The sequence below is a fragment of the Bos grunniens genome, chromosome 14, assembly GCF_055505025.1.
Source record: "Bos grunniens cultivar Pamir isolate PY7600 chromosome 14, Bosgru_T2T1.0, whole genome shotgun sequence".
Classification (NCBI taxonomy): domain Eukaryota; kingdom Metazoa; phylum Chordata; class Mammalia; order Artiodactyla; family Bovidae; genus Bos; species Bos grunniens.
The window spans coordinates 15,703,732-15,831,883 of NC_141178.1; the positions used below are offsets into that span (position 1 = coordinate 15,703,732).

The 128,152-nt window shown below is 40.0% G+C and overlaps 1 protein-coding gene and 1 pseudogene across 3 annotated transcripts; both read left to right on the plus strand.

Annotated features, from left to right (window-relative positions):
• Nucleotides 1-60,864: 60,864 nt before the first annotated feature.
• Nucleotides 60,865-61,538, plus strand: LOC147359088 (small ribosomal subunit protein uS11 pseudogene; annotated as a pseudogene).
• A 3,198-nt stretch (nt 61,539-64,736) lies between these two features.
• Nucleotides 64,737-119,225, plus strand: MTDH (metadherin). 3 transcript variants are annotated; one of them, XM_086336035.1, is made up of 13 exons: nt 64,737-65,450; nt 80,665-80,766; nt 94,287-94,371; nt 95,081-95,257; nt 96,673-96,738; nt 98,260-98,496; nt 100,967-101,056; nt 103,017-103,115; nt 109,255-109,379; nt 112,368-112,475; nt 114,656-114,796; nt 116,651-116,807; nt 117,502-119,225. In XM_086336035.1, exons 1-13 carry the CDS (start codon nt 65,067-65,069, stop codon nt 117,570-117,572), a joined length of 1,842 nt encoding a protein of 613 aa, XP_086192161.1. In that variant the 5' UTR covers nt 64,737-65,066; the 3' UTR covers nt 117,573-119,225. The 3 variants fall into 3 exon arrangements, with proteins under 3 accessions (XP_086192161.1, XP_086192162.1, XP_086192163.1); XM_086336036.1 differs by lacking the exon at nt 100,967-101,056; XM_086336037.1 differs by lacking the exons at nt 100,967-101,056; nt 103,017-103,115.
• Nucleotides 119,226-128,152: the final 8,927 nt, after the last annotated feature.

A 128,152-nucleotide genomic window follows, 5' to 3' on the forward strand; every position in this document is an offset into this window, starting at 1 on the left:
CTGAACCAAACTGGAGATAGAGCAGCAAGGGAAAAGAGGTCAATGGAAATTGAAAAGGCTGATAGCTGCATATGCCACAGAGATGAGAAAGTATTGGGACACAGATGGAGGTCCTCATGCTAGTTATTAGATAACATGCACATGTCTGTCTAAAAGGGAGTTCTTGGGAATTCCCTGGTGGTCCAGTGGTTGGGACTCCATGTTTTCACTGCCAAGGGCCTGGGTTCAATCCCTGGTTGGGGAGCTGGGGTCTCTTGGGCTATGCAGCACAGCCCTTTTTAATTAAAAGGAAGTCCTCACCAGACACCAAGAAATCCATTATCAAAACTCCTTGTTGGGGATGTAGCGCTCACTCCAATGGAGACGTGACTCCTTTGGGACCCAACACAGGGAGCCATTCATCAATGGCTCATAAGCCAGGGGAGCCTGGCAGTCACTAGAAGCTGACTGACTCTGCATCTGTCAGAGTCTAGTACCTCACTCAGGCCCCAGAGACCTCCCCACTATTCACGACCCTGCTTACTCCCCTCCCAGCGCTGAGTCCTTCCTCAGGCAGAAGTCTTTGCCTTTCCTCATTTCCCAAATCTCTAGTCTATGCACAGGAATCTGTCCTTTTGGAAGCCCAGGCCTTTGAAATTTACAACCAAAGAATGCTTTCTTTTCTTTGTCCCTCTGTTTTCTCTGAATCATCTTTTCCTAAGGCAATGAACACAGAAAGTATGCTCACCAAATGGGTCTAGGAGCCAGGGGTATAAAGAAACACCAGAAACAAAAAAACAACTTAGATTTTAAAATATCATCCCTCTGTTCTTCATGTGAAATCTCATCCAGAAAGCCAAAATGTAAGAGAGATAAAAACTAACCCATGTGGTTAAGGGGTGGGTGGGAGATGGGAGGGCCCCAGGGCCCTCCCCATGAGACCTAAGAGAAGTCAGCCAAGCAAAGTTTGAAAATTCACCAAACTGGAAAATCTCTATGGTCTCTTCCAGCCTGAAAGTTCTATGATTCAAAGTTAAAGAGCAAACATTTAGTCTATTTTCCCAAAACTTGAAAATAGTCCCACATAATGAGTGTGACAAATGAAATAAAGGATGATTAATGCGGGCATGTTCCCAGCCTTTCCTTAATCCTGACCCTACTCTTTGGCTTGTTGTGGGATTTACAGCTGAGTAGCGTTTTGTGATGGTGAAGGAAAGGGAAGCCTGGCGCGCTGCAGTCCATGGTGTCACCAAGAGCTGGACACGACTGAGCAGCTGAACAACAACAGAGGGTTTTGTGATGAGGAACCAGCATGGAAAAGTGAGAAACAAGAGGAGACACTCCGTCAAAAAGTTAAACAAGAAGTAATACATGTTGTTGATGTTTAACAGAAAACAACAAAATTCTGTAAAGCAATCGCCCTTCAGTTAAAAAATAGATTTTTTTAAAAAGCCAAAAAAAGGCTATATACCCAACAACTGTACTCCTAGATATAGACACAAAACAATTGAAAACAGATACTCAAACAGACCTTGTACATTCATGTTCATAGCACCACTCTTCACAATAGCTGAAGGTTAAAAACAACCTAAATGTCCATCAACAGATGAATGGATAAATAGATTGCGGTACATCGATACATACCATGGGATGTTATTCAGCCATCAAAAAGATACACTGCAGATACATGCTGGGAGAATCTCAAAAACATGCCAGTAGAAAGGTAAATGAGACACAAAAGGCCACGTATTGTAAGATTTCATGTATATGAAATATCCAGAATAGGTGACTCCATAGAGACAGAAAGCAGATTGGGCAATGCCAGGGGGCTGGGGGAGGGGACAGTGGGGAGTGGCTGCCTCATGGGTACCCGGTTTGGGAGGATGAAATATTTCAGAGGTGGAAGTCCCATAATGAGTCCCACACTCATTATGTGAGTCCCTGGGTTGGGTCCCAAAGGAGTCAAGTCTCCCACAGACTTTCAGAGGTAGTGGTTGCACAATATTATAAATTTATTTATTAAATACCACTTAATTCACCTGAAAATGGTTAATTTTATGTTTTGTGAATTTCATCTCAGTTTTTTTTTTTTAAGTCAGTTGAAGAAAAATCATAAGAGACAGTATCAGGGAACATTTGCAGGGAGAGGGTTTGAGGGCTGAGGAAGGAACAACCGTGAGTATGGGGGTGGTGGACAGTGGAAAGTTGCTGGCCACTTTCTGTCCCTTCCTCATCCCTGAAGTCCACGTGAAGGACTCTAGTACTGTTACAGTCAAGAGCACAAGTTCTGGAACCAGACTGCTCGGCTTTAAATCCCAGTCCTATCATAGACTAACTGTGACCTTGGGCAGCATTCTTAGCCTCTCCGTACCTCAGTTTCCTCATCTGTACCTAGGAGACAATAATAACACTTAGTTCATAGGAGTTGTTAAAAGGGTAAATTAATTAATCTATACAAAATACTTATTCTGAGTGTGCAGGTTTCCCTACTGAAACCTTCTTCCTTGGCTTCCAAGACCATGGGAACTCCTAGTTTCCTCCTTAAGTCTTGGGAGTTCCTTCTACATCTTTCTTATAGATTTCTCTTTCCTGCTTGTACTTAGAATGTGAAAGTTCTCCTAATGGTCTCACCTTGGCAGTATTCTCATTTGCTCACTTGGGAGAGCTCTCTCTCATTCTCACACCTGGGGAACCTCCTGGCTATTAATTACATGCAAGCTAAAAATATCCATCTGTATATATATATTATTTCCAAACTCCAACTGCCTACTGGACATTCTCTATTTTGATGTCCACGAGACCCAAAACCGCACATCCCAGTCTGAAATTCTCTGTTCTACATCCTTCTTTATATTCTGTATCAAGGTTTTAGAACATCACCACTGACAAAGAATCTCTCTTTGACTAAACTCCTCAGGACTTTCAGAACTCTCTTCTCAAATGGCTAACTTCAGGGGCTTTCAGATTTGTCTCTTTGTTATTCAATTTTAAGTAAGAATCCTGTTAAGTCACTTAATCTAGAATCTCCCATCCTGAATATCTGATCAGGTTTCTCATCCTCTACCATGCCCTAGGTGATGGCTGATCACCTTGGTCTGCCTTTAGCAAGAAACCTGTTAGGTTGGTTTACCTAGAATCCTCCCTTACCCTGGTATTTCTTCTCAGTATTTTTCCATCCACTCTGCTCTTTGGCTATAAATTACCACTTTTCTTTGTTATATTTGGAATGAGTCAGTCTTTCTCACCTACTACAAAACCCCATTATAATAGCCCCCCTTGAATAAAGTCTAACTTACCATTACTTTGAAAAAAAAGAAGAATGTGGGCCATCACAAAACTACAGTGAACGTTCCCTTGTGTTCTTCATCATTTTGGTCTCATCGATCTTCCTCTCTGACCAACCCATTCAAGAAATGAGTGTGTCAGTGTGCTGTATAAATCTTATATCAATGTGGACCTATTCTATGAGTTTTTAATGCAGACTTCGAGACACTTGTAAATAACACTACCTCCCAAAAAGAAGGTGCTTAGTTTCCTAGGGCTGGTGTAACAGGGTACCACAATCTGGGTGGCTTCAAACAGAAATGTATTCTCTCACAGTTCTGGGGGCTAGAAGTCAGATACCAAGGCCTTGTTCCCTCTAAAACCTCTAAAGATGGATCCTTCCTGGCTTCTTCCAGCTTCTGGTAGCCCCAGGCATTCCTTGGCGTGTGGCTGTAAAACTCCAGTCTCCGCCTCCATCATCACAGGTCATCTTCCTGGGTGTCTTCATATCATCTTCCCTCTATGCATGTCTGGGTCCAAATTTTTCTCTCCTCATAAAGACACCAGTCATATTAGATTAGGGACCCACCCCACTGCAGTATGACTGCATCTTAATTTAACCAATTACATCTATAAAGCGCTGTGCTGTGCTTAGGCACTCCGTCGTGTCTGACTCTTTGCAACCCCATGGATCGTAGCCTGCCAGGCTCCTGTGTCCATGGGAATTCTCCAGGCAAGAATATTGGAGTGGGTTGCCATGCCCTCCTCCAGGGGATCTTCCCAACATGGGTCTTCTGCATTACAGGAGGGTTCTTTACTATCTGAGCCACCAGGGAAGCCCCACATCTGTAAAGAACCTATTCCAAGTAAGGTCACTCTGAGGTTCTGGGGTTAGAACTTCAACATATATCTTAGGGGTATGCAACTGAACCCATAATACCCCCTCAATTGCTAGAGTTCTCTTAATGTGTTCGTCACCTCCACTGCCACCAGTCTGTGGTCCTGAGCTGCTGGAACAGTCCTGAAGGAGCAAAACACCTTCCTTCTGCAGACACATCTCATGTGATAGAGGCGTACTGTACTATAACAATTGGTTACAGCAGCTACATGCACTGTGACCATTGGTCATTGACACCTCACAATAATCCAATGTGGCGGAAACTGTTGTTATCTCAACTTTATAGATGAGGAGACTGAGACTTAGAGGAGCTTATAACTTGGCCAAGGCCACAGCTCGTGAGAATAGGAACCCAGATTTGAATGGAGACAACCTAACTAATGTTAAGACAAAAATATCCAAAACTTGGAAAAGATGGCTGCCCATCTTTTCAGAGTCATGCTAGAACATTACAGAGCCACTCCAGAATTATTCTAGTGTCTAGGGTGTTGGTTTACCCTAATGACTGATTCTCTACTCTTGATTAAGATATTCTACAACTTCATAAAAGTAAATGTTAACTTGGGGTGATTCAAATGGTTCTTGACCTATACCAGTGCAGGTGAGTTTTTCTCTAGTGGAAAAGATAACTCCAGCAGTTATAGTTGTATTCTTCTCTAAGAGACTAGCCTGTTTTGCATCCAATTTAGCAGTCTCAGTCCAGCATTCTTTCTTTCAGAGACTATAAATACTTCTGTTTCAACTACAACCCTCTGAACCAGGTCCACCATCCTGCTAGTTTCGTCATTAATGCGTTAATTAAATGTGTGGTACATTCATTCTCTATTTGTATGAGAATTATATTTTTAACTTTTTACTTGACACACCAAAGCCCACATGCTTAACGACTATACTAGAATGAATTAATGATTGAATGAGTGACTAAAAGTAAATATGTGTTGATTTTGTTTAAGAAGGGAATACAAGGGAGTTGGGGAGAGATGCATTTGGAGTTTGGGATTCACAGATGCAAACTATTATATATAGCATGGATAAACAAGGCTCTACTGTATAGCACAGAATATTCAATATTCTGTGATAAACCATAACAGAAAAGACTATGAAAAAGAATGTATGTTTATGTATAACTAAATCACTTTGCTGAATAGTAGAAGTTAACACAACACTACAACTCTATTTCAATAAAGTAAATTTTAAAAGAAGGGAGTGCAAACCACAATTGGAACCCATCAGTCCCTGAAAGGGCAATGAGTAAAGTGGTGAAAAAGAGAATTACATATAATCTATTAGAATACATTACATATTTAAAATATATATCCCACAAAATATCTCATATATCCCCACAAAAGACTGAGTATAAACACAGAACCACAGAAACTGCTTCAGGGAAATCCTGTTGGTTTATTTGGGAATTTGGTGGAAGCAAGACAGAACTTTCCCCCTGGAAAATGAACTGTGTGTCTCTCAAAGGGTGTATTAGAAAACAAAATTCAACTGAGTACATTTTAAAGATCTTATTGGCTTTATTCAACAATTAATGAATCAGACAGCATCTCATCTAGCAGATAGAGAGGAGCTCCAAGGAGCTGTACAAAATGAAGGACTTTTATAACCAGAAGGGAGCAGGAATAAGAAAGTTATGCTAGGCAAAAAAGTAGGTGGATTATTGGGAGGTCACTTTCCTTTAGGGGATGGTAGGAGGGAGCATCAGGAGGATTACCTAACTAATGCTGATCAGGCCATTCCTGATTGACTAGTTTAAAATTCCATTTCTGGGAAAGCCAAAACTGTAATTAAGTCAAATTTCAGTTTGATAATGTGGGGTTTAGCATAAGCAACTCCATGTGGGGCCCTTTGGCTTGTTTTTAACAGGTATAACCTCCTGGGGATTCTTAAAAGGGAAAATAATTAACACCTTTACCAACGACCTGGTTCAGCAAAAACCAAACACCCTAATTCAAGATGGCTAATAGAAGTTAACAGATGAAATAACAATGATATTGTAAGCATGATATTGTTGCTTGGAATATAGAAGCTGCTTAATAAATATTAAATGAGTTCAAAAATTGACCCCAAAACAGAAAAGTCAGTTCTGCAGAAAATAGAGCCAAGTTGAACCAATTCAGTCAAAGACATCTTTCAGAGCTATTAAAGTTGTTTCCTTTATTTGGGGAAAGATTATGACATACTACTCACTCATTATTCCAACTCACTGCTAATAACTTGCTAATGGTGCTAATGGAGTTCTTAATGATACGGGAAAGACTATGAATGACCTATTTACCAAGTGTTCAGAAACACAGGCATATGTTAAAAATCCATTGTGTTTCTGTTTCTTCTCATTTCTGGGATGGTTGCAGACATTTGTGGTTTCTGTTTATAAATAGAAGGATACCAGCGGCACAACACACAGAAGGGAAACTCCAGCCAGAATTAAGGGATGACCTTGTAAAATGTTAGCAGGCTTCCTGAAACGTGTTTCTAGTTAGGCAACATACTTATTGATTCATTCAAGGCGCTCTTAAGCCAAAGGAATATAACAATAAACAAAATACACAAATTGCCTTGTCATCTTGGAGTTTATATGCTGGTGGGGAGAAACAGACATGAAAAAAATAAAAAAAGAAATGCCCATGATGATAGATGGTGACAAGTGCTGTGGAGAAAAGGAACAGGGGGACAGCACAGAAGGATTTCCAAGCGAGGGTTGGGGGCTTGCTACTTACGAATAGAATGGAAACTGTAAGCAAGGTGAAAGACAGCCTTCGGAATGGAGGAAATAACAGCAAACAAAACAACAGACAAAGAATTAATCTCCAAAATATATCAGCAGCTCATGCAGCTCAATACCAGAAAAAAAAAACAACCCAATCAAAGAGTGGGCCAAAGAACTAAACAGACATTTCTCCAAAGAAGTCATACAGATGGCTAATAAACACATGAAAAGACACTCAACATCACTCATTATTAGCGAAATGCACATCAAAACCACAATGAGCTATCATCTCACGCCAGTCAGAATGGCCGTCATCAAAAAGTCTACAGACAATGAATGCTGGAGAGGATGTGGAGAAAAGGGTACCCTCTTACACTGTTGGTAGAAATGCAAACTGGAACAGTGTGGAGATTCCTTAAAAAACTGGGAATAGAACTGCCATACCACCCAGCAGTCCCACTGCTGGGTATATACACTGAGGAAACCAGAATTGAAAGAGACGCATGCATCCGGTGTTCATCGCAGCACCATTTACAATAGCTAGGACATGGAAGAAACCCAGATGTCCATCGGCAGACAAATGGATAAGGAAGTTGTGGTACATATACACAATGGAATATTACTCAGCTATACAATGGAATGCATTTGAGTCCGTTCTAACCAGGTGGATGAAACTGGAACCCATTATACAGAGTGAAGCAAGTTAGAAAGAGAAACACAAATACTGTATATTAAGGCATATCTACGGAATTTAGAAAGACGGTAACGACAATCCTACATGCAAGGCAGCAAAAGAGACACAAATGTAAAGAACAGACATTTGGACTCTGTGGGAGAAGGTGAGGGTGGGATGATTGCAGAGAACAGCATCGAAACGTGCATATCACCATATGTACAACAGATGACCAGTGCAGGTTATATGCAGGAAGCAGGGCGCCCAAAGCCAGTGCCCGGGACAACCCAGAGGGATGGGGCGGGGAAGGGTACGGGAGTGGGGTTCAGACTGGGGGACACATGTGTACCTGCGGCTGATTCACGTCAGTGTGTGGCAAAAACCATGACACTATTGCAAAGTAATTATCCTTGAATTAAAATAAATTAACTAAATAAAGAAAAAAATAGAATGGTCAAGGATAGCCTCAGTGAGCAAAGACTTTTAAAGAGATGTGAGAACGCAAACAACAGGATTCAGTTACACACATACATGCATCTATTCTTTTTCAAACTCAATGCTCCAATATACAGTAAAAAATACATTTTCAAAAAGAAAACTTCACATTCCTTGCGAAAGATAAAATATAGGTATTTGAGGAAAGGGCATTCCAGCTAGAGGGGAAAGCAAGGGCAAGGTCCTGAGGCAGGAGCGTGCCTCGTTTGTTTGAGAGACAGAAATTTCACAGGAGACAATGAATAAGAACTCTTTTGATTTGGGGGAAAAAAAAAATTCCACAGGGAAAGTGGAGAGAGGGAGGGGACAGAGCAGAAAAAGGAGGGGGTGGGAGGACAGGTGGGGTCGGGGGAGGACTCGCATGAGCAACTGGTGTCTTACCAGGATCACCCTGGCAGCTGGAGTAAGAGCAGACTGGAGAGGGGTCAGGGCCGGAGCAGGAAGAGGAGTCGAGAGCCGTTGCCCCACAGGATGGAAGCCACTCTTCCCAACAGCCTTCCCCTGCAAATGTGTCCAGCCTGCTCTCATCATGTCATCTGGTAGTGCACATGTTTAATCCCTGCTCGGTAAGAAAATTTAAAAAATAAATAAAAGAAAACAGGCTCTCATGTCCAAGGAAATGAGAAATAAATGAATAAAATTGCAATTTGTGTCTTTGACAGGGAAATTGAGTGGACTCAAGTCTCCTTTGGAAGAAAAAAAAAAAAGCTTATGTTAGTAAGTTAAAAATAACAGTGCAATACAGAGTGTGCTGGAATAATTAGCTTGGAAAAGGGGTTGCCCCAGTGATCTCATTACATTTCCCCAGATGACTTTTCCAAGCAGTGGCAGGTGAGTAAAAAGAAACCACTGGATGGGCAGGCAGAATGGTCTAGTTTTTTAAAGCTCTACTTTAATGTGGAAGTAAATGGCAGAGTCCCCAAACATCAAGAGTAGATGATAGTTAAAGAAAACGACACGCACTCGGGCCCTGGGAATGGCTCTCTTGGGATGTGCTATCACGCCGTCGTTCGCTGCAAGTCAAGCCCATGAGCCGCTGGTATCCTTGGATGCCTGCCGAATGCATGTGGGTGAAGGTTCCTGCCTGTTTAAATTGTCCAGTGCCCATTGAGCTTAGATGCAGAAGGTTTGCAGAGCTTTTCCTACACTGCACTTACGGAAACAAGAGCCACTGCGTGAAGGTTAATGTTTTGCTGCAGGTCAGTGCTTTTTTCACCCTGCCTGCTGACTTGCGTGAACCGAAACAAAAACCAATTACTCTTCAAGATCAAAATCTTCAGTGGCCTCAGGAGCAGTTTTAATTTAGTTTTAGAATTTCCGACCAGCTTTCTCCCTCGCCTCCTGGTGTCAGATGCAGCCAAATTAAAAACATTGCCAAGTAATGGAAAGTTACTTAAATCTTTCTCTTCTGACTGTTTTCTCTTTACAACCATTATGATCATTTTCCGGCTGGCCACAGACACATTTCTTTTAAATGGAATGCCGTTTGGCTCATTTTGAGCTTTTTTTCTCACCCCCTTATATTGACCTCTATTCCTTTATCTCATTCCCTTGGAAGCCTGAACCTCAGTTCTATAAATACATTAAAAATAAAAACTGATCCCATTTGGAACGAGGTCATATCATTGAATTTATTCTCAGATCACATCATGACAAACAATTCTGGTTTGCTCTATAATATGCTTAGAATGCAAGTGTGACCAGGCTTCAACTTCTTGACATCTGTACTGGTCAAAGGGGAGCCCTCACGTTGTACTATTCGCTCCCAAACCCAGCTTACCATGAGCCCCCATGCTGGCCCTGCCTATCCTCCAGGACTGACTGTCTTGCCATCTCTCAGCTGGTGGGCTGGGTGCCACCCACTTAGCAGCAACAAGCAGTTGTTGTTTGGCTGCTAAGTTGTGTCCAGTTCTTTGCACAGCACACCAGGCTTCCCTGTCCTTCATTATCACCCAGATTTTGCTCAAACTCATGTCCATTGAGTCACTGATGTCAGTCAACCATCTCATCCTCTGTCACCCCTTTCTCCACCCTCCTTCAATCTTTCCCAATATCAGGGTCTTTTCCAATGAGTCCTCTCTTCATATAAGGTGGCCAAAGTATTGGAGTTTCAGCTTCAGCATCAGTCCTTCCAATGAATATTCAGGACTGATCTCCTTTAGGATGGACTGGTTTGATCTCCTTGCTGTCCAAGGGACTCTCAAGAGCCTTCTCCAGCAACACAGCTCAAAAGCATCAGTTCTTCAGCACCCAGCCTTCTTTATGGTCCAACCCTTACATCTATACATGACTACTGGAAAAGCCATAGCTTTGACTAGACTGACCTTTGTTGGCAAAGCAATGTTTCTATTTTTTAATACAAGCAGTTACTAAAGAGGAAGCTGTTCCCCGCCTCTAATTCCATCTAACTCAGCATCTCAGAAACTAGCCCCTGCAGAAAGGTGGTCTCCAACCTCAACCGACATCTCAGTATATTGCCCAAGAATTCCTCTACATGTGTCCACTCATTAACTCAAGTCATTTAATTTCACTTACTGTGTGCAAGGCATTGAGCCAAGCATAGGACAGTTCCATCTTCTGTTCCTCCCTCAGCTATTTCTAACCTACACTGTTCTCCTGGAAACCCCTGCCCCAACACCTTCCTCATTCCTCTTGGAAGTGACCTAGCTGATTTCAGAGAAGGGCTCCCTTAACTTCCTATCCCATCTTGACACCTACACGCATATCAGCACCTTATCTATCTTTCCCTCCCTGCTTCCCACCGCAGTGGAAAAGGTATGATCTGGCTTCCATTAGTTTCCATTTCCTTGGTGGTCGGACTCCACCAACTTTTCTCTCTCTTTTCTACTTTCAATCTCATCCTGCTAATGGTTCTTTTCCAACAATATTTTTGCATCTTCAGGTCTATCTCAAATCAAAAATTCACAAAAAAAGTGGATTTTGCCTCTACATCCTTCTCTAGCACTCAACCTATCTCTGTCTCTCTATAGCCAAGCTTTTAGAGGAATCTACACATTCAGTCCCGACTTCATCGTCTCAGTGACAACATGAGCTCCCAAATGTGGTTCCCAAATGTGAATCTATGTCCTGGGTTCCTCCTTATGTGATCAAGGACCTGCTGGATATACCACCATTTAGACGGCCCAAGGCACCTCAAACCGCATAAGCCTGAAAGCAATCTCGCCAAGTAGCCTAGACTACAAGAGTTTAGATCCACCTCCACCATTTGCTCGCAGAGGGACTTCGGGTAAGTTATTGAACCATTTGTCTTTCAATTTCCTCCTGCGTGAGCATCGAGAACTATGAAGAATCTGAGCTGGTACCCTACTTGCAAACTAGTGAGTTAGCCTGCCATACTCTCATAGATGCTGGTAGAACATATGAAACTCCTGGGTCAGAAACAAATGACAGTTTATTACCGACAACAACTGCAGTAGCCAGAGCATCAGCATGTTTTATACTGGTTCCTTGAGCCCCAGTTCTGGCAGGAGATGCAAAAATCTGCACCTGCCATGTGCTTACAGAGGAGGAACCTTGAATTTAGGGAAATTGCTCTTTGCTCCAAAAGAAGACGGTATGTCTCCCAAGGCTGTGTGTTACATGTTCAGTAAAATGTGGGGAATGTAACAGTAGCTACACTGCCAGGTTGTTGTAATAAATGTGTTTTTTAAAAATGCCTTTAAAATACAGCTAAGTGCATATAAAACCCCATTGGTTTTTTATGTAACCTAGGGGCTTTCCTGGTAGCTCAGATAATAAAGAATCTGGCTGCAACGTGGGAGACCTGGGTTCAATCCCTGGTTTGGGACAATCCCCTGGGGAAGGGAATGGTTACCCACTTCATTATTCTTGCCTGGTGGATTCCATGAACAGAAGAGCTGAGCAGCTGCAGTCCGTAGGGTCAGGAAGAGTCGAACGCAACTGAGCAACTAAGCGTGCACACACACATTATTTCCCAACCCTGTTTCCCAGTGGCTCACGGGTTGAGGGTGTGTCTCACTTATCTCTTTGTACCAAGTCCACGTGCAGCGCAATGTGCTGTCTGTGGGTGCAACGGTGTCATGCTGCTACATAACTGGTTGTCAAATGTCTAAAGATCTTGAAATACCATGTGTAGTACTTCACATTCCAGGCTATGCTCAATGCTATAATGGTAGAAATCTTAAATACTGACTCATTTTGGGCTTCACAAATAAATTACAATGCTGATTATGAGAGCTGTCAAGTTGACATGGGTTGTGCGGGAAAAAAAAGTCACTTAATACCCTGCTTTTCAGAAGATTTCATAATGTCTAAAAGCATGTTTTAAATATCTGTTCCATGAAAAGGATTATTACCCCTTTACACAAGTTACAGGTTAATAGGGGCAGTTTCAGACAAAAAACAATCGCCTTTGCCCTTTCAGTTCATTTGACCTATAGCACGGTAAGTCTCTGATGACCCACAACCAAAAGTCAGTGACTCTGTACTTTAACATGAAACTTATCTAGTAAATAAAGATTAGGGAGTATATTCTTTGTGCCAAGCACTCTCCCGGTCAGTAGGGTTATCTCAGGCAGAGGAAAGGGCCATTACCCTTCCTGCCCTGGAGGACTCACATTCAGAAGGGAGGTTAAGCATCAAAAGCTCAAATACAAAACCATCGGGGGAGTTGAATGGAACACCAACGAATAGCATCCCCCCTTTCCTGCCCACCTTCTGAACCAACCAAGAAGTTAAAGGATCCACACGTGGAGATAAAAACATCACACTTAAAACTGACAAGGCTAAACCAAGAACCCGGCTTTAGATGACGGCGCCTCGGTGCCCCTGGAGAGTCAAGTCACAGAAGATGCTGGACCCCCAGAGGCAGCTGGGGAACACATGTCCCTGCAGGCAGGCAGGTCCCAAAAAGGAAGGTGGCAGAAGGGCCGTCTCTGCTGCTCACGGTGCTCGCGTCCTCCTCAAACTCACTCCTCAGTCAACCCACTTCCATTGCTAGGAATTGTTGCAACCCACCCCCAACAGCACTTCCTGCCTCCCTTCCCTACTTCTGTTTCTTACCAGTATTCATCATCACCATCACCAATGCACTTTTTAAATTTTGGTTATTATCTACCCCTTCCTTATTCCCTGCTGCTACTCCTGCTGCTAAGTCACTTCAGTCGTGTCCGACTCTGTGCAACCCCAGAGACGGCAGCCCACCAGGCTCCCCCATCCCTGGGATTCTCCAGGCAAGAACACTGGAGTGGGTTGCCATTTCCTTCTCCAATGCATGAAAGTGAAAAGTGAAAGTGAAGTGGCTCAGTCGTGTCTGACTCCTAGCGACCCCATGGACTGCAGCCTACCAGGCTCTTCTGTCCATGGGATTTGCCAGGCAAGAGTTCTGGAGTGGGTTGCCATTGCCTTCTCCACCTTATTCCCTACTAGAATGTAAACTCCATAAGCTGTGGTACACATATACAATGGAATATTACTCAGCCATAAAAAGGAATAAAACTGGGTTATTTGCAGAGATGTGGATGGATCTAAAGACTGTCATAGAAAATGAAGTAAAGTCAGAAAGAGAAAAATGAATATTGTATATTAACACATATATGTGGAATCTAGAAAAATGGTATAGATGATCTTGATTGAAAAACAGAAACAGAAACATAGACATAAAGAGCCAAGATACCAAGGGCGGGGAGGGGGCGATGAACTGGAAGATTAGAACTGGCATATATACACTATTGATACTACCTATAAAACAGATAACTAATGAGAACCTCCTATACAGCTCAGGCTGCTGCTGCTCCTAAGTCACCTCAGTCGTGTCCAACTCTGTGTGACCCCATAGATGGCAGCCCACGAGGCTCCCCCGTCCCTGGGATTCTCCAGGCAAGAACACTGGAGTGGGTTGCCATTTCCTTCTCCAATGCATGAAAGTGAAAAGTGAAAGTGAAGTCGCTCAGTCATGTCTGACTCCTATCGACCCCGTGGACTGCAGCCTACCGGGCTCCTCCGTCCATGGGATTTTCCAGGCAAGAGTACTGGAGTAGGGTGCCATTGCCTTCTCTGGTATAGCTCAGGGAACTCTAATAAATGCTCCGTGGTGAGCTAAATGGGAAGGAAATCCTAAAAAGAAGGGATATGTGTATACGTATAGCTGATTCACTCTGTTCACTCTGTACAGCAGGAACTAATAGAACATTATAAAGTAACTGTACTCAGATAAAAATTAACTTAAAAAAAAAGAGAGCAAAACCTTTGACCTTTTTTTTTCACTGAAGTCTCCTGGCACATACATTAGAACTCAGTAAATTTATATTAAATGACTGAACAAATGATTGAACAAAGGCATGAATTGAATAAATGGGTATCTTCCCAACTATAGCACTTGAGGGGCATTCACACTCACCAACGAACAGGATCCATCCTGAGAATGGCCCAGGAGAAGCTGATGCCTACTGGTCTGGTTCTGGCACAGAAGTGAAGCGGGGGACCCTTCCTGAGAGCCACATTCACCGGAGGCTTTCAGAAGGAGGGCTCCAGCCTGTTCACAAGTGATCCCAAGTCCTGCGCCTCCAAGAGTGTTCACATGCAGAAGACTGTACAGGAACACCAGCGGTTTGCTGAGGGCAAGGCTCAGGGCCTGCCGGCCCACCTGCTGAGTATCCGACTACACGGACAAAAAGCTCATTGAGTGGCAATCCCCCAGAGTAGATTGTTTTGCCAAAAATTTTACTTTCATTTTACATTCGAGGGATTTGTTAACAAAAGAAACCACTCGTTACACACATAAACAATTTCAATTTTTTTACAGAAGATTATTTGACTTAATTTCAACATAGTCATTAAGAGAAAAGAAACAACAGAGAAAAGTAGCAGCATATGTATCACCAAATTGGGTCGACCTACATCCAGACTTGAACGGTGCTGGGAAGTCCCTCATGGATAGCAATCTGGAGTCCCAGTTGGGAAAGGGTCCCAGGTGGTGTGCCCACCCCACCCGTGAGACTTCAAATTATAGTTTGGGGGGGTTTCCCCAGCTTAAAATCCCAGGTTGCAAATTGATAGCATCATCAGTTTGTGTGCAAAAATGCAGCTCTGGTTTTACTTACACCTTTTTACAATGCTGTTTGTTTAGTCTTATGAGTCATAGGACTTCATTAGACCCCAGGGAGGTGGCCAGACCCTCAGGGCTCAAAAATTCCAAGACCCACTGCCTTTCTCATCTGTGTGGCCTGAGTTGCTGTGCTTGTGGGCAGGCACGGAATCCAGGCAGTGTCCAGGCAGATCAGAAACAGGTCAGAGTCCTGCACTCCTGCTTCTGAAGCCTGAGCAAGACTTCCTCCATTTTAATTTCCTTAACACAGATGGAGCAGAGAAATGTTATAATCCTCATTTATGGAGAGAAAGCTTGACTGGTTTAGAATCATATAGTCATAGGATGTTAAAAAGTGGGAAGAGCTTATAGATTGGGGGGTTTTACCATTTTGGGGTTCCAGAGCTCTATGTCTGGTGAACCATATTAACCCCTTCTGAGGCAAATGCTTTCAAGTGTATATTTTTTAAAAAACAGAATTACAAAGGAACCTATTACATTAAAATATAGCTACCAAAATATTTTTAAAACCTGGTGATAGTTGTACAACTGTGTGGATGTAATTAATGCCACTGAATTATACTTTTTTAAAATGGTTAAAGTGGCAGATTATATATTTTTACAATGATAACAGAATATTTACAGTTTGTAATAGAATAATGTATATTAAAAATCAAGACCTAGTCACAAGTCTCGTAACTACTGTCAGTCTAAAGCAGAAGAGAGTAGACATTTGGAGACACCTCGCTGGTGGTGCTAGTGATAAAGAACCTGCCTGCCAATGCAAGAGACAGAAGAGACTCGGGTTCGGTCCCTGGAGAAGGATATGGCAACCCACTCCAGTATTCGTGCCTGGAGAATCCCCGTGGACAGAGGAGCCTCGTGGGTGACAGTCCCTAGGGTCACAAAGAGTCAGACATGACTGAGCGACTTTGCCCACACAGCTACCACCAGAATGAAATGAAAATATCTGATTTCTATACTCAGTATTACATAGGAACCTATAAGGGAAAAGCATCTGAAAAGGAATTTTATATAACTGAATCACCCTGTGGTACACCTGAAACTTACACAATATTGTAAATCAACTATATTTCAATAAAAAATTTTAGAAAAAAAATCTGTGGTTTCTCTTGATAAGAAAGTCTCAACTACTGCTAAGAAAACTGTGGTTTGTGGCCTGTATTTGTAATTTAAGGAAATACTGAATTTCAATTAGTAGCCAGTTAAGAAAGGTAATCATGATCTCCCATTACAGAACATCTCGCTCTGCCTGCTCCTTTTGGAGATGGGAGGTCTCAGATAGCCGGATATCTGAGAAGTCTAAGATGAGAGGTCTGAGAAAGTCTCATTCTCAGGCCCCTGACTCCCACACAGAGCACACAAGGTCAGAGGAAACTCAGAGCCAGAGAAGGATCCCAAGTACTCGAATATGTCATCTTACTTGTCTAGGAATGAGTCGAGTAAATGGGAATTCAGCTGTCTCCATCTTCTTTAAGGACTAGCTTCCCTCAACAAACGCTCTGCATATTAATTCTACTATTGAGACCTAGTACATATTTTTAGGGGTTTCCCTGCTGGCTCAGATAGGAAAGAATATGCCTGCAATGCCGGAGACCAGGGTTCTATCCCTGAGTCAAGAAGATCCCCTGGAGAAGAGAATGATTACCCACTCTAGTATTCTTGCCTGGAGAATCCCATGGACAGAGGAACCTGGAGGGCTACAGTCTGCCAGGGGTCACAAAAGGGTCAGACATGACTCAGTGACTCTCACACACACACATACATGTTTTTAATCTCTGCACTTGAGATTAAATTCTGTAAAATGAGACCAGTAACTACTTACCACACTGGGTTGTTAGGATTATGTGAAATAATATATTTAAACCTCGGTCACAGCCCTTGGCAAGTTGTTTAAGATAAATAAATAATGCTTATTAAAATATCTCATGGTTCCTTAACCCTCAGTTCTTTTTTAATGTCCACAGGTAATCTGTCAATGCAGTGTGAGAGTTAAATGTCTTGGGATTCTGTAAAAAATGACTGATTATATTTAGAGATCATGGTTTCTGTCTTTCCAGATCTACTTTAACATCCAGACTGCTGTCGCCAGCCTCCACAGCCCTCACTCCTCTGCAGAGCGAGCTGCTGCAAACTCTTGAAAGCCCGCCTTTGGAGTCTCTCCAGGCCTTCCTGAGGCTGGTGAGACAAAGAACACCTGTGCAGGTAGGTGACCTGAGCAGGTAGGCGTGGCCTCTCTGCCCCCAGCCAAGGAGCACATGCTTGATGGACGTCTTCTAACTTCCTGATTCTTCAGGTCTGAGCATAAGTGTCGGGCAAAGTGAGCATAAGTGTCGGGCAAATTAAACATAAGTCTATCCTTCAAAATATTTGGTGTAAATATTTAGTGTTATTAAGCTAAAAATTCTGCTGAATTCACAGGGAAAAAAAAAAAAACACAACTACTCTAAATGAAGGCTCTCTGATGATAATTTTCTGTGAAGGGGAAAAACAGTAGATCCTGGAAAGCATGGCTGGGTGGGGGCTATGGGAAACATGAGGAGGCGGAAAGGGACCCCAGGCTTCAGGCAGTGGGTGGAGCCTTTGGTGGGAACTCGGGGACTGGACGTCTGTGTGGCAGCCACCAGGCAGGGGGTTCATGCCCCTTTCTCTTCACACTCTGCTCTTTCCCCCTCGACGCCACATCTTGTCTTCTGTCCCCCTCCTCTACTCTATTCCCTTCCCAGGATCACCTACACAAGTTGCAGGGCCCAGTATAAAACGAAAATGTGAGGTCCCTTGTTCAAAAATCATTAAAAAGAAAGTTTAGGATGGCCAGAGTTTAGAAAGCAAAACTTAAAGTGAACCTTCCGTGTGCGCTGGGGGCCTGTGCCACAAGGAGGGTCACACACCCACACAGCCAGCCCTGTCCCCACCTCTCTGCTGGGGCCTCATTCCTCACCCAGCTTCCTCTCCACGGTGACCCCCCAGCCCCACCCCACGCAGATGTTAGGACCACAGACTCCCACACCCCTCAGGCTGCAAAAGACCCCAGAGGCCAGCCCCTTCACTTACAGCCCCGGAGACCAAGGGGGTGGCTAAGGGGCAACCACACGGACATGTCGGGTGGGCCACGGCCCCCAGCTCTCCCCACTCACTCACCTGGCTGCCCACTTCTCTCACCCCCCACTCTTGTGTGGGTTCCTTTTGTCTCTCATGCCCCTGACTACTGAAAGCAGTAAAGAGAAAAGAAGAGGGAGAACAAAGCTCAGAACAGCCCCAAATAATCAGCAAATCAAAATACTGAAGCTATTTCCCCTTAAGGTGGGATCAAGCATTGCGTAGCCTAGGAGACATAACCTCGTAAAAATGGGGAGGAAAAAGAGAGAGAGAGAAAAAAAAAACACGCTGATTTCAGCTCTTACAAAACTTTCTTGGTCAACCAGTATTTGCCAAGCATTACTGCAGGTGTTAATAACACAAGAGTAAAGGAGGCAAAGTCCTGATCTCAAGAGCCCCAGGAGGCAGTCATATCAGTAAGCTATAACCCCTGCCCAAAAAATGAACTTGAAAAAAAAGCAGGTTATTAAGCTGTGTACATCTATTACACTAATCTTGTTTTTTTTAATATTAAAATTTACTTAAATGGTCCCTTAGAAGTGGTTTTGTTGGCTGATGAAGTTACTTATTTTATTTTTCTTAAAATTCAATGTAGTTTTCATGCTTTATTATAATACATATTACATTTATAAGACAAAAAAACTAAGGTTTTTACCTTTGACAGTGCTTGCCTGGAAAATCCCATGGGTGGAGGAGCCTGGTAGGCTGCAGTCCATGGGGTCCCTAGGAGTCAGACACTACTGAGCGACTTCACTTTCACTTTTCACTTTCATGCATTGGAGAAGGAAATGGCAACCCACTCCAGTGTTCTTGCCTGGAGAATCCCAGGGACGGGGGAGCCTGGTGGGCTGCCGTCTCTGGGGTCGCACAGAGTCAGATACGACTGAAGCGACTTAGCAGCAGCAGCAGCAGAATTTCTATGACTCTGTTCCCAAATGAAGTGATTTTAAATACGAATAAACATAATCATCACAATAGTATTTATCATAATGAAAAATTGAGGACGTTTTGCTCAACATCTATCCCTGGAGAGTTCTTGAACGACCTCCGAATGTTGCTATACAATTTAGAGATGGTGCCACTAGGTGGCAACAGTGAGTCTTTGACGTGTGAGTCCAGCTTCAAGGCTAGCTTGCAAAGCCTTCAGAACCCAATGCTGATGGAACCCTCATTGAAATTCTTTCTTAAAATGAAATTACAATGTTGCTCCCAAAAAGCAATTAACCTAGAAATCCCACTTGTAGGAATACATTATTAATATAATGGAATAAATGAATACAGATGTATGTATACAATAGCAAAAGTGAAACCACTTAAATTGTCCACTCACGGAGGATTGAGTACATACATTGTGATACTTTATTAATAATGAAGTTCTGTATTGACAGAGAAGGAGGCCCATTAAGTGTAGTTTTTAATTGAAAAGAAAGCAGATTGTCCAACGCTGATAAGGAAGATAATTTGCTATAAGGATTCAAAAGCTTCTAGCGTCAGATGGTCAGGGATCAAATACCAACTATTAGCTGTGTGAATCTGAGCACGTTTCTTAACCTGTCTGACCATCACTTACAAAATAGGAATGATATTACTACCTCACAGGGTTGTTGTGAGGATTAAGTGCAGTATTACAAGGAAAACCCAACAAGAGCATTTAGCATGTACTACGCATTTAGCACGTCCTAAGCTTCTCAGCTTAGGAGAAGGAAATGGCAACCCACTCCAGTGTTCTTGCCTGGAGAATCCCAGGGACGGGGCATCCTGGTGGGCTGCCATCTATGGGGTCACACAGAGTCGGACACGACTGAAGCGACTCAGCAGCAGCAAGCTCTCAGCTGCTCTTAACTAGCACTGTGATAGCAGCTATCAGTGTGACACTATTGTTCTTTTTTTTTTTTAATTATTATTTTGTTTCTGGCTGTGCTAGATCTTCGTTGCGACACACAGGCTTCTCTTGTTGCAGCACTCGGGCTTAGTTGCTCCACGGTATGTGTGATCTGAATTCCCTGACCAGGTATCTAATCTACTTCCCCTGCATCGAAAGGTGGACTCTTAACCACTGGACCACCAGCAAAGTCCCATCGTTTTTTTTTTTAATATCCAAAATATCTATATATGGACACATGCCTTTTCGAGGAGGATACATATAAAAATGTTACATTGATTATATTGACAATATCGGGGTGGTGAAATTACAGGTGATATTTTAATTAAAGCTCCTAGTAATTTGGAGGAAAAATCCCGATGGCTCTATTTGCTAAAATACATGGAGATCTGGAACTATATCTTCCACTCTGGTTTTCAGGAAAACATTTTTTTTCAATTTCTTATTTAATAACAACAACAACAAAAATCACAGTTTTAAAACAAAGTCTACAACATATCTAATATTTTCCCTTTTACTTTCTTTTAAAATTTGATTCCACCTCTCACACGCCAGAGCTTGTTCTGAACGTTTCTTTATATCCACCCTTAATTCCAACTTGTTGTCAGGCTCTTCCCCAGCCCTGGTTAGTCCAAAGCTGGGGTCAGCTCTGCTTTCCACTCCCTCCTGGCTCAGCTGGCTTCCCCACCCCCGCTACAGCCAGCCAGTCCTCCAGGTGCGCTAAAAAGGGTTCCTTCCGTTCTAGTCCTACTTCCTCTTCCTCCCACTGGCCCCAAACCATTTCTTGTTAGAGAAAACTGCATTCTGCTCTTAGGTTCCCTCCAGTCACACTGTTTCTATGGGGCTTTTTTTTTTTTTTCTGTTTTTTGTTTGTTTTAAACACCATTTCCCAATTAGTTCCTTTGACCGATAGAGGATGAGATGGTTGGATGGCATCACTGACTCAATGGACATGAGTTTGTGCAAACTCAGGGAGATAGTAAAGGACAGGGAAGCCTGGCGTGCTGCAGTTTATGGGGTAGCAAAGAGTCGGACACAACTGAGCAATTGAACAACAAGATAAAAAGAGGAAGGGCTCTCCTCTTCCACTGGCCACCCTTCCCTCAAAACCCCTTCTTCCTTTTTGTCTGTTCCTCTGTATTCTTTGTCCCAGTGAAGAAACATTCCTCAGCTCCCTCCCCTTGGGTTTTCTCTTTACAACCTTGCCAGCTCCTCCAGAAACAAAGATTAACGTGTCAAAATCCTGACACGCATAGGGAATGTTTTGTTTAGAGAATTAACAGCAAATTAAACTGTTTTTCATGGCATTAGCTTTAACTGCACCCCACTCAAATGCCAACATAAACTTGCTACTGGTTATGGTGTTATCTCAATTAGCTTTTCTACCCATGACCTCATTCTCAATACTAAGAACAAATGAATGGCCTTCAAATAGTAAGCTCTACATTTGCACCTTTGGAAGTAGAAGTCAGTGAATTCTCAGCAAAACTGAAGTTGGCTCCCTCTGCTGATGTTGAGAGTATGACACAGATACTGGTTCTGGCATAAGGCAATCTTTTGCATTGCCTTAGTGATTAAAATGATGGAAGTAACTGTTAGTACAATTTTTTTTTAAGTGAAGCCACCAAATTTAATTCATATAAGTGTATATTACAGGCAAGATAATGGTACAATTTTGTAAGGATAAAATAAAGTAAATGAAAATAACTTCTACTCAAAGAACTCACAACTTGACACAACTTTTATAATGTTTAATGAGTTGTTCATATAATTTCATTGATAAAAACCCCAGAATGTAAATCATTAATAATAATAGCTTCTGATTTTATTCTAAATCAACCTTAGAAATTTAGATTTTAAAATAATTAAAATAAGTTTTTATAGTATTTTATGTTTAACTCAAAAATTTCTTTTTAATCAAAACAAAGATCACTCTGAGGATTTATTCATTTATCAAACATTAACTTGGAACTTATGACTAGCATAGTGTGCGGAGCAAAGTCAGGGAGGGGTGGACTACAAACACCGGAGACAGTTTCCACTTGCAAGGAGTTTGTCATCTACTTGGCAAAACACACACTTAAAGTAACTCATGGGAAATTTTTGAGAACAACAAAATAATCAAGTGTAACAATATTTGGAGCTTACTTGTTTTTTAAGACTTTGAGGTGCCAGATAAAGTGCAAGACCCCCAGTTAAAATTTTAATTTTATAAATAACAAAGAATTCTTAGTGTAAACATGTCCCATGTTAAAAGGAAGGGGGAAAAAGTATTCATTATTTATCTGAAATTCACGTTAACTGGGCACCCTGTTTTATTATTTTCTAAATCTGACAACTCTACATTTGAGGTTATGTGGGGAACAGAAAGGATCCTAACAGAGTGGAGGAGGTCAGACAAGCTTCCTGGAGAATGTGAGTTTTAAGCCAACTGCTGATGAAAGCAGTGGATGGAAACAGAAGACATTCCAAGTGTGGAAAGCAAGTGTCCATGGCACTGAAATCGAGATGAGCAAGTAATTCCTGGTTAGGATGCAACCAGATTAGCTTAGCGGGAGGAAGATTTTCAGGAGGACAAGAGCGCTGAAAACTGCTGATGTAAGTTCAGTTCAATTCAGTTCAGTCGCTCAGTCATGTCAGACTCTTCGAAACCCCATGAACTGCAGCACGCCAGGCCTCCCTGTCCATCACCAACTCCCAGAGCTTGCTCAAACTCATGTCCATTGAGTCAGTGATGCCATCCAACCATCTCATCCTCTGTCGTCCCCTTCTCCTCCTGCCTTCAATCTTTCCCAGCATCAGGGTCTTTTTCAAGGAATCAGTTCTTCACATGAGGTGGCCAAAGTGTCGGAGCTTCAGCTTCAGCATCAGTCCTTCCAATGAATGTTCAGGACTGATTTCCTTTAGGATGGACTGGTTTGATCTCCTTGTAGTCCAAGGGACTCTGAAGAGTCTTCTCCATCACCACAGTTCAAAAGTGTCAATTCTTTGGTACTCAGCTTTCTTTATGGTCCAACTCTCACATCCATACATAACTATGGAAAAACCGTAACTTTGACTAAAGGGACTTTTATTGGCAAAGTATTGTCTCTGCTTTTTAATATGCTGTCTAGGTTTGTCATTGCTTTTCTTCCAAGGAGCAAGTGTCTTTTAATTCCATTGCTGCAGTCACCATCTGCAGCTATTTTTGAGCCCAACAAAATAAAGTCTGTCACTGTTTCCGTTGTTTCCCAGTCTATTTTCCATGAAGTGATGGGACTGGATACCATGATCTTAGTTTTTTTAGCTGATGTAAGTGATCACACTTAACTTGATTTCTTTCTATGGAGTTTGTTTAAAGGACAATAGTCCTACTTTCCAATCAATTAGACTCTTTTAAAAAATAATTTTTATCTATAAGCCAAAGCCACAGATTTCAATGGCTTAGATGCAGAAGATTTAAAGTATAGGTGTTTATCGCCACTGGTTATTTACATGGGCATTGCAATTTGAGTTTTTTTGTTACACGTCTTAAAGACGAAAAAATGTGTTTGAAATGTACAGTATATCCAGTTGAAATATATATTTGTTTGTTTTCTTACTTACTGATTTATTTTCCCAGTGGTTCTAATGACAGGGTCCTGATAGCTGAGTCTTTGCTCGTTGAGGGGAGGGGTCAGGAGTGTTAGAGGGAGGAGGGGGTGAGCTCTGCAGAGTAAAAAGAGCGGGGAGCCTGAATCCTGTGGAGTGCTCCTACTGGGGTAGAGAAAGTATCAAGGAGAAGAGGATACTGAAGGGAATAATGAAACAAACCCTCTTTCTTTCTTCTGCCTTCAAATCTGCATTTCCTATATCTAGCAGCCCTATTTCTAGATGGCTATCATAAGCTCTGGGATCTATTGTTAAGTGAAGAATAGTATGCTAGACATATAGGAGAACACAGTATAAAAATATATGTACTTTTATTTTTAAAATATAAATGATTATATTTTAAAACAATAAAAAGATAATTATAAAATAAAAATAATAATACCTACTATGAGAGAAGTAGGAAATGAGGTAGAAAAGAAAAAAACACACATTAGACTTCTTTAGATGTGCCTTGTTTAGTAGATTTAACTGAGATCATGTAAATATTTAAATAATTTATACTTAAAGAAAAAGCAGTACTTAACAAAAGATGAAAGGAAACAAAAGAACATAACTGTATATTCAGATGAGGGCATAACCACCAGAGAGGAACTATTCTAAATGACTTAAAAACATGTAATTTGACTGGCACCCCCTGTGGGATACACCCTATGGATAGAAGGGACTGTGAAAAGCAAAAACTAATAAAATCTTAAAGGTTTTGAAGTGTGAACTGTCAGTGTCTGAGCTATTGTGTCTTTAACTTGGGAATAAGCAAATGAGTAATTATGTGATGCTCAAATTCTCTCATATCCAGCATTATTGAGAACTGGGATTCTTGGCATAGACAGAAAAAGGAAAATAAATGAATTAGAAGAGATTAAATAAAAATTCTATAGTCATGAATTTGAATATAAAGTATCAGTATGAACAAACGACTCATTTTTTCTTTAAAACAAACACTATATTTCCTAGCTCTGTCTGATGAAAGTTCTAGAAACAAGGACCCAAAAAAAGTAGAAATAAGCACCCTAGTTCAGTTGTAGAAGTTCCAGTTGTAGAACTTAAACTACTATGCCCACTAAAAGAAATAAGGGCTCTTTAGAAAGGACTGGGGCTTCCCAGGTGGCTCAGTGGTAAAGAATCCAGTTGCAATGCAGCATTCACAGGAGATGCAGGTTCGATCCTTGTGCCGGAAACATCCCCTGGAGAAGGCATGGCAACCCGCTCCAGTATTCTTGCCTGGAGAATCCCAGAAACAGAGGGGCCTGGCAGGCTACAGTCCATGAGGTCTCAAAGAGTCGGACACAACTGAAGCCACTTAGCATGCATGCAAGTATGCAAAAAGCACTAATTCTAGGGACAGAGAAATAAAAGGTGAGCTTGGAACATCTCGTCAGACAAGGGAGAAGTTGTCAGTGACTACAGAGTCATGTCAATCGGGCTCAGGCATCAATTTGACCAAAGATGGAACCACTGAGCATCAATATGAATAATAATGGAAAAGAATTTAAATATATCAAATATGTTGATTTCATGAGTTTGTAAAGATAGTAATGCAAAATAAAATGTATTGGTCACTGCTGAAGGATACTAGTGAACTGGCTTATTATTCTGAAAACTGATAAAGAGAATCAAATGTTTATCCTGACTTTCCTATGTAAATTGTACTACTTTGTAGCCAAATAGTATTCCAACTAAGAAAGGAAGAATGAATGACAGAATTAGAATACCACCAGTCTGAAACTCCAAGTGAATTAATGGATCTAGCCATTAACGATCAATGTCATCCCAAAAAGATAACATTGGTGGATAGAATATATTTAAACCAGATGTCAGGTACCTCCAGATAGAGGGACCATGTGATCTATGAAGGGATCCTGCAGAAAACTCCAATCTGAATCTAACAAAGCTTCAAAAATCTGATTACCACTGAGCCTCCCAGGCTGCTGCTGCTGCTGCTAAGTCACTTCAGTCGTGTCCGACTCTATGCGACCCCATAGACGGCATCCCACCAGGCTCCGCCATCCCTGGGATTCTCCAGGCAAGAGCACTGGAGTGGGTTGCCATTGCCTTCTCCAATGCATGAAAGTGAAAAGTGAAACTGAAAAGTGAAAGTGAAGCCGCTCAGTCGTGTCCGACTCTTCGCGACCCCATGGACTGCAGCCCACCAGGCTCCTCCATCCATGGGATTTTCCAGGCAAGAGTACTGGAGTGGGGTGCCATGCACAGGCAGCAGTGCAATGAACCGGCCCCTCCCTCTAGCAGACTGGCACCAGCCCAAAGCTCCCTGAGCCCTGCAGAAAGCCATGCAGGAACCCAGCCCTGCAGAAAGCCATGAAGGAACCCAGGAACTTCCCAGCAAGCTAGGAGCACAATAAGACTTTCAACAAAGAGAAAATAAAAAGAAGAAACAAACAGAGGTAAAGAATACAATAACTGAAATTAAAAATACCCTACAAGGAATCAATAGTAGATTATATAATACAGAGGAAAGGAGCAGCAATCTGGAAGACAGAGTAGTGGAAATCACCCAAGCTGAACAGAAAAAAAAGAAAGGAAAAACAATTTTTAAATAACAAAGATAGCTTGAGACCTGTAAGATAATATCAAATGTACTAACATTCATATTATAGTAGGCCCAGAAGGAAGCAAGAAAGAGACAGAGACGTATGTCAAGAAATAATAGCTGAAAATTCCCTGACCTGGGAAAGAAAATAGACTTTTAAATCCAGGAAGCACAGTCACAAACAAGATGAACCCAACAAGATCCACATCAAGACATGCTGTAATTAAAATGTCAAAACTTAAAGATAACAAGAGAATTTTAAAAGTAGCAACAGAAAAGCAAATAGTTCTGTACAAGGGAATGCCCATAAGACTGTTAACTGACTTTTCAGTAGAAAATTTGCAGGCCAAAACAGAGTAGATGAAAGGAATAAAACCTACAACCAAGAATACTCCATCTGGAAAACTTATCATTCAGATTTGAGGAGGAGATGCAGAGTTTTACAGAAAAGCAAAAGCTAAAAGAGTTCACCACCACTAAATCAGGTTTATAAGAAATGTTAAAGAGACTTCTCTACACAGAAAAGCCCAGAACTAGAAATAGGAAAGTCATAAAAAGTCACTAGTGGGACATCCCTGGTGGGACTTCCCTGGTGGCCCAGTGGTTAAAACTCCACACTCCCAATGCAGGGGGCCCAGGTACAATTCCTGGTCAGGGAACTAGATCCCACATGCCCTAACTGAGAGTCTGCATGCTGCAACTGAGACCCAGCACAGTCAATTAAATAAATACATAAATAAATAATTTTCTAAAAGTCACCGGTAAAGACAAATGTGCAGTAAAGGTAGAGGATCAACCACCTAAAAGCTAGAAGGAAGCTTAAAGACAAAGCAGTAAACTCATCCACAGTAAGTAGTCAAGGGATACACAAAAGGATATAAAATATGATGTCACAAAGGGTAAATATGTGTTGGTGGGAGTAAAAAGGTATGGTGGTTAGAATGTATTCAAACTTAATTATCAACTTAAAATACTGATGTGTTTACCTCATGGTAATCACCAACCAAAAACTTATAAACACATCCAGACAGAAAATCAACAGAAAAGTACTAACATTGAACAACACATTAGATCAGATGGACTTAATAGATATATAAAGAACATCCCATGCCAAAATAGCAGCCTGAACTCTTCAAGTATACATGAAACATTCTCCAGGATAGATTACATGCTAGGCCACAAAAAAGTCTCAATAAATTTAGTAAGAGTAAAATCATACCAAGCATCTTTTCCAACTTCTGGTATGAAACTAGAAGTCAACTATAAGGGGGAAAAAACTGCAAATTAACAAATACATGAGTCTAAATAATATGTTATAAACAACCCATGGGTCACTGAAGAAATCAAAGAAGAAATCAAAAAGTACCTGGAGACAAAAGAACATGGAAACACAATGATCAATAATCTATGAGATGCAGCAAAAGCAGTTCTAAGAAGGAAGTTTATAGCAATACAAGTCTACCTCAGGAAATAAGAAAAATCTCAAATAAATAGTTTAACCTTATACCTAAAGGAGCTAGAAAAAGAAGAACAAAGAAAACTCAGTTACAAGGAAAGAAATCATTAAAATAAGAGTAGAAATTGATTAAATAAGTACTAAAATAAACACAGAAAAGATGAATGAAACTAAGAGCTGGTTGTTTGAAAAGATAAAATTGATAAATCTTTAGCCATTCTAATCAGGAAGAAAAGATAGAGGACCCATATAACTAAGATCAGAAATAAAAGAGAGGGCTTTCATGATGGCTCAGTGTTAAATAATCTGCCTGCCAATTCAGGAGACGTGAGTTCAGTTCCTGATCTGGGAAGACCCCACATACCATGAACCAACTAAGATCCCACATACCATGAAGCAGCTAAGATCCCACATGCCATGAAGCAACTAAGATCCCACGTACCATGAAGCAACTAAGATCCCACATGCCATGAAGCAGCTAAGATCCCACATGCCATGAAGCAGCTAAGCAATGTGCTTAGTTGCACCACAACTATAGAGCCTGTGCTCTAGAGCCCAGAAGCTGCAACCGTTGAGCCCATGTGCCACAACCACTGAAGCCTGTGTGCCCTAGAGACTGTGCTCCACAATAAGAGAAGCCACCTCACTGAGAAGCCCACGCACCTCAACTGGAGACTAGCCCCATTCAATGCAGCGAGAGGAAAGCCTGCAGTAAAGACCCAGCACAGCCAAAAATAAATAAATAAATACTTTAAAAAAATAGAAATGAAACAAGTTATAGCCGACACCACAGAAACACAAAGAATCGTAAGAGATTACTATGAACAATTATACACCAATAAAAATGGACAACCCAAAAGAAATGGGTAAATTCCTAGAAATATACAATCTTCCAAGAATGAATCAGGAATAAATAGAAAATATGAATAGGCCAATTACCAACAATTAAACTGAATCAGTAATTTTTTAAAAATCTAACAAAAAGCCCAGGACCAGATAGTTTCACAGCTGAATTATACAAAACATTTAAGAAGAGTTAACATTTACCCTTCTGACGATACTCCAAAAAAATTAAAGAAGGAACCCTTCTGAACTCATTAGCCAAGGCCAGCATTACTCTAATACCAAAACCAGACCAAGATACCATACACAAGATACCATACGCATATACCATAGAAATTATAGGTCAATACTGCAGATAAACATAGATGCAAAAATCCTCAGCTAAATATTAGCAAATCAAATTCAGCAATACATTAAAAGGATCATACACCATGATCAAGTGGGATTTATCCCAGAAATGCAAGGTTGATTGAATACACATAAACCAATCAACAGTATACACCACATTAACAAAATGAAGAATAAAATTCATATTATCATCTGAACAGATGCAAAAACTATGAAACCACTAGAAGGAAACATAGGTAGATCATCTTTTAATGTCTTAGCAATGCTTTTTGTGATATGTCTTCTCAGGCAGAGGAAAAAACAAAAAATAATCAAACCACACTACATCAAACTTTTTCACTGTGAAGAAAACTATCAACAAAACAAAAACACAGCTGGAGAAGATATTGCATATTACATATCCAATAAGGGGTTATTATCAAAAATATACAACGAACTCATACAACTCAACATCAAAAAAACAAACAACCTGATTTAAAAATGGGTAGAAGACTAGACATTTTTCCAAAGAGGACAAGCAGATTGCCAACAGGCACACAAAAAGACGTTTAACATCACTCATCATGAGAGAAATGCAAAAATGAAAAACCACAATGAAATATCACCCCACATCTGTCAGAATGTGTATGTGTATTGTGTATGTGCCAAGTCGCTTCAGTTAGTCGCCTCAGTCTGACTCTGTGCCACCCTATGAACTGTAACCCACCAGGTTCCTCTGTCCAAAGGATTCTCCAGGCAAATTACTGGAGTGGGTTGCCATGCCCTCTACAAGGGGATCTTCCCCACCCAGGGACCGAACCCATGTCTCTTATGTCTCCTGCATTGGCAGATGGGTTCTTTACCACTAGTACCACCTGTCAGAATGGCTATTATCAAAAAGACAACTAATAACAAGTGTTGTCAAAGATATGGAGAAAAGGGTGTCTTTGCACACTGTTACTGCTGCTGCTGCTAAGTCGCTCCAGTCGTGTCCGACTCTGTTAATGGGACAATAAATTAGCACAGTCATTATGTAAACCAGTATGGAGCTTCCTCAAAAATTAAAAATGAAACTGCCACATGATCCAGCAAATTAAATTCTGGACATTTACTCAAAGCAAACCAAAACATATTCAAAAATATTTGTGCAATCCAACATTTATTGTAACATTGTTTATAATAGCCGTGATATGGAAGCAACCTAAGTATTTGTTAATAAACAGATAAAGATAATTATTACTTTATATAAAGGTATTTTCAATAAAGATAATTACTTTATATATTTGTATATAATAATAATATGCAATATTATTATTCAGTCATTTAAAAATTAAATCTTGCCATTTGTGACAACATGAAAAGATTAGAGGATATTATGCTAAAAGTGAAATAAGTCAGACAGAGAATGACAAATACCATATGATCTCACTTATATGTGAAATCTAAAAAACAAAAATTTGCAGCAACATGGATGAACCTAGAGATTATCATACTAGCAAAGTAAGTCAAAAAGAGGAAGACAAATATATGATATCACTTATATATGAAATCAAAATATAATACAAATGACCTTGTTTGCAAACCGGAAACAGACTAATAGAAAACAAATTTATGGTTACCAAAACGGAAAGAGGAGGAGAGATAAATTAGGAGTTTCGGATTAGCAGATACAGATTACTATATTAAAACTAGATAAACAACAAGATCCCAATGTATAGCACAGGGAACTGTATCCAATAACCTGCAAAAACCATAATGGAAAAGAATATGAATACATCATATATCATATGTATATATATATAATTGTCATACAGAAACTAATGCAAATTGTAAATCAACTCTGCGTTTTTATTGTTTAGTTGCTAAGTTGTGTCCAACTCTTGTCACCCCATGGACTGTACCCACCAGCCTCCTCTGGTCATGGGATGTCCCAGGCAAGAATACTGGAGTGGGTTGCCATTTCCTTCTCCAGGGGATATTCCCAGCCCAGTAATTGAACCTGCATCTCCTTCATTGGCTGGTGGATTTTTTACCACTAAGCCACCCGGGAAGCCCTTCAATTAAAATTTTTTTAATTAAAAAACTATTATTATACAAAAAATACAAGAAATTTTAATTAAAAACAGACAATAAATACAGAGAACAAACAGGTGGTTTCCACAGGGGAGGAGGTGGGAGTGGGGAGCAATAGGTAAAGGAGATTACAAGGTACAAGCTCTCAGTTATAAAATAAATAAGCCATGGGGATATAATATATAGCATAAGGAATATGGCCAATAATATTGTAATAACGTTGTTTGTATGGGGACAGATTGCTACCAGACATATCATGGTGATCATTTCATAATGTATGCCAGTGTCAAATCACTACACCTGAAAGTAACATAATAAGGTATATAAACTCTATTTCAATTCAGAAAAAAAAAGGAAAAAAAATGGTCTAACAACCAGTTAACAAGAACCATAGGAGAAAAAGGAACAGGCTACACACTATGGGTGAGCAATTAGCAAAGTTCAGATGACCAGTTTCTTCAACAATTAAACTGCAAGGAGAAAAGCAAAGAGAGGATAAAGAAATCTGTGGATTAAAAAGACTTAGAAGACATATCACCAATAATAACGTGTAGACCTTAACTGGATCCAGATTCAAACAAGTAAACTGATTTTTTTTAAATTATGATTTCAGATTAGAAATTTGAACAGCGGATTGATAGTTGATGACATTAAAATTCTTAATAATCTTATTAATTCAATGGAGTCAAACCTAAAGGAAATCAGTCCTGAATATTCACTGGAAGGATTGATGCTGAAGCTGAAACTCCAATACTTTGGCCACCTGATGTGAATAACTGACTCATTGGAAAAGACCCTGATGCTGGGAAAGATTGAAGGCTGGAGGAGAAGGGGACGACAGAGGATGAGGTGGTTGGATGGCATCACCGACTCAATGGACATGAGTTTGAGCAAGCACCGGGAGTTGGTGACGGACAGGGAGGCCTGGTGTGCTGCAGTCCATGAGGTCGCAAGGAGTCGGACATGACTGAGTGACTGAACTGATTAAAAATTTATAGTTATATTAATTTAATCAATATTAATAATAATATTATTACTTTATTTTACACAGAAAATAGATTTTCTATTTTATAAATTTTTCCACTGAACAGAATATGTCAATATTTTATATGCTATCAGAATAATAAATGTTAAATTCCTAAAAGAAAAAACTGTAGCTGCAAATCAAGCCCATCATCACTTTATGAGATTACTGATGACATTTAAAAACATGAGGCTTCTCTTTATCCTTGAGAAACATATATTAAAATATTTAGAAGTAAAAAATACATGATATCTGAAATCTGCTTCAAATGAATGCTAAGGAAAGAAATGGGAAATAAGAAGAAATCATATAAAAATAAATAAATAAAAATTTTAAAAAATAATCATCATTAAAACTTGGAAATGAGTACATGGGGGTACATCATACTTTTCTCTCTACTTTTATACATTTCAAATTTTAATGAAACATTTGTAAACTTTATACTACCCACTAATAAACAGCTACCATCTATTGAACACTTCACATGAATTTTTTCACTTGATGTTGACAACAGCTTTGTGAGTTAGGTACTATTACCATCATCTTTATTTTAGCGATAAGGAAACTGAGGCTTAGCGAGGGTCATTAACATTTTGAAGGTCCCACAGCCAGAACAGATTCAGTTCACCCTATTAACCACCCTCCTATAGTGGATTTTCTAAAGACTATAATGCTGCTAAGTCGTGTGTCTAGTTCTGCATGAAATGAGAACAGAAGTAGTCCTTGGGGAAAGTAGGCATCTGGGTTTCAATCATTTAAAAAAATTTTAAATCTCCAAAATACATAACAAAAATAATCGGGTAAACAATAGCGTGTCCAACCCACGCCAAAGAGAATGTATCACTACTGTTATTTACAATAAAAAGCCTATTTGAACCAACACATTATCCCTCCCAAAAGTATTACTGAGCCTTTCAGGGAATGAAAAAGCAGGCATAATACTCGCAGACAGGCAAAAGGACATATGGTCCTTAAGGGAATATGAATTTGAATAGAAAAATTTAAACAATGGAGAACGGTCTGCTTCTTAGATCCCCTGATGTATGAAGTTTGGTTCACTTCCAATAGCAATCAGAAGATGCTGGCAGAGGCCCAGCTGGCCCGCTTGCGAGACCATCTGGAAGAAAGAAAAGTGTCGGCCACACACTGGTCAGGCTGACAAGAGCACTGGATTGCTTGTCCATTTTTACATTACCTGTGGAACTACTAGTAAGTTTAAAGAGAAGTGACATCAACTTCAAATCATCACCACTTCAAAATAATTAAAGAGTCTTGTCGAGATATTAAGGGAGGCTTTTCAGAAACAGAAGGAATTAAGCTTAGAATGATTTATTACCAAGTTTAAAAAAATTAGTCTGGAGTTTATCCCTGGTCTAATTTAGAGCCAAAATTACCTTCTTCCCTGAATGTAACTCAAGAAAGTTATGTTTATGATTCTGTTCCTATCTAACCACCCAGACATTATGCCCCTGATTTGAATATATAGCTTTGAGGTTGAAAACTGTTATCTGTCCTCAACATTCTGTTCTGGGAGAAAATAACTTTTTACACTGCAAGAAATCAGCCTAATTCTTTATTCTAAGAAACAAAGATACAATTTTCACAAGGATTTCTCAGACACCAGAGATAAAATACTTGATCATAAAAAGGTGATTTGTAAATCCTGTTCGATTCATGGAAAGAGCGTGTGCGGTATAGATTTCCAATTGTCCTTTCTCCATTGCAAAAGATATACAACCAGGGTTGCTTTATCACAGTTTTACTGAATTCCAAGTCTGTCACATGGTAATAAAAGGTAAAAAATTAAGAGAGTAAATTCAGAATCAATCAGTGTCTAATTCAAATAGTCTTTGTAAAAACCTTAATGAATTCCCTGCTGGTCCAGTGGTGAGGACTCGGCGCCTTCACTGCCTAGGGTATGCATTCAATTCCTGGTTAGGGAACTAAGATCCCATAAGCCGGGTGGCCTGGCCAGAAACAATAATAATAATAATAATTTTTTAAATAATAAAATAAATTTTAAAACCCACGTAGATTATCTAATAGTGCCCAAAGGGGTTAAAAAAGAAAGAACAGTAAAAACTGAGAAAATATACAGTAGCATGCTGCTGCTGCTGCTAAGTCGCGTCCTTCATGTCTGACTCTGTGCGACGCCATAGACGGCAGCCCACCAGGCTCCCCCGTCCCTGGGATTCTCCAGGCAAGAACACTGGAGTGGGTTGCCATTTCCTTTCCAATGCAGGAAAGTGAAAAGTGAAAGTGAAGTCGCTCAGTCGTGTCCGACTCTTAGCGACCCCATGGACTGCAGCCTACCAGGCTCCTCTGTCCATGGGATTTTCCAGGTAAGAGTACTGGAGTGGGGTGCCATCGCCTTCTCCGTACAGTAGCATGCTGCTGCTGCTGCTAAGTCACTTCAGTCGTGTCCAACATGTAGGTAAATTAGGACAACTAAAATTATCATACCATATTTTCTACTTTATCAGTGTTTTCCACCAAAGAGCGAATGTCAATATTTTATATGCAACTGGAGGAATAATAGACATTGAATTGTTATTGTTAAAAAAAAGAACTATAACAGCAAATCAAGTTCACCATCAGTTCAGTTCAGTGGCTCAGTCATGTCCGACTCTTTTCGACCCCATGAACCGCAGCATGCCAGGCCTCCCTGTCCATCATCAACTCCCAAAGTCCACCCAAACCCATGTCCATCGATGGTTAGATGGTTAGATGGTGGTGCCATCTAACCATCTCATCCTCTGTCATCCCCTTCTCCTCCTGCCCTCAATCTTTCCCAGCATCAGGGTCTTTTCAGATGAGTCAGCTCTTCGCATCAGGTGGCCAAAGTGTTGGATTTTCAGCTTCAACATAAGTCCTTCGAATGAACACCCAGGACTGATCTCCTTTAGGATGGACTGGTTGGAGATCCTTGCAGTCCAGGGGACTCTCAAGAGTCTTCTCCAACACCACAGTTCAAAAGCATCAATTCTTCAGTGCTCAGCTATTTTTATAGTTCAACTCTCACATCCATACATGACCACTGGAAAAACCATAGCTTTGACTAGACGGACCTTTGTTGGTAAAGTAATGTCTTTGCTTTTTAATATGCTGTTTGCTGCTACTGCTAAGTCGCTTCAGTCATGTCCAAATGTGTGCAACCCCAGAGATGGCAGCCCACCAGGCTCCCCTGTCCCTGGGATTCTCCAGGCAAGAACACTGGAGTGGGTTGCCATTTTCTTCTCCAGTGCATGAAAGTGAAGTCGCTCAGTCGTGTCCAACTCTTAGCGACCCCATGGACGGCAGCCCACCAGGCTCCTCCATCCATGGGATTTTCCAGACAAGAGTACCAGAGTGGGGTGCCATTGCCTTCTCTGAATATGCTGTCTAGGTTGGTCATAACTTTCCTTCCAAGGAGTAAGCGTCTTTTAATTTCATGGCTGCAATCACCATCTACAGTGATTTTGGAGCCCAGAAAAATAGTCTGACATTGTTTCCACTGTTTCCCCATCTATTTCCCATGAGGTGATGGGACCAGATGCCATGATCTTTGTTTTCTGAATGTTGAGCTTTAAGTCAACTTTTTCACTCTCCTCTTTCACTTTCATCAAGAGGCTTTTGAGTTCCTCTGCACTTTCTGCCATAAGGGTGGTGTCATCTGCATATCTGAGGTTATCGATATTTCTCCCAGCAATCTTGATTCCAGCTTGTGCTTCCTCCAGCCCAGCATTTCTCATGATGTACTCTGCATATAATTTAAATAAGCAGGGTGACGATATACAGCCTTGACGTACTCCTTTTCCTATTTGGAACCAGTCTGTTGTTCCATGTCCAGTTCTAACTGTTGCTTCCTGACCTGCATACAGGTTTCTCAAGAGGCAGGTCAGGTGGTCTGGTATGCTCATCTGTTTCAGAATTTTCCACAGTTTATTGTGATCCACACAGTCAAAGGCTTTGGCATAGTCAATAAAGCAGAAACAGATGTTTTTCTGGAACTCTCTTGCTTTTTCTACGATCCAGCGGATGTTGGCAATTTGATCTCTGGTTCCTCTGCCTTTTCTAAAACCAGCTTGAACATCTGGAAGTTCACAGTTCACGTATTGCTGAAGCCTGGCTTGGATTCACCATTACTCTATGGGATTACTGATAATGTAGGTTCTGTCTTCTTTATTTTCAATTTTTAAAAGCACTTATTTATCATTCACATAACTCTCTTTCATACCATAGGAAATGTGGATTATGTACATTTCATACAGCAATGCAGTTATTCATTCATTTCAAAAATACAGCAATAAACTTGACAAGCTACCATATTATATGCCAAGCACTGTGCTAGACCCAGGGAATACAACTATGAATAAGGTGGTCCCTGTCTACCTGAAGCTCTAGGAGAGAGAAACTACTCAATAGACAATTAGACAGTAATAGACATTAGGAACTTGGAGAAGGCAATGGCACCCCACTCCAGTACTCCTGCCTGGAAAATCCCATGGACAGAGGAGCCTGGTAGGCTGCAGTCCATGGGGTCGCTAAGAGTCAGACCCGACTGAGCGACTTCACTTTCACTTTTCACTTTCCTGCATTGGAAAGGAAATGGCAACCCACTCCAGTGTTCTTGCCTGGAAAATCCCAGGGACGGGGGAGTCTGGTGGGCTGCCGTCTCTGGGGTTGCACAGAGTCAGACACGACTGAAGTGACTTAGCAGCAGCAGCAGCAGCAGCAGCAGCAGACATATGGAACTAATGTAATTACAATTCTGATGACTCCCAGAAAGGAAAGTATAGTGTACTTTGAGAGAGTAAAAGTGGAACCTAAATGTGAACATTTATTTTATCAGAAAACTCACCAAGATATCTTTGTTGCCTCCCAAATTTTCCAACCTACCTTGCAAGCCTGCAATTAGACAGAGTCATGAGATTCGTTCTGACCAGTGGCCTGGGAGGAGAAATATGTCACTTCCAGGAGGAAGTATATGAGACAGTGTCACCTTCCAGCTCTTTCCTCCCCAGCCATGAAGGTCGTGGAGGTCATATGTTGAGATGAAGTTTCACAATATATGAGCAGCCTGGAGTTGCAAATCACGACAGAGAACAAGGTACCCTGAAAATCACCAGTTTCATCAAACTTCCTTTGATAAAGTCATTGTGCAAAGCCATGGAGATTTTGAGGTTCGTTCATTACTACAATAAAACTATTCTTCCTTGGCCATATCCTGATAGAAATTATGCTTTTAAAAAATCAACAAAATAATAAATTAAGCTCTGATTTGTAGCATTTTCAGATTTCGTGGTCTAAATTTCCAAGAAAGAGCCATCCCCAATTTCAAGCTACGAATGTGACATCCAGGTACATGGAGAACAGAGTTGAGTTGAAAAAAGATGCACTAATAGCTCACTGTTATCTAATTCTTCACCTTAGGGACCTAAATAAGTAAGCTCTAGAGTATAAATAATGGTATACTGTAGTATAATAAGTAGGAAGCAAGGAACTTTGCATATTTATTATCTTTGTTTTAATATAATTTAGTTATACATAAGTTTTTAATAATTTACTGTGTTTAACAACTTCTCACAAAATTCTTGAAATATACATTATTTTTCATATTCTTTTCCATTATGGGTTATTACAGTTTGCTGAAGTCCCTTTAGCAGCAGAAAAATCCTTTTATTCAAAAGTTGAAGTTAAATAACTAAAAGTATCTTTAAAAAACAGTGAAAAAATAAATAAATAAATAAAAATAAAAAACATAGTGATGGAAGTGGTACATAGTAGGGATAGGCATGCAGTTTGTCAACAAACAGTAAGAATAATATACAAGATCCTTTCTTAATTCACAACCTGAAGAGAACACGAAGGCTTCTGAAAGGGAGAAGAAAGTCACCCACAAAGAGCTAAAGTTGGAAATCTTCACCAACTTACCTGGACAAACAGATGTTAACGGGGTACCTTGGTCTCTAGAGCTGTGCACCTTAACACCATGACTTGAGGACACAACATCTGTATGACTTGGGCCTTTATTGTTTTTAACATAATCCATCATAATAAAGGAATTTCAGAAGATCCACAAAACACTAAAAAAACTTACTTGCAGAAATTTTGACAAATTCCCATCCCACTAAGAATTGAGGTGCAGAGCTTTTTATTATTTTTTTCTCACATTACATTGCAATTATCTGTGTATATTTTTGCTTCACAGGAAAATGGATTCTATTTTATTTATGTTTCTATATGTGACATGTAAATATCAGCACAGGGCTTCCCTGGTGGTCCAGTGATTAAGAATCCACCTGTTAGGGGATACAGGTTCGATCCCTGGTCTGGGAAGATTCCACATGCCGTGCAGTAACTAAGCCAGTGCGCCACAACCACTGAGTCCACTTGCCTAGAGCCTGTGCTCTACAAGAGAGGCCACTGCAGCGAGAAGCCCATGCACCGCAGCGAAGGGCAGCCCTTGCTCACCCCAACTAGAGAAAGCCCACACACCGCAACAAAAACCCAGGACAGCCTAAATTAATACATAAATGAATATTAAAAGGAGAAAAAGGATCAGCACAGAAAAGGGACTAAAAAAGAGGATCAAGGAGTAAGTGGGGAAAAGTATATCGCACGCTTTTTGTTTGAGATCTTCAGACCCTCACTCCAGCTTCACTCCCTTCTCTCTGTAGCCCCAAGGATCATTCATTCTCCTATTCTTCTGTTCGCAGGAATCTATCTCACTGGTAAACAACTCAGGACAAATGTTCAAGAGGCCTCCCTGCCCTCACTTCCTCCAAGCTTTAACACCTGCCCTTCTCTAGACTCGCTGTTTCCCAATCATTGTTTTCTTTAAAACAGCATCTGTATCCTATTCAGCCATGTGCTGGTAAGTGTATAACAATCAGCTCTCAGGGCTGGGAAGTCAGAGAGAGACCCAGTTTGTAGCATTTACCAATTTCTGGTGTAAACTGATGTAAATACATTCACCATGACTGATTTCTAGCTACCAGTGTGACTTCACTGAACACAGATTTGAGAAGAGACGCACATATAGTCACATATGGATGTGTGTTGGACTATAAAGTAAACTGAGTGCCGAAGAATTGGTACTTTTGAACTATTGTGTTGGAGAAGACTCTTGAGAGTCCCTTGGACTGCAAGGAGAGCCAATCAGTTCATCCTAAAGGAAATCGGTCCTGAATATTCATTGGAAGGACTGATGCTGAAGCTGAAACTCCAATACTTTGGCCACCTGATGCAAAGAACTGACTCATCTGAAAAGACCCTGATGCTGGGAAAGATTGAGGGTGGGAGGAGAAGGGGATGACAGAGGATAAGATGGTTGGATGGCACCACCGACTCAATGGACATGAGTTTGAACAAGCACCAGGAGTTGGTGATAGACAGGGAGACCTGGCGTGCTGCAGTCTGTGGGGTTGCAAAAAGTCAGACAGGACTGAGTGACTGAACTGAACTGTACATACAGTAATATGATCTCACAACCAGCTTCAGCTCCCCACTGATTTACATCTCATCAATCAGTTGTACTTACCAGTATGACCTTGGAGTTGGACAGAGCTGGAGTCTGGACCCAACGCTACCACTGGGTGACTTTGGATACCTTATTTAACCTCTCTAAGCTTCCATGTCTTTATCCATAAACTGGAAATAAAAGCAGCTGCTTTATAGTTCTTGAGTGTTAAAAATGAGATAAAACATGTGGTAAAACACTTAATCACAGTGAGTAGCACTTCATAGGTGCTTAAGAGATATCCGCTACTATCATTATTTTTATTAATCTCCGACCCTTGACGGGTCACCATTCAGTGTTTCCATGGATCATCAGGACACCACCTTTGTCAGCTGCACAGCCTGCCAGTTGTCACAGGCAACCCCACCCTATCTGACCTACTGTACAAATATTTGCCTAAGCATTAGTATACTAAAATCAAGCTCTATTTTAGTATACCAAGATTTTTCTTTTCAAACTGGTAGGAGGTAGGTCTGAAATATCAAGAATGGAACTGATTTACTTCCATAACAGGAAGAAAGAGATGGAGCCTGCATTTTTCAAGTACCTACTTTGGCTCACAAAGCACTGTGCTAGGGATTTTGTTTGTTCCCTTGTTTAATCCTCACAAAACCCAGGCGATATTAAATCTTTCAATGGATGAGAAGACTTGGACTCAAAGGGATTAAGTAACTTGCCCGAGGTCACACAGCCAGTAGTACAGAGCCAGGGTTCTTCTGGTATTAACCTCTTCCAGGACACTCAAGTGGTGAGATGACAGGCTAAAGTCCTATGAGAATGCATCAGCTGCCACAGCTAACAAGTACAAATGGATTAGACATGTAAGAGTACATTTAGCCTGCATGTAACAGAAACTCAATTACAGTGTCTTAAAGAAAGGCTCTTTCTCTCATGAAATGAGAAGTCCAAAAGGATGGACTTTATGCATTTATTCAAGGAGATCATCAAGACCTCAGCCTCCTTTAGCTTTCAGCTCAGTTTTCAAAAAGCATGTGGCTTTCTTCTTCATGGTCATATGAGGGCTACCCCATCTCCAGGTAGTACATCTACCTCCCAGAAAGAAAGAAGCAAGAAGACACAAATTTTCCAAGTGTGTTCCTTTTTTTATAAGGAAAATACTTTCCCAGAACCCTCACCTGTGGCCTTCTGTTTACATTTCATTGGCCAGAATTAGATCACGAGGCCACCCCTAGTTGCAAAGGATCCAGGGAATTTTGTCTTTTTAACTGGACACTGTAAGGATCTAACACAGCTGGGTTTCTGTTACAAAGGGCAAAGAAGAGAATGGATATCAGGAAAGAGAACAGACAGCTTCATCTCCAGTGATCCCCAGAGCAACCTTCAGGTTTTCAGGGTTGAAAGGAGAAAGAACAGCAGCATATAGAATCTTTGAGATCATCAGTCTAGTCCAACTTGTTGCCTAATGAAGGAGTTACTTCTATAGCTTCTCTAGTATAGGGTCATCCAGCCTCACAATGTAGTAGACACAGCGTAGTGGTGTCTGGATGCTTGATTATTATATGAGCGAGAATAAGACTTTCAGCCCTAGCAATAAACTGATTACAGAATTATGGTCAACAGTCCAACTAGATAGTAAAGGGGAGTATTAGAGTCAAGATGAGAAAGTGCAGGGGTCAGTGAGTTCCAATCATGCAGTAAAAAGATTTCCATCTTCCTAAATCAGCTGATGAAAAGTTGAAACAAATTCAAAAAGGCTAAAAACGAGAAGATGCCTAAGGGACACATGATGAAAGGCATGGACTGGCCCCCACTGACACAGCAGACAAATCTACTGCAAGAGGAAGTTCAGCATGTCACCCTGTGGCTTGGGTAGAATTATCCTGCTTATGTAGCACCCAGGTTGTAGCCTGATTATTTAAGTCATTATTATACCTAACTCAGTGGTTCTCAAAGTGTGGTCCAGGGCTGTCTGAGACACTTTCAGGAGGATTTAAGGTCAAAACTATCTTTATAATAACACTAATAAGTTATTGCCTTTCCTCTCATTCTCTTATTAGCATTTATTGGTTTGTATTCTTGTGTTAATCCCTCAGTTGTGTCTGACTCTTTGTGACCCCACAAACTGTAGCCCGTCAGACTTCTCTGTCCATGGGATTCTCCAGGCAAGAACTGGAGTGGATTGCCATTCCCTTCTCCAGAGGATCTTCCCAACCCAGGGATCGAACCCTGGTCTCCTGCATCACAGGCAGATTCTTTACTGTTTGAGCTACAGGGAAGTCCTTATTAGTATACAGTGAAGTTTTCCAGAAGCTACATACCTGTGATATCACTGCAGAAACAGATATGAGAATCCAATTTTCCTTAATTAAGGCAGACACTTAAAAGATTTACAAAAATGTAAAGCAATGTCTTCTCACTATATTTTTCTTCTCACTCTTCTCACTATATTTCTTTGGCATATCCCCATGTAGCATGTGGGATCTTAGTTCCCCAAACAGGAACTGAACACATGTCCCTTGAATTCCAAGTGTGGAGTCTTAACCACTGGACTTCCAAAGAAGTCCTTCAAAATTTTTAAGGAATTTTTTGGACTTATCTGGTGGTCCAGTAGTTAAGAATTCGCCTGCCAATGTAGGGGACACAGGTCGGATCCCTGGTCTGAGAAGATTCCACATGCTGCAGGGCAACGAAGCCCATGCCACAAGTAATGAAGCCCGTACACCCTAGAGCCCACGATCTGCAGCAAGAGAAGCCACCACAGTGGGAAGCCCGTGCACCACAGCTAGAGCGTCGTCCCTGCTCGCCACAACTGGAGAAAGCCTGTGTGCACCAACAAAGACCCAGCACAGCCGAAAATTCGTACTTTTTAAAATTTGTTTTATGCTTTGAAAAAAATACTTTTTCCCATAAAAACTGCGTTATATCCATTAACATGTAATGGGTTTATTGTTGGTTTTAAGTGAATCTATAACTTTTAAAAATTTCTCATATTTAATGTATTTTATATAGCAATAACCACATAAACAAAATCCCTCTGAGGTTCTCAATAAATTTTAAGAGTATAAAAAGGTCCTGACACCAAAAATTTGAGAACCAAAAAAAAAATAACCAAAAAATTTTGAGAACCACTGAAATAATTTATAATACAGTGGGGGTGTTTGAGAACCAGTAACTGCAGCCCAAAGGAGGGAGTAAATATGCTCAGTGGGTAAGTGATTTGAAAATACTAAGAAGGCATTGAATTTGAATGCCTTGAAATGAATGAATTGGAAAAAAAAATGTGAAGTAAACAAACCCATTGTTAATTCTTTTGTGTTAAGTTTAGGAATGAGTTTTATAAACATCAAGAAAATCTTGGTGTATTTGCATTTAAGGTCTTTGAAATGTTTAAGAGAATCTGACATATTACAGAAACTGACATATTAGCAGTGTGAGTTACTGAAATTTTCCATCTGTCTTTTTTTACTTATTTTAGAAAGTGTAACAATTTGTTTACATTTATAAACAGTATTTAAACACTTGAGATATACTACATTTAGAAGTCTGTACTTAACTCGTTTCAAGCTACTATGACAAAAATAGCATAGACTGGGCAGCTTATACACAACAGACACTTATTTCTCAAAGATCTGTAAGTCAGGAAGTTCAAGATCAAGGTGCCAGCAAATTAGGTGGTCTGCTGGTTTGTAAATAGCCAACCTTTTGCTGAGTCCTTATAGATGGAAGGGGTAAGGGGACTCTTGGGCCCTGTTTACAAGGGCACTAATCTCATTTATGAGGGTTCTGCCTTCATAACCTAATCACCCTCTAAAAGCCCACCTCCTAACACCTTCACCTCGGGGGTTAGGATTTCAACATATGAATTATTTTGTGGGGGGAGAGGGGTAACAAATATTCAAGCCGTAGCATGCATATTAATTTAATGTATATAGATTTACAAGAGTTGCTTAAATGCTTAGAAAGGTTTTTGTTTGAAACCTAACAACTAAATTGCCCTGCTTTTGTACTATTTGAGATATTCAGATATGCAATAATCGATACCTAGACCACACTTCTTTTTTTCTCATTTTAACAAATCTGCAACCTGAGTGTGACTTCTAAGCAATGTGATAAAGATAGTATTGGCAGTATTTTTCCTTTCATGAAACTACATGAAATAATGGCCCATCTCACAATCGATGGCATCTTAGATTTGATGCTATGGAATTAAACTTGTAATAGTACTTTGAAATGTCTCAGGAAACTCAATAAACTAGTTTTATTTAGGAGAATTTAATCTGTTGAATTTGTAAATTAATGGAACATTGACTTAAAAAGCAAGAGAAAGCAATTTTTCTTGACTTTTTACAAAAATTCACAAGACTTATTAATAACAAATGGTTTCAGAAGCTTAAGAAAATCAAAATTTCCCAATTTACATTATTTAAATACAAGCAAATGTGGATAGTACTTTCCTGCATGATAGCAGCCTCGGGTATAAACTGAAAGGATGTCACAGAGTGGAACACAGAAGGTGGGGAAATTTCCCGTTGAGATTTCTTCTCAGTATCCAGTTTAAAATATATTATTCCATATATATGCCTAAACCATTGTAAGCAATTTATCAACACCTTTCTCAGTGCTGAACTTTGAAGTTAATCTATAGGTTAATTGTGATCAGCTTTACACAAATTCATGAACTTTTTTCCACAACAAAAATGTTCAGCAGAAGAAGCCCATCTGCACTGGACAATCTATCATGGTGCTTTCAGAGACAGTATTTTTATCCTAAAAGACTTGCCATTGTAAGCATTGCTGAGACAGAGGAAGTTCATCTTATTAGAGGAAACACTCTGACTCTAACGGTATTACCTGAAAAATCAATAAGTGTGCAAGTGAGAGAACATTGTGTTTAAACCCCTCAACTTGCCCAGGGTGAATGTTATCCACCATTCAAGTGATCAAGCTTGAGTCCTTCTCTGTTCCCTTATCTAATCCAGACCCAAACTTTGGTTCTTCCTTCGATGTAGACTGGAGCCTTTCACATGGTATGAAACTTTGGATCTTCTTTTCACATGTTAGGACTGTATGAAGAAGGCGTTGAGAATGGGGTGGGGCTCATACCTAACCCCTCCCACCTCACTCCCCACCCCCATCCCCTCCCATGCCAATTCTCCCTGCCACAATTATACAGTCCAGCCATTCTTCTTTCCCATGAAATGTGTTCTAAATATGGAAACATTTAGAACTTTAAAATCTAAATATGAAAGGTAGGACTCTCTCTCTTGATTACTGCAGGATTTAATTTAAATAAAAAGCTAGTTTAGGACTTCCTTGGTGGGCCAGTGGTTGAGAATCTGCCTGCCAATGCAGAAGACACAGGTTTGATCTCTGGTCTGGGACGATTCCACACGCCAAGGGACAACTAAGCCTATGTGCCACAACTACTGAGGCCAAGCTCTAGAGCCCACAAGTCACAATTACTGAACCTATGCACCTAGAAGGCAATGGCACCCCACTCCAGTACTCTTGCCTGGAAAATCCCATGGACGGAGGAGCCTGGTAGGCTGCAGTCCATGGGGTCACTAGGAGTTGGACACGACTGAGTGACTTCACTTTCACTTTCCACTTTCATGCATTGAAGGAAATGGCAACCCACTCCACTGTTCTTGCCTGGAGAATCCCAGGGACGGGGGAGCCTGGTGGGCTGCCATCTGTGGGGCTGCACAGAGTCGGACACGACTGAAGCGACTTAGCAGCAGCAGCATGCACCTAGAGTCCACACTCTGCAACAAGAGAAGCCACCACAATGAGAAGCCCATACGCCACAACCAGAGAGTAGCCCACATTTGCTGCAACTAGAGAAAGCCTGCACGTAGCAACGAAGATCCAGAGAAGCCAAAAATAAAAATTATTTTTTTTAAACAAGTTAGTTTTGCCTTTTTGAATGTAGTATCTTTTGTCTTCAACAGATTGCTGAGGAACTGTTGCAGGAAGGGGGACCCTTTCCAGGGCTCTTGTCTAACACTCAGAAATGAATTCTCTGAGGAGACACACAAGCTGACAAAGCAAGAGACTTTATCGGGAAGGGGTGCCTGGCGGAGAACAGGAGGGTAAGGGAACCCAGGAGAACTGCTCTGCCACGTGGCTCACAGTCTCGGGTTTTATGGAGATGGAATGAATTTCCAAGTTGTCTCTGGCCAATCATTCTGACTCAGGGTCCCTCCTGGTGGCGCACACTTTGCTCAGCCAAGATGGACGCCAGCGAGAAGGATTCTGGGAAGTAGTAGGACACGTGGTGTCTCCTTTTGACCTTTCCAGAACTCTTTTGGTTGGTGGTGGCTTATTAGTTCTGTGTTCTTTACCAGACCTCCTGTTGTAAAATAACTCATACAAATGGTTACTATGGTGCCTGGCCAGGGAGGGCGCTTTCAGTCAATGTTTCCCCTAACAAAACTACTGCAGAATACGCATGTGGAAATTCTAACTTAAGAATTCTGCAACTGTTTTTCAGTGCCTAATCTCCGGTCTCCTGCTTGAGTACCAGTCCTTCCAATGTCCATCAGATGCCCCTCCTGAGGCCTTCAGAGTAGACCCTGGGACTGCCCACACAGTTTTTCTTAGAATTACCAGCTCAGCCTCTAAGGCCAGCACCAGAAACTCCCAAGGGGGCCTTCACAGCCAATCAGCTGTTCCTTCTGGCTCTGTTTCAGTCTCAAGCTGTGCTCTATTTAAAGGGCTGAAAGTTAAAACCAAGCCAAAGAAATAGCTAGGAGGTGACAACAGCTAAGCCCACGAGGCTTTAAATAGAGTGAGACACAGCATAAGAAGTCTCCCTGGAGTATTCCTTCACAGTAAAAGGGACCTTTCACGGAAGTTGCTCCCCGTACACCACTCATGACTGCACTGGAGCCAAAGGCTGGGTGGCAGGCAGTCCAGTTAAGAAAAAGGTGGGCTAGTAGCACTTCCATTTGACAGGAGACAGATCTCTGTCATTGGAAACTAGGGAAAATACCATTTAGTATGCAGAGAAAAAGACGTTTCATCAAACAAATGGGAGGCATGTATCTATTGGTCAATTATGATTTCATCTTACTCTAGGAATTGTTGAACTTCAGATAAGTGATTCTTCACCGCAGGAAACTTTATTAATAGCTCCTAAAGAGTCCTTCAACAGCAGGGCTAGGCAGCTCCTAAATGTGTGAAATAAGGTGGAAAATAAGAGTTGACTGGCAAGTTTTGGCCCCACCTAAAGATATTCAAACTTTAAAATCTTTAAAAACACTGAAGGGTCCTTGACAAAACCAAAATACAGCTGTAAGCAATTCTGGCACACATACACAGGCTTGTCTCCCTGGCTCTCAAGTAAAGAGATTATAAAAAGTCATCAAAGGTTTGGAAACACCCTTTTAAATACGAGGTTAAATTTTAGACAGCATGACTCCCTGATGTGAAAGATGAGGTGATACTGTCCTGCTGTTTCTACTGCCTACACTCTCCCTCACTCCATTTTTCAGTACTTATAATACATTTCACTTTGCCAGGTTATTAACCATTACATTGTGTTCTATAATAGTGGTCCTTCTAATTATTCAGCCTTTGTTCTTTTTAAAAACAGATCCTGTGCCCATTTCTGTTTTTTTTTTTTAAACCAATTTTTAATTCTTGAGCTTCATTCGCTTTCTAGGCTGAATTTCAACATCAAGTGGCTTTTCCTTTGTCTCTTTGTTCGACGACTCCCAGGTTTTATATTTCTTACACACTAGATTCTAAACACTATTTTCCCCATGTTTTTCATGCTTGAGAAAACCTACTTGCTAACTTTAAACCCAGTTGTTCAACCAGGTCACACTCTCTTTCCCTCAAAAGTTTATATATATTGTGGCGTTGCAACATGTCCTTGGATATTGCTGAGAAGTCTAATGCAAGCCTAGTTTTCATTACAGGTGACTTATTTTTTCTTCCTAAACAGCTAAACATTTATTTTCTTATCCTTGAATGTCGGGCTTCCCTGATAGCTCAGTTGGTAAAAAATCTGCCTACAATGCAGGAGACCTGGGTTCAATTCCTGGGTCAGGAAGATCCCCTGGAGAAGGGATAGGCCACCTTCTCCAGTGTTCTGGCCTGGAGAATTCCATGGACATTCCAAGAGGTCCCAAAGAGCTGGACTCAACGTGAGTGTGAGTGAACTCTGGGAGTTGGTGATGGACAGGCAGGCCTGGCGTGCTGGGATTCATGGGGTTGCAAAGAGTCAGACACGACTGAGCGACTGAACTGAACTGAACTGAAGTGAACTGAACTGAACTGAACTGAAGTGACTTTCACTTTCATCCTTGACAGCCAATAAATAGCTTAATATATGTCTTGATGTTCATGATGCTGTATCAATTTTTTCTAGCATACAATGTGCCCTCCTATCTAAGAATTCAGTTTTGTTAATTTCAGAGAAAGTTTATTTCTCAAGTATGTAGCTCCTTTTACTATTCCATCTGGTGTCTGTGTTAGATGGTCTCTGACCTCCATATTGCTTGTCTTTTACATATTTTAATCTTTATCCTTTTTTCTCTGCATTCACAGATTATTGCAAGCATTTCATCCGCATCACTAATTTTATTTTCACTCACTGTCCATCCTATTCCTTGCTCTTCCTAAATTATTTGTTAACTGTATTATGGTGCTCTGTGGGGTCTCAGTTTCTTTAGTGCAGAAATTTCTGTGTTCATTTTATTCAGTTCTTTTATTACCTCATTTGAGGGCCTTAGTTTTATAAAATAATAGTATTATGAAGTTCCTCTACACCTTAAAGCACTCCCAGTAAATCTTTTTGTTTGTTTAGAGAGGGTATATTTTTATTTAAAAAACCCATTATCCCCCTTAAAACTTCTGTCTTTTTATACCAGGTTCTGTTCTTTTTCTTCTCTTCATCTTTTCTTCATTCTTTTTGCCTAATGAGTTTCCTTACTGGTCATTGCATTCCTTTTCATTTTTCATGGGATGGCTGTGTCCTAAAGTCCTAACTAGTCTGTTCTAAAGCTTGCACCTTATTTAGGACCAATCAGTCTGCCCCGTTTGGAGCTAATTTAATGTGTGGAGCTGCTTTCAATCCAAGTGTCTCTAGCCTGAGGGCACAGTGGGAGATGAGTGAGCATCCGGGTTAGGAGAAGCCTTCTCCTGTGAAGTCCAGTTAAATATCTTGCACCAGTGTCCACCCCATGCATTCATCCACCTCCCCACAGAAACCTGAAAATTCAGATGACATGGAGGCCTTTCTTAAGAGTAAGTAGGGTTGGCTACACTTGAGGCATTTTCCTCTCCTTTTCTCGGAGCCACCTACAAACTCTCTAAGACTGCTTTTGTCCAGTCAGAAGGCATTAATAAAAATTTTCAGGCTTCTCAATACTATTCCCGTGGGTGTGAAAAAAAGACCTACCCCAAAACCTCTCACATTCTCCTTAGCCATCTTTTTTCGAAGCTTATTATGTAAAATTGTTTTCCCTCATTTGGATGCCTTTCATTCGTAAATTGTTGCCTTTTTTCTCACTATTTCTGTTCATCAGATTTGGAGGAAGGTCGTTTAACCTGGATTTACCTTGCCATTGCTTCAGATGTCAGTTTACCCTGTTTTCAGACCTTATAAGCTTATGATAATGTGTGAACAGAAAATATCCCGAGAAATATTGCTGATACTTAATTGTTAAAAAATAAAAACTTTTGGTCAGTCTACTTATCGCTCTTGGTCAGATTATTTATATGCTCTAAACATTCTAAGACTGCAACTGTATGATAGCAAAGAAGCACAGACGTCAGTTTCCAAGCCCTGGAGTCCCACAGGCCTGTGTTCAAAATCTCGACTCAGCCACTCAGGGGCTGCGGGATAGTGAGAAAGTTATGAAAAGCCTGTTTATCATCTTAATCTGGTGAGAAAAAGGGGATGATAATAAGAATACCTACTTCATCAATTGCAAGGATTAAATAATTCACATTAAGTGCTTATCACAGTGCCTGGCACTGAACCATCTACTTTGTAAGTTCTATGTAAGGCTTCTCCTTTCCAGAGAAGAAAGAAGATGTAGATATATGATGTAGCCTATACAATAGGAATTTTTTAAATTGAAAGGAACCTTAAAGGTTATCTTATCTAAACCTGTTATAAAAAATGAATTAAGATCATGAGAAATTACATCAGAAATAATATTATACCTATTCCCAAATACCCTGTGGGAGAAGGCTGTGGCACCCCACTCCAGTACTGTTGCCCGGAAAATCCCATGGATGGAGGAGCCTGGTAGGCTGCAGTCCAGGGGTCGCTAAGAGTCAGACACGACTGAGTGACTTCACTTTCACTTTCCACTTTCATGCATTGGAGAAGGAAATGGCAACCCACTCCAGTGTTCTTGCCTGGAGAATCCCAGGGACGGAGAAGCCTGGTAGGCTGCAGTCCATGGGGTTGCACAGAGTCGGACACGACTGAAGCAACTTGGCAGCAAATACCCTGATTCACCTCTTGGTCAATAGATATGAATGTTCTGAAGGTGCATTTCTCATTGTAAACTATTAACTAGGTATCTCGCCCACTAAAAACACAACAAAATCATTTTGGCAAGACCCGTGACAACAATGGAGGAATTCTGGATTTAGGTCCAGTGAACTTTCTATTGATTGACAGCTTATCTTACATTATTAAAGGAACTACCTTTAATCCATGAAGGTTTATAAAAATATTTGCACATAAATAAATGTAGTTTTTTACTTATTTAGTTTGGGTAAAGAGACATATCATTAAAGTTCTATACTATTCACAAGATATAGGTCTGTCATAGAGACATACTAAGCTCATCCAAAGCTTGATCTTGGCCATACCCACTATAAAAGTTTTACCCAAATTCATAATTATCGAAATATATCTTTTTAAAGATTATGGTGTCAAAAATGCAGTGACATAACTAGCTAAAAGAAACTAGCTGAATGAATCCTTGGAGGAAAAATATTTAATATAGTAAACCTCTAGCATCATAATGTATGGTGTTTCCAGCCCAGACCTTCTAAGCCTAAAAGAGGTCAGAGCGGGATAAGCCCTGGAGAATGTCCCACTGGATAAAACTTGTGTGCCATGCCTACTTTTCTGAGGCACAGTCACCAGTAGTCGTCTTTATACAATGCAGTTCCCAGACCCTGCCCTCCTTAGCTTTGTTGCTATTGTTCAGTTACTAAGTCGTGTCCAGCTCTATGCGACCCCATGGACTGCAGCACGCCAGGCTCCTCTGTCTGCCACTATCTCCTGGAGTTTGCTCAAATTTATGTCCACTGAGTCAGTGATACTATCCAACAATCTCATCCTCTGCCACCCTCTTCTCCTTTGCCTTCCATCTTTCCCAGCATCAGGGTCTTTTCCAATGAGTCGGCTCTTCACATCAGGCGGCCAAAATACTGGAGCTTCAGCTTCAGCATCAGTCCTTTCAATGAATATTCAGGGTTGATTTCTTTTAGGACTGACTGGTTTGATCTCCTTGAAGCCCAAGACTCTTGAGAGTCCCTTGGACTGCAAGGAGAGTCAATCAGTTCATCCTAAAGGAAATAAGTCTTGAATATTCACTGGAAGGACTGATACTGAAGCTGAAGCTCCAATACTTTGGCCACCTGATACGAAGAACTGACTCATCTGAAAAGACCTAGATGCTGGGAAAGATTGAAGGCAGGAGGAGAAGGGGACGACAGAGGGTGAGATGGTGGATGGCATCACCGACTCAATAGACATGAGTTTGAGCGAGCTCTGGGAGTTGGTGATGGACAGGGAGGCCTGGAATGCTGCAGTTCATGGGGTGTCAGAGAGTTGGACATAACTGAGCGACTGAACAAGTCACCGCCTGCAGTGATTTTGGAGCCCAATAAAATAAAATCTGTCACTGCTTCCACTTTTTCCCTTTCCATTTGCCACGAAGTGACAGGACCATCAGATGCCATGATCTTAGTTTTTAGAATGCTGAGTTTTAAGCCTGTTTTTTCACTTTCCTTTTTCACCCTCATCAAAAGGCTCTTAGTTCCTCTTTGCTTTCTACCATTAGAGTGGTATCATCAGCATATCTGAGGCTGTTGTTGGTATTCCTCCCAGCAATCTTTATTTCAGCTTGTGATTCATCCAGCCCAGCATTTGCATGATATACTCTGCATAATTTAGCTTATCACCCTCATAACAACCAATGGTCATTCAGACTGTATTGTTGCCAAAATACTTATTCAAGCTTCTCTTACCCTCTGAGTGCCAACCAGGTAATGGAATAAACAGGTCAGTTATAACTGGTTATGAGCTAAAGGATTAAATCAGTGATACAATATCCCACTCCCTTCCCCTCCCAGAAAACATATTCACAGACAAAGCTTCACTGCTATGGCTTAACCTAAAGGAATGCCTTCAGTGAAAAAAAAAAAAAAATTCATGCCACAGAAGCCAGAAGGAAGTTATGGCATCTCACAGCTGTCAGAGGTCCCTACGGGCTGTCCTAGACTACTAAATGAAATGTGTCCTGTAAGACTTGGAGGATGCCTCACGGAAGCCCAAGCATACAGCTACTTAGTCCTGGTCTGATATCAAACATCTCAAGCCATTGTGACTCTGGCGCTTCAGGAGATAGCCAATACAGGTCACTCGCGGCATGTGGAATCCAGTTCCTTGGCCAGAGGTTGAACCCCAACTGCACTGGAACTACGGAGTTTTAGCCACTGGGCTATCAGGGAAGACCCAGAACATGCGTCTTTTCATCCTACTCCTTCTTCTCCCTTCTTAGTGCCTAGAAGTTAGACGTGGCAACATGCCATCTAGGACCATGCTACTGCTACTGCTAAGTCACTTCAGTCGTGTCCGACTCTGTGAGACCCCAGAGGCAGCAGCCCAGCAGGCTCCCTGGTCCCTGGGATTCTCCAGGCAAGAACACTGGAGTGGGTTGCCATTTCCTTCTCCAATGCATGAAAGTGAAAAGTGAAAGTGAAGTCGCTCAGCCGTGTCCAACTCTTAGCGACCCCATGGACTGCAGCCTACCAGGCTCCTCCGCCCATGGGACTTTCCAGGCAAGAGTACTGGAGTGGGGTGCCATTGCCTTCTCCGTAGGACCACACAGATGTGGCTAATATTTTAGGGCCACAGGTTGAATTGCAGGATAGAAGGAGCCTACGTAACAATATTATATGAGAAATTAATTAGACTATTAAATTCTATATGATTCTATATTGTTTAAACACCTGTCTTTGTTAACAGCAGCTTATTCTGTACCCTAACTGAAACACTTTACAATTTTACTTGTTTAACATTATGCTTTTACTTGCTAATTGCTATTTCATTTTCTCTAGCTGTTGCAGAGCACTTCCATCAAGGAACAATAAAATACTCAAAGAAATACACACATTTCTGTACAGAGAGACACGGCAACTTTGCTAAAATGGGTGGGTGTTAAAATCAGGCAATAGCTCAGAATGATCCTTTTATCAGCTAATTATAAAAATTCAAGTTTGGGTAAAACAAACCCTATTCTCAAGGTTACACACAGTGCTGTCTACTTGTATAGAATAGTAACATTGTCTGTTAAGAGAAAGTGTACCTGAATACTGAACTTGATTCTTTTTGGAACAGTTAGGGCACAAACTAGAAAAAAGCATTCCAGTCATTCAAGATAAATGATTTCCTGTTGCTAAATCCTCTTAGCAGATATAAACAAATTACTCTAAATCTATATCTAACAATCTTTTAAGTTTGTAGTGCGCGGATGCGACAGGCCGCGCAGAAGCGTGGCGGAGAGGAGCTACCCCTCGCCCGAGGTCAGGGGCGGCGACCAAGAGCGCCAGGCTGCGCCGCGCAGGAGCCGCGGAGAGGAGCTACCCCACGCCCGAGGCCAGGGAAGGCGGCCGAGAGGAGCTACCCCACGTCCAAGGAGTGGCAGATTCATGGTAATAAATGAGGATTCATGGTAATAAATTAATCTCTCTCAACTTCTCTTTTGCCACTAATGGAATCATGATCACCATGTCACTCAAAAACAGAAAGTCAATCATCCATGATTCTTCTCTCCCCTTCATCTCACATTCTGTCACATGTCACACTTCATCTCATTTCTACCACCACTGGATTTAGGCACTGGGTACCTCACATCCCAGATCACTGCCAACAGCCTCCACCCCATCTTCCTGTTGAGTCACCACGTTTGTTAATTCATTAGTTAAACAAACGTGTGTATTAATAGTGCCTAGTGCAGTAAGTGCCAGGGGTGCCACAGCACACAAGTCAGCCCCATGGTGCTTATGTTCTAGTAAGAGATACCAGCAAATCAATTTTATGGTATTTTTGCCTTTAAAGACTCCAAAGAACAATCCCAGATCTTATCCTGTGTCATGGACTGAACTGTGTCCCCTCTAAAATTCCTACAGTGGAACCCTAACCCCCAGTGTGACTGCATTTGGAGACACTGCCTTTAAGGAGATAACCAGGGTTAAGTGAGGCTATAAGGGTGGAGTCCTGATCAGACAGGACCAAGGTCCTTCTGAGAAGAAGAAGAAGGAATTCCCTGGCGGAACAGTGTTTAGGCCTCAATATTCTCACTGCTGGGAGCCCTGGGTTTGATCTCTGGTTGGGGAACTAAGATCCTGCAAGCTGTGCAGTACAGCCAAAAAACAAACAAACAAACAGGACAAAGAAGAGGAAGAGACACCAGAGATTTCTCTCTCTCCACACACACGCAGACAAAAGGCCATGTGAAGACACAGCAAGAAGGCAGCTGTCTGCAGCCAAGGAGAGAGGCCTCCACAGAAACAGCCTTGAGGGCACATTAATCTTACACTTTCAGTCACAAGATATATGAGAAAATTAATTTCTGTTGTTTAGGCCATCCAGCCGCTGGTCCTCTGTTACAAGGCAGCCCAAGCTGACTAAGCTGTTACTCTCATTCTCACCAAACAGGCCCTATTCTCTAACTACCAGGCTTCAGCTTCAGGGAAGTAAAATTCTCTACATGCGCTCACAAAATAACTCATCAGGAATAAGAGTCATAGCACAGACAAAACTTGCACCATACCCTGAGCAAAAACAAAACAACAAACAAACAAAAACTCATTGAGTCCAAGTGATTCGTCAAACTTAGGATTTATTAGATATAGCTTACTAACTGCCAAGTTTACCTTTCCAGTTACAGTATCAATGCTTTGGTCAGTTTTTGAGTATCTGAGGTTGCTGCTAAGTCACTTCAGTCGTGTCCAACTCTGTGCGACCCCATAGATGGCAGCCCACCAGGCTCCCCCGTCCCTGAGATGCTCCAGGCAAGAACTACTATAGTATCAATTCTTTGGTCAGTTTTTGAGTATCCGAGGTTACTAATTTACATAAAGATTTTGGTCTTTGCCAGAACAGACACCTGTGTCTTTCCTTTCTGCTCAGCCACCAAAATAGCTACTCATTTTTACAAACATTAGGTCTCAAATGAGGTTTGAGGAATTTTTTTTTTCTCTCATCCAGCAGAGGTGACTCACCACATTTTAAAGAAGTTTTTCCTTTTAGTAATAAAGTTTTCACAAGTTCAAAAATACCTTTGAAAACTTAACAGAAACCTTCGAAGCCACTGGTTATGACATGAATCAGCATATCTTAAAGTTTAGTGGTGGCATTATGCAGCAAAATAGGCCTAAATGAAACAGAATACTTAAGTAAATATTATAACTCTTAGGAAGCATTTCCCAGGGAGGCATTTTAAATTTATACTAAATTTTATATATATATATACATGAAAATGATTATCCTCTTGTGAGAAATTTTTCTATTGGTCAATAATAAGTTTTTTCCAATTTTTGAAAGATGAATAAAACCTTTTAGGAAGAAGGAAGGAAAGAATATTTCAGAAGACAGAAGTTGGGCTCTCTGGGCAGATTCCTGCTATAACCTTGCCATGGGTGAAGCCCAAATGTGTACCATACAAAATAGTTCCCACTGCTTCAGATTTGGGCTTCCCAGGTCGTGCACAGGTAAAGAATCCACCTGCCAAAGCAGGAGACACAGGTTTGATCCCTGGGTCAGGAAGATACCCTGGAGGAGGAAATGGCAACCCACTCCAGTATTCTTGCCTGGAGAATCCCATGGACAGAGGAGCCTGGCAGGTGACAGTCCATGGGGTCACAAAGAGTCAGACATAACTGAGTGACTAAGCACATATATTCACAGAAAATATTCAAACAATTTAGAAGAGTATAAAGAAAAAAGTTTTTTTAAAAAAAAACCTCCAAAAAAATCCTACTGCTGTACACTGCTGTACAGATAGAGGGATTGTCTTTCCAGATGCCTCTCAATCCATGTATATACATACACATACTCTAAAATTGTAATGATGTGATACCCATGTTTTTCTGTAACCTGATGTTTTCACTTAAGAGGGAGGCTTCCCATGTCAGTGAATAATTGATATACATAGATATAGGTCATATTCTTTAATGGCTGCATAATATTCCTATCCTTATATATGTCACAACACATTCAAACAATCGCTTCCTTTGGTTGCTTCCAATTTTTTGAGATTGTAAACTACAATGTAATGACTATGTGATTCCACTTTTGTGTATTGGTCTGATTATTTCTTGTGGACAATTTCTTAGCAATGGATTCTGCTGAATCAAAAAATCATTTGCCTTTTGAGCTTTGGATTTTTAAAATGTCTATGTTGCCAAACTGCCTTCAGAAAGCTGTGTGCCTATTTACTCTCATCAACACTGTACGAGAATGTCTGTTCCCCCATAGCTCTGCAAACACTGACTTTTGCCCATCTTTTCCAACTTTGACACTATCGTAGATATATTAGTTCTACTGTTGTGTAACAAATTACCACAAACTTGGCAACTTAAAACCCATGCACTAGCTCAAGTTTCTAGATCCTCTAAAGTCTTTTCAAGGCTGCAACCAAGGCATAAGCCAGGGCTGGGGTCTCCTCAGAAGGATCACTTGAGGAAAGACTTGCTTACAAGCTCACTTACATGGTTGTTGGCAGGACTCAGGTCCTTTTTGGTTGTTGGACTGAGGGCCACAGTTTGCAATGGGCTGTTGCCCTCAGTTCCTTGCCACTTGTGCCTCTTCAACACGGCAACCTGGTTCATCAGAGTCATGAAGGGAGAAGGTCGGCTTGCCAGATGGAAATCAGAATCTTTTGTAACTGAATCACAGAAATGACATTCTCTCAATGTTAAGGTAGCTTATTGGTTTTCAGAAGGAAATTACTTAAGGGGATGAGATTACACAAAGTCATAAATACCAGAAGGCAGAAATCACTGGGGACATCTTGGAAAATGCCAACCAGAGTCCACCCTCTGGTCCCCAGTGACTCACATCACTTCTACATGCAAAACACATTCACCCTCTTTTAAGGCCCTCAGTATATTCATCCCATTAGAGCATCTGCTCAGATCCAGGATTTCATCATCTAAATCAGGTCCAGGTACAGATGAAGCTCCTTAGGTGTAGTTTTGTTCATGATATCTCCTGCAGCACAATCTCTTTCAATTTGAGGGAACTGTGAAACTAAACACAAGTTTTCTTCTCCTTAGACATCCACCATACAATGGTGCTACAGCAAAGGAAAATAGGTACAGACATTCCCATTCAAACTGGGGGGAAATTAGAGATACAAAGGCATCAGTTGTCCATAGCAATCCTGAAATACAGCTCAGGAAAGTTGAAAGTTCCTGGATTAGTTTTCAAAGTCTAGAATAATTCTCCGTGAGTCTTAACTCCACCCTCTGGACTCTTAATTTTATGCTCCGAGTCTCCTTTTCTCAAGAAAAGTAGTGCAGTTTGCAACTGAGTAATTTTCTCAGCCTGCCTCTCGCCAGTAAAGTTTTGGAAGTTCCATACCTTCTTCACTACTCTCTTTGTCCCTTGCAGTCCAAAATGGTACTGTTTGTGGGATTTCTTTGGAAGGAATGATGCTAAAGCTGAAACCAGTACTTTGGCCACCTCATGCGAAGAGTTGACTCATTGGAAAAGACTCTGATGCTGGGAGGGATTGGGGGCAGGAGGAGAAGGGGACGGCAGAGGATGAGATGGCTGGATGGCATCGCTGACTCGATGGACGTGAGTCTCAGTGAACTCCGGGAATTGGTGATGGACAGGGAGGCCTGGCGTGCTGCGATTCATGGGGTCACAAAGAGTCGGACACGACTGAGCAACTGATCTGATCTGATGTTCTCAAAACTTTTTGAGTCTTCTGCAAATGTCACGTGAATAAGTGTGAAATAATTTCAATGGGTACTATGAAATTTCATGGTGCCATAAATATACACAACATGAGGAGTGACCTGGTCAAGTGCTGGGCACAGCGTCTAGGAGAAAATGATGTTTCACTTGAGATAGGAAGAATAAGTGGAAATTAACTAGGAAAAGCAACCAATGAATTTCATGCACAGTGCAAAGGGTTTGTAAGAGTAGAAAGCATCAGTGATTAAGAAATGAGTGTGAACAGAGCAAGGAAACTAAGGGGTATCCCCTGCTCTCATCTCTCCCCTGGAGTCCACATCCATGTGTACCTACCTATTTGATAACTTATCTGGATAATTTGTACTCTCAAAATCAATGTGTATAAAACAAAGCTACTAATCTCGAGTTGCCAAACGTAGCTCTTTTCCAATATTCCCCATTTCAATGAATGGCACCACCATCTATCCAATTGGAAGTGAGACACCTAAGAGTCGTTAAGAATTCCTTCTTCAAATCCCTCCACAAAATCTTAAGGACTCTATCACTAGTTACAGAATAGTGCTTACCATAAGCCAAGCTTCCCATGCTCTCTCATGTCCCAAAGCCTTCCCTTTTGCTGGTCCTCATGCTTGGAAACTCCTCTCCACTCTCTTCTCTTCGTAGCAACATCCCATTCATCCTCCTAGACTGAACCTAAATATATAGTATTTGAAAGTGTTCCACTGCTTCAAATGCAGAAATAACCTTTCCCTTTTTGGTGATATCACTTTGTAAATCCTCATCAGACTGTTACAGACTGAGTTCCCCGTGAAGTAGACTTTTAGATCAGCATATAAGGAAGCACTCTTGGAACCAATACCAGGGGAAGGAGAGGGAAACAGGACTGAGGAGGTCGAGAAATGGGCTGAGATACAGTACCAACAATCCTCAGCCAAGCTCAAGGAGTACTGTGGGGCTGGGATGGTCTTTCAAAACTGACCCAGGGTGGGACAAGGCCAGGACTGTGCAGCCCCAGGCTGATGAGTCACTGGATGTAGGTTGCCCCTGAATGGGGACATGACCTTTGCTGAGGAAGTTTTCCTCAGTCATTTCCCCAAAATCTGACACCTAAGAGATGGCCCTTGGTAATACTCCTGTTAGAGTAGGCAGGTGGCTAGGTATGAGCAGAGAAATGAGGGCAGGGGCCAGCTGGCAAGAAACCTTACTTAAATAAACTTTCACTTTACTTTCTTAACCTTTCGTCTTCATCTTCGAATTCTCAATGAAGAACCTCAAATTCACTGGCAACATTCCCAGAGTTGGGGGAAGATTCTTTCATTAACGAAGCAGGACCTGGGAGGTACATCACAGCATCCAGTACAATCTTCATGCTCAAATCAGTTTGCTGTAGTGATACTCTCCTGCATTAAAGCCATTTAAGAAACGGTCCATTGGCCTCACTAGGCTCTGAGATTTTTGAGGACAGATAGCACGCATTCAAACCAAAGAGCTGGGATTCAGTAAACGTCCAGTGAAGAAATGATTGAACAGGGACTTCCCTGGGAGCTCAGTGGTGAAGAGTCCCCCTGCCAATGGAGGAGACACGGGGTTCAATTCCTAGTATGGGAAGATCCCACACGCCATGGAACAACTGAGCCCGTGGGCCCCAACTATCGAGGCTGTGCTCTAGAGCCTGGGAGCAGCAACTACTGAGGCCTGCAAGCCCAGAGCCTGTGCCCCAACAAGTGAAGCCACCACAAAGAGAAGCCTGCGCGCTGCAGCTGGAGAGTAGCCCTCCCTCCCCAAAACTAGGGGAAAAGTCTGAGCAGCAATTAAGACCCAGCACAGCCAAATAAATACTTAAAAAAAAAAACTGAATTAATGATCCAGGGAAACTGATTAACTAAAACCACAGACATCTAACTGATGAGACAGAGTGCCAATTTCTTCCTTTGCACCAGTATTTTTCAATCATTTTTTCATTATCACTCCTGTAAGGGCCTTTTTAGATACGTTCCTATTTAGTTTTAATACCACATATATATTGTATATCTGTGCATGTAGTGTATTGATCTGTACTTTGTACACTAAAAAACATTTTTTAAGCCCCCAAAGCCAACACTGAGAAATCCCCTGTGGGAACAATATTGCTCCACTGAGAATGTATGATTTACACTAGTAAATATAACTTCAAAGAGGATCAGATTACTTAAGTCAGCTCATCTTACAATAAAGATGCCTCATTACAAAATGGCTGTGGCATGCTGAGCATGAAATCAGAGCAAAAGGGGTGAAAAGGCCTAAAGGGATACCCATAGACACGGGCCAGTGTACCATTCCCCACCATAAGATACATACCCCCACAACAGTATAGCCACAGGAGCCTCCATTATTTTGCCTAGCTCCCGTGCAAACTATAGCTTTTGTCATTTTTGTCAGTTAAATTTAATTACAAAGTATCTCAGGTATACAAAAAGTTGAGATAAGGAGCACTCTTGTACCCATAACCTAATTTAAGAGATAAAAACACTATATATTCGTTTGTAACCTACACATAACGTGTGTATGTGTCCAACTCCTTGTGACCCCATGGGCTGTAGCCCGCCAGGCTTGTCTATGGAATTTCCCAGGCAAGAATACTAGAGTGGGTTGCCATTTCCTCCTCCAGGGGATCTTCTGGACCCAGGAATCAAACCTGAGTCTCTGGCATCTCCTGCATTGGCAAGTGGATTCTTTACCAACTGTGGGACCTGGGAAGCTCTACTGAAATGTGAAACTTTGTCCCCACTCCAAATTCACATGTTGGAGCCCTAACCCCAACATGACTGTTACTTGGAGATAAGGTCTTTAGGGAAGCAATTAAGGTTAAATGAAGTCATAAGGGTGGGGCCCTAATCTGACAGGATTAGTATCTTTATAAGACATCAGAGAGTTCACTGGCTATCTCTCCACCATGTGAGGACACAGCAAGGAAGTGGCCATCTGGAAGCCAGGAAGAAAACCAGTCCCCTAATCTTGGACTTCCAGTCTCCAGAACTGTGAGAAATCTTGTCTAAGCTACCTAGTTTATGGAATTTTGTTTTGGTAGTCTGAGCAAACAAACACAAACAAACTAATCCCAAGAATTAATCACTGGGTATACGGAAAAAAGAGGAGAAACCAAGGGGTCAAGAACAGTTAAGACTGGGTTCTACTACAAACTCAGCCACTCTGATTCTGTGGTACAACCCTTAGCCCTCTGAAGCATCCTTCTCTTCTATGAAATGAGAGGTTTTAGGTAGAACTTCTTCAGGTCTCTTAAAACTTCCAAACTAAGCTCTTTCCAGTGATGAGTCTGGAGATGTGCAGAAATGGCACCTTGCAGGGGGAAAGAAAAGGAAGAACAGGCCATCAGCCTTGGCCCTCGGGTGGCTGAAGAAGAAAATGTATTTGGGTGTGCCACACCTTTGCATCGTTCATCGACACTTTTGTCCGTGTCACCGATCTTTCAGGCAAGGAAACCATCTGCCGTGTAAGGTGAAGGCTGAGATGAGTCCTCTCCATATGCTGCCATGTTGGCTGCCTAGGATGTAGCCCAGAGATGCAAGGAGCTGGGTGGGCATCACTGCCCTCCACATCAAACTCTGGGTCACAGGAGGAAATAGGACCAAGACTCCTGGACCAGGAGCCCAGTCAGCGCTCAGAGCCCTAGCCCGCTAAGGGATGAAGATTGGGCTGATTGAGAATGTTATCCCCATCCCCTCTGACAGCACCCGAAGGAAGAGGGGTCTCCATGGCAACCATCTGTGAACAGGACTCCTCAAATTGTTGTTTGTTAATAAATTGCCTTGATGTAAAAACAAAAACAAAGCCTCTCAAACTATAAGTGTTACATGCTGTGGGCTATGGCTCAGGCAATGACCGTGCCAGGATTCTATCCTCATGAAGTTCTTATGGGTATTCACAAAGCTATTTAGTTACAAGCATATTCATGACAGAATTGCATTTAATGCAAAAAACAAGAACAGCAACAAAAAAACTTGTAAATAACCTATCCAATAATAAACTATGTTAAATAAACTATATAGTAGAGCCAGATCATAGAATAAGTATTTATTGTGCAAACCTGTTTAAAAAAATTAACATCAAGTATATACCGCTGAGAAACCTTAAAATTATAGATTGGTAAAAACTTTGTTAAAAATACTATCAGTGAACATGGAGCACGCCACTCCTGTATGCAGCTGTTCCTTCCACATGGGTCACTTTTCAAAAAACTGTTAACTGTTTTATTGAGGTATATTTGACATAAACTACAATATCTAAAGTACACATTTGGTAAGTTTTGACATATATAAACCCATAAAACCCATATGCCCATAAAACGAGAATAATAAAGATAACATATCCATCACTCCCCAACGTTTCCTAGTGCCCCTTTGTAATCACTCCCAGCCACCACTCCTTGCTCACTTGCCTCCCCAAATCACCACTGATTTGCTGTCACTATAGATCAGTTTGCATTTTCTAGTTTTATATAAATGAAATCATACATTACATACTCTTTTTTGCCTGGCTTCTTTCACTCGGTATATTTATGTTGAGATTCACCTATGCTGCTTCATGTATTTATTTCTGAGTGGTATTCCATTGTATGGGTCATTTTGACTCCGAATTAGGAGTCTTCATTCCCAACCCAGTTGTTTCAAGAAGAGAGGTTTCAGCAATGACATCTAACATTTCTTTTAACTTTACCATTTTCAAGGAATTAGGATATTCCAGGCCAGGCTTGATATTATCTCTTTTAGACACCGCTTGCTTTGCTTTGACTCTTTCAAAGCATTGCTTCATTTAAATTTTACCTAAATTTCATTCTGCAGCAAGTTAATAAACCTAACATTGTGGGGCTACTACTATGTTCCTGGTGAGTTTTATCAGCTGGGTTCTATCAAGTGACATGAATGCTGATGTCATTAAATATGTCATTAAAATGTCACCTTGCGTTTGTCATTAAATGCAAAACAGTAATTAGTGTATGAATCCATTTTTGTTCTTAAATTAAAATACTTTAAAAGATGACACAAAGCTATATGTGAAAAATGATTATATCTGTATTACCATATACAGTAAACATTTTCTTTTTAAGGTCAAAGGAGAATCACACGGAAAAAAAAAAAAAAAAAAGGTGATGGGATTTTACATAATCAGTATTTGCCAGACTGCCAAAGAACAGGGATATCCAGCTACTATTATTGTATAATAGCTTAATTCATAAGCCCTCACGTGTTCACCTAGAATGGGGTTCTTAGGAAAGATATCCCTCATGTCTCTGGAACCAAAGCATAAATGTAAAATTGTAAACCTACTTTCATAAATATAAATGCAATTTGGAACCTTTTAGAGATAAAGTAGTTCCAAATACATCTTCCAAGTTTTTGGCCTTGTAATTTACACTGTCTTTAACTACAGTCTTTAATAATAAGTTTGTATAAAGCTTGGCTAGAGTAACAGTTTATTATTTACCAAACTCCCTTTCACTCATTAATCACAATATGCGTTACAACACAGTTGCAAAGTAGGTCAAAATACTCCTAAATACATTTCTGGCATTCGGTACTTATTACTCCCCTTTCTAATCTTTGAGAAAGCCTGTATTTAGTTCACTTAAGACACTTGCTAAAAATGCTAATTATCATTTAACGATAACACATCAAGTTTTCTCATAGGGAAATATAACGTCAAAACCCTAAGGCAGCCGTGAATATCATCTTTGTATTTTTAAGATCTGAAAATTCACTTCTTCCTAATGTTACCCAGATATGGTCAACGCAGCATACAAAAAAGAATTTTTGGAAATTCTCTGTGATCTTTCACAAAAGCTTAAAATAGAACGCAACGAAGGAACTACTTCATCTACATGTAAAACACAATCCAATATGCCTCACATTACTTCTTGTTAAACTGCAATAGGAAAATAATACTGCCCACGTGCCTTCCAACTTTTTTGAGTTCTGGCGAATGACAGGAACGAAAGCCAAGAGCGAAAACCACGAGAAAGCGCCCTTGGTCAGGCAGGCAAACTGTAGACACACAACTTGGAAGTTGAGACAAACCTAACTTATGAACGAAACCTAGGCCCCGAAAGAGTGCCCGGCTTCGGACTCAACTGAGCCCAACTCTGGAAGCGTCTAGCTGGATCCGTGATCCAGTGAGTAGAAGCCGCTTCCACCCCAACACTACTCCCAGAAAAAGAACGGAGAAAAGCAGACAGCTACTAGGGCGACTTGGACCTACACCCCGTGACCTGGTTCCTCAGTCAGTTCAGTCACTCAGTCTTGTCAGACTTTTTGTAACCCCATGGACTGCAGCACGCCAAGCCTCCCTGTCCATCACCAACTCCCGGAGTTTACTCAAACTCATGTCTATTGAGTCGGTGATGCCATCCAACCATCTCATCCTCCGTCGTCCCCTTCTCCTCCCGCCTTCAATCTTTCCCAGCATCAGGGTCTTTTCATATGAGTCAACTCTTCGCATCAGGTGGCCGAAGTATTGGAGTTTCAGCTTCAGCATCAGTCCTTCCAATGAATATTCAGGACTGATCTCCTTTAGGATGGACTGGTTGGCTCTCCTTGCAGTCCAAGGGACTCTGAATCAAGAGTCTTCTCCAACACCACAGTTCAAAAGCATCAATTCTTCGGCGCTCAGCTTTCTTCAGAGTCCAACTTTCACATCCTAGCTCTTCACCCTCTTGCAAGCCACGCTCCTCCACCTCCCCGGCCCGCCGCAGCCCCCAGGCTTCCTCAAGAGCCCCTCCCCTGAACCCATTCAAAGCGCCACGTCTCCTAGCTCCTGGCCAACAGCCATTCCGCAGAGGCTTCCTCCAGTGAACCCCTCCCAACCTCCCGCCCAGATCACCGGTCCCCAGTGCTCGGCTTGCCTCCGGCAAACGCCGAAAAACGTCCCAGCCGACCGCCTCAGCCGCGTACTCCGTCCAACGGCTTCCGCCCCGCCCGGCCTCGCCGCGCCCACGTGACACTCACGCCCCGCCCACCGGCGCCCACGTGACCCGCGGCCCCGCTCCGCCCCCCCCCCGTCGCCTCCCGCTGCGTGGATCGCGGCCGGAGCCGCCATTGTTCCGCCGAGGGAGGACGGCGGGGGCCCGGCACTGGCGCGGAGACGCCGCTTAGCGGCCGCCACTGGAGACACTCCCTCCCGCCGTCCCCCTCCTTCTGGCGGCGGCGGAGTGAGGCTCTGACGAGGGGGGAGCCGGGGGAGCACCCCCTCGTCCTCTTGGCAGCGGCAGCGGCCGATCCCCGGCTCCGGCGCGAGGGGCGGCCGCAATGCGCTCGGCCTGAGGCGGTCGGGCCCCGGCGCGTCCTCGCTTCCCTCGACTGTTCCACGGCGTCTCAGCGGCCCGGCGTCATCCTGTGAGTCCCCCCGCTCCCCCTGACGGGGAGGGAAGATGGCTACACGGAGCTGGCTGGACGAACTGGCCCAGGAGGCCGAGGACGGCTCGGCCCGGCTGCAGGAAATGCTCTCGGTTGGCCTGGGCTTTCTGCGCACCGAGCTGGGCCTCGACCTGGGGCTGGAGCCGAAGCGGTACCCGGGCTGGGTGATCCTAGTGGGCACGGGCGCGCTCGGGCTGCTGCTGCTCTTCCTGCTCGGCTACGGCTGGGCCGCGGCTTGCGCCGGCGCCCGCAAGAAGCGGAGGAACCCGCCCCGCAAGCGGGAGGAGGCGGCGGCGGCCGCGCCAGCCCCGGCCGCTGACGACCAAGGCGTGCTGAAGAATCTCAGGAGCGAGGAGCAAAAGAAGAAGAACCGGAAGAAATTGCCGGAGAAGCCCAAAGTGAGTAGGGGAGGAGCGGCGGGGTGGTCGGTGGGTGGGGAGCCCCTTACCCCAGTCGAGCGATCGGGAGGCCAAACCCCAGCCGCCCCCGCCGGGAATTCGGCATAGGGGACCGAGGGAGCATAGTCCAGAGCCGGGATGCAGCCTCCCAGGCGGAGGCGGCGATCGGTGGACACGTTTCTTGGGGAATGGTGGAAACTCAGGAAGTATAGGACCTGGTGGGGCAGATCGGTTTGGAGGAAGGAAGTTAGACTGTTTGAGGGGTACATTTAAGTAAAAGCCGCCCGGAGGTCGAGACAATTTGGGGACCCTTGACCGCCGGAATGACATGCCAAGCCGCTGCACACACACCACCCCCCACCCCGAGGCCTACTTGGGTTAGGCTGCCTGTGTGTGCGGAGGCCGACGGGACCTTAGGGTGGCGTTGGGAAGTTGTGGCAAGACTGCTCCTGGAAGCCCAGAGCCTGCGTGCTCAGGTCCCGCCGAGGTGGGAGGCAGTGGAGGCGATAACGGTGACCTAAAAACCCTGGGGCTTAGTCGAGGATTAAAGGTACCCAGGTCTGGACGCGCTTCCATTTTAGTTAGGGCTCTAGAAGGGAAATGGTTGCCCACTCTGCTTCTGGTGCATGTGGCCCCTGGAGGCCGGAACAGGAGCCCGGCAAGACGGAGTCTGTCTTCTAATGTACTTTGGGGTACACGGCCCTCTGAGAGGGCGCCAAGGCAACTTCAGCGGAACGGTGTGGGAGGTTTTGAAATAGGGTAAAAAGGATGACAGAGCAGAATGGTGCCGGGCTGAGAAGAGGGATCAGGCGCCCATTTACCGGACCACGTGTGGAAAGGCAGAGCATCACGACCGTCTTATCGTGCCTTCGCCTTTTATTTCTGCAGCCTTGATTGCCATGTCCCCCATGGTTCTCCCATTAGAACTTTCATGGTTTTATTTTACTTCTTTAAAAATAGCGTATAGTTGACCGGAGTATGGAGGGTGTGCAAAATTGGAAACAACTCCTAACCTATTTTTGTAGCCACTGGTTTTAGCGCCTCACCTTTTCAGCACAATAAGGTTCTATGAGAAATGCCCTCTGGTTTTCGCTGGACAGTGAGCGGTATGTACGTGAAAGTTAGTCGTGGAAACTAATATAGGAGACAGATTCAAAAGTAATTTTAATATCTTGTGGACTGACATGTGCTGTAGAGGTGTGAACAGTGTAAATGAGGTTTAGAGAGTTGAAGGGATTTGGAGGAATTTAGCAAAGTTATGGAGGAAGTCAGATTTGAATTCAAGCTAAAGTTATGAGAGTATGGTTGGTAACAGTACAAAAGATGACACTGTATTAGAGTTGTGACAAGTCACAATTACTGCATTATTAGGTCTAGATTAGACCTGCTGGTTAACAGGATGCAAGATATGTACAAGAACTAGAAACGGATACAACTTTGTTAGTATGACTACTGCCTTAGGTTAGGAGAAGGGAAAATAGAATTGATTTGGAAGCTATGTAATTATATTTAAATTTGTGAAGAGTATCAAGGTTTACCAGAAAGTAATGTTATGGTGGAAACCTGGCTCCAAGGTAAAAAAGAAGGTGATCTTGAAAAAACTCACATTCATTCATAAGCCTAGGACCAGTGTGGATGAAACAGGTCGTGAAAATTTCAAAGCCCTGTTTGCGCCTCTCAAATTTCAGACAGACTTAGGTCAACAGACAGGTGCCCATTCGAAGTGCATCACAATACTTAGATGACCCATCTGAAGAAGGAACACAGACAGGCTCCTGTGGAACTTGTGTGGTGAAAAATACTCCTCAAACTTAGTATTTGTGCTAGGGGGAATGAATAAATAAATCCAGTATTAACTTTGGAGAATAGAGAATGGGAAGGCTGACAGGGTGGTTGAGTGTTAATTGCAAAAGCAAATATGTTTGCCTACCTAACAGTAAAGATGTGTTGGAGAAGTTTATCAACATTTACAAAACTGCTTTCAAAAGTTTTGACCACAACCTAGAGAAAACATTTTACAATACCCCCCCCACACTAGTCTATTTTTCTTTAATGATATTTGTGACTTATTAAATTAGTTTCACATTTGATTTGCGGGGTGACCCACAGAAAAACACTGCTTTATAGAGTTAAGAAATCCAAGCTTCCATTTAGTTAGTTATTAGTTGGTTAGTATTCATATGCTTCAGCACTTTGCTAAGTTTCTGTTTGGGGAAAAGCAGGATACTGCTTGCAAATTGAAGGCAGTAAAAAAGGAACACCATATTCTTGTGTCTTACAGTGAAAGGGATACAAAAGCAAAAGCTCAGTGTTCCCCAAGGAACTTCTTTTCCAGTTGTGGAAAAAAGATATCAGAAACTTAACAGTGCAACCTTAGTGAGTGCCCAGGTAGCCAGGAAAAACCTTTCATGGAATTTGACTTTGAAATGGGGAGGAAATGGACATTGGGAAAGGCTGAAGAAATAGCAAAGGCTTGAGGGTGGAAGACTTAACTCTGTTGGCCTGGCAGGAACTGGAACTCTGAACTTGAGTGAGGCATTTAGCCTTGCTTCCATTAGCTTATCTTGTTTATAAATGGAAGATCTTACTTGGGGTAAAACACTCCAGCACTCCTCAGACTGTCCACCCTGACTACTTGCAGTAGTTACTTGGAATGCTTGTGAAATTGTGTAGATTCCTGAGCCCAACTACAGATGTAAATTCAGTCTGTGGAGCTAGGTCCAGGGAATCTGCTTTTTTAATAAGCTCCCTTGCCTACTTGAAAATCATTGACTGCAGTAGTGCCATAAGATTCAAAGTATAAGAGAGATTTCTAGGTGCAGTCATGTTAATCTTATAATCGATCTTCTATTACTACATCATTCTGATGAACATTTTGGATATACTTAATTCTGATTCAAGTGGATTCAGGAATGTCAACTACAGTTTTTTTGAAAGGACATTCTGAATTTATTTTTGTCCTTTTTAAGTTTTCTCTTAAATCATTCCAGATTTCACAACTCAAATTTTCAGTTTGTTTCTAGTTGCCTGTTTTTATGAATAGAGTAGATGTCATTTAGCTTTTTAAAATCTCTTCATAAGCTTTTTTTTTTTTAATTCTTGTATTGGTTTGCTTTTTATCCCCTAATACCTTGCCATAGGTGTTTGTGTTCATTCCCCTGTTAAAAGTGAAGGGGGTGACACTTTTCACTGGACTTATCACTGTTTTCTTACATATGTTTTTCTTGACACCTCGTTCATCATGAGTATTAAGTAGACACTCAGTAAATATTTTTTTCTTGACTTAACCTGTATAGTGATTTAGATGGATGTAAACAGCAACCCACTCCAGTATTCTTGCCTGGGAAATACCATGGACAGAGGAGCCTGGTGGGCTACAGTCCATGGGGTCCCAAAGGTTTTTGGACACGATTTGGCAACTGAACAACATCTCAAATAGCTGGTCTTTAGCAGTTACTGCTTTGTGTTTCAGCTGGAAGCAGGTAACCAAGATCATCATCAAAGAAAATTCATTTTTCATAAAGATTTTCCATAGTACCATTGTTAATATCTATAAGCTCAATAAATAGGGTTTTGTTTGCTACTGTATAACCTCGCGTAGTGGTTGGCACTTGATAAGTAGTTATTGAATGTTAATACAGTAAAATGTCCCGCCAATGTATGTATGCAGCTTGCTTCTATTTTTTATGCCTAGAAGACATCCATGTGAGCCACCTTTTTATTTTTACAGTGAAAAATGGCTGTGTTTGCCTCATCTGGTATAAATTTTGTAAGGTCCATCTGTCTACAGCCAGCAAATCATTCTAATAGTAAGCTGTGTCTTTTGTAGTAGTTACTTCTTTTCCAGTTTCACTGCCACTGCCCTACTTTCGGACTTTATTACCTTTTGCTTAGGCGATCCTAACAGCATCCTAACTGGTTTTCCTGCTTCCAGTCCCTTTGTTGCCAATTCTTTCTACCCACTCATGCCAGTTAAATCTTTTAAAGTGTTAGTCACTCAGTCATGTCTGACTCTTGGCGATCCTGTGGACTGTAGCCTACCAGACTCCTCAGTCCATGGAATTCTACAAGCATGAATACTGGAGTGCGTAGCCATTCCCTTCTCCAGGGATTCTTTCCGACCCAGGGGTCAAACCTGCATCACTTATGTCTCTTGCACTGGCAGGTGAATTCTTCACCACTAGCACCACCTAGGAAACCCAACTCTAATCATGTGACTTTCGAGTTCACATCCTTTCAGTAATTCCCCAACACTTGTTGAATGAAATTCAGTGGCATGGCTCTCAAGCCTTTTCATAATCTAATCCCATCTTAGATTTTATCTCTCATACGTGGAGAAGGAAATGGCAACCCACTCCAGTATTCTTGCCTGAAAAATTCCATGGACAAAGGAACCTGGCGGGCTACAGTCCATGGGGTCATAAGAGTCAGCCACAACTGAGCTCATCAGCACATTACCCATAAGACATTACCATTAGCTAGATATCAGTGTCTCTCTATTCATATTACCTTCTTCTGTTCATATGATTTCTTCTGAAAGGCCCCCTTTTTCTGTATCTCTGCCAATTTCTACCTATCCTTAAATGGCCCAGCTACATTGCTACCTCTGCTATAAAGCTTGTCTCTAGCTCCCCAGATGGAGTTAGTTTCTCTTTCATATACTTATATTGAGAGCTGAAACAGAGCATTGCCTGGGAATGTGCTTGTGGGATGACTCAAATTTTTTCATAACTCTATGCATGTCTAAGAATGACAAGTATTGATTTGGGAGTTAGAAATAACTTTTAGCTAGTAGGCGGATTTGTGGATATGAAATCTCCAAATAATGGCAATCAGTTGTTTGTTTGTATCTATAACTGAACTAATGGGTTTCCCTGGTGTGACTCACTGGTGAAGAATCTGACTACCCATGCAGGAGATGAATGTTCAATCCCTGGGTCGAGAAGATCCCCTGGAGAAGAAGTTGGCAACCTGCTCCAGTGTTCTTGCCTGGAAAACCCCATGGACAGAGGAGCCTGGTGGGCTACAAACCATGGAGTCACGAAAGAGTTGGATGTGACTGACGGACTAAAACAACAGCAATGACTGGACTGTTCCTCCTACCTCCAGAACCTCATGTCTAGATGCATACTTGATTTCTTCAGTAGGAAACCTGATGTTTATCTCAAAAACTTCTAACATCTCCAGCACAGCACTCATAATACCCTGCCTTCTCCCAGTTGTCCCCATTTCTGTAAATGGTAAATGACTCTGCCTTTCCTTCAGTTATTCAGGCCAAAAATCTAAGAATCATTCTTGATTCTTCCCTTTTCCTTATATCTTCATCTTGTTCACCTCATATCTTATCCTTCAGCAAGTGCCATCATTTTTATCTCCAAAATATATATTTAGTCCAGCTGCTCTCATTCTGTTTCCACCGTAACTCACTCGCACAGCAGTAGCTTCTGTCGGCTGCCTCCAGTCATTTCTCAACACCCTAGTAATGAGGCTTTTTAAAAGCAAATCGCCATCTTGTCTAAAACCAATATTTTAGTAATTTTTGCATTTAAAATCTAAACTTTTTTCCTGTACAGCTCAGCAGCTGCTTTTCTTTCTAAACAAACTTGACTCAGCTTCCTCTCATTTGCTACCTTCACTTACAGTAATCCTTTGCACTTCCTCAGGCTCTTTCACAACCCAATGCTGCAAACTTGACCCACTGTTCTAATCAGCCTTTAGATCTAACTTTGAAACTCACCCTCCTAGAAAATACTTTCCTAACCACCCTATTTGAAATAGTCACCCCCTTCGGTGTTCTGTCTCAGTCTTTTGTATGTGTTTCCTTTATTATAGTTTGTAAATTGTTTATTAACTTCTCCATTTACTTTTGCTCCGGGTTTTCTTTTCTCTCGTCCAGATTATAAGCGATGCTATCTGATGGCAAACAGTGACTGGCGTATTAGAGCCTTTGGTAGCTATTTGTTAAATTAAATCCTGAATGATCTAAAATGATATCTTACTGTTTAGCTGGATGGTCTAATCTGTTATTGAGATAAATAAATTTGTCTTTTAAGATACTCTCAGTAGGATTATGTCTTTTATTCATAGGTAGTGGTTTTGCCATATTATCTCAGGTATTACTAAAGTGACATGTCATCTAGAGGATTTTCTTTTTCCCTTTAAGTTGCTAATGTTTTAAGCCTTGAATACTCATTTAATTTAAAAATCTTGAGTGATAGTAAAACTTGAGTTTTACTATCTTGAGTGATAGTAAAAAAATCCCTGATTTTACCAAAAAAAAAAAAAAAGAATCTTGAGATTCAGAGAGATCGACTTACTCAAGGTCATAGAGCAAAGGCATTTCAAAGGCAAAACAATATCCTGATTTCTAGCTTTAGAACTCACTGTTATTTCCATTATACCACTCTGGTTTTGATAGCATGTTCCAGGATATTACACTGCATTCAGAGAACAAATCTAATTTTCTCGGTGAGTTATAACTTTATTGCTTTAAAATTTTACTTTTAAAAACCAGAAGTTTTTGCTGAAAATTATAATGACCTTTACAGCAGCTCCAGAGTTTTGGCTTCATTTGTTTGGTCATATGACAGGACTTTTTCATCCTGTCATTTTCTTCTGCCAGAGGCACCGCAGAGAAGACCTTTAATAGTTCTGACAGAAAAGACCTTTAACAGTTGTGTTCATCTCAGACACCAAGAGCAGCAGTAAACTCTCTGAGCTCTTGTTTTTGTTGCACTTCAGCATTATTGGGTAATGTACTACTTTTCAAGGTTGTGAAAGTCTTGAAAGCATTTTAAAATTATTAGGAGTAGTATTCAAATAAAATCAAGAGATCTATGTGAGGAGTTGGTGTTGCTTGACCAGTTTTTTTGTTGTTTGGGTGGAGGGGGGTTGGTAGTTAATTTGTATTTGTTTGGTTTCGTTTTTTTGGTCACACCATGCAGCTTGTGGGATCTTAGTTGCCCAACCAGGGATTGAACCTGGGCCCTTGGCAGTGAAAACATGGAGTCCTAACCCCTGGCTTGCCAGAGATTTCCTGACTAGTTTTTTGCTCTGTTTTCTCTCCAACTATACTAGTAGTTTGGAGAGAAACTACTCTCAAATCATCTCAAAACTACTTTCTCAGATCCATTTGAGAAAGAACTACGTGGATATGTGTCCACTGACTGTATCACCTGTAATCCTTATCTCAGTATCCATCTGATATAAAACCTTAAAAACCAATGCTGTATTTAGTGTTTCAAAAATTATCTTTAGCATAACTTGGCCGTTTGATTGGTATTGAGTATCATCTATAACAGTAGTCCTGAACATCCTTGCTCTTTCAGAGTTAACAAAGAGATGTTTTGGAATCCCTGAAGAGGGTTTAGTTTTGTCTAGCTGTTCAGAAGGCACAAGGATCTTTGTGTGCTCCTGTATTCAACTCTGCAGCCCCATGGACTGTAGCCTGCCAGGCTCCTCTGTCCATGGGATTCTCCAAGCAAGAATAGTGAAGTGGTTGCAGTTCTCTTCCAGGGGATCTTCCTGACCCAGGGACAGAACCACATCTCTTGCGTTTCCTGCATTGGTAGGCACATTCTTAACGTCTGCAACACCTGGGAAGCCTGTGCAAGTATCTTTATCCTAAAGGAAATACCTCAGGATATATAGCAAGATTTTTGCAAATTTGATTTTTAGGTCATATTTATAAGATTATTCTCCTAGCTTTTAAGAGTTAAAAATTGAGGTTGAATTTAAAAGCAAGTTGATAAATTACTGTGAGTGAAGCTGTGTACTGTAATGTTTAGCTTATGTAATTGATAGTGCACAGCATTTGACAGAAAGAAGCACACAGTTTGTGTTTTTAAATAAATGACAAGAAATTGTTCTACCTTAAATATGTATCAGCACTCTTCCTAACTAAAACTAAGAAACTGACCAAGACTAAGTCTTGTCCACTGAATGAGATAATGCATGTGATTGGCACATGGCAAATGTTGTTCAGTTGCTCAGTCGTGTCCAACTCTTTGCAACCCCATGGACTGCAGCAGGCCAGGCTTCCCTGTCTATCACCATCTCCCGGAATTTGCTCAAACCCATGTCCATTGAGTCGGTGATGCCATCCAGCCATCTCATCCTCTGTCGTCCCTTCTCCCGCCTTCAGTCTTTCCCAGCATCAGGGTCTTTTCCAAGGAGTCAGTTCTTCACATCAGGTGGCCAAAGAATTGGAGCTTTAGCTTCAGCCTCAGTCCTTCCAATGAATATTCAGGATTTATTTCCTTTAGAATTGATTGGTTTGATCTCCTTGCAGTCCAGGGGACTCTCGAGAGTCTTCTCCAACACCACAGTTCAAAAGTATTGATTCTTCTACCCTCGGCCTTCTTTATGGTCCAACTCTCACATCCATACATGACTACTAGAAAAACCATAGCTTTGACTATACAGACTTTGTCGGCAAAGTAATGTCTCTGCTTTTTAATATGCTGTCTAGGTTTGTCATAGCTTTTCTTCCAAGGAGCAAACGTCTTTAAATTTCATGGCTGCAGTCACCATCTGCAGTGATTTTGGAGCCCCCCAAAATAATGTCTGTCACTGTTTCCATTGTTTCCCCATCTATTTGCCATGAAGTGATGGGACATGGCAAATACTTGGAAGTTTCTAGATCTGTCAGCTAAAGATGTTATCTGTGGAATTTCCATGATGTCTTGCTTTTTTTTTAATCATGGACATACTATGTAGACTTGTGCTTCCCAGTATGCAAAGTATAATTTCTTGCTAAGCAAATTGAGACTGCAGCGAAGTAGTAACTTGTCCAGGGTGATAGACCTTGGGGATTCAACCGTGATCTCAGCTTGCTTTCAAAACACATACTGTTCTCCTTTTAGAGGCCAGGGATAGGGAGGTGGGGAGCCAGGGCAGTTTTTTCTGAGCTATACCTGTCTTCCTTTGCTGGGGTCTAAGCTTTGTGAGGACAGGGATTGTGCCACACTTGTCTTGTTTCAAGGCTTTAAGAGCCCTGCTTATTACTCTACTGGGGTCATTTAACGGATACTGAGTGAATGAACACGAGTAAATATTGTGTAATCTTTTTTAGAATACAGACTGTAAGCAGCTTTTTAAGAAAAAAGATAGTACGACATGTCTCTCGAGCAAGCCTGGACTATTTCTAGCCTATGAGAGGCTATATTTATTCATCATTTGTATTCTGTTAACTTCCCAAAAGAATTTGTGTCTGCAGCATTGGGCCCATTGGATACATGTACAGTTTTTTAAGGCTCTTGACCACCAGGACTTAACATTCATTTTGAGCTTGTTAATACGAAAAAAGACTTGAATGCTGGAACATAGGGTGAGGATATGGGCCTTCATAGCTTTGGAGAGGAAAGGATATTGAAGGAAAGAAACTGTTTCTTGAACATGTAAAGTATGTTTTCACATGTTCTCTCGTTTACTTTAACAAGAAGCCTATACAAGACAAATTACATATTTTCTTCATATTTACAGATGATGAAGTTGAGGAGTAAGTTAAGGAAAATGTTTAAAATCACGGTGATTATATATAGAAGTTGGACCTTAATCCCAGGTTGTCCACTCCAAACCCCATAGACTTTTCATATTTCACTTTTTTTGGTAGTTAGTAGACTAAGAAGTTTCCAAGAAATTTGAAGTCATGGGTTTTACATTTTGTGAATAAAAATAAAATTTTACATAATTAAGTAAAAATAGGAGTGTAAAATGTTAAACCTTATATATGCTTACTGTCGCTTTAGATTCTTTTTAAAAAATATTTATGTATATAGCTGCATCAGATCTTTGTTGGGTCACGTGGAATCTTTTGTTGCTGAGCATGGACTGTAGTTGTGGCACACATGCTCTCTAGTTACAGCACAAGGACTCAGTTGTTTAGTGGCACATTGGAGCTTAGTTTCCTGACCAGGGATTGAAACCAAGTCCCCTGCATTACAAGACAGATTCTTAACCATTGAACCACCAGGGAAGTCCCAGCTATAGGTTCTTTTGAAATTTAGAATTAGAATTTTAGAAATTTAGAATTTGAAATTTAACAAATACATAAAGGTCACTCAAATGGAGTAGAAGTCTGTTATTAAGCATACCTTCTTATTCTGAACTTTAAGACTCCCAGAGGGCAGATTTCTTTCATATGTCCGTGTCCCTGAGGCCCCTAGCCCAGTGCCTTGTACTAAAAAGTACTTAGTGTGTAAAGAATTGTATGAAATTAATAAATTGGAAACTAACATAAAGAACTTTATTTCCTTGAAATCATAGTTATTAAATAAGACCCTTCTCCCCTGCTGTGTGGCCCCCTCCTCCCTTTTATTTTCATGATTGTCAGCTGGGTGTTTTCTTTCTGCATTATCACCCTCCCAAAACACACACACACACACACACACACACACACACACACACACACATATGTTCTTTTGCGAATGTATTTTTAAGAAAGATCTGGGCTGGGAGTTGAGGAAATGTATTAATATTAAGGTTGACATGGCATTGTCTACAAGTTTATCCACATAAGAAATTTTATTTTTCTGTTACTGGTTGATTTTCACCAAATTTGAAGGATATTTTGGAGTGGTCTAATTTAAAGTATAGGTTGCATGCTATATATAAAATTAACTTTGACTGGCCCTAGAGGGAAACACCTCAGAATTTTCCAGAGAATTTTAAACTGGGGCATAGAGAGAAGCTCATGTAATTCTAATCTATAGAAGTGACATTGCATATATTAAGGCTCCATGACCAGAGAAAATACTTTCATGTAAAACTGAGTGTGGAAGTAATATTGGATTTGAAGTGTTAGTTTGTGATTAGTTCTTTTCATGTGAGCAAATCTACATAATACATTTTTATTTGTTGTTGTTGTTGAGTCGCTAAGTTGTGTCCATCTCTTTTGTGACCCCATGGACTGTGTAGCCCACCAGGATCCTCTGTCCATGGAATTTCCCAGGCAAGAAGACTGGAGTGGATTGCCATTTCCTTCTCCAGGGAATCTTCCTGACCCAGGATCAAACCTGTCTTCTGCATTGGCAGGTGGATTCTTTATCACTGAGCCACTAGGGAAGCCTTCATGCTTCCATTTAGGGATTTACTAATTTAAATGTGGTTAATGCTTTTCTGGATTACTGTGATGGTGTGGTCAGCCACCCAGAGCCAGACATTCTGGAGAGCTAAGTCAAGTGGGCGTTAAGCACTGCTGTTAATAAAGCTAGTGGATGTGACAGAATTCCAGTAGAACCCTAGAGGATGATGCCATCAAGGTGTTGCCTTCAATATGTCAACAAATCTGGAAGACCCAGTAGTGGCTGCAGGACAAGAAAAGGTCAATCCTCATCCCAATTTCAAAGAAGAGTAGTGCTATAGAATGTGCTAGCTATCAATTACACTCATCTCCCAAACTAGTCAGGTCATGCTTAAAAGCTTGCATACTAGGCTCAGCATTATGCCATCCAAGAACCTCCAGATGTCCAAGCTCGGTTTAGAAAAGGAAGACAAACCAGAGATCTGGTTGCCAACATTTGCTGGATCATAGAGAAAACAAGGGAATTCCAGAAAAACATCTACCTCTTTCAGAAAAACATTGACTACACCAAAGCCTTTGACTGTGTGGATCATAATAAACTGTGAAAAGCTCTTAAAGAGACGGGAATACCAGACCATCTTACTTGTCTCCTGAGAAACCTGTATGTGGGTCAAGAAGCAATGGTTAGAACCCTGTATGGAACAACTGATTGGTCAAGATTGAGAAAGGAGTACCACCCAGCTGTCTGCTGTCACCCTGTTAGTTTAACCTATACGCTGAGCACATCATGAGAAATGCCAGGCTGAATGAGTTACACGCTGGAATCAAGACAGGCGGGAGACACATCAACAACCTCATATATGCAGATGATACCACTCTAATGGCAGAAAGCAAAGAGGAACTAAAGAGCCTCTTGATGAGGGTGAATGAGGTGAGTGAAAGAACCGGCTTAAAACTGTTTATTAAAACTAAGGTCATGGCATTTGACCGCATTACTTCATGGCAAATAGAAGGGGGAAAGGTGGAAGTAGTGACAGATTTCCTTTCCTTGGGCTCTAAAATCACTGTGGATGGTGACTGCAGCCATGAAATCAGAAGATGTTTGCTTCTTGGCAGGAAAGCTATGGCAAACCTAGACAGTGTGTTGAAAAGCAGAGACATTACTCTGCTGACAAAGGTCAATATAGTCAAGGCTATAGTCTTCCCAGTGGTCACGTACAGTTGTGACAGCTGGACCATAAAGAAGACAGAGCGCCAAAGAATTGATGTCCTGTGGTGCTGGCAGAGACTCCTGAGAGTCCTTTGGACAGCAGGAAGATCAAACCAGTCAATCTTATGGGAAATCAACCCTGAATACTCATTGGAAGGACTGATGCTGAATTTGAAATTCCAGTATTTTGGTCATCTGATGTGAATAGCTAATTCATTGGAAAAGTCCCTGATGCTAGCCAAGATTCAGGGCAGAAGAAGGCGTCAGAGAATGAGATGGCTGGATGGCATCACTGATAACATTGGACATAAACTTGGGCAAACTTTGGGAGATGGTGAGGGACAGAGAGGCCTGGCGTGCTGCAGTCCATGGGGTCACAAACACAACTGGGCAGCTGAACAACAACAGTGCTTTTCCAGGACAAGGCCTTCTTGACCAGCGGTAGCAGAATACAAGACCAGATTAGTGCTATTGGTGGGTAGGAGAGGCACAACCACAATAGTGTATCCTTTCTTCCTCCTGTTGACTTTTTCTTTAGGGTAGGAAGCTTTTTATCAGTGTTTGATGATATCAGGCATTTGCAGGAAGTTGTTGATGACTTATGGAGTCCCAATAATTATGAGACCTATATAAAGCCCAAGAGATAGTGGAAAATTGGGAAATCCGCATAGACCAAGGGAACAGCTGCAGTTCTAGCCGCTACACAAGTCGATGTTGCAGAGAAGGAAGGAAAATCAGCAGGGATTGGAGCGTGGGACCACCTTTGGCTTGCTGATCATTGGAAGCCTATGAAATGGAAACTGAGTGTTCCTGATGACTGATTGAGGACTTCTGACTGTTCAAAAGGAGAGATGGTTTCATCTTTGATTTGGGCGGCTCTGTCAACATATTTGCAGTTGTCTCAAAGGAATTTCCTTCAACTTTTTGGTGGTTTTTTAATAGTTTTTAACCACTTAATTTCACCTTTTTACAGTTAGTATATAAATTGTTATTGCTTAGTCCCTAAGTTGTGTCCAGCTCTTTTTGCAACCCCAGGGACTTGTTGCCTGACAGGCTCCTCTGTCCATGGGATTTCCCAGGCAAGAATACTGGAGTGGATTGCTATTTCCTTCTTCAGGGGATCTTCCCAACCCAGGGATTGAACCTGTCTCCTGCATTGGCAGGTGGGTTCTTTACCACTGCGTCACCAAGGAGGCCCAGTATATAAAATGACTCAGTTTAGTCGTTTACATGAGTAAAATGGAAGTATTTATAAGTGACTATGATAGTTTCCTGAAAGGATTAGTTAAATGAAGTTTCACATATATGAGGCTTGTGAGCTGCCAAGTAAAGAGATGGGGAACTGTGTGGACTTGAAGCTATGAGACTGTTCAGGTGGAGTACAGCTTACATAGAAAGGTGAAGATGACCCCAGAAAACCTGAAAAAATAAGTTTGGCTAGATAGAGGATGGTCTGAAATAAATGGCATGTGAGAATTGACAGGTAAGGTGGTGATACTGGAAAGTATTGATAGAATTAAATAAAAGTGTTGTATTCCTGATGTGGATATGGCTATAAGTCCAAGTCCCTTTCTAGGGTTTCTGACCATTCTTTGTGCACTGTCTCCTCCACCCCACCTCATCCCTGCCCCCCAGTATACATAAACAGAAATGAGAAGGATAGCATTAAAGGAGCAGAGCGGCACAGAAGAAAGAAAGCCAAACCAAGAGTAAGGACACCTGGTTTCAGCATTAGCCGTCTGCCTTTAACAAGTTGCTCAAAACTCAGCAGATTAAATTTGGATTAACTAGGAATTTAATCAAGTAAAAGACAGCTTTTGTTTTGATTTTTCTGCTGTAAATCTTGTCTGCTTTTTCCAACTGCATATCCCTGATAATTTAGCACAAATGTAGGTAATGTCAAATTAGAGGACTTTTGCACGTTCATATTGTTTTCTTGACTATAGCTCTGCTATAATAAGTAATTGATGAAAGTTTGTTCTGCAAGAACTGGGAATAAAGCAATTAAAACTAGTATATTGATTATTAACTTACTGTGTTGAATATGAGAATGGGCAAGTGAAAAGAAGTAATAAGATCTAGAAAGAAGAGAGAATACAGATTCCTGGTCCTTTTCTTTAGAGCCCTGAATCTAAGTATATTTCTGGCGATGGGGCTCAGAAATGCTTAATTTAAAAAAAAAAATGAGTGATTCTGATTAAAACCTAGGATTGGTGTTCACAGACTTCATTCTACTCATGAAAATCTCTGAGTGCTATCATTTGGTTTTAGAGATGTTGGGAAAGCTGAGATAGCCTTTTTAAATTGTGGCATTGGGTTAGTAAAGCTTCTAAATCCTAGAATAGGATTGTAGGATTACAGGGGACATTAGAGATTATCTAATACAAAGACCAATGAACTATGGTCCATGGACCAATATGGCCCTCCACCTATGTAAAATTCTTTGGCACACAGGCACACTCATTTGTTTATGTATCATCTCTGGCTGTTTTTGTGCTAGCGGAGTTTTGTGTTGTAACAGAGACTTACACGGCTCATAAAGCCGAAAATATTTTCTGTTTGGCCCTGTACCAGAAACGTTCATGGACTTTTGAATAGATCAGACCTATCATTTGTACAGATGTAGAAATAATACTCAAAGATAATGAAATACTCTGAGTACACAGCCAGTTGGTGGTCAGAATGCAAGTACAATTTAGTTCTTGCTTCCATTCCATTATTTTTTGTTGGAGGTACTGATGCCTAGGTGAAATCAGAATATAAGTTTGTGGTACAAATTTTGCTTATAAGTTCATTCTTTTTTACACTACAAGTTCCTGGAAATGGTAGTCTGACAAGTCTTAGATGACACAGCTGTACAAAAGTCTTTTTAATTTGGGTTGGGGGAAGAATTTGATCATTGATTCTATTTCCTGAGTATAAATCTTTGGTTTGATCTGCCAGGCAATTTGATAACAGAATCCATTTTTGTTGCTCTGCAGCCAAATGGACGGACCATTGAAGTGGCTGAGGAAGAAGTTGTCCGAACTCCTCGAAGTGTAACAGCAAAGCAGCCAATAGAGACAGACAAGAAAAATGAAAAGGTAAGTTTGGGAGCCTATGAAATTATATGCAAGACTCTTAATAAAGAGAGTGACATACAAAATGTTACATATATACCACCCCCCCATTTAAGGAAAACTAAAAATGTGAGCTTACCATAGTGGATGGATAAATGGTGAAGGTTTAAGTAAGTTGTGTGTTTTTAAGGAAGGATGTATCACTATGTGTTTCTAAACATTGCTGTGCCGTTATTAAGCATTCTGCCAAAGACAACTTATTCACGACTTGAACATCTTTTATATGAATAAGGTTCCAGATATGTTACATATTTCTTACAGGAAAACAAAATTGTGTTACCTTTGCTAATAGTGCACATCTGACCTAAAAAGCTTGACAGATTGTCCTATTGTAGTGTTGAAGTAGATTTCTTTTGTGATAGCAGCATAATCATCTGTTTACTAGATACAATTTGACTTTGTTTAACCAGGAAAATGTTCTATACTCAGGTCATTATTAAAAGATTTGGGTGTGCACTGTTAAATTTTCAAATAAGACAGTGTATACCCCATAATGATACATCCCTGGGATTTTATTCATTTTCTAGTTGCCAGTGTTAGAACTGACCCATTTTTATTTGACTTAATTTAGCTTGTAAGTAGGCAAAATGTATAAGAAACTTAACAGTGGTACCTCCTGCTGTGGGCAAGAGACTTCTTACTTAATTCCTTTGGTATATTAAAAACTGCATACCAGTTTTGCACAACCAGTGACACAACAACAAAAGAGATGAACTTGTGTGCCAGCTTTTGCTCATTTCTTATAATATCAGGGCTCCCGTATTAGAAGATGCTGTCTCCTCTAGGCACTCCCTTATTACTACCAAACTTGTTGAAAATTAAAAAAAAAAACTGCACACACATGCACACCCTTTTTTTTTTTTTTTTAACCCTGTGCATACATAACTCCTTTTCAGGGGAAAGCAAACAAAAAAGCAGCCACAGGTAGGTAAGTAGTGTCTAGAAACCAAGGTACTGCAGCTCCTGCCCCATAGAATCTTGGTGTGAAATGGTCGATACAGTTTCTTAATGCTTGTAATTTCAAAGTAACACTGAAGAACTGGTGAGATCAGTTCTGCCCCTGTAATCCAGTGAAATTGTTCTAGGGCCAAGATAACTGCAGGTAGGATAGCTTAAAATGAAGGATGGTTGTGGGAAAGAATTAAATATATGCCTGACTTGTCCTTTGGCAGTAAAATAAATAGAAAATTACTTGTATTAACAAATAAGCATACAGTTTAGGAATTGTGAATTTACAGTGTGAATAATCTATATGTTTAATATAGGTTTATACTTCTTGCATCTAATGTTTCCTTATTCCTGGGCTTTCTCTCTACTAGTGAGCATTTTATACTTAACTCCTGCTTCTACTCCCTGAATTATCCTGAAAAATGTGTAGTTGGAATAATTTATCAGCTACCATTTGTCTCTGATTAATCATATATAGATTGTATGTATATGGATGTAAAACCACAGGATGATTAAAATCATTCTGAAATATCTTATGTTAGAAAATAATTGTAATAGTTGACATTTGTTAAGTATCTATAATGTGACAGGCACTGTGCAAGATGAGGTAAATGTATTTACTCATATAGTGGGAACAACTTACTGAGCGCTCGCTGAGTGTACTTTTAAGACTTTCTAGAATATTTATACATGTTACTTTAATTATCCTTATAAGAACACTAAGGAGGTGGTATTATACCTATCTTGAAAATAAGAAACCTGAGGCTTAAGTTACCTAAGCTGTTACAAGTATAGTCACTTCTAACCCAGATCCATCTTGACTCCAAAGTCTGTGCTTTTTACTGCTTTGTATTATTTCTAATCCTTTTCAAAAACTCCTCCAGGCAAATAGTATTAGCCCCATTTACAGATAAGGGCTCTGAAGTATAGAGGGATTTTGTGACTTCTCTTAATTTCATGTATATTAATAGTTTCTGAACTAGGAATTGAACCCAGCTCATTCTGATGCCAAAGCCCATGCACTTTGTGATCACTTGGCAGAATCACCTCCTTTTAGCCACTGTTGCCTTCTCAGTGCAAGGCTTCTGCCTTCGGTTAGTTGCCTGTTTGATTTGACTTTTTGCTTAATAATAAATGTTACAACCCATGGCTGGTATTTCTTTTTTCCATCTTGCATCTTAAATTTATCCTTTTTAACTTGGTTCAGTCCAGCTCTCTTTTCAGTTAATTTTTTGTGCTGCGTGCTTTTATGTGTTTTAAATATGTGGGTTTTTTTCAGGTTTCTTATTGTCTGTTTTTATAAATAAACATTTTAGATCTATTATGTACCTTAATATATATTATTATATATTTGTTTTTGTCTCAGACTGACACCTTAGTCAATTTGAGAAACACAATTTGCCCATAAAGCAGTTGGACTCTGTGCAGTGATACTGAATACCTTGTCTTGTCACTTGTTTGTTGTTGTTACTTAGTCACTGAGTCACGTCGTGAACCCATGGACTGCAGCCTGCTAGGCTCTCTGTCCATGGCACTTCCCAGCCAAGAATGCTGGAGTGGGTTGACATTTTCTTCTTCGGGGGATCTTCCTGACCCAGGGTTCAAACCTGCATCTCCTGCATTGGCAGGTGTATTCTTTACCACTGAGCCACCAGGGAAGTCCATCAATTGAGTAAGCCTTATAGATAAAACTTTGTCTAAAAAGCAGGTAAGACGAGCTATAGATCTTGAGTATATAAAGCAAGTTAAGCCACCAGGTTTTCATTTGGGTCCGTGCTTGACCCAAAAGTGCTTAAAGGTCAGTGTTTCATTGATGCTGGTCTCTAATAGAATATACATTGGTCCGTTAGCCGGGCTGAATGTATTGTGCTACTAGATGCTGAAAGGGAGTAAAGAAAAATAGAAGATGTACTTACCCTCAGAGAGATTACAGCCTTGTTAAGGAAAGGCAAACGGAAGAGAAGCTATCAGTTGTAAGGCCTTGAGTGCCAGGTATTCAGAGAAGAAGGATTATCCTATTTGGGTAGCCAGAAAAGATTGACTTAATTGCGGGTGGGGATGGTATTTCAGTAAGTAGAAGTGGGGGCCAGTTTTGGCAGAGGAGAGAAACAAGTGAACACAGTCATTGTTCATTTGAAATGAAAGAATATATTTAGACATACTCAAGGGAAAGGCCAGTCAAGTTTGACAGGTCAGGGTGGGGTGGGGTGTTATAAAAACTTAGATATGTTCAGCAATATTTATAATGAACAAATCAGCATTGCATCCATGATTGTAAAGGTCTGAATTAAGATAGAAATATAAAGGTGGTTAGTGAGAAAAACAACAAACGCAAAAATGTATATAACATTTAGTCACCATCAGGTTGTTGAGGACGAAGTCAGTGATTGTCCTACTGAAATATTCATTATAAGTATTAACAGCTTCTTACATTTTGTGATGTACACAATGTACAAAGTATTTCCACATCTCTTAATCCTAACGTACAACTCTGGGGAGGAGGGTATTATCTTTTTTTTTTAATACAGCTAATTGAAAAGAGTTTAATAAATTTCCCAGGATCACAAGGAATGGTCTCAATTTCTCTAAAATAGCAGTTCTCAAAGTGTGGTCCATGGACCCCTGGGCAGAGGTTCCAAGGACCTTTTTTGGGTCCCAGAAGACAAAACTGTTTTCCTAATAATGGAGACATTGTCTTTTTTACTCTAATTCTTGCATTAATGGTCCAAAAGCAACAGTGAGCAAAACTGTTGACTCTGTAGTACAAATAAAGTCAGTGACACCAAACTAATAGTGGTTGAATTCTTGACAGTAGTCTACTTACAGTGTAAAAAAAACGCTTGTTCCACTTTAAAAGTATCCTTGATGAATCTATAAAAATGATAATTTTATTAAATCTTGACCTCTGAATACATGCCTTTTCATTATTCTGTATGATGAAATGGAAAGTATGCATAAAGTATGCTGTGTGCTGAAAAACAGTGGTTGTCCTTGGTACTCCATTTTTACCTGAGAGAACAAGAAGTAAACAGGCCATGGTTGTTTAGACTTCGGTATTTGTAGAATTTTCTCAAAAATGGTCAGGACACTTCAAGGAAAACAACTGATAGTATTGTTGAAAAGTGCTTTGTTTCCAAGTAAAAATTAGAAATTTGGAAAATGTCTACTGCCATGAGCTTGACAACATCCCAGTACTTAATGAATTTATGATGAGGTCAGTGGTGATGTTAACATTTTTTTTTTAAGATATTGTGTATAATGGAATGCTTTTTAACCTTTTGAGAGATGTATATGCTCTGCTTAGTATAACTCAGCAAATCAGTATTTTCCAAATGCTCAATGACTGCATGTTCTAAAATTAGACAAGTATAAAAGATTCATTTAAGGTACAAGATCAGTGGGTTTTAATGTAGTATAGAAAGCTCATTGACGAAGTTTCAACTTCAACATTGCAACAGTTTTTAAGAAACTACATTTGACAAGTTTTGGTGTAATATTTTTTCCTTCTTCTATCTAAACTCCTTCGTGACTTCTCATTGTTCTTGTTGTACAATCTTGAACATAATCAAAGGCACTGTAGCTCAAGTCTTTTCCTACTTATCGTCTCTAAGCTCCAGACACATTGGTTTTCATTCTTTCTTGTTAAACAGCTTTATTCTGTGATATAACTTAGCTCTTTCATGTGTACAGTTTTAGTGTATTTACATAGTTGTACAGCTGTGACCACAATCTAATCTTTAAACATTTTCCTCTTCCCAAGAAGAAAACGTGTGCCTGTTCAGCAGTTGCTCCCTGTTTTCCCTGTCCTCCCCTTGCAACTACCAATCTTCAGTGTACTATCAAGAATATCACAATTACACAACATTGTAAAGCAGTTACACTTCATTTAACCAGTACTTTGCTATTTAACCAGGCTTTACAAATTGCTTTACAAATACATTTTTTTAATGCAAAAAAAAAGTAACACTATTATCTGGAAAACTACTAAAAAACTACTTCCAGTTACATATCTGCATGTATGTAGCTATATTTTTATATGCTTCAATCAAACAACGTATGAAAGTAAATTAACGCCAAAACATAATATGCAAATCCAGGTGTTTTTTTTTTAAATGGAGCCAGATGCAAAAGATATTTGCACAATGTAAAACATGACAGTCTTCTCACTAAAATGTTTGTTTTGGAAAATAATTTGTTTATATAGGTATATTTATACAATATATAGTTTATTATACTTTGAAATAAGTTAATTCATATCTAAACTAATTCTTAACTTTATAATGGTAGATATCAATGGATACAACCCACACAAACAAAGGCTCTTCAATATTCTCAACACATTTTAAGAGTATAAAAGATTATCCTATGACCAAGACGTGTGAAGAGTAGTGTTTAGAAGACCAAAGACAAAATTATTCTGAGGCAGCATAGATTTTATACAAGCATAAACTGTAACAGCTCTTAGCAAAATAGAGAAAAACCTGCATGCCCAGGGAACTTACATATATTTGTTTTATCTTCCATAATGCATCTTAGAAACTGTAGTTTCAAACCAGGGATTGTCAAACCAAGACCAACTGGTTATATCAGGTTCTCTGTCTATTGTTGAAAGTTTTATGGGAACACAGACAGACTGACTTACTTATATATTGTCTGTTGCTGCTTTTGCAAAGTTGAGTGAGTGCAAAAGAGGTCTTATAGTTTACAAAGCCTGTCTGATCTCTTTTTTGTTTTCCCTGAACCCCTGTTTTAAACTCTTAATATAGTCTTTTGGGTTCATTAAAATGTCTCGTTATCTGGAGTGCTTTAATATCATCTGATTCTCTAGGTCTTGGACTCTTTGACCTTCCAGGCTCCCTTGTACCACAGTCTATAGCTTTGTGATTTGGGTTCCACCCAAGGAATTAATTTTCAAGGCCTTCTTTAAGGTTAACCAAAAGAACCCTCATTTCTGTCTTTACACTTTTCAGTCTGAATGCCTAACAAATAGTGGAACTGAGACTAGAACCAGGAGTACTGCCTTAGCACATTGTTTTTCCATGATGCTGTAGTGCTATCTGGCAGGAAGTGGTAGGTGGTTCAAAGGTGAAACAGTGAACTTATTTTTTAAAGTGCTTAGATTGAAGCAAGAATGGATCACCCAAGTGGAATTAGTTTAGGCTATTGTGCAGGATGAATCACAAGCTGGAATCAAGATTGCCAGGAGAAATAGCAGTAACGTCAGATATGCAGATGACACCACCCTAAAGAGCCTCTTAATAAAGGTGAAACCGGAGAGTGAAAAAGCTGGCTTAAAACTCAACATTCAGAAAACTAAGATGGCATCTGGTCCCATCACTTCATGGCAAATAGATGGGGAAACAATGGAAACTGACAGATTTTATTTTCTTGGGCTCCAAGATCACTGCAGACAGTTACTGCAGCCATGAAATTAAAAGCCGCTTGCTCCTTCGAAGAAAAGCAACAACAAACCAAGACAACATATTAAAAAACAGAAACATTACTTTGCCAACAAAGGTCTGTATAATCAAAGCTGTGGTTTTTCCAGTAGTCATGTACGGATGTGAGAGCTGCACAATAAAAAGGCTGGTTGCTGAAGAATTGATGCTTTCAGACTGTGGTGCTGGAGAACACTCCTGAGAGTCTCTTGGACTGCAGGAAGATCAAACCAGTCAATCCTAAAGGAAATCAGTCCTGAATATTCACTGGAAGGACTGATGCTGAAGCTCCAAAACTTTGGCCACCTGATGCAAAGAGTCAAGTCATTGGAAAAGATTCTGATGCTGGGGAAGATGGAAGTGTCAGGAGGAGAAAGGGGCGACAGAGGACTAGATGGGTGGATAGCATCACTTATTCAATGGACATGAGTTTAAGCAAACTCCAGGATATAGTGAAGGACAGGGAAGTCTGGTGTGCTGCAGTCCATGGCTTTACAAAGAGTTGGACAACTGAAAGATTGAACAACAAGAAAGAATTGGAAATGTGAGAACCATATCTGGGAAAGAGCTAAGGGCTCCATAAAAGAAGCTCTTAAGAAAGGTTTCTTATAAATTTTTAAGATTATAAGTTGATAATCATGCGGCTCATGCAATGTACCATAACTTATGAGCTAACACCAAATATATTTAAATAATTTAATGGCTTGGTTGGTGAATCAAGTATACAAATAGCTCAGATTTTATTTGAGGGGGCAGTGAAAGTTGGGTAAATAGGGCTATATGTAATTCAGTCTAGTTTTAGGCCCTTTCATTAATAAACCGAACATAAATGGAACACTTCTGTGTACAAAATACAGCATTGTAGGCTCTAGCAATATAATGGTTGGTAAAACAGGATGAAAGTGTTGATAAAAGAGTCACTGTTCTCATGAAGTTTAGTGGGGAAAACAACTAGAAACGAGCAGGTATAAATGCTGTGGAAGAAAATAACCAGGATGAGAAGAGTTAAAGTACACGTTGTGTGCAATTCCCAACACCTGCAACTCTACTCTTCCATTCAAAAAAATGTATCAGGATAGTAGTGAGTAGGGTGATCCTGAGTCTAGTTTAAATCACACCCACTCCCCAAAATGGGGGAAGTCAGTTGCAAGCCTCTACTTTTAAAAAGATTTGTGACATTTTTCATAATCTCATCTTGATTTTGTGTCATCAAGTTGCTAAGTTAAATTAAGAACTGCTAGTTTAGATAGAGTAGAGGAATGGAATTCATATGCCTTTTGGGCCTTTCATTTCATCTTTTGCTGTTTAACCAGGCGCAGCTCGCCTGTATGTTTGAGACAAGTGAGGAAAATAGTGCCAAAATGTTGAGCAATATAAAATTAGGGACTTGCCATATTTGTTTAGGTAGAAAGTAGATGAAATTGATCCTGAAGCAGTCGTTTTCATACTTTTCAAGTGGCATTTGCTAAAACTTTCAAAATAAATTTCACTAACAACTTTTAATTTTGTCAAGTACATTTCTTTTTTTTTTTTTTTTTAACTTTATTTTTGGCTTCACCTCGTGGCGTGCAGGATCTTAGTTCCCTGACCAAGGATTAAATGTGCACCCCCTGCAGTGGAAGCACGGAGTCTTAACCTTAACCACTGGACCACCAGGGAAATCCCATCAAGTACTTCTTTTCTTCCTGATTTTTTAAAATTAATTTTTATTGGAGTATAGTTGCTTTACAATGTTGTGTTAGTTTCTGCTGTATAGCAGAGTGAATCAGTTATATGTATACATGCATCCACTCTTAATTTCCTTCCCCTTAGGTCACCACGAATAGTGGAGTAGGGTTCCCTGCACTGCACAGCAGGTTCTCATTGGTTGATAGTAGTGCATGTATGTCAGTCCCACTCCCCCACCTTGGTAACCATGTTTCTTCCCTACGTCTGTGACTGTTTCTGTTCTGCCAATAAGTTCATCTCTGCCATCTTTCTAGATTCCACCTGTAAATGGTATTGTACCAAGTACAGTTTTAAAACCACTGTCACCATTGCAAAAAAGAAATTTTGATACAATGGAAGCAGAACAAAAATCTCAGAAAAAAGTTATTGCCATGAGTTAATGAAAAACCTCATGTACCAGCCATTAGTCAGCAGACGAAAACACTCTAGTATCCATTTCTAGCCTTTAGAAAATACTCAGAGTTCCTTTTTTGTGTGTGCTGTATTTACTTTATCACTCCTAACGTTGCCAGCAGAGACTTTAGATAATTATAGAGTTGTAAATATTAAGTCAGTTTCCCCAAATGTTAAGAACCAGTTTCCAAGTTAGAGAATAAACTGAATTAAGGGTTACATTCAGAACCTGGCTACTTAACCTTGTGTGTTAATAGCTAATTGCAAAATAAAATATCATTTCACTTAAAATTTGTTCAGTATTCTTATGATAGTTTTGATGCAATACAAATATTAGATTATACTCCCTAAGTTAATCTTTTTAGCATTAACTGGGCACTGTTCTGCCTTTGTTTATACTTTTCAGTTCTTTAAAATAGCAATATCTGTTAAGAGAGCAGTTAGCCATTTAAGTAGATTTGCTTTTACTGTCAGGGTGTACCTTTTGCCCCTCTGATAAACAGTAGCATTTATTTGGGTATTGTCTAATATTAGGAATGTCTATGTTAAGATTGAAAGATGAGCTTAGTAATGGAAGTATGTCTGTGTGTTTTATTTGATTCCCAGCTCATATTTAAGTTCTGTGAATTTGAGAGCAGATTATGCGTCGTCTAAGAACTGCTTTAGCATGTGCTTTTAAAGACTGTGCTCTCCAAAAGTATCCACTGGGATGAACGAAGAAAATATTAGGCTTTCTATTTATACTGCTTTTTTTTTTTTTTTTTTTTAATTAAGCTTTACTACATCTTTTATATATGGCTAGTCATTCGCACCTTTATTCAGGATGTTAAAAGTTACTAATTAATTAGGGGACAGGAAAGTGTCAGGGATAAAGCAGATGAGGTGGAACTTGAGCCGAGTTAAGAAAAAATAGTGAACATCATTTTAGGATTTGGCCATCAGTGGGGGAGGATACATGGTAAAGGGTACAAAGAAAGTCATCCTAAAGCACCCAGGCTACTGTACTTTATTTTGAGAGAAAATTCATGGTCAGTAGAGTTTGGGCAAAGAGAGGAGTATTAGAGATGACAGTCCTGTTGGAACCAAATCATTACATGTATGTGAATAAAAGAGTATAAAGTAGAGATTAATTTGTGGAAGGCCTTATATGTCATATAAGGAAGGTAGACTTTATAGGTGGTAGAAAACAGTATGAATTTTGTAATGGGAATATAAATTAATTGGACTGGTATAAATAATGTTGGGAAGTGAGCAATGGCAGGGAAGCCCTTGAAGAATTTCTCCTAATGTCTCATTTACATGTCTGTTTTTCATATTAGTTTATTATAGTACAGTTTCCACTAGTAGAAAGTTTTATTTAGCTATATATATTGAGCTCCTGAAACAATGTCTGACACATGGTAGGTATTTAATAAATCTTGATTTGCGTGAATACCATTCAAGAGAAGCTACTTTAATAATTCACCCAGCTTGATGGTGAAGCTTACAACAGTGTTGGGGGAGGGGGAACTATGGGTAACAGGCAGAACTTAAGTTCTCAGTTTTCCTTCAACTGTTAGCTGTAGTGGAGCTGATCAGAAGTAAAAGATTCACCTCACTAGGATGGCTGAGTCAATTAGTGTGTGAACCTGTGACTCTAAAGCATTTTATATGTTACTAAGTGCTAACAAAGGTCCATCTAGTCAAGGCTGTGTTTTTCCAGTGGTCGTGTATGGATGTGAGAGTTGGACTGTGAAGAAAGCTGAGTGCCGAGGAATTGGTGCTTTTGAACTGTGGTGTTGGAGAAGACTCTTGAGAGTCCCTTGGTCTGCAAGGAGGTCCAACCAGTCCATTCTAAAGGAGATCAGTCCTGGGTGTTCTTTGGAAGGACTGATGCTAAAGCTGAAACTCCAGTACTTTGGCCACCTCATGCAAAGAGTTGACTCATCCGGAAAAGACTCTGATGCTGTGACTCATTGGAAAAGACTCTGATGCTGGGAGGGATTGGGGGGAGGAGGAGAAGGGGACGACAGAGGATGAGATGGCTGGATGGCATCACCAACTCGATGGACATGGGTTTGGGTGAACTCCGGGAGTTGGTGATGGACAGGGAGGCCTGGCGTACTGCAGTTCATGGGGTCGCAAAGAGTCGGACACGACTGAGCGGCTGAACTGAATTGAACTGAAGTCTCATCTGAGTGAGAGGTTACTTTTAAAATGAGGTTAGTTTTAAAGGTAATAGTGAAGTCGAACAAGATGAAAGCCTAAGTCAAGATAATTTTCCTTGCTTTTCTGCAGACCTTGTTTTAATAACAAATCATAATATATTTCAATGTGAATACAATTTCTTTTCTTTTTGTATAACTTCCCTCTGTTAGGGCTTCCCTCGTGGCTCAGCTGGTAAAGAACACCTACAGTGCGGGAGACCTGGGTTCGACCCCTGGGTTGGGAAGATCAAAGTTTATGTATAGTGCTTTGTAGTTAACAGTCTGCTTTCACATCCTGTTTAATCCTTAAAAGAACCTTACGTGAAGTTAGTAGATTTTGTCCCATATGACCATTGAGGAAAGGGGTTTAGAGTGATTCAGCCTCAAATCACATAACTAATACTTGATTGAATTTATATTTGGCATTAAATGTAGAGAGGCAGAAAGGAAAGATTTGTGAGGGCAGACTCTGGAGTCAGAACTGGATTTTAGTCTCAAAACTTAATAACCCTATATCTTAGGCAATTTATGTCTTCTCTTTATGGCCTCAGTTTCTTTATCCATAGGTTGGGGTACTTACCCTAGTTTTTGTAGATATACACTGTCCAATATGGTAGTCATTTGCCACATATGGCTATTCAACATTCTTTATTTTCATACTATCTTACTAATTTTGTTGTCAGTTGCTAAGTCATGTCTGACTCTTTTGTAATCCCATGGTGAGATTCCCCAGGCAAGAATGGGTTGCCATTCCTTCTCCAGGGGATCTTCCCAACCCGGGGATCTAACCTGTATCTGTTACATTGGCAGGTGGATTCTATTCTGCTAAACCACCAGGGAAGCCCATCTTAATAGTTTTTAATATTGATTACATTTTGAAATGATAGTGTTTTGGATAGTGTGTTGGGTGAAATACAAAAATTAATGTTATATATTTTTTTAATATATGCTGAAATTTTTAAATCATGTTTGTGGTTTGTATTATACTTCTGTTGGACAGTATTCTGCTAGACCAAGAGGTAGCAAACTCTGGACCACACACCCCACCCCCACCCCCCAACCCCCCTGCCAACAAATTCAGCCAGATATGCCTAATTTTTATAAATAGAACTTACTAGAACATGGCCACACCCATTTCATTCTGTGTGGTATGTGACTGCTTTTCATGCTACAGCAGCAGGATTATTTCGTTGCTACATACATATCTATTCGGGCTGCAAGGCCTGAAATATTTAGGGTGTGATCCTTTATAGAAAATGTTTGCTGGAAATTCCCTGTCAGTCCAGTGATTAAGACTCTGCAATTTTACTGCTGAGGGCACAGGTTCAGTTCCTGGCTGGAGAACTAAGATCCCACAGGCCACGCAGCCAGAGCAAAAAGAAAACTGTTGCTGACCTTTGCTCTAGATTGTAATTGATAGATGCTTCATGTGCTTAATCGTTGCTTAAGAGTGAATGTGAGAGACAGAAAGTACATCAGTGGTGGGTCAGTGGACCAGAGGGGGAAAGATAGTGGGGAGTGAGTGTTAATGGATGCCAGGTTTCTTTTGGGGGACAGTGAAAAGGTTCTGGAGTTAGATAGCAGTGATAGTTGTGCAACTTCGAAGATACCAGAAACCACTGAGTTGTGCACTTGAAAAGATGGTGTCTCAAATTTTTTTCTTTAAGTGGATATGAGCCTGGTTTGATAGATGTAATAAAGCAGTACATTAAAACATGTTCATGATAATGGGAACATGTAAAGAAACATGCACATCAACTGTGGAGAATATAAGAAAAAATTGTAATCGTTTTTTATATATTCTGATGTCACTTGAAATTATTTGTCAGTAGTTTCTTAATAAGAAAAGCGATTAGCTGTCATTTATTGCTTACTCAAACTGTCATTTACTGCTTACCCTGTTCTTTTTCATTGTAAACTTGATAGTGTACAATAGCACATACATAGCCAATCTCAGTAAATAAACAAGTATAAATTAACAACTATAAATAAAATCTGTGTTTTATGAATAGTAGTTCTCTTCTGAAAACACTTATCATGACTTTGTGAAATTTTTAGCAAGCTTTTGAAAGGAGAAAATATTAGCAGAAGGGAATTGGAAGGCCATTCTAAAAATGTCCGTATCTTGCATGCGTGTAGGTGTTTTTTCTTGAATGAATTACTGTACATGTACCATATTCAAATCTTAGATATTTTAACACTGCTTTGGAACTGACAAAATATTGGCTGCTTTGTGCAATTGACTCATTAATTTGTTATACATAGAATATGCCAGTAATCTGTTTTTCGAAATCAAAAAACCAACAATCAGGACATCATTTTCTTTCTGACCACTTGCAGTAGCCTTTTGTTTTATTGTGCTGAGAACACCATGGCATAGTGCCTTATTTATGATTTAGGGTAGGATAACATGATGTCTAAGACCACAGACTTTGGAGCCGGATAGACCTATTTCCTAATCCGTTAACTTCATGTGACCCAGAGCAGCCTATTTAATATTGAACATCTCTAAATCTTTGTTTTCTCATCTCTAAAATGGGAATAATACTGTCTTCAGTGATTTTTTTTTTTTTTTAAGGAATAAAGAATTAAGTGTAAAGTACTTAGCATATAGTAACGACTAAATAAATGATAACCTCATACTATTATTGCCATGTAATATGTTAAGTTTTTTAATCAAACATTAAGTTTTTTTAGTTGTCAGCATCATACATTTCATTATGTATTTTACTGACTTCTACCTTTTCGAAAACATAATGAAATATTAAGTAACATTCTATTTTATTTTCAGTCAAAGAAAAATAAGAAGAAATCAAAGTCAGATGCTAAAGCAGTGCAAAACAGTTCACGCCATGATGGAAAGGAAGTTGATGAAGGTACTTGAGCAAGTGAAAGGACTGTAGAAAAAAAAAGTTTTATGTTTTAACCAAGGTGCATTATATAAAAGCCGCATTTGTTTTGCTTAATCTAGTATTTAGCTCTTCTGTTTAATAACTCGAGATTTTAATGTACACATCAGTGACATTATTAGGAGACACTTTTTCCCCTAAATTATTTAAGGATCTAATAGTTCTATCCTTAAAGGGAACTGCCTTGAAATTTAAGGTCTAGCTCAATATCTTGAGCAATTTAAAAACCATTCATTTTGTCTTTGTTTCCTAGAAGTGTGGCTTGGGTTTTTCCCATTGTTCTTAAATATACCATCCCTAGAAGACTCTGTACAAAATTTTTAAGTAAGCCATTTATTGTCCTCACCTAATAAACCCATAGTATATATAACACTCCCCTACTAGTTCTACCCAGCAAGATAAAAAAAGATACAAGATAACTTACATCAATTTTTTTCTAAACCATAGATGACAGATCTGATCAAAATTACCAGAATAAATAATGGCAATTAGCTGCCTGAAACAGCACAATTAGAATAAATTCATAGGATAAATGAATATAATCAGCACTCTTGGTTTTTAGTTTAATATCTAAATTTATCATATTTCAGGTGCCCCACCCTATTTCCCCCCCAAAATCGCAACCTTTTTGTCTTCCCCCTACTGAATAACACTTTTTTTTCTGGGGCTATGTCAGGAGCCTGGGAAACTAAAATTAGTCACAGAGAGAAACGACAGCAGCGTAAACGTGATAAGGTGCAGTCTGATTCTGGTTCATTGGATTCAACTATCCCTGGGATAGAAAATACCATCACAGTTACCACCGAGCAAGTTACAACTGCATCATTTCCTGTTGGTTCCAAGAAGAATAAAGGTATATTAGTGGAACATAAGAGTGATACATCAAATCCAATTTCTTTTAATCAGATGTACAAAATATCATTATATCAAAATCTGGCTATTTTGAACCGCTTACCTCATTGTGCTGATATACCCTTCTTCGTGAGAGCATTGTGGACCACATATTGGTTTACCTGGTACCAGCAGTGTCACTTGTTACATACTGCCTAATGAATGACCTATTAAATTAAAGTTGCCTTTCTGCCTTGAGTCACATGAGAAAATGATTGCTGCTTTTTTCTCAAGGTAATTGCCTTGACCTAGCGCTCTTAACATCTCCATTTTTTATAGTGGACATTCATTTAATGAAATGACTTGTCACCATTCTGCATGTTGGGTGCTTCCATTCCAAGATGAAACAAGCATGTTCTGGATAGTGTGGGTTCTATCTGAACTTCTTATCACTCCGACTCTTTGAGAATGCTGTAGATGTTTGATAAAGCTAGACTGGAACTGCAAACATTATGGAGCTAATGCTTTTCCCAAGTTTTCAAATGTTCAGACTATCCGATACTGATGGCCTCTTGGTAATTCTTCCATTGCTGTCATTTTTACCCTGGGGACATCAGTCTGCAGTGATGCTGTTCATCTTGCTTCAAAGCAGTGGCTTTCCTGCCTTTACCTTTTCATTAATCGCCAGCACTTCCCCCTTGTCTTCAGACCTGTGTCTTGGCCTTGATAGCTTTTGTTTTTTTGCTGCATGGATTGGTGGAATTTATGGCTGCGGCACAGCACTGATCTCTGCTTGCCCGTTCCACTGTCGCCTGATGGCCCTGCTGTGGCATTTGTGTTGCTCGCCCTTTTTCACTGTTTGCTGCATGCCTTCCTTGCTAGCGCAGTCCTGTGTCATGCTGATTTCTTGATACATTATGATCATTATGCTTTTTAGTGTCAGAGAAATATCAGTAGTGTCTTTGTTATAACGTGTGGTCTCACCTCTTGCCATATTTCCTAAATCCTGGTCCAGATATTGGCAAAATTGTTCTTAAGTTGATGTGTTTGCTTCCAGGATTGTTGAAAAGGCAGCTAGCTGGTATTGTTGAGAGGTGGCAAAGTTGAATCCAATTACAGAGCCCAGTTCTCCAATTCCTCCTTTAAAGAATCTTGATAACCATTGTAGAACAGGAGACTCTATATCTACTTGGGCAATTTTCCAGGTCCTTTATTGGCATTTTAGTTGACTAAGAATATGGTAACTAGAGAACTCAATTCCTAAGAACATGTGAAATATGTTGTGAGTAAAACTCTTTTCCAGTATAAGACTTTAGTACTTCAAGGAACAATTTATTATAAATAATTAGTAAAAAATTAATTTGTATGTTACTCCTAATTTTAATGTGCATAATAACCTATTTAGTATTAAACAAATTTTATTTTTATTTCAACCAGGTGATTCTCATCTAAATGTTCAAGTTAGCAACTTTAAGTCTGGAAAAGGAGATTCTACACTTCAGGGTGAGAGAAATTACATGTAACTTAAATTGAAGGCCCATCAAAGTATTAATAGAAACATATATATCTGTCTCTTTCCTCACATGAATGACACTGAAAGGAAAAAAAAAGTCTTAGAAATGATTTTAATTACTAAAGTAACATAATCATAGTTCAGAGATTTTGGAAAATAGATAAACAGAAAAGTCACTTCCACTTCTAACGGTACATTGCTTTATTCTCATTGTTCATCCCTCTCCCTTGTATGAAAAAACATTTTTTTAGTAATAGTTTATATGCAATTTTGATTCTTACTTGTTTAATCCAATAGAGAATTAAACAATTACATTGTTTAATCCAATAGAGAAAAAGATTTCTTTTTTCCCATGGACTTGGGTTTTATATAGGCATATATGGGATAAAAGACTTTTATTCTGTGTATTAAATAAGAAACCTTAATACCTTTAATCTTCTAAACTGCTTCCTGAACAGTATCAAATCTTTCATAATAAATGGACTGTGCTCTAAAATTATACAGTACTTCACAAAAGGAAAATATATTTTATTTATTGATTTATGATAAAGATTGAATTAAGTAGAGAGTGGTATCTGTTACCTAAAAACTGAAGTGTTTGTAGTAAAACAAAAATTCAGAAATGAAGAAGCAACTTCTTATTTCAGACTTGTTCTTAACACTTTCAGCTTCCTTCGTACTCAGTCCTGGCTACACATTACAGCCATCTAGGAACCTTAGAAAGCCACACATGTATATAAAAAGAAACATGTACTTATATACACACACCTATGTATATTTATATGTGTGTGTGTGTATACACAGATACATGCTTTACACATATGTATGGATATCTGCATGTAAATGTGTACACACAAACATACTGATGCCTGGGCTCTACCCCTCATAATTTTGATTTTGATTGATTTGGGCTGAGGTTCTAATGTCTTCAGTTCAGTCACTGAGTAGTATCCGACTCTTTGTGACCCCATGGACTGCAGCATGCCAGGCTTCCCTGTCCATCACCAACTCCCAGAGCTTACTGAAATTCAAACTCCAGTGTCTACATCTAAGAAATTTTTCATTTGATTTTATGTGTAGCCAGGTTTTAGAATCACTGCCTTAGACATAATATATATGGATAAACATTTAAGGAAAGAGCATGTAACTAAGGGGAAGCCTTTGTGTTTTTAGTGGGTGAGTATTCTGAGTATACCAGAATATTTGTTTTCCTGTTTGCTCTCTTGTACTTTTGAGCAGGTCAGTCTGCTTTTGAAAACATTATTACTGTGTGAATATATATATATATATATATAAGTTCAAACCTACTTGTATTTTTTAAAAGTTATCGATGGTGGTCATGTTACTTTTCACATCCTTCCATTTTATCTTTAAAGCTTGATCTGTTTAGAGGACAGTAGGGGGAAAATGAGTGATAGATGTAAGCCAAGCGATTATGGAAATTTGAAAATACTCCAGTTTTAACAAGGAGTCATGTATCCATTTTTAATCTTTGTTTTCTCTTCTTTAAGTTTCTCCAGGATTGAATGAAAACCTCACTATAAATGGAGGAGGCTGGAATGAAAAGTCTATGAAACTCTCCTCACAGATCAGTGCAGGTGAGGAGAAGTGGAACTCTGTTTCACCTGCTCCTGCAGGCAAGAGGAAAACCGAGCCATCTGCTTGGGGTCAAGACACTGGAGATGCTAATGCAAATGGAAAAGACTGGGGAAGGAGTTGGAATGACCGATCAATATTTTCTGGCATTGGTAAGAGCTGTTAGAAAATTTTAAGCTAGTTTAAAATGCTTATCTGGTACATTTAAAATTTTCCAAGAATGAAAAACAGATCCATTGGTAGAAAAATTAGTCAAGCTGTACAGAAAGAAAATGATTAACTCATCTCAGATCCTTCACATGGAGCAAACTGGGAATTAAATAAGTGAATAATAGCATTCATTATTTACTCTTAATGCTTTCATGTGCTTTTATCACGTTTGATTATCAGTGTAGCTAACTAGTATAATTGTGTATTTTTAGTCTTATAATAAGTGTAATGTGTGAGCAGACTTCTAGATTAATTTCAGCAGTACTACTATTGAGTTTAAATAAAAGTAATAAATAGAGGTACAGTTTCTAGCATCAATTTTATATACTGTTTTACAGTCTACAAAATGGCTGTTGCTAATTAATTTTTCCCCTAGATTCTAAAGATAAAGACTATTAGAGCCTTATTTCTGTTTAGAGCCTTCAAGTTAAAAGCAACTTAATTTCAGGTTGTGTGTGTGATAGAAAACGGATGCATATTTAATATGAAAAACTGCAAAAAAGAGAAGGAAAAACCTACTCTTAAATCATATCACCCAGTGACGGCCTTTCCTTATGGTCTTCTTTTTTTTTCCTGTGTACAAGTTCAGTATTTTCTTTTTTTCCCCCATAATCCAAATCGTGTACATTTTTGTTTTCCTCCTCCCTCACTTAATATTGTACCTCAAACATTTTCTTTACTTTCTGTATTTCATTTAATGATCCTATAATACATTGTGTAAGCATAGCATAGACAATCACTGTTCCTACATTATCAGAGAAATAACTTTTCTTTTTTTAAAAGAAATATAAATGATGTTGTAGTGAATATATTTGTTGGGGGTTACTTCTTTAGGAGAGATTCTTGAAAGTGATTGGATTAAAGGAAATATGAATGTTTGCAATGCTCTACGACATGTTGTCAAAGTATTTTCTAGGAAAGTTCTAATTTATACTGTCAGCATCAGTATGAGTGTCATTTATCATATGTATATTACCAAGGTTGACTATTCTTTTTTTTTAATCTTTTCTAATTTAATAAGAAAAAAATACATAAATTATTTTGATTAACTTTTTTAAACCAGTAATGGGGATGAATATTTTTCACAACTTTCTTGATCATTTCTATTTCTTTCATAAATTGTTTATTCATGTTCTTTGCCCATTTGTGTAATAGCCTCTTGTTTTTTGTGCTTTAATTTGTAATTCCTTGTGCATTAAACATATCTTTTCTGTTATGCTCATTGCAGGTTTATTTTAGTTTGGGGGATTGATAATTACAGAATTTTTAGTGTTTAAGTAGAAAAAACTATTTCTTCCTATGTTATTTGCTTTTCCCATCACTTCCAAGCTTAGAAAAACTCAAGTTGAGCAACATCCCCAAGAAACAAACCTCAGATCATTTGCTAATATTGTTCTTAAGTTTGTTCTCTCTCCCCCTGCAGTGTCCAAAAATTGTGTAGAAATATCAAAATTTGTTTTGTAAAAGACAGTCCCTAAATTCCTAGCCTCATTCCAGCAGTGATAAAAGAATAACTTTCTATGGTATAAAGCATCCTTTCACACTTAATAAAAGAAATGGTCATGTTTAATCAAGTAATCTTTAGAACTATGACCTTTTGAGATATTTGTAATTTACTTGTAAAAGCTATATAGTGTTATCATAATTAGGACATAAATTAGATGGTAGTACTTGCATAATGTTGCTGTAGATAAAAATTAAGCATCAGATTAGAGTTCCTGCCTAGATGGATTTAGGACCTTTATTGAAATTGAAAGGAACTGTATTAAATGAGGGTTGCAGTTAGTTTCTGAGAAGAGGCAGATGTGACTGCCCTCATAGATGTATATGTTCCTAAAAATACTCATATGTAAGTAGGAAATTGCTTTAAAAATGTTGAGAAGATATCATTGTATAGTGGAATGAGCATGTTCCTAGTAATTTGGTACGAATCCCTATTTTTCCACATACTGGCTTTTATGGAGATTAGACTAGTTATTGAACCTTTGTGAACCTCATATTTAAGTAGTTTAAAGGATTGGCTAGAATGAGAGTCAAGTACCAAGTTTCAGTGCCTGATCCAGGCTAGTAGTAGCTTCATTGTGGCGCACAATCAGCTGTGTTGCCATAGTAGAGAAAACATGGACTTGGAAAGTTGGCGCTGGTTCCAGGCTGGCTCAGGTGTTTTCTGTCAGCAAGTCACTTAACTGCTCTGAAACTTTGCCTAGCAGCGTTGCCCTAAGGATTAGAGGTATTTGGTGTCAAGAGCCCAGTACATAACAGACATTCAATAAACAGCCACTATTACTGTACTAGGTGGTTCTGATCTCTCAGGGTATCTTTAAATATTATTATCATAGTTTTAAATCTTTACGTGTCTTTCAAGTTTCATTGCAAATTGAAGGTTCCAAGTGACGTTCTTTATTTTAACAGCTGCTTGGTCTAGTGTGGATAGGGGAATGAATACCTCTGAACAGAATTCTGCTTCTTTTGCATCTCTCACACTTAACTCTGCTGTTTCTGGTATGTGAAAACAGTCTTTCATTTAGTTAACAAAAAATTTTCTGTTTAATTTTAGCACTTGTTCTTTGAAAAAATAATCAGAGTCAAGTACTACTAGCCAAATAAATTATAGATAAACAACATAAAGTAGCAAAGGCCTTGAAACGGAGAGCGGAAGACCTAAACTCTTACTGCTGGTGGCTTAGTTCCTTTTATTGTGTAGATAGGAAGATTCTGTGGCCTAACATAACTGAAAGCATGTTGGCACTCATGCAGACGAATGCAAATATTAATAGAAGGCCTTCCTTCAAAGTCATGACACTTCTGTTACTAGTTTATTCCATTATTACTAACCAAACTACCATCAATCCAGCATTACTTACATAGATATGCCATTTATCAATAATAATTCATGGTCCCAGTGTGCTGATCATGTAGTTCCACAGCGTCTGGAATCACTAGTCTAGAAGAGAGGTCAGCAAACTTTTTCTGTAAAGGGCCCAATAATAAATATTTTAGGCTATGTGGGCCATTCTGCCTTTGTAGCACGGAAGCAGCCAGAGGCAATGCATAAACCAGATGAGTGTATCTGGGTGAAATTTTGTTCTCTTTCTTTCAACCATTTAAAAATATAAAAACTGTTCTTGGCTCCTGGGCACCTACCAAAAGGGGGGTGGCTAGATTTGGCTTATGAGTTGTGATTTACCAACCCCCAGTCTTACAGGCTACATTGTAGTTCCAGAGGTACCACTGTAGTTCCAGAGGTACAAGTTAATTTCTTCCTTCATTTGGTGACTTTGTACAACAGGGATGCTGTTCTCTCCATATATTCAGAGAAAGCTGCTAAAGAAATAGCAACAGTGTTACTATAGTCTTTCTAAGCAACTAATGTGCTAATTATATATGAATTTTATAGGGTTGTTCTGGTTGTTCGTTTATTTTTAAAATATGTAACCATTTTGAGTTTATGTCAAGCATGTTAGTGGTAAGCTAATCTACAACCAACTGAAAATCTGTGAAGACTTCTATGAAAGGAAGTGATTATGGCTAAGTGTCTTATACAAACATATTCTTAACCCTTTCTTTATATCAGTGGCTCTGAATCCAAAGTGAGTATCAGAGTCACCTAAGAAGGACTCCAAAACACATGCAAATTCTGATGCAGAAGGTCCAGGGTATATGAATCCCTGATGGAGAAGCACTGCTTTACATTTCCATGCTAAAATGAGCTTATGTCAGTAGAGCCAAACATCTTCGAATGTGTATGCCCTGAAAACTGTAAGCAGAATTTTGTGGAAGTCCTGGACAGTAGTCTGACCACAGCTTTCATCACACTGCTTACGGGCAGTGTGACTCCCACTCACCACACCTGTTCCCCACCTCCCAGAGAAATGAAGACAAAAAATTTAGGAGATAATTTTCTCTTCTCTGTAAGTGCGCTTGAACTTAACTTGGTCTCCAAACCGCCGGCACAACTCTCTAAATTCTCTTTGGCTTCTTTCTGCCTCACTTGTCTAAATATCATCTATTTCTTTTGTCTTTTTCCTTAGAAAGTTCTAGCGAACTCAGACATTTTCTAGTTCTCTCCTTCACAGTTCTAAGGATATAGGGATATTCTGAAACATCTAGGATTTTTTTTTTTAATGCTTTATTACTTTTCATTAAGAAAAATAAAATTTTTTTGACTTGAAATTTGGAGATAGCCAATTTGAAGTATATTTTATAAAAGATAAAATCTAATGGATCGGTACTAGGGAAAAAATAGATTTCTGGTCAGTGAATTCAATCTAGTGATTATCATGCTTAATCTAAAATTACCCTCAATTCTACTTTATCTTAACTCTTTTTCTAATGTCTGAATTTTTCCTTTTAGGAGAAATGAAAAATAATTAAATCTTCGTGTGCAAAGTATAGAACTATTGTTATGAAACATCATTAGAAATTTCCATTTTTAATTTTATTGCATTCGTTTTCATTTAAGGGTCTACCGCTGAGCCAGTTTCTCAGTCTACCACTTCTGATTATCAGTGGGATGTTAGCCGTAATCAACCCTATATCGATGATGAATGGTCTGGGTTAAGTATGTCCTTTTATTAGTTTACTTTTGTTTTGTTTTCAGAATTTTCTTTCTAGCACCCTGAATTCATGTTTATGTTTTAATTTTAAATCTAATTTTTCACCTTTTAGGTCATAGCAGTATAACTTAATACCAAATGTGTACTACAAACCGATTATTAAATACCTGTAGAATTAAAAAAAAAGAAAACTAAATTCAGTTTTCATGATTGAGGCAATATTCAAACATGAAGTTTTCTTATAGTTGCACTGTAGTTTTTATAGTTTTTAAAATTGTTTGTTTTAAATAAATGTTCTATTTGTTTCCCTAGTTTTAATATACTAGAGTGAATAGAATATGTAAGAGTGGCTTTGAATTTGTGAGGTATGCAGGTTTTTATGTTGGTAGAAAACCATTTTCTTCGTCTAATTTCCAATAGAAGCATAAGAAAGTTAAAGGCAAGAGTCACAAAAAAGAGAAAGGGGAAAAGAATATGATTTTTATGTTCAGAAAGCTCATACCATCTTCATTTTAAAAAAACATTTTTTTCCCCCACAACCTCACGTCTTAGAATTGAAAACCCTCTGAAGACAGGAACTCTGCTTGCCTTTCTTTCTCTCAGTGCTTAGGGCAGTGCGTTACACAGGGGTTCAGCAGCAATGCTGACAATAACGGCAAACACCTGCCTGTGCCGGACACTGATCTAAGCAGTTTGAGTCTTATGTCTATTATTAGTTTGTTTAGTACAGTTCTATTGTAGGTATTATTTCCCCCCCACACTTTCCAGATAAAGAAACTGAAACAAAGAAAAGTTATCTAATTTTCCCCAGCCACACAGTTAAGTTGGAGGAGCAGGTATCAAACTGGTAGTCTGGCTTCAGAGTTTATGCTCGTAACCACTACATGTACAGCCTTGGTGATGATAGTAATCACGAAGGTAGGTTTGAAACATAGTCTGAAAATTAGTCTTAGACTGGTCTCTGTTAGATTAGTTGAAGCATAATTCTTAGAGGTTGAGGGAGATGAGGTTGGAAAGGTAAATTACGAAGGACCATACTGTGAAAAGCCTTGAGTGTTAGTCGCTCAGTCGTGTCTAACCTGACTCTTTGTGACCCCCATGGACTGTCGCCTGCCAGCTCTTCTGTCCTTAGAACTCTCCAGGCAAGAATACTGGAGTGGGCTCCTGTTTCCTCCTCCAGGGAATCTTCCCCACCCAGGGATCAAACGCAGGTCTCCTGCATTTGTAGGCAGATTGTTTACTGTCTGCTGACGGTAAGGGAGGTAAGGGTCAGAATACTAGTTTAGAAGGTAGATCCTAGTTCTAATCCTGACTTTAAAAAGTAGTAACTCATATGTGTTGAATTTTGTCACTTATCTTGGAATCTAAATTAACTGACCTGTAAAATAGAGCAAATAGTCTCTCATATCTATTTCCATAGAGTGTTACGAGGTTTTAATGAGATATTGAATGAACGTGAAAGTTCTTTGAAAATTATAAAGTATCAGATAAATACAAAGTATTATAAGGATGTGAAAGCAATTTTTAGAGGGGAAAAAAGCCTTACCTGTGCTTTGGGAAGAATGAACAGCTATGTGCAAAATAGACTTGAGGAATGATTATAGGACTGATGGGTAGTGATTGTAAGAAAATAGCACTGAGGTGTCGTGGGCAGCTGTTAGATTAAAGCTGTGGTTAAAGCTGAGAAAAACTGAGCAAGCAGGGCTCTAGGCTTCACTGCTTGGACACAATAGCTCTACTATTTTATCCTTAAAAATAAACATATCCATGGGACTCTATTCTTAAAGTAATAAGTGTTAAGAACACTTTCTTTGTTCGTTATGCTGTATTGGCAGTCTTTTAAGTCCTCAGTTCCTCTTTAACTGCATTTTCTCTGAATTATTTTTTGTGCTACCTTCTTTAATGTCACTAATTTTGGTACTCAGTGAATTTAGTCATTCCTTCTAAATTTATAGAATTCATGAAGTATTTGAGATTACGGATCCCACAAAGTATATATATTATTTAACAGTGTGATTTGAGTAGTATATTGACCCTCTGGTTTGAGGCATAGATATCATTATCTGGCAGAAAGGCACTGAATTTATCGAAGCACTTGAATATAAAGTTAAGATGCTGGGACTTCCATGGTGATCCAGTGGTTAAGACTCCACAGTCCCACTGCATGGGGCACAGGTTCGATCCCTGGTCAGGAAACTAAGTTCCTGCCTTGCAGCTGAAATAATTTAAAAAATAAAATTAAGATGCTAAAGTACGGAAGATAATGTCTTTTAAAGGCAGCTGTTAATCTGTCAATTATCTTGATCATAAAGGAACAATATCATAACCCCTATAAAAAGTCAGATTTTGAATAGAATTTTGTGTTTGTTGACACATGAGAAAGAATTAATGGCCCCATGTGAAGAGGTTAAGAGCGTGAGCTTTGAGAACAGACTACCTGAGTTTGAATCTTAGCTACCTTGTTTTTCTGTGTTTCAGTTTCATCATCTGTAAATAATATTTCTTCCCTCACAGACTTAAAGCTCTTAGAACACTGCCTGATACATGGTAAATATTCAGTAAGTGTTGTGGTACTATTGATTGTCTTTTAGGAGCATAGTCGACTCAGTGAGGTTAATTTGTATTATCTAATACAAACACTGGAGAATGTCTTTCTGACATAATTGTTTTGTTTTATTAGAGTTAATGCTGAATTACGTTTTGACCAGATACAACTGACAGCCATGTTATTACTGAAATAGAAAGGAGAACAGCTGTGATATGCTTAAACCTAAAACGTTGTTTCACAAGCAGATTAAATGGAGAAATATTTCCTACCATTTTGAAAAGACAGCTAATACAGTTCTTTGGAAACACTTTGGCAAACTAATGGAAGAATTTTAAGAAGTGAGAAATTATAATTGGAGAGAACTGTGCTGTGAATGAAACTATGCTACACAGTTTCAAGGAAACTAAGAAGTTTATTACATTGGGCCCATGAACTGTTAAGAATTATGCATTGAGAAGTCACCTGGTGACAATTTTTAGGCTTAAGTGATTGACCTGTTGTTTTAAAGTAGTTTTGTTTGGGTTAGGATTCTGTGCTTTTACTGCCTAGAGCCCAGGTTCGGTCCCTGATCTGGGAACTAAAATCCTACAAATGGGGCAGGGGTAGGAAGCAGTTTCATCTGATCTCCAGTTAATTTAAAAGGTGGTCCAGTAGTTTCCACTGCAGGGGGCACAGGTTCAGTACTTGGTTGGGGAACTAAGATCCCACACGCCTCGACTCACAACGTAGCCGCAAAAAATAGATAAGTATACCAACCTGAAATCAATAAACATGGAAAAATCACCATCAAGCTTTAATAAAGCAAGTAGAAATTTATGTTTCTGTTAATGTTCTGATAGAAGTTGAAGCATGGGCTACAGTTATTCCTCAAGCTTTATGGTTGTCTAAACCTTTAAAAAATAATAATTTTACCAAGTACTTTATTAATTAGATTTTTATCCCTCACCACCCCTGCACCACTACCGTATTTATTAAGAGTTTATGTTTTTCTTGTTTAGTCGCTAAGTTGCGTCTGACTCTTGCAACCCCATGGACCCTCCAGGCCCCTCTGTCCGTGGGATTTCCCAAGCAAGAATACTGGAGTGGATTGCCATTTCCTTCTCCAGGGGGTCTTCCTGACCCAAAGATTGAACCCATCTCCTGTGTTGGCAGGTGGATTCTTTATCACTGAGCCACCAAGGAAGCCCCATTTGCTTAATTTTTTTTTTTTCTTTTCTTGACAAAGGGTTTTTTCCTGATAAGAGGCCTTAAGAGACTTGGTTTATGAATACCAGTTTTCCAAATGTAGGTTTCTTATTTGTGAGGGTTAAGCAAAATCATTGACAACTTTGACATTGAAATCTCCTAAAAATATTGTTAATAAATGCTTGGTGTAAGGTGAGCAGTTGGTTCCAGACATCTACTAGATCCATTTTTACTTATAAAAATGACTTCTACATTAAGACATAACCAAGTGTATCTTACTGGGAGATTTATAGGATTGTGAGAAATAAATTAATTGTATATGCCTGATAACTTTTAAACTGGCTTTCTATTGTTAAAGTCATCGATAATGTATAAAAGAAGTGGATACCATTTATTAAGCACTTACTGCATTGTCCTGAACTGCTTTGCTACTGCTAAGTCGCTTCAGTCGTGTCCGACTCTGTGCGACCCCATAGACGGCAGCCCACCAGGCTCCCCCGTCCCTGGGATTCTCCAGGCAAGAACACTGGAGTGGGTTGCCATTTCCTTCTCCAATGCATGAAAGTGAAAAGTGAAAGTGAAGTCGCATAGTCGTGTCCGACTGTTCTCGACCCCATGGACTGCAGCCTACCAGGCTCTCCTGTCCATGGGATTTTCCAGGCAAGAGTTCTGGAGTGGGGTGCCATTGCCTTCTCCATGAATTGCTTTACACGTATCTTATATAATCCTTTCAACAATCCTATGAAGTTGGTACATAGCCCGTTAAGATTAAGAAATGTGACTCAAATTACATAGTTATTAAGTAGTAGAGCAATATTCAAATATAGGTCTGTTTGACTCTTAAGACACCTTAAAGTCTTAGCCTCTATGCTGTTACTATGTGATACTGGCTCTGGATACCTGCTTGTAGTAGTAAATATAGAAACATAGAAAGGAACTTCCTTTTTTGTAATACATTTCACACTAGTAATCACTTGTCCATGCTTTTCCTGTACTGGACCATAAATTCTTATGTTTTCAGTCTCTCCCCATCCTCCACTGGTTAGTCCCTCTTCTCCCTTTCTGCGCTTCTCATAACAGAATCTGTCACTCTACTTAACCTGTCTGTTGTACTTCATCCCTGAGCAGACTGACTGTGAGCTCCGTGTGGGAAGGCCTCTTGTCATACTCATTTTTGTATCTCTGTTACCTGTCTAGCTCAAGTTCTTATACTTAATAAGATGAAATTCCTGTAACTCCATTGTTAAGATGTACCTATTATTAATGTATTCCTTAATCTCTTCCTCATACAAATTTGGGATCATGAAGCACAGACAGTTTTGTCTGCCTTTTTTTTTTCTATGAGCATTTTCCCAGATCATTACATATTTTTCTGAAACACAGACTTTTTAAAAGTCTTCATGAAGATGTATCATAGTACTTCCCCTCTAAACAAAAATAATAGAATTCATGTGGAAAAATAAGAATAGTGAAGAAAATAAGAGAAATACAGGCAGATTTTTTTTTCTAGATGTTAAAATGCATACAGAATTACATTGTGTATGCCACTATCCCAGGAATAGATGAATGGAACAGAAATTCCAGAAACAGACTGAAGTAAATACGAATTTAATATTTGGGGAAAGTAGCATTTGGCATTAATTGGGCAAAAGTCAGGGTTTTGTTTTTTGGTTTTTTTCCCTAGTAAAGAACAATGTTAGGATGACTTGCTAACCATTTACAAATAAAGCCTAACTTCTGTTATCTTGACAGTTTAAGTAGTCATGGGTGTATACATGGATGTGTATGAAAGTCTAGGTTAAATTTTTTTTCTTTTAAAAAAAAAAAAAATTGTTCTTGAGAATAGGGTGATAGAAGCCCTAAAAATGACTCACATATTTGGAAAGATGTAAGTAGCATTGAATAATCTGAAAAAACTGTAAGGTACAGGTTAAGTATTTTTAAAAAGAGGAGAAAAGGAAGAGGTTAAATATTCTGCATGATTTGGTGAACTTGAAGAAGAACCTAATCTTGAAATAGTTCATAAGGAGGGGAAGAGTGTGATTTTGGCACTTCTGTTAAAGACTCATTTTGTACCCTGGGGGGAAGAATCAGAAAACAAAAAAAATGACCAAGTCCTTCTTATAGTTAGACATACACAATGAAAAGAAAGCAAATTCAGGAGACAAAGTTCCTTTGATAAAAAAGGAAGTAGGAAGAATGGAATAAATGGTTAATTAACACCTTTTCTGGAGTTTCTTAGTCATTGCATCTAGTGTTACTGGGGTTTTTCCTAACTCTTAAAATGTGATTGGGAGGAAGAAGAGTAATAGTTTAAAATTACAGCTTAGTTCAACATAAAGAAGTTGGGGTTTTGCATTTGGTTTTTGGCAGAAATGACAGATAACCTGATTCACACTGTTAAATTTTAGATGGTCTGTCTTCTGCTGATCCCAGTTCTGATTGGAATGCGCCAGCAGAAGAGTGGGGGAACTGGGTAGATGAAGAAAGAGCCTCACTTCTGAAGTCCCAGGAACCAATTCCTGATGATCAAAAAGTGAGTAAAAGGATCGGTGGATATGTTTATTTCTCTGTGCATCCGGCTGTATTGGAATTATTAATGTATCCAGGGGTCGAATTGCTTCAGAGAGGCATTCTAATCGTACTAGCTTCAATCATCTTAGGGTCGCATGCCTTCTCTCTATTACTGTTTCTTCTTTCCACAGATTATTGAGGATTCTGTGTGGAAAGCACTATTATATACTGATAAGAAAACAAACGCACAATTCCTGTCCTCTTACCAGAATTATTATATCAGCCTACCAACTCTTGGTGTGTTTAGATAAAAGCAGATTGGTTCTCAGTAAAAAATTAAGGAAAGCTTCATAGCAAGATAAGACTGAGAACATTATGAGAAAGGGACCAAGGAAAGCACCATGTTTGATGGGGAGGAACAATACACGTGTGGAATCGACTGGTGGTAGGATCAGTGGTTTATATGTCAGTCTTCCCCTTCTAGGCTTCATTCCTTAAGGAAAGGGACTGTGAAGTTCCTGTTTTTGTAGCTCTAGCAACATGTTTGGCATTTAGTAAATAGATGAAACGAATGATGTACATTGCCACAGTTTTATGGAATTCGTTAAGTAATGAGAACCTAGGACAGCTTTCAAACCGGGGATAACCTGTTCATTGCTCGGGTTAGAAAAACTAGGCTGGATATTGCAGAAAATTGAGAAGAATGATTTTGGAGCCTATTTTGTACTATTTTGATTACATAAATCAGGGCAGGAGATAATAAACTAAGTTGATAACTTTGAAAAAGAATGGAAGTGGTATTTACAAGAGACACTAAGCTACTGTTTGAACTTTTCTGCTAGTTATTCTATTAAAAAAAAAGTCAAAGAGAAGATAATAGGGCCATTATTATTCAACAAAGATTAATTGCATCTGCCATGGGTCAGATATTGTGCTAGTAGAGAAACAAAATATAATTACTGCCTTCAAGGAGCCTACACTCCAGGCAGGGAGGAGAGGAAGGAGACCAGCACTCTAGAAGATAATGGTAATGTTATAATATATTAGGTATTCTGAAAGCACTTTGGAGTTTTAGCAAAGGCATCCCAGAGGTAAGAGCATAATGTATAGCAAAGAGGGGTCAGAAATGAGACTGGAGAGAAAAGCAGAGGGAAGATTCCACAAACCCTTGAATACTATGCAAAAAACCTTGGATTTTGTCCTATAAATAATGGGAGAATCTTAAAGTGGTTTGTTTTGTTTTGGGGGATTTTTTTGTTTGTTTTTGTAGGGTGGTGTTGTTTTGGTTTTGGGGGTTTTTTTGCTGCTTTGGTAATGCCTGTAGATAAAGGAATGGAGGCATATGAGAACACCAGTCTAAACATTGTTTTAGTAGACCTGTACAATGGTATACAGAGTAAGGGAGAGGTTTGAAAACAATTAATTGAAGCAAAATCAACAGAACATGGGGGTTAGAATTGATTGGAGAATCATCAAAAATGACTTGAAGAACACTTAGGTACCTGGGATGGTGAAAGTGGTGTTCCCAACAGAGAAAACAGAAGCTAGTTAACTGAGGGGAAAGGTGGTTGGTTCAGTTTGGGATGTGTTAGATGCGGCGTGTTTTGTAGATTTGCCTTAGAAAAGTGGCACACGGGCTTAGCTGTTCAGCGCCATGTGGGATCTTCCCAGACCAAGGATCAAACCCACGTCCCCTGCATTATAAAGTGGATTCTTAACCAGTGGACCACCAGGGAAGCCCAGAATGTCCATTTTTTCATGAGTTAAAAGATGTTAATTTCAGCCTTTTTCCCATGAACAAAAATAGTGTCATACCATACGGAAACACATTTCTCTTATGGCTGGATTATAAATTGGCTGAAAAGCAGACTGACCAGAGTCCTTATGACCTGAATATCCTTCAAAGGATGCATCTTTTCATATGATATTTTCATCATTATGAGCCTGTGGTAAAAACTTCTGTGGAAGTTTCTCCACAGCTAGTAACCGACTTGGACTGAATGTCTCTTAACCAAGATTCTAATGTGCTATTTTTGTCATGCACAGTATTATTTTTAATGACATTCCTTCTCGCATTGTGTTTTGTTTTTTTAATTAAGCCTTTTGAGGTAATTTTAGAGTCACATGTACCTACAAGAAATAATACAGAGAAAAAACACCTGTACCCTTTACCCAAGGGCCCCCAATGATAACATCTTGTAGAACTCTAATAAGACAATATCACAACCAGGACCTTGACACTAATACAGTCAAGATTCAGAACATTTCTAGGGCTTCCCTGGTGGCTCAGTGGTGAGGAATCCACCTGCCAATGCAGGAGACAGGGGTTACATCCCTGGTCTAGGAGGATCCCATATTCTACAAAACAAGAGAGCCCGAGAACTACAACTCCTGAAGCCCACATACCGTAACTTGAGAGCAGCCCCCACCCGCCGCAACTAGAGAAAAGCCCACACAGCAGTGAAGACCCAGCATGGCCCCCAAAATAAATATCAATAAAAAATTTTTAAAGATGCAGAACATTCCTAGTCTCTTTATGAAATACCTGTTTATATCTTTTGCACGTTTTCCAACTGGATTGTTTATTACTGAATTTTGAGTGTTCTTTATATAATCTGGATACAGGTCCTTTGTTGGATATATAATTTACAGATACTTTCTCTTCCTCTGTACCTTGTGGTTGTCTTAACAGGGTCAAATTCAATTTTAATGCAGATAGCTCTGTGTTTAAATAAAATGAATGACCTATGAAATGAACTTTTAAAAACCAAGGTTTGCACAGCTCTAATTATCATGTAGTGAGTATTGAAAGATGTAAGAAAAAGGGGTTTATCATAAACAAATAGAAGAGTGAAGAGTTTTGTTACTTTGTGTGTGATTTAAGTTCAGTTTTATTATTACTAATATGTAGAATTTGGGAGAAAAAGACTAAACCTAATAAATTATTTCCTAAATTCTGAATAAAGAAAACTTCATTGATTCATTTCAGTACTTTTGCTTTTAACATCAGGTTTCAGATGATGATAAAGAAAAGGGAGAGGGAGCTCTTCCAACCGGAAAATCTAAAAAGAAAAAAAAGAAAAAGAAGAAGCAAGGTGAAGATAATGCTCTTGCACAGGTAAAGTATCAAAACAACAGATATCGTTCCTTAAGCACCTACTACTGACTTATGAAAGGATCATTTGTAGATGCTAGGAAAATGCAGAGATATAAAGACAGGATGTGAGACATCAGATTTACTTAGTGTTTGAAAAGTCATAGAATGTTTTAAAGATTTTATATATCATACTGTAATAAAAAGATTGTTGCTCTAAAGAAAATCATATCAAAGATATAAACCAAAAGCAATTGACTAAAATTCTAAATTAGTGCACTTGGGTTTATATGGTGAAATGAAACAGATATTATGGTATTTCACACTTAACAGAAATTCTTTAAGCAGTGGAATTTAGCAGGTTAGAACTTTAATACAGTTATGAAAGCCATGTGCATAACAAGGGGTATCTTGCACTTGACTCTGAGTTTGCTGGCTGTTGCACTTGGTATCCTTTCCTGATATTTTTGGCTTTTAACAGAAACTTTGGTCTTTTCCTATCTGGGAAAGTATTTCTAGATTTTAATATAGATGAAAACAGGTTAATTTCAGGTGTACTAGATTACTAGAAAAATGCATGGCTTTGTCTTTGAAAGCATTATCACTATTACATTGCAGCTTATGGAAATCTTGTTTCTCATCTGTAACTTTGTGGCTAATTGTATTCATTCCTTTAAATGTAAGAGATAGCCAAAATATTTAGAGAACAGGCTACATAGTAATTTTCCTACTTAATTAAATTGTGAAAATTCCTTTGCTGGTGTTCTTTTTTTCTTATTATTATTGCACTGGGTCTTGGTTGCTTTGCACAAACTGATTGGGGCAGCTGGGGGCTGCTCTTCGTCGTGGTGCCAGCTTCTCACTGGTGGCTTCTTGTAGAGCACGTGCTCTGGGCGCACAGGCTCAGTAGTTGTTTGGCACATGGGCTTAGTTGCTCCCTGGCATGTGGAAACCTCCCGGACCAGGGATTTGAACCCGTGTCCCCTTTATTGGCAGATGGATTCTTATCCACTGTACCACCAGGGAAGTCCTGTGTTTTTAAATACAGTGAATAAGTATATAATCACTTAAATATATTTAAGTGTATTTAATTCACTTATATACAGTGAATAAGAGAGTAAGTCAATTTGTATTCATCTCTCTGTTCTGCCATTTACTAGTTTTTTGTTAGGTGTATTTTGCACAAGTTACTTAACTGCATAGGTTGCTTTTGAGAATTAAATGAGATCTGTGAAGTTCTAACCTATGCATAAGTGATTACATTTTGGATTTTTTTTCTTTCTTACCATTTACAATGATGTCATATTTAATATAGTCTTATTCATAACTTCTTTCACATACCTAAGCATGTAATGTATTTTTAAAAGTCTATAAAGGGCTAAGAATGAAAATGTTTAAACTTGGAAAGAACCTTAGAATTTATCTACACAAATTTTATTTTAAAGTTGAGAAAACTACAGTTTGAGGAAATCAAAAATTTGTCCTTGATATTTTATGACATGCCTAAGCTTTCTACTGTGAAAGCTTAATTTATCTAGAAAATGCATTTATATATATATATTTCGTGCCTTATGCTACCGCTGCTGCTAAGTCACTTGTCATGTCCAACTCTGTGCTACCCCATAGATGGCAGCCCACCAGGCTCCCCCGTCCCTGGGATTCTCCAGGCAAGAACACTGGAGTGGGTTGCCATTTCCTTCTCCAATGCATGAAAGTGAAGTCACTCAGTCATATCCGGCTCTTAGTGAACCCATGGTCTGCAGCCCACCAGGCTCCTCCATCCATGGGATTTTCCAATAGCATTTCACTTAATGACTTCTTCATGCCTTGAAGAAATCATTAAGTGAAATGCTATTTCTAAAGTCTTAAAATATCAACTAATTCACCATGTAATTTTTCTAAAAGGAAAAAGTACTAGTTTTTTGTTTGATTTAGTAAATTAAATGATTCCCATTCGAGGTTGTGAGTGTGTTGCTTTTTAGTTTACAGAAGATTTAAATCCCTGAAGAAAACAAGAATGATGAACATACCAGAGATTTTTAAAATCTTTTAATAATAATGACTTTTTTATGCTCTTTTAAGCTATTGGGCAGTTTCTGAAATAAAATTATCTTCCTGAGAAGTATCTTCTGGACATTGGTACTATAAACCAAGTATATTTTAATTCATGAAATGATTTATAAATGCACTGCTTTTCTCTGTAGGACACAGAAGAATTAGAAAAAGAGATTAGAGAAGAGCTTCCAGTGAATACCTCTAAAGTCCGTCCAAAACAGGAAAAAGCTTTTTCTTTGAAGACCATAAGCACTAGTGATCCAGCTGATGCACTAATCAAAAATAGCCAGGTAACTTTTTGATATCCAAGAAATAAAATTCTGATGACTGGAGAATTGTATTAATACTAATATTTTATTAAAACACCGTGCTAAACATTTTTAATACACCAAATTGCCCTCATAGCAACCTGAAAAGAAGAGGTACAACCCATCATATGAATGAGGGTAGAGAAGTTGAATAAGTTGGCCCAAGTCCTACCGCTGTCAGAAGCAAAACTAGAGAAAGCCACTAGACGGTTTCTTTTTCTTATTAAATATATAGGCATCCAAGGGACAGATACATGGCTTACAGAAAATGTGAGTAGTTGCACTTTCCCAAAAGCTTGCACATAATGTATTATGACTGTGGTCCAGTCTCTAGAATGTAGCATCTTTTTAAATGTAGTGGCAGTATCTTAAAATGTGTGCCATCTGTGGAAAATTTTGATATGTCAGAAGGGACCATTTTATAAAAGGCCTAGACCAGTGACACAAAGCCCATAGCGCTTTAAAGTCTGATTTCTAATTTGGCAAGTTGTATCATTTAGAAATACATGAAATATTAATAACTATGAAATTGTGCATGGTTCTCATTCAAAATGTGTATTGAGAATCTCCCACAGTATTTAAAGTTCTGGAGATACAGCAGAGAACAAAGCAGAAAAAAATATCCCTGCCTTTATGGTGGCACTTACATATTTAATGAAACAGCTTTAATATTAAGACCGCAGAGGGTCATGTGACATTTTGATAAGTCATTTTCAGAAGTCACCTTGTAAAGGGTATTTGAGTCCTTCTGTGATTTAATATAGAGAAGTGAGAGGATGGAGAGTAGGAAGAGATTTCAAATGAGTACTAAAACTTTGTAATAAATACAGGGAACATTAATAAAACTGAACCAAGCGACATAAATGCAGCTTCAGATACCTGAAATAGAAAGGAGTCCTGGTAGTTACCTAGGCACGCACATCTTTCTCTTTGTTTCCTTCCTTGTTTTGCTTTTTTGAATTCATGGAGCCTAGAAGAACAAGGGGCAAGAGAAGTGTGACTTACCCTTGTTTCTGTACTCAGAATCGTCGTCACGGATACGGCTTAAGGGTGAGATGATCTCTGACTCATCTGTTCCAGCCTCACTCCACGTACCACAGTTTCTGTCCTTTACCTGCCCTAAACATTCATTAACAGTTGGGCCTCATTCTGGCACATCAGTTAGTTGACCGCTCTGCTCCCAGGTTGGAGAGGAGAGGCGAGACTCAAGTTTGGCCCTGAGCATTTATAATTTCACTACCAGACTCTCACTAACTCTGAAGATTTGAACCTGAGTTTTACTAGTTGCTTTAATAGATTAGGACTAGTAGCTAGTCTGCTTTATCTGAGGCCATCTTTTTCCTTGGGGAGAAAACTGAAGCTGTTGCCGCTGCTGCTACTTGAGATATCCCTACCTCATGAGAAGGAGAAAAGGAGATGTCACTACTGGTAGTTCAGAAAGTTGCTATTTTTGACTTTACAAGAAAAGCTTTTGAGGAGGTGAGAGTTTGTGGGAAAATGGACAGAACCATTGAATACCAGCACATGAAAAAATCCTGTTATTTGTAATGAAAAAGACAAATGTAAAAGTTAATGAAAACTGAATTATTCACTCCTCTTTGAGATTCAGTAGACATCTTGTAATTTTACACATTTAATCATTTTTATCTCAACCTGTATTTGTGGATATTGTAGTTAAAGATTTATTTGCTTATATGTCACTAGAGGGCAGGCATGAGTTGTAGTGCTTCTGCTGTAAATGATTCATTCTTTGTATTTCAGCTGAGCAGCCTCTTGTTATTACTATGACATTTGATTTTTTTAATGAAAACCTAAGATAATTTTATTTCAAAATAGCCTATCAAGACTCTTCCACCTGCTATTTCTACCGAGCCATCTGTTATTTTATCAAAAAATGATTCTGACAAAAGCTCTTCCCAAGTGCCACCGATGCTACAAGAAACAGATAAATCCAAGTCAAATACTAAGCAAAATAGCGTGCCTCCTTCACAGAGTAAGTAATCCTCATGTTGGTTCTTTTGGTGTTCTCTGTACTGTTTATAGGTGTCACTGTCTTGGAAGTCTAAAGGATTACTGAGTTCAGTTCAGTCACTCAGTCCTGTCACTCTTTGCGACCCCATGAAAGGACTACTGGAGCAGCCCTTTCCTCCTCTGCAAAGCCTAGATTCCTGGGCACCTTGCAGAGCTCAGTTGTGAGGACCAGGGAGCTAAAGTCACTCAGGCCAGAGTAGGTGGCTAAGGACATACACAAGGGAGCCCTTGGTACCTGCCCCTACTCTCCGGGTCCCTCCCTTTTTCTGTGCACAAGTTCTTGAAGCCGTGCCCCCTCCCCGCCCTTCTTCTCCCTTCAGCTGCCTTTAGTGTCCACTTTGCCCGCTTTCACTCTTGCTACTTAGATTGAGTCTTATAAGTGGTGGGTTTTTAGGTCAAAATGATGAACTATCATCCATGTGGTTAAACCACATAATACATTGAAATTGAGGAAAAGAGAGGAGGGCAGCCGGAGAATAACCTAAAAACCTGTAACTAGAACTTGAAAATGAGAACGTAAAATTTGAGGCATTAGCAGTGGATTTCAAAGCATGTTTTTATCGACATTGCTTTTGTATTTTTGAAACAGAACAGTATTTACCATCCTCCTGACGTCTCTTTCGCTCTCCCTTTCTTTTTTTTTTTTTTCCTTTTAGCCAAGTCTGAAACTAGTTGGGAATCTCCCAAACAAATAAAAAAGAAGAAGAAAGCCAGACGGGAAACGTGAATTTTTTTTCTTCCTGAATTGGACATGTGTTTGCAAACACTGTCTTGAAGATTATGCTGTTTATGCAATAATTTGTGAACATGTACAGAGTTTTATATAAATTTAAACCAGTTTTTAAAACAAAACTGTGAACACAACCACCGTAAAAATGGAATCAAAGGAAAGTTAATTTATGAAATTAAGAGGTCAGCAGAACACGCTGCAGTGCTGGAAGACGCTGGGAAGGTCACTCTGATGAGAGCGATCTTAGGGTTATCATCCTGGCTGTACAGCAGTGCCCTGTTTACAACAGCTGTGCCCTGTCTCATCTGCAGCTAAGGAATAAAGGATTCTGATTAGAGAGAAGGCTGCCTGCAAACTAGGAGGCAGCTTCTTGGATCTTATGCACGGAACTGAAACCATTTGAATCTGTTTTATGCTTAAATCAAAGTGCTTTGATCAAATGCATAATCTGCCATATCTTTACATATTTGTTGGTAGCAATTTGTATTAAAGAAATCACAAGTGCAAATAAAAAGTCATTTATTATTTAACTAAACTGTCATGGTTTAGTTTACAATTTTTAAAATGTTCTTAAAACATTCAAAACGCAGTTGACACTTGTATGGCTTATGAAGTTATTTTTTGATAGTCTTACTTTACTTGAATTGTTCAAAGTACAGTATATTTTAAGTTAAGAAAGGTAAACTCTATGTATTTGTTTTATACTTTTAAGGTTCCAGCTCACAAATAATGCTCTTGTGTATGATTTGAAAACTTTCAGGCAAAATCCAACTTACATTTTTTTCCTTTCCCTAGCAATTACTTTTTCCAGCATCAGTTCTTCTTTGTTACTAATACTTTTTTGACTTTACAAATGAAATCTTTCACAAACTAGTTATACAGACAGAATTTTGAGTACATGATGGAGAATGAAAAACTAGAGTCAGACAGCTTTAATTGACATTGTCAAGACCTCCAGTTATCAGGAATACATTTTTTTACTGCCTTAACCTGTAGTGCGTAGAATATGCATCAATTTCTTGAAGGGGATTCGTGTTTTTATAAGAATTTTCATGTAATTATTGCAATCGTGATCAAATAAGGAACGTTTCCTGCTTGAAACTGTATTGATTGAAATGATGTGTGAGACGTTTCACCGTTTTCAGGCACTGTGTAATTCTATTGTAATAAACTGGCAGGTATCTTTGTAACTATAAATAGTGCATGCTCAGCCATGTACACTGTAAATAGCCTTTACCAAACGTGTTTGACAAGGACCATAATTAACATCACTTAGTGAATTGTGATAAAGAAAAAAAGCCATGACTTACTTGATGTGATTGGCTTAATTGTTTTTCTGTGGCGCCAGAATGAAACTGTTTAACAGCTGTAACCAATGGTACTGATCTATCCATCCAGTTCTGTCTCTTCTATTTGATTGTGGTTTGATAGTATTGCATTGTCACACCGGAAAGCTAAAGAAACAGAATGGTTTCAGTTTTGCTGAAGACTGGCCTTATTAATGGACAGCTTTCCTAACAAGCGATTATTAACTTTTATCAGGTGTTAACATCTGTTTCAGGAACACGGCAGTATGTTTACATGTCAGAAGTTTTGTTTAATTCTCTGATATTTCTAAATTGATTTGTTTAAATAAATTCAACAAATGGATAGCATTGGTTTTATTTGCTTCAGTATCGGGATAAATAAGCTAAAGTGCCAGGAGTGAATTTCTTGAAATGACTGTATTAGCTTTATATAGCTGCTTCCTAAAGAGATCCAAGGATTCCTGCGTTGCAGCACTTTGTAAAGGCATCAGCAAAGGAGAATTCAATAGGAAGTCTGTGTAATTTTAGAATGTGCCAAAAGATGTATGCTCAAAAAATTTAATTGAACTCTCTCAACTCTACCTCACCATTTATCTTAGAATTGTGTTGGCTGTGTCAAATGTCGGACTTCTTATTTCTCCATCTTAGTATCTCTCATTGAACCACCAATGCCAGGTGTTACAAACACCTTCTTTTGAAGGGAGATGGGTGCAGAGACAGAGAAGTGCCCTTCCAAATTGGGGTGGATCCGAGATGGAAATAAATACCCATCCCTTCTCTCTGACTCAAGAACTAGGGCATGGCTTTTATATTTCAAGAGATGGCAGCTATGAGTGTTAAAATGACTATCAGTTCATTCTCTTACACATGCATGAGGTGCAGGCTGTTGCACAGTTAAAACATCATTCATTGTTCATCACTCTCCACTTGTTCCATAAATGTTTATGACATGAAAGCAGTTTCTGGCATCTGAACCAGAGGAATTGTTTTCCAGCATCAACTCAAAAGACATTAAAATCCAGGGAGGAGGGGAAGAGAGGAGAATTGTCGTCCTTTGGAGGCTTGGATTAGACGTTCCCCCAGCCACTAGTAGGGACATAAGTGACCCCTTTAAAACTTTTATCAGGCCTGAAGGGGATCCTTGTTCTGATTAATAAACAAAGCCTCCTAGAGAAACTGTTTAAATAAAACGCCTTCATCCTGACCTGTCTCCCCATACTTAGTGAAAATCCTTCCTGTCCTGGAGCAGGGAATAATGGGTTAGGACTTCCCCAGACTGGAATCCTACCTCTCTGTACCCTACATTGAGCAAAACAACAGTTGAGAGAGTCCAAAAGACAAGTATTGAAATAAAATGTCACTAATGTAATTGACCGTGTTTCCTTTGCGCATGCATTTTATTGGATGGGGAGTGGGAATAAGTCATCTGAATCTGTTGGTATTATTTCAGAGACTAATCCAGTTTGTACTTGGGTTAAAGATACTGAAGGGCAATATTTAACTACAGAGTTTAGTTTTTCTTAAAAACAATCCTCTTAATATAGTGTGAAATGTCTTTCAAATTTTAGAATTTAGGCTTGAGATGTCTAATAGATGTCTTAAGACTTTCCTATAAACTCATTGCACAAACTGGAATTACCTTCCAACAGACTTAGGGAATGCAAATATGTTATTTGTAAAATGCATTGAGTACTGTAAATAAAACAAGCCATTTTTGTTTTGTTTAAATTGCTCGTTACAATTCTCTTATGGGAGGGGACTGACTGCGCATCCTAAGCTAGTCTAAGAGGCAGTGACTTTTTGATGTTGTTAATGTTTCTAAACTCTAGGTTCTACATGTTTCAAATGTTCTTGATGCTCTGAAGCCATAGGTGCACTTGGAGGTTTTAAGCACTGGAAAAGGCAGAAGTGTTGAGAGTGAAGCATCTCTTGCGCTCTCCCCGTTTGTGACACAGCGTTGTCTGTGGGAAACAGCCCCCATCGTCTTAGCAGTAGACGTAACTCACCAGGGGCAGTGTATCACTCGCGTCAACCCTTTGAGACCCAAATTGGCATCATTGTTTTAGAAGTTTATTTCTCTTTCATGTCCGTCCGAGAAAGCAGTCCAGAGCTGCTCTGACCCTCGGCGGGACCAGGCGCCCGGGTCCATCCTCCTGTGTTGCTCTTCCACGTTCTCAGCCTGCAGCATCCGTGTCACGCCTGCAGACAGCCGCACCGGTTAGAAACCCCCTCTCAGCATTTCTGCCCCCTTCCTTGAAGAGCTCTTAGCAGGTTATTCACACCACACAGGCTTATCCACGCAATCACTTGATCCTACTAGCTTCAAAGGGGCATGGGAAATACTAAGTCTCTATCCTGGGCTGTCACGGGCCAAATTAACATTCAGGTTTCGTGACTGAGGAAGCAGGAGAGCACGCCATCAGGAACAGCTCGCCGTCTTCTGGCACAGGGTTGGCATATATCGTGTATATTATGCAGCCAAGCATCACTTTCAAGGGCAGGTTAGCTTTTCCCATTGAGCAGAAATTTAAAATCTCTTGGATGCTAACATATGTAATAGATTCTGAAAGAAATTTCTGCCACTCGATGCTTTAAATTCTAAAGACCTAGAGGCTTAAAGAAACTTAATAGCCTGCTATCACACATTCACTGCAAGTATAGATTATAACAATTTGCAGGGAAGTTACCCTGGTGTATAATCTTTTAAAAATTAAAAGGCATTATTACTATTCAAAATAATAAAAGATTTCTAATCCTAGCATCAAGACAGGTATATGAGGTGCTTGTAAAATGTTTGCTACCTACCTAATAATTAACAATACTGAGGTTCATGAACAGGCTAATCTGAAGAAAAATTTAAGCAGATTCAAGGTCATCCCCATGATAATGGCATTCTTATTTGTATGTGTGCTTTCCTTTTTTATTTATTGTATCAAAGCCTTCAAAATGAATATATGTAACATGTACATAAATTATAAAGCATAATAAAATGAACACCTCTGAAACCACCATTCTGCTTAAGAAATAGAACGTTACCAGTAGGGGGTGTTGGGGGTGAGCGCGATCTTTGGTAACAGGATCAAGCGGCGGGGGTGGGGGGTGTTGGAGGGGGCTGCGGAGGTGTGGATGAAAACAGCTGCTCTCAGATAGCCAGGGTTGGCAAGGTCCTTATCGGTGCCAGAACTGACTAGGGGTCCCAGGTAACACCCGTCACCAGGTCTCGGAAGGCTGTCTGCACAGCCTCACTGGTGCTGCTTCCTAAAGTCGTCCCACCGACATCTGGTGGGAAATTGTTGGGATGAATACGCATAGGTACACAGTGAATCACCGTGCGCGAAGAGTGCCCTCGGAGCTGTGCGATGCACACTTCGCGTGGCAGCCTTTCCACAAGGAAGGATAGCGAGGCTCTTTGCTAGAAGCTGCTCCCCCAGGCTCAGAAGAGCCGTGTGCGTCCTGCTTAGGGCAAGGGCATCTTGTGAAGTGTGCCGGGGCTACAGACTTTCTGAGACACCACAGGGCTTCGTGGCAGATCAACCGGAGCTCTGAGCTCCTTAAGACACTAGAATTATGAATAATTTCTTTTCTAAACCGTCTTCCATGATTTTAAAATATATTGCTGGGAATAGTTGGAGCTATTCCCACTTCTCATCAAAACTGAAGTGACCACGATAAGGAACAATGGCGGAAAACCTGCCTTAGCACTGAAACTAGGAAAGGGGCATCCAGTGCCAGAAACGGAGGCATCTTGTTATCAGCAGTCAAAATCCAGAACATTTTCAAAGGAATTAAACAGATCCAATAGCAGGAAATCTAACCATTTAATCACAAAGCAGAAAAAGTTCATGATCATGACACTAAGCTGAAGTATTCAATCCAACAACTATTCCAAAATTAGATTTTAAAAACTTAAAGTAGGAGAAATACTTATGTCAGATTCATTAAAGTCAAACCAAGGCAGGGTTACTTGCTAGTCAACATTGTCTTACGTGTTAGCAGTTAAGAAAAATTTTAAATTGGTACAACATCAAAGAAGAAAGAAACCATTTTTTCCTGATTGCATACCTAGAAAACCCAAGAGGTTGTAATAAAAAGCTTATGAGCACCAGAAAGAGGATACACTAAAGTGGCTGATAACACAAAAACAGAATATACTAGAGTAAGTACCTACAAAGGGAAATGGAAAACAAAAAAACTACATCACCACTAAAGTTACCAAATATTTAAATGTGGGCAATTTTTTGTCCACTTTTTTAAGTTTTAAGTTTTTATTGAATGTGTTAGAGATGTTGCTTCTGTTTTATGTTTTGTTTTTGGCCATAAGGCACATGGGAACTTAGCTTCCTGACCAGGGGTCGAACCATTTGAAGCCAGGAGTCTTAAATAGACTGCCCTTTTATTTATTTTTTGGCTTCACCCTGCGCTTGCAGGACATTAGTTCTCTGGACATACTCAGGCTCTGGCAGTGAAAGGACCAAGTCCTAACCACTGGACTGCCAGGGAGTTTCCATAACTACCATATCTAGAACTAAATGTTTCAAAAAAGATACAAGGCCAAATGAAAACTAGTCTTTTTGAAGGTCAGAATAACAATCTAACATGAAAAACTGTCCTTTATTTGGAAAGCAAAAATATCAGTATTTCCCAAATATATGTTAAATTCAATTCCAGTTAGACTGCAACTGCAAAGACCATAAAAACAAATAATGTGAAAAAAATGAAGTGAGAAAAAGTAGTGGGTGGCTACAGGAGAGGGCCAGGGGAACCTGCTCATGAGTACCAGTTTTGAGAATAAACTTTAAAATGCCTTGCATCTATCAGGGTTCTCAGCCGTAAAACCCAGTCTCCTCTGGCTAGTTCATGCTGAAAAAGAATCTGGAAGCACAAGAGATGTAGATTCCCTTGCCACCAGGAATAGCGCCTGGCCTCTTTCAAGGGCTGCTCAGCAAAAACTGCCCACCCACCAGCTCCTCTGCGGATGCTCAGGACTGACTCCTGACTCCACAGGGGCTGCGTCTGCACCGCTGGAGGCCACGCCACGGGTGTCCACAACTGGCTCTGCTCAGGCCCTCTCTCCCTCCCTCCTCTTACAGCCTTGGGCAAAGGCACACTCCCATCTGTGTGTGCCAAGCAGCAAGGGATGCTGCAGAATGAACTTCGGCAATGTGAGGAACTCCAAACATACGAATGTTCAACATTTATTGAGCACTACACCAATGCAATTTAATAAGTTGTCAGTAAGAGGATAGGTTGGAAGAACAGCATGGGGAATCTGGAAATACATTCGTGGTAATTTTGTTTACAGTTTAGGTGGTGTTTAGTTTCAGTGGTAAAAGGTTGATTTCTTTAATCGGTGCCACAGCACAACAAAGAAAAGAAAGCCGGATCACATCGTGCCTTATATATGAAAATAAACCCCAGTTGGATTTAAGACCGAAAAAAAATTTTTTTTAATCTTAAACAACAGTATAGGAAACTACATGTACAATTCAGGAGTGGAGGTGATACTCTTTTTTCTTTTTCTTATAAAGGAAATTTTTTTCCAGTTTCATTAGGAGAATTAACATGTATCACTTTATATGCAAAGATGTTCTTAACAAAGAATTGGAAACCTAAAAGCTATGAAATAGAAGATACACGTATTCAACTGCATACAATTTTTTTTAAACTTTCAAAATGCTTTATTTTGAAATAATTAAAGACTCACAGGAAGTTGCAAAAATAGTCGAGAGTGGTCCGGTGTCCCCTCACCCAATTCCCCCCAGTTGGAATCTCTTACAAAAATATGAAACTAGGAAAAAAAAAAAAAAAGAACTATGGAGCACAGAAATGCAAACAGGGACCAGGTGGCAGGAAATCAAGAATCTCTGTAAACAGCAGGAGGACTTGGGCAAACAAAGAAAAGCAGGAACCTCCAGACTGACAGGAAATCACACATTTTGGGTGATAAGATTCCCAGAAGCACACAAAGAAAGGTGGGGAAAGGCAGAATCTCCTGCAGCCCAAGGTAACCCCTTGCTCATTATGCTCTCATTACAATAAAATTAGCCTTGCAGATAAGAAGTATCCATCTTGCACTCATTCCATGATACTTCTGATCTAAGCTAAATAAGGGCAAAAATCCGTCCTGAGACCGAGCGCAGCCCTGTGGGGCTCTCAGGCACGGAGGCGCTTTTTTTCCCCCATTTCTGGTAGGCAAGACTCCAGCCCCCATGACCTTCCCTGAATTCCAAAGGCCAGATTCCAGCAGTTGCTGATCACTGGAGGGACAGCCAAGAAACCACCAGAAGCAAGACTAAAGGTCCGGGAGAAGCTCAGCAAGGCTTCCCTGGTGGTTTAGATGGTCAAGAATCTGCCTGCAATGTGGGAGACCTGGGTTCGATCCCTGGGTTGGGAAGATCCCCTGGAGAAGGGAATGGCAACCCACTCTGGTATTCTGGCCTGGAGAGTCCCATGGACAGAGGATCCGGGCAGGCTACAGTCCATGGGATTGCAAAGAGTCAGCCATGACTGAGCGACTAACACACACAAGTTCATCAAGATTAGGAGACAGGGACTTCCCTGGTAAGCCAGTGGTCAGGTAGGACTCTGCCCTTCTAGTACTGGGGGCGGGGGTTCGGTCTTTGGGAAGTTCTGTATGCTGGTTCTTGTTGCTATTTACTCACAAAGTTGTGTCTGACTCTTGACCTTCAAGGACTGTAGCCCACCAGGCTCCTTTCTCCGTGTATGGTGTTTAGCACAGCAACCCACCCCCACCACCAGCTCAAAAAAATATTAGAAGGCCAACAATCCTGCACCCTTGAACCATTGTGATAAAACCTGTCACCAAACTTCCCTGGGTTGGGACACATCATTTTTTGAGGCAGGAGTCTACGGTGTCTGACTTTGCCTGGCAATGTAATAGAGCTATCCTTTCCTACTTCCCCAAAACTCTGCCTCTAAGATTTCACTTGGCACCAGTGTACAGAGAGGCTGAGCTTTCCACATCATTCCCCTTGGGAAGATGGAGCCAGGATGAAAAGCAGGGAATATAGCCCGCAAACCCCTCGTTCCCCAGTGAGTATTCCACTTCTTCATTTGTATGCTCCTCATCACTGGTTTTCCAAAGAAACCCAGGGCACCAGTTCCTCACCTCTCTGCCTGCGCTCCCTCTGATAGACTATTCTTGCTTTAATAAACTCTCACTTTACCTTCTTAACCTCCCTGCTTCATCTCCGAATTTTTTCCAAGACAAGGCAAGAATGTTAAATTCACCAAGAACAGTACAATACGCAAACCAGGAAATAGATCCTGTTGGTGCAGTCAACAGATTTTGTTCAGATTTCACCAGCTTTTCCTTCAGTATGTATACTTGTGCAGTTTATGCAATTTTATTGCATGTGGATTCATGTAATCACCACCACGATCCAAATACAGAACTGTTCCTGACCACAAAGGAACTCCCTTGTGCTTCCTATTGTCAGGGGAACACACTCACTGAAACCGCCCTCCCTGGCCAGGCACCATGGTAACCATTTGTGAGAGTTATTTTACAACAGGAGGTCCTGGGAAGGAACACAGAACTAATAAGCCACCACCAACCAGAAGAGTTTGGGAAAGGTCAAAAGGAGACACCACCTCCCAGAATCCTCCTCGCTGGCGTCCATCTTGGCTGAGCAACGTGTGGGCCACCAGGAGGGACCCTGAGTCCGAATGATTGGCCAGAGACAACCTGGAAACTCATTCCATCTCCATAAAACCCGAGACTTCGAGCCACGTGGCTAATGAGTCCTCCTGGGTTCCCTTACGTTTCTGCTCTCTGCCCAGGTGCCCCTCCCCAGTAAAGTCTTTTGCTTTGTCAGCTCGTGTGTCTCCTCGGACAATTCATTTCCAAGTGTTAGGCAAGAGCCCACTCTCAGGCCCTGAGAGGGGTCCCCCTTCCTGCAACACTGCTGCTGCTGCTGCTAAGTCGCTTCAGTCGTGTCCGACTCTGGGCGACCCCATAGACGGCAGCCCAGCAGGCTTCCCCGTCCCTGGGATTCTCCAGGCAAGAACACTGGAGTGAGTTGCCATTTCCATCTCCAATGCAAAAGTGAAAAGTGAAAGTGAAGTCGCTCAGTCATGTCCTACCCTTAGCCAAGCAACACTATTTATACTCAAACACTCCCACTCCCACCCTCATCTCTATCCCCTCACAATCACTAATACATTGCTGGTTATCCTGAGAATGTCATATAATTGGAATCATTCAGCATGCCACCTTTGGGGATTGGCCTTTTCATTCAGTATAATGCCTTTGGACCCATCAAGTCCTGAGGTATCAGGGCGGTCCTCCAGGAATTTTGCTCTCAGCCTGAAGTTACCACCCTCCCTCTGGGTGGGGCCTTAGTTCCTGCAACTCAAAGGTATTGTTTTGTATAGTCTTTGGAGGGAAACCAGGACCCTGCCCCAAGGCCGCACTGTGGTTTCTGGATGGCTCCTCCTCTCCCTCTGCATCTCCTCCCTTCCAGATGAGCGACTGTCAATCTGCCCTTTGGAACTCAGGGAAGGTCAGGGAGGCTAAATAAATGGCCAAGGTTAGTCCAAAAGGGAAAAATCCCAACCAAGGCTGTTTCACAGGCAAAGCCGCACGCAACAGGGAAGGATCTCCTGGTGTCATCACTGCCTGTTACCTCACCACCAGCCAATCAAGAAAACAACACAGCCTGTAGCTCTCACCCCAAATTTTGCCTACAGAAGCTTTCCCCCCAAAATCACTGGGGAGTTCAGGGGTTTTGAACCTGAGCCATCCACTTTCCTTGGTTGGCCCAACAGTAAACCTTTCTCTGCTCCAAACTCTGACATTTGTTTGCTTGGCCTCACTATGTGTCAGGCACACGAACCGATGTTCTATAACAAATTCAAAATGTTTACTCCCCAAAACAGTAACGGCTTCCATGGTACAGGTGGGTATAGCGAAGTTTGAGATGACAAAGGCCCCTTATAACAGATTTTCCTGAAAGCTGCAGGGCCAGACCAAAAAACTGCTCCGAATCCTGGTCTACTCAACGGGCTGCCAAATGTACTGTGTGTGTGCCCCTTCCAGATGGCAAAGACTGTACTCTCAAAACACAAAACGCCCAAGATCAGGCGGAACAATTACATCAGAGGCACAGAGGGAGGGGGACGGGTCAATTAGGAGTTTGGGATTAACAGATATCCATTTCTATACACGAAATAGATAAACAACCAGGACCTACTGTACAGCACAGAAGACATACTTGATACCTTGTAAGAATCTATTGGGCTTCCCTT

What these genes read in the sequence shown, in the direction of transcription:
- MTDH (XM_086336035.1), top strand. Translation starts at nt 65,067, where the DNA reads ATGGCTACACGGAGCTGGCTGGACGAACTGGCCCAGGAGGCCGAGGAC. An exon ending in CAGACAAGAAAAATGAAAAG is followed by an intron (nt 80,767 to 94,286) that starts GTAAGTTTGGGA and finishes TTTTATTTTCAG; the next exon opens with TCAAAGAAAAATAAGAAGAA. An exon ending in TGGTTCCAAGAAGAATAAAG is followed by an intron (nt 95,258 to 96,672) that starts GTATATTAGTGG and finishes TATTTCAACCAG; the next exon opens with GTGATTCTCATCTAAATGTT.